At 36.8% G+C, this 144,179-nt stretch overlaps 4 protein-coding genes across 17 annotated transcripts in view; 1 reads left to right on the top strand and 3 right to left on the bottom strand.

Annotated features, from left to right (window-relative positions):
- gorasp1a (golgi reassembly stacking protein 1a) overlaps positions 1 to 6,738 on the top strand; it is a 7,528-nt gene extending 790 nt beyond the window's left edge. Inside the window, exons 2-9 of the mRNA XM_051917707.1 lie at positions 106 to 186; positions 898 to 1,101; positions 1,192 to 1,278; positions 3,625 to 3,755; positions 3,860 to 4,001; positions 4,476 to 4,563; positions 4,637 to 4,777; positions 4,864 to 6,738. Of these exons, the coding sequence (XP_051773667.1) occupies positions 106 to 186; positions 898 to 1,101; positions 1,192 to 1,278; positions 3,625 to 3,755; positions 3,860 to 4,001; positions 4,476 to 4,563; positions 4,637 to 4,777; positions 4,864 to 5,336 (1,347 nt within the window). The 3' untranslated portion in view covers positions 5,337 to 6,738. The remainder of the gene's footprint in view (positions 1 to 105; positions 187 to 897; positions 1,102 to 1,191; positions 1,279 to 3,624; positions 3,756 to 3,859; positions 4,002 to 4,475; positions 4,564 to 4,636; positions 4,778 to 4,863) is intronic.
- Positions 6,739 to 21,187: 14,449 nt separating this feature from the next.
- Positions 21,188 to 53,637, bottom strand: tgfbr1a (transforming growth factor, beta receptor 1 a). Of its 2 annotated transcripts, none has more exons than XM_051867254.1 (9): positions 53,487 to 53,637; positions 39,346 to 39,579; positions 36,615 to 36,854; positions 35,761 to 35,991; positions 35,040 to 35,207; positions 32,953 to 33,109; positions 28,355 to 28,479; positions 26,558 to 26,688; positions 21,188 to 22,297 (listed from the first exon to the last, which is right to left on the bottom strand). In XM_051867254.1, exons 1-9 carry the CDS (start codon positions 53,560 to 53,562, stop codon positions 22,172 to 22,174), a joined length of 1,488 nt encoding a protein of 495 aa, XP_051723214.1. In that variant the 5' UTR covers positions 53,563 to 53,637; the 3' UTR covers positions 21,188 to 22,171. The 2 variants fall into 2 exon arrangements, 1 of the variants encoding a protein (XP_051723214.1); XR_007925827.1 differs by lacking the exon at positions 21,188 to 22,297 and adding an exon at positions 32,676 to 32,692.
- Positions 53,638 to 55,054: 1,417 nt separating this feature from the next.
- Positions 55,055 to 106,622, bottom strand: col15a1b (collagen, type XV, alpha 1b). 10 transcript variants are annotated; one of them, XM_051874505.1, is made up of 44 exons: positions 106,229 to 106,596; positions 106,064 to 106,134; positions 85,686 to 86,233; positions 82,852 to 82,926; positions 82,541 to 82,642; positions 76,808 to 76,916; positions 75,844 to 75,881; positions 75,588 to 75,752; positions 75,360 to 75,386; positions 74,434 to 74,496; positions 74,204 to 74,290; positions 73,950 to 74,012; positions 73,703 to 73,834; positions 73,293 to 73,406; positions 71,689 to 71,742; positions 71,536 to 71,571; positions 71,008 to 71,145; positions 70,330 to 70,392; positions 70,074 to 70,109; positions 68,347 to 68,388; positions 68,166 to 68,228; positions 68,002 to 68,037; positions 67,711 to 67,794; positions 67,557 to 67,622; positions 67,273 to 67,308; positions 63,924 to 63,986; positions 63,747 to 63,836; positions 63,632 to 63,667; positions 63,475 to 63,528; positions 63,331 to 63,387; positions 63,189 to 63,248; positions 63,022 to 63,063; positions 62,429 to 62,453; positions 62,240 to 62,314; positions 61,582 to 61,607; positions 60,958 to 61,056; positions 60,704 to 60,848; positions 60,466 to 60,530; positions 60,225 to 60,353; positions 60,021 to 60,122; positions 59,164 to 59,226; positions 58,877 to 59,074; positions 58,652 to 58,767; positions 55,055 to 56,170 (listed from the first exon to the last, which is right to left on the bottom strand). In XM_051874505.1, the coding sequence occupies exons 1-44, from the start codon at positions 106,258 to 106,260 to the stop codon at positions 55,954 to 55,956; spliced, it is 3,942 nt and encodes a 1,313-aa protein (XP_051730465.1). In that variant the 5' UTR covers positions 106,261 to 106,596; the 3' UTR covers positions 55,055 to 55,953. The 10 variants fall into 10 exon arrangements, 7 of the variants coding, with proteins under 7 accessions (XP_051730465.1, XP_051730476.1, XP_051730487.1 ...); XM_051874516.1 differs by having other exon boundaries at positions 68,353 to 68,388; positions 106,229 to 106,594; XM_051874527.1 differs by lacking the exon at positions 67,273 to 67,308 and having other exon boundaries at positions 106,229 to 106,597.
- A 6,379-nt stretch (positions 106,623 to 113,001) lies between these two features.
- Positions 113,002 to 143,060, bottom strand: slc12a7a (solute carrier family 12 member 7a). Of its 4 annotated transcripts, XM_051867521.1 has the most exons (26): positions 142,680 to 143,058; positions 136,460 to 136,545; positions 136,148 to 136,279; positions 135,822 to 135,968; positions 134,334 to 134,388; positions 134,118 to 134,248; positions 133,687 to 133,916; positions 128,388 to 128,602; positions 128,049 to 128,219; positions 126,896 to 126,994; positions 126,723 to 126,780; positions 126,383 to 126,557; positions 126,065 to 126,183; positions 123,028 to 123,126; positions 122,654 to 122,773; positions 122,457 to 122,561; positions 122,203 to 122,371; positions 121,272 to 121,467; positions 120,808 to 120,977; positions 120,580 to 120,711; positions 119,722 to 119,829; positions 119,394 to 119,504; positions 117,715 to 117,887; positions 117,592 to 117,606; positions 115,114 to 115,247; positions 113,002 to 114,915 (listed from the first exon to the last, which is right to left on the bottom strand). In XM_051867521.1, the coding sequence occupies exons 1-26, from the start codon at positions 142,801 to 142,803 to the stop codon at positions 114,824 to 114,826; spliced, it is 3,366 nt and encodes a 1,121-aa protein (XP_051723481.1). In that variant the 5' UTR covers positions 142,804 to 143,058; the 3' UTR covers positions 113,002 to 114,823. The 4 variants fall into 4 exon arrangements, with proteins under 4 accessions (XP_051723481.1, XP_051723489.1, XP_051723499.1 ...); XM_051867529.1 differs by lacking the exon at positions 117,592 to 117,606 and having other exon boundaries at positions 142,680 to 143,060; XM_051867539.1 differs by lacking the exon at positions 119,394 to 119,504 and having other exon boundaries at positions 142,680 to 143,055.
- Positions 143,061 to 144,179: the final 1,119 nt, after the last annotated feature.

Here is a 144,179-nt window from a genome sequence, read left to right as displayed (position 1 = left end):
ATGCAACGACAATAAACAGGAATTTAAATGCATTTGAAATATAAAGTCTCCACAGATCTGAATGGAATTTGTGCTCTGCAGTGATTTACTCCAATTCCTTTACAGATTCAAGAGGAATCACCCGCAGAGAAAGCTGGTTTGGAGCCCTTTTTTGATTTCATCATATCCATTGGCAATAATCATCTTGTAAGTTTGTATTTGTAAAACTCTTTGTATCCCCTGATTGAGTTCAGTAATCAGTGACAGTGATGCAATCATTGTCAACATTGATTATTACATGCACAAGATTATTCTATATTTTAATGTTTTCATATAAGTAATAAATAATGATCCTCAAGGTTTTCAGTAGTCAGTGACAAATTGATGTGTAAATTGATTGTTTGGTTGTTAACGCTATGTGTATTGAAACACACTGAAACAAAATTTCACCACGGGGACAAAAGACTAAGAATGTATAAGACAGCTGTGGCATATCACGTTTTTGGGTAATGTAAACACCTTATGCAGAATATAAACTTTATCTCCAGTATTTCCCCTATAAGAAAATAAAAGTACCTGTCTAAGTTGGAATAAAGACTTAAAGGGTTAGTTCACCCAAAAATGAAATCTCTGTCAAGTACTCACCCTCATGTCGTTCCAAAACTGTAAGACCTTCGTTCATTTTTGGAGCACAGATTTTTGATGAAGACATTTTTGATGAAATCCAAGGTTTTTTTTTGTGTGTTTTTTTATCCCCCATAGAAAGCAATGTAATTACCTTCATTCAAGGTCCAGAAAAGTAGTTGGGTGAACTAACCCTTTAACCAAAATATGGTTGTTAATCAGAAATGATTTTCATGTACTGTAGATGTGGTCACTGTTACTTGGATTGTAATTGGTCATATGCTATCTGAACAGAATCAGGAGAATGATTTGCTCAAGGACCTCCTCAAGGCTAATGTGGAGAAACCAGTGAAGATGGAAGTGTATAGTACAAAGACCATGAGGATCCGGGAATTGGAGGTCGTTCCCAGCAACATGTGGGGTGGTCAAGGACTTCTGGGAGCCAGTGTCCGCTTCTGTAGCTTTCAAGGAGCCAATGAAAATGTTTGGCATGTTCTTGTAAGTGATCTTTGTGTTTAATAAGCAATCTCTGCATTTCTTTAAATACTTTGGATTTTTGTGTAATTATTTTGTGCCCTCTGGTTTTAGGATGTGGAGCCAAATTCACCAGCAGCACTGGCTGGACTAGAGGAGCATTCAGACTTCATTGTTGGAGCTGACCAGGTTCTGCAAGATGTAAGATGTGATTTATTATCATGAATGCTTGATTGTTGTTTCTATGCATTGCAAGTTATTGGGATCTATATACTATGAACAAACTGCATGAAACATTCCTGAATGTTGGGAGAAGAAGTTGCTATCAGTTTTCAAACCGATGGGATCAGGTTGTCTATACCCGTTGTGTGCCATTCCAGAGTGACACGCAAGTTTTTAACATTAGGAGAAGATCCACCACTGTGTTCTTTCTGTCAGAACCACTCATCCCTGAAGCATGTTTTATTAGATTGTGCTGGATTCAACCCTGTGAGAAACTTTTTACCCAGTTAACACTTTTGAAGAAATTTTTAACAGTTAAACCAAATAGTTTTAGAGTTTTAACCAAAAATAGATCGTAAAAACGTGATATACAGTCGTGGTCAGAATTATTGGCACCCTTGGTAAGTATGACCAAAGAAGCCTGTGAAAATAAATCTGCATTGTTAATCCTTTTGACCTTTTATTATTAAAATTCTCAAAAATCTAACATTCACACTTTCATTGAAGTAAAACAAATGATAATTGGGGGGGGGTCTCATTATTAAATAATTTTTTTTCTCTATTACACATTGGCCACATTGGTGGTCTTCTATTATATTATATCTGATGAGTTTGGAGAACACCTGACAAGAGATCAGAGACCATTCCTCTATACAGAATCTGTCCAGATCCTTCAAATTCCCAAGTCCATGTTGATACTCTCCTCTTCGGTTTTCTAAAGGATTCAGGTCATGGGACTGGAATGGCCATGGCAGAACCTTAATTTTGTCCTCAGTAAATCTTTTTTTTATTTTATTTTGATGCTTGTTTTGGATCATTGTCCTGATGAAAGATCCAACCACGGCCCATTATAAGATTTCTAGCAGAGGCTGTCAAGTTTTTATTTCTTTTATTTGTTGGTATTTGATCAAATCCATGATGCCATATATCTGAACAAGATTTCCAGGACCTCTGGCAGAAAAATAGGCTCACAACATTAATCATACACATGGGGTACTTTTTATGTCCGGTACACATAGTACGATTTTGGGCTGTCCCAGACGAAAGATGACCAATCGTGGTGATTTCTGTGGTCGTGGGTCCTAAATGGTGGTCCTACGTCATACAGTGAAAGAGGTTTAAAGACAGCCATTGTCACGGTCTTGCGACCCAAGATAACCTGTGATAATTTTCTGACAGTGTCAGAAATTTAGCATGATCATCTCACACTGTGTTTGCTGCTACGACTTCTGACTAGCCAATAAAAATGAAAAATAAAATGGCATATTGATAAACGCGACATGGCGCTAAAACTTAAAACTACTTACTTATATATATATATATATATATATATATATATATATTTGAGGCTTTCTGACCTCAAGACTCAACTATTTTCTACAGTTCTCCAGCTGTGATCCATGGAGAGTCTTAGGCCACTCAGAATATCCTCCTCAACGTACATTAAGGCAATATAGACAGTAGACATGCGTCCTTCAATGCAGATTCGTAACATTTCCTGTTGATTGGAACTTCTTGGCCTGGTTTCACAGACAGGGCTTAGATTAAGCCAGGATTAGGCATTAGTTAAATTTGGACATTTAAGTAGCTTTTATAAACGTTACTGATGTGCATCTTGGGACAAAACAATGGCACTGACATATTTTAAGATATGTCACTGCAAGTTTTTCTTTCAGTTAAAACAGCTCAAACACACATTTTACTCTGGGACTAGGTTTAAGCCTTGTCTGTGAAACCAGGCACGTAATTATTTCCCTGATTGTGGAAATGGCAATCTTCAATGCTTTCGCTATTTTCTTACAGCTACTTTCTAATTTGTGAGGCTCTACAATGTTTTGCTGCACATCAGAACTATATTCTTTAGTTTTACTCATTGTGATAGATAATTAAGGGAATTTGGCCTTTGTGTTATCCCATGTTTATGCTCCTGTCATGCCTGGGTAATTTCATGCTCCTAGTCACCCTGGTGTGCTAATTGTAAATATGAAGGGGAATGTACTTCAGATATATTGTACTCGTAAGATTTCCTAGGGGTACCAATTATTGTGGCCAACTTGTATTAGAGAAAAACATTTATTTCGAAAGGTTAGATTTTTGTGAATTTTTTTTTTTTTTTTAATGAAAGATCAAAAGGATAAACAATGCAGATTTATTTTCACAGCCTTCTGTGATCATATTTATCAATAATTCATATTTATCAAAAAACTGTAGATTTACACATTTTGTCACCATGAAAATAGCCATAGAAGCTGGCATAGTGTTAAAAAAAACAAAAGCAAACATGCAAGTTATTTACAATCAAGCAATGTTTTGATTTCCCAACAGTCGGAGGATTTCTTCTCCTTAATTGAAGCCCATGAGGGAAAACCATTGAAGTTGCTGGTCTATAATACAGAGACCAATAAATGCAGGGAGGTGGTTGTCACACCAAATGGTGCCTGGGGGGGAGAAGGAAGGTAATAACCCTGTTACTGAGGATATAATACTGTAATGAAGTCCTGACCCAGTCATTGTTACGAGGAAATAATTTACATCTTGATAACTGCCTACATCTTTGTAGTCTTGGCTGTGGCATTGGATATGGCTACCTGCACCGAATCCCAGCACAACCTGACAGCCCAAAATCTGAAAAAGTCAGTCCAAAAGCTTCTCCTGTGGCAGGGACGCCAGAGCAAGAATTTCCTACAAATGGATTCACAGAGGTAGTTTTTTCACAAGACTGTAGTATGATGTAATATTATTTAAAGGGGTAGTTCACTCGGCTCACTACATCTGTAAAATTACAATGCTATTATTTATGGCTGTCTTACGTTCTTTATTTTCAAACTCTAAACCATCATTCTTTTATTTTGACCGAAATCCATTCTGAGACGCTGCAAACACTGGCAGATAATAAGCTGCTCACGTGTAAGAACATGTATTTATTTAATTAAATCACAGCCTTTGCAGTTTGATAATCACACTAAGCCATACCACAGTTCCGGATTTATTTTGATTAATTGTGTAGCCCAGAAGGCTGTAAATGATGACAGAATTTTTTATTTTTGAGTGAACTATCCCTTTAAATTTTTCACGCACGTGCATAAATTGGTTGAACAACATTAACAAATTTGCTTCAGGTTTGAATTTTTTGGTAGATATACTTACAAAAGTGTTACTGAAATCAATATCCTCAGGTGCCCTTAATGGCGTCTGGTCAGTCAATGAGCGGCTTGGATCTTGAAACCCCACTTCCACCTCCCATTCAGAGAGTCATGGATCCTGGTAAGGCATCAAAATATGTGCTTCATCTGTCTCTTCTCTAGAATAAGAATCATGAAAGCAATGGTTCCTCCAGGTTTCTCAGATCAGTCAGAAGTGGCCATGATGAATTCAGAGGTGTCAGACATGGCAGACCGACTGGACCTATCCGTTTCTTCCATTGACATGACAAACACATCCCTAGCTGTCCAAGAGGACGTTGACATATCAGGTGTTGGTGAGGCAGCTTTGCTAATTTTAGGTGAACAGGATTCAATCGGTGAGCCCAAGTCTAGGTTGTGAAAAATGTGTCTCTTTTTGCAGAGGAGCTTCAAGACCGTGAGGTTCCTTGTCGTGACGAGAAAATTACAGAGCAATATCTTGCTGTGGATTTCAGTTCCTCTGTTGCACCACCTTCAGATGTTTCTCCTCCCCTTTCTCTCTCCCATGCTCTTCTCCCAAATCTGCCTCTTGATCATAGCATGCCAACAGACACGGCGTCTTTGATGAATTCTTCAATCCCGTCTCTCGATTCTTCTGTGCCTCCTATAGACATCTCTTCCCTGCTCATTGACCCCGCCGGCCTTCATCTCGAGTCATCTGCTCTGCCTGCAGAATATCCCATGCAACCAAACGAGTCCTCACCTTTCCCCTCAGAAACTGATGATGTCAATCAGGGTTTTTCTGATGAGCCACAGTCTCTGAAGAGCAGCTGGTCTGAGGGCAAAGCAGAGGCCGACCTGATGTCTTTTAATTCTCATAGTGCAGATGTCAAAGACGAAGCTGCTCTTCAGTAGTGTCACTACCAAGTACTACCTTGTATCTTGTTTACGCAGTTGCTTTACAATCATTGGGTGCGTGTTTTTTAGTGGCTTTGTTACTGTTAGAATCAGGTCCTGGACTTTGCCGAAATGGTTTCTTGTGTGTTTTTTTTGAATGGTTGTTTGCAAATTACTTTTCCTTTTTATTTTGCTTTTTTTTGTGCTAGTAGTCATGACGATTTTAGGCCATAGGTCGTTGTTTTAAATTGAGTAGATCTTAATTTAGAAGATAATGTTTTATGTTACTATCTTTTTATTTAGCTTGATTAATTAAATCTGCTTAGATTATGAGTTTTAAAATCCATAAAAAGTAGCAAGCAAATCTGTTATTTAATTGACCATTTGTTTTAAATATTTGTATTTATTTAGCTACTACACAAACACTCATGTTTTGCTGTGTTAAAATGAACACAGTGTAGATTATATAGTGCTAATGTCGGAATATACGCAAAATAGACTCATTTTGTCTAGAAAAAGCATTACAATATTTTGGCTACTTTGTTACAGGTAAAATTTAGAAGTACTGAAATGTAAATGTTTTTTTGTTTTTTTTTGTTTTTGTGTTGTGGGAATGTTTGTTAAGCTAAGTATGAATTTTTAATACTGGACAAGGGTTTTGTATTTGTTTAGTTTTGCAAACCAAAACCTTCCTGGCTAATTAGAATTTTTTGAAATTATTTGTATGTGATTTTTAGAATCTTTTCAACAAATATTTAATTGAAATGTTTGCTATTTGGAAAGAGTAATCTTTTATTTATACTTTGAAAACTTTAAATCAACACTAGATAAATGTTTCTACAGTAGAATGTGCTTTTCACTTTTTTGAGACTATTTCAGTTTACTTGTCATTAGTCATTTATTGATCTATGCAAATACTGTTATTATATAAATGCCAATGGAATTTCTGTGGTATTATGAGTTTAATCATCACTGCCACATTTAAGAATAGTGTCAGCCCCAGGCCAGGACTTTAATTTTTATGTTTGATGATGGGAAGATCTAAATGATAAAATACCTCTTTGATCTGAATTTCATTGTTGTAATTTCTAAGAGTTTCAGCTTTGAGCAAAGACTTTATATGTGTCTATACAGGCAAAGTGATTTCTGAAAGCATCTCTTTGCTTTGATGCTATCATGGTACGAGAATGTTGTTTTAAATTGGACTTTTTATTGAAAAATGTTCAGAATATCTGTTCTTCCTAGAGTGTGAACACAAATGTATATTTTTGTATAGTAATGCTACTGATGTTTGAGAGAAGATTAAGTAAACAGAAAATGGTCTACTGTACCTACGCAAACTGTATTCTTTGGGTTTCTGGGAAAATATCAGTGAAAAACACTGGAATCATATGCCACAATAAAAGATCCAAATTATAAATTGTTGATTTTGTTTTCTGCTGTTGCCTACTTTGGTGTAGATTATTAACAGTGATGGGTAGAATAATTACAAATTGTAGTCCTTTACTGATTCCAAATTACATGACAAAAATTGTAGTTAGTAACATAATCCATTACTTTACACATTTTAGGTAATATAATCAGACTACTTTTTGATTACATTTAGATTACTTTTGACCCAACTCGTTTACCACATTGAATTAAATAAGATAATATTGTACCATACTGATATAAAAATACAATGAAAAAATATTCCATTCTTTATTATCAATAACATGAAGTGCATTGAACATGACATTGTCAGGGTTTCCCAAACTAGGGCAATTTCACAAAACTAGAAGACGTTCTGAATGTGGGTCATTGAAAAATAAGGTTTTTAAAAGAGTAAAAAAACATAATGGAGATATAATTAATTTAAATTTATGTATTAACAATGCGATTGTGTGGTTTTTATAATTAACATTGATTTTGTCATTTTTTACAAGATGGACAAAATTTGTCACCAAAAAAGTCATACGGTTTAACCAAAATTTCAGTTTTACCGAATGACGATATTTTCAAACAATGCTAACAGGATGATATCTATCTAGCTTGCTAGCAAAAGGACAATCAAACATTTTATATTAAGTACAAGTTTTTAAAATATTACAACATTTTCCATGTTTTATAGCGGTTGTACAATGACTTGATGTTTTGGGACATGCGTATGAGCAAGTGAAAACATGAATTCTTCAAATAGTTAAAAGAGAGTTAGTTACTTTGCCTCACGACCATGTGGTCCTTTGCAGACGTCTGAATGATGTCACATCCTGTCACATGAAATTGACCGCATGACTTGATCCAAAATGGTCCCTTTATATTGGTTACCCCGAATGACATCAATGAAATTCATTTTTACGGACATTCTTTCTCATAACAAAGCAACTACTTCTACACACAATTTTAATACTATTTTGCACTATGTTGATATATGAAGTTAAAAATCATGCCATAATAAAAAAACATAAACATTTATTACATTTTGAGATATTTTAATCACAAATGAAATGGCTGTATCGACCTTTGGATGGTTAAACCGAATGACCTTTTGACACTTCAAAAACTTTAAAATATCTTTATATGTAGCAAAATATAATTGAAACCTTTTGGATTCAATAAAAGAGATCTAGTTGTACTACCTTACATACTTTGGATGTCATATCTTTGTTTTATTATTATTATTATTAAGGCCTTTGTACAAAAAACAAACAAACAAAAAAAGACCAGTCACGTCATTGACCCATGTATATAAGTGCTTTTTTAGAAAGGAAAATTAAAACATGAAAAAGTAGTAGGGAGAATCAATAAATTATGAATGATTTACTGCCATTGTGTGAATGTAATTAATAAAAAGTAACTAGTCTGATTATGAGTATTTTAACATGTCATATAATCTAATTACAAGTACTTAATTTTCGGAATCTGACTATGTAATCCAGATTACATGTAATCACTTACGACCAAGCACTGGTTATTGAAAGCTATATCGAAGTGGCTTTTAGTTTTAACACAACATTGATTGTGTGGAGTAACGTAGATCCCTAACGAAAGCGCACAATACTAGCAAGACTTGAAACAACAAACAACAACAACAAAACTACTAGCTTTTAGAAGTGTAATCAGTAAGAAGTTTAGTTTAGGTTAGGTTACTTGTGAAACTGGTGACTAAATCTGTAAAGGAGAGCTGCACAAGCGTGTCTTTGTGATGTAAAGTCATGTGATGTCATCCTTCTCATGCTCCTCACTGTATAATGGGGAACTGCGATGCCACTGCACGAGCGCTGCATGAGGGTCTAATAATGTTCCAGTCCAGGACATGTGGATCAACAACCCACCATCAAACAACGACCATCACCGCTGTCGAGCGGGTTCAGTGACCTCTGCATGTGTCTTGAATTCTCTGACGGGTCTTGAGGTAAGACAGGTACAGCAGGCTGATCTCGCGCTGTGAGGCCTGAATACAGAATGCGACAATTATGCGGCCTCCTCTTCACACTTTTATTTGCTGAGGTGAGTTACAGCATTTCATTATTTTTATTATTACATTTTCAATAGAGTTACCAAAAACACGTTAGTTTTGAACTAGACTTTATTTTTTTTAATCATTTTGTTGTCGTGCATATCTTGCTCCGTAAGTCTGACACAAATATCTTAGAATATATTCCACACATAGACACTTTGTCCATCTAGCGCAAAACATTGTTTATTGTTCTTGACTCAGACAAAAAGCTCTTTGTAGTTTATTTTCCATGAACCATGGTGTCAGATGCAGTCCACAACTGTCACAAAAATGCCCATTATGTTAAAATATGGTTTTCAAGGACACAAGAAGTTCCTGAGGTTGAAATTGTCATATTTATTTTCTATTTGCTATTTTTGCAGTGGTTAATTTTGTGTTGGTTTTAGCATATAAATAGGGTGATGTCTGGTAAAATGAGCCAGTAGTTTTCGTATTTAATCACTGGAAACTATTTTAAACAGTTGTCTTAACTGGCTGGACAGGAAAAACTTGAGTGTCACAACATGGTAATTCACAACTTTATGCAAACAAGACAAAATGATAGAAGAGAGCCAACACAAAAGATGCCTGAAATGGTCTGATTTCAAACAGTGTTTATATTGTTTCCTCTTTTCAGATTAATTTTGTTAGTTGCAGCTTGCATGTTTACCATGCTCTTCCATGAAAACTGAATCATCTTAGAGTTAATCACTTCTGCACATATGTGACGTTACTTTTAAAAAAATATACAAAATCTTCTTTTGCAGACAGTTGCTGAAAAAAAGTACTGTTGGTATTTCGAAGGAGATTATCCAGTATACTTCATGTACGTATAATAGATTATATATATGTGTGTGTGTGTGTGTGTGTGTGTGTTGAAATGGGCAGTTGTGGTTTTAAGGACAGAAACAAGAAGCTAGAAAACCAGGACCTGCACTACCCCAATCTTTACTAACCTCACCCCTTTTCCTTTAATAGTTTCAACAGAACAGCGGTTAAAGGATTCATTCAGATGCACATTGAAAAAAGAGAATCCCCCCCCCCCCCCACACACACCCCCTTTACTAGTTTCAATAAAAGTAATTTATCACAAGTGCTCCCGTATACCCAGCCTCTGACATACGCCACAGGAGGTGAGGTACAAACAGTTCAGTCTTCACACCAAACCCACTGATTAATTCTCCTGCAGCCACAGCAGACAGTACTTCATGCTCCTTAACTACATTCAGTTCAAAACAGGACATACATTCATCATCAATTTTGCTTCTGCAGCTCCCACAAGTCATTGTGCAGCACCAAATTCTAGGTTTTATCTTAAACTATGATTAAACTGTAAATAAATTAATATAAATTTGTAGATGATGGTTACCTTGTTTTACTATTTGTTTTCAGTGCAACTGAATAAATCTCTCTCTCTCGATATATATATATATATATATATATATATATATATATATATATAAATGCTACTGTTCAAAAGTTTGATTCAAACTTGAAATTTGATCAAAAATACAGTAAAAACAGTAATATTGTGAAATATTATTAGCCTAATTAAAAAAAAACTGCTTTCTATTTTGATATATATATAATTTTCAGCAGCCAGTCTTCAGTCACATGATCCTTCAGAAATCATTCTAATATGCTGATTTGCTGCTCAAGAAACATATCTCATTATTATAAATGTTGAAAACAGTTGTGCTGCTTAAAGGCACAATATGTAAGATTTATGGATTAAAATATCCAAAAAGCACTAAAAAATGTATATATTTTGTTGACTTGTACATTATCCCAAATGTTTCCAACAATGTTTTAATCCAGAGAAATCAGCTATTTTAACCAGTGTAACAGCCAGTGTCAATTTAATGCATCCTTGGCTGACCCCGAACTTGTGAACGGTAGTATGTATGAATATACTGTACAGCCAATCATACATATTTTAGCATGAACTTCAAGCCATATTGAAGGGCTACAGTAAGGACTGAGGAAGAATATGTGTCTGTCTTGTAGATGCAAGACATATGAGGACTGCTGTGGCACACAATGCTGTGTTCGAGCCCTTTCTGGTCAGAGAATATGGTATTTCTGGTGAGTCACTTGCGTCATTTTCATTTTCAATTTTTTTTTGTAACTACAGGAGTTTTTTTGGGAAATTGCATTCATAATGTTATTTGGCTCAGAGGGTTTATTGGAACATCCATCCATTTTCGAAACCGTTTCATCTTATGTAAGGTTGCAAAGAACGGGGATCTTCTCGCTTTGAGATGATAGTGCTGCCATCCCAGATTGGAGCAATTCATGTGATTTTATGGGCTATTTTTGATTGGTCCTTAGGCTGTTGCTGATCATTGGAATTCTGTGCTGCTGCAGTACTGGGTACTTCATTCGCAGACGTGTCCACCCTTACCCTCCACCTGGGGAACCTGATTTTAACGTGGCCTTCACCAGACACCCCATCATATCTCCAGGTACTCTCTCTGTATGCCCTTGTTCTACAAACACAATTCATGTGGTTTGATCTGCTGTGTATGTTGTCTCTGTTTGTTGGCAGGACTGCATCAGGCTGGCTTTCATAGTTATGGAGACTCAGAGACTGCAGTAATTTCCACCGTCTACCCAGTGCAGACCCACCCCGGTCACATGACTGCAGTGTATTCAGCCCTGCCGTCCTACTACAGCCAGCCTCCTCCTTCCTATGATCAGGTCATGCAGGACTTGCAGAAGAAATAAACAGAAGAACACAGTGTCCCGAGCAACAACCCTACAGATCCTCAGTGACTTACTCAATCTTAAAGTCTGTGAGGTGAAAGGAACAAAGAAAGAAAGAAACTGAAGAAACTCAACAACTCAGGCATCACTGGAGGAAACAAACTTACAAACTGAAGTAAGAGTACAAAAACAAAAATATAGAGACACTGAAATGCCTCTATCTTTCTATCAGCATAAAAGACACAGAGTCAGAGGTAATAGTAGATCTGTGTAACAACAGCCTAAACAAACTGCTTATGCGGTATAATTTTACTAAATTGTTAAAAAAAATCTAAAAAGATTTTATTTTCATACTTAAAAATAGAGTGCTCTAAAAGTATCAAACATTTTATTTCTTCACTCATAAAGGGCAATAAACCCTTGGCTATGAAAATGTTATTGACTGCATAGTACATCTTTTTTTTAACAAACAGATCACCCATAACCCCAATAAAGTTGGTCTTTTAAAAGTTACATCTTTGCTTATTTTACATATATTTATTACATTTATTTAATAATACATTTATACATTTGTTTTTAATTAGTTATTATTAAACCTATTTATGTGAAATATTAATGAATTATATTTATTATTTTATTTATGATATATACATAACATACATACAAACTGTTGATCTATTTTTTGTTTTATACGGGTACATTAATAAGTCCAGGGTCGGGAACCTTTTTTAACCAAAGAGCTATTTTTTTATTTTAGGTTAATGTATTTTTCCAAAAAAAAAGAAAAAAGAAATACAATATTATATATATATATATATATATACCTCACAATCAATTAATTATTGTAACTTATTTATTGTTTGTTGCATATTTGTTTGTTTTTAGTTGTCTGTGGACATAATAAAGTTACTATTATTGAAATGTTATTGAAAAAAACATTTTTTACATAGTAACTTTATTATGTCCACAGACAACTAAAAACAAACAAATATGCAACAAACAATAAATAAGTTACAATAATGAATTGATTGTGGAGGGATTTCGCTGTGAGGTTGAGTTTCGAAATGTCTCTTGTCACAGCAGAGCACCAATTTCAATAAATAATATTCTATACATAATATGTAGCCTATCAGTCCACTCACTTTTTTATATTCACTACTAAAACTTGTTTTCGCCATTACCACAAACAAGCAACTACTTATCCGCTTGAGAGTACAGGATCGAGCTCTAGGTTAACACAGAAAAGTTAGTGGTTTGCAATTCTTACCGTTGTAACACAAACCTCAAACTTACAATGAGAATGGTAAATGAAAAGTTTTTGTTTGTTGCATACTCTTCTTTGCGGTTTAGCAGGAATTTTGTGTACTTGGTAGGGCTATTGTTAGAGTACATACTTGGGACAAGATGTCTGGATTATCTAGCCAAAATTGCTTTGTTTGAAATAGTCTATTAGTATTATTTAGAAACTACATTAATATAATAAGTAAAATAGTATTAACTAATATGAATATATAAATATTTAATATATTAATATGACTTATAATCAATATCATATATGTCATACATAAATACATAAAAGATATTTTTATGCTTACGTTACATAAGTAACCATTACCACCACAAGGTGGCACTGCAAAATAATCTCCAGTTTCTTCCTCTTTACTAGTACTTACCGTTGTATATTAAGGGAAAAGGAACACATGCCAACATAAGTTTCTATCTCGTTATGTCATCATTTCTTCCTTAGAATGATGACATATGCAACATTCAATCAAATTCGCCTTGTTTGGCGATTTTCATTCTCTTCAAGGCATTGAAAACCCTTGTGTCTGTCTATACTTGTGAAGAAGACAAAGAAACCCCTGTGGTAACCTAAATACAGCCCTACAGGTGTGTGGGCTTAGTTTTAAACCTCAGGTAAATCTTACAAAAATGCATCTGAGGACATTTAAGGTGAACTAAAAGGCCAAAGGACAAACAACGCCAAAGAGCACAGTGTTCTGTATGATCATATCTGATCTGAGCTTGTGTTTAGATCTGAGATTGTTTGATTCAGGGCCACATTCATTTAGTCTCTCAAGAAATCAGCACATTAAAAGTCATTCTTGTGATGAAGCTGTAAATCCTGAAGCAGTGTTGCGATTCTCTTCTGAGGGGAGGCCAGATCAAGCGTGTCAGCAGTGGCAGATCTGTCCTTCTGAAACTTCAAGTCTAGACTTCACTATTTCATGTATTTTTTTTTCCCACAGTGAACAATATAATTCTATAATTACTTGCATGCAAAGGCCTTGAGAACGTCGTGAAATGACTGAAACAACCCCATCTCATTTGTTCCTGCAATATGGAATGGATAATTTCCATTGAATTAATTTATTAAAAAAAAAAAAAAAAAAAAAAGTAGTTCTTCACTCTGTGGCCCAATAGGGTCTGGTTGGGGAGAGGTCAAGGGCAGGGGTTGCTTTAAAGTAAAAAAAAAAAGAAAATATTCCTTTTTTTAAAAAGAATATTGCAGTATCTAGTATTTATCTGTGCAAATCACTAAAGATTACGAAGGCACTTGAATTAAAAAAAATTTAAATAACTTCTCTCCCTCTTGTAACGACATCTGTTTACTGCTGCGAGGGCGGGACAACTTGTCATTCACATGAGCAAAACCATCCAACCATCAATTTTCCGATGGATAAAATCAAGTTCCGCTCTGCATGTTTTCTATCTGGACTATCGCAAATTCCGGGTCATGTCGAATTCAAGGTATAGCATTTAGGTTGTTTTCAGGTGCATGAGAGTGGAGGGTGGAAAAATAAAGAATGAAACGTGCTTCAACAAGCCATCTATCCTGTGAGCCGCATCACTTGTGGCCAATGAAACAGACAAGACAACCTTTGTTTGACCTTCAGCTGCTCTCATTTATTTATAATGCAGACTTCATAAAAGTTTGAGCACAACTGAGCAGACAGTCCAGAATGTGGATGAGTTTAGTCTCTTCACTTTCAAGGCACACAATATGAAGAGGGCTCAGAGAACAGACGCGTGAAATCTATTATACATCTACAAAACAAAGGAAAGGTTTGAAAAGAAAATGTTTGAAAAATGTGACAAATGCATCGCCCTGGTCTTGTTTACATGCTTGTCACTGCAAATAATTTCTTTTATTCAGTGTCAAAAAATTTTTATATTGTTTGCATATGCAAGTTGGCAAAGAAAAGAAAAAAAAATGTATATAGACAACAATCAGGAAACAAGTGTAAGCAAATCCTCAGTTTGTGGAACATGAGGCAGCATCATAGACTCGCACGCAGTTAAATATTCAGTGTCCGCAGGGATTAAATGAACTCGACTAGATGTTTGCAGTGTAGCGTATATATTATTTTGATGGTCAAGTTTCTTCTCAAGTCAGATTTTCAGATATGCTGTTTCTTTTACTTGTGCGATCCTACATTCTCCCCATCCCTGCTGTGTAGAGGAAGAAGCAGATGGACTTTGACGTGTTGTGAAAGACAAACAAATAAGTTGGTAGACTTCCAGTGATAAGTGCAACACCTGAAAAGTAAACTAGACGGTAACCACAGCTACACTTTACAGAAATCAAGTCCTTCAACGTATGTAGCTATTAGATACACTACACTGTAAACTCTAACGCTCAAAATAATTAATTGGTTTGAGTAGGACAAACTTAAATTAAACACATTAGTTCAGTCAAATCAACTTTTATGAGTATTTAGCACTTTCTTTTTCTTTCAAGTTCACAGAACTTATATATTTTAAGTAAACTGAACTGTTTCATTGTTTTGAGTTTTATGAACTTATTTCTTTTAATTTAGACAAACTTAAGTTTAACTTAAACTGGGCTGGGATTTCTATTTCCCAGCATGCTTTGCCCATGGCACTGGAAAGGGAGAGTAAATGCTAAAATTAAGTGCTATATAATGTTTTTTGTGCAAGATTAATGTTAAGTGGGAGATTTTGTAGTGAGTAATGTTTTGTTATGCTAATTTAGAAGAGTTTCTGTTAATGTGGGTTTTTGGAGAGTTACTATCATGGCACGGCTTGGTTTGAGAGCAACTATGCTAAATGCTTTATATTGCTGTACTCATTCAGCAAGTGCTAAACCATGCTATTACAGGGTATCTACAGATATGAACAAGTTAAATTTTAGACTTTTTAAGACCTTTTTAATACCACCTTACATGAAATTTAAGACCAAACCTACGATGGAAATTTAATAATCATGATTATAATAAATATATATATTAATATATTCTATAATATATTAAATGTATTAATAGAATTGTTATTATTAAAAGTACCTGCGAAAAATTTGGAAACAATTATTAATGATTTTAAAATAAATCTCTTCTGCTCACCAGGGCTGCATTTATTTGATCAAAAATACAGTAAAAACAGCAACATTGTGAAATATTCTTACAAATAAAACATTTTTCTATTTTAATATATTATAAAATGTAATTTATTCCTGTGATGCAAAGCTGAATTTTCAGCATCATTACTCCAGTCTTCAGTGTCACATGATCCATCAGAAATCATTACAATTTGATTTGATGGTCAAGAAAGATATCTGATTATTATCAATGTTGAAAACAGTTGTGCTGCTTCATATTTATGTGGAAATGATGATACATTTTATTTTTCAGTTTTCTTTGAAAAATAGAAAGGTCAATGAACAGCATTTATTTGAAATTATATTACATATTCATTAAATGTATTACATTTATTAAAGCATTTATTAAATAGAAATATTTTGTAACATTTTAAGTCTTCACTCTTCACTCACTTTTCATCACTTTAATGTATGACGAGTTGAAGTATTAATTTTCTCTTTTTTAAATCTTACCACAAATGTTTGAATTGTATTGTTTCCACAAAAATGTTAAGCAGCAAAAACTGCATTTTAACATTGATAATATAAATAGTGAATGTTTCTTGAGCAGCAAATCAGCATTTCTGAAGGATCATGTGACACTGAAACTTCTCTTTGTAAACAACAGAATTATAAACGAATCTAATGACGAATGTTGCGTTCCCAAATGCAAATTTAAACGTCACAAACAAAGTAGCATTTACAGTGAATCGAAAATGAAAACACAGCATTGTTACAGCAAACCTGCACCGCGTCAGACTATTATTTATATAATTACATCACAACCGTTGCGAATTTTATATTAAATTCTCAGCTCCATTCATAAAAAAGTTACCGGGCGAGTAACACGTTTCAGCGCTGATTCTACTCGCATTTGGCGCGTTGAACCATCTGAACTCTTTTAGGGACCGTTCATATGTCGCGTCTAAAAACGCATGGAAAACGCGCCCGCACCGCTTTCTCCTTTCCAAAACTTGCGCTCCGGTGGCGTCTGCCGTTACTAAGCAACCATGAGCTGCGCTCTCCATGACGACGAGGTAGTTTGTTTCAGCAAAGGATATATGGATTTCCAGCACCGAAAATCACTTGCAGTAGCTCTGCTACAGCAGATTTATTTAAAAATGGTTCCTACATCTTGGCTGAGCTTTGTCCTGCAGATGGCGCCGCGCGGCGCGCTTTCGTGCAGCGCTACCTGGACCATTCCGTCGATGACGTAGAAAACATAAAATATAACCCACATAAAACATTTTTCAACAATTTTTGTCGCATTACCGCAAAAGATGCATTTAGACGCTCTGCGTGTGCGATTCCACCGCTTTGATGCCCATTGTACCCAGTTTAAAACATTTCCTACAAACGGCACAGTTTGCCTCGTAGACATTTCCCGGCACCGCCCTAAACCTCCACGAGAATTCATCTTTCTCGAGCCATTTATCATTAAATTTGCACTTACCCATTACGGCTACCTGCTACCTCAATTTTCTCTGATGACGCAACGCAATAACTACCGCGAGAAATAATATCCTCTGTCCAATGATCAGTCATTGACATTTTTGCGGTAATGCGACGAAAAATATTTAAGACCTATCGAATCTGAATTTAAGACATTTTAAGACTTTTTAAGGCCTTTTATTAGGAAAAATATATTTAAGTCTTTTTAAGGAGCCGCGGCTACCCTGTATTAACATGTTAGCAAGTTATCATTTTTCTTAATTAGCTTGTTACAGCTAGCTAATTTTACACTAATACAAATTTTTACATTGAGGTTACATGATAATTTCAAGTTAAATTTATGAATTAGCGTACTCAAACATTTCAAGTTAAGAACACTTAAAATGTGCGAGTACAAAATAAAAATCTGCCAGTTCTGCTTACATGACTTTGAATTTCTTAACTTTAATTTTTTTTTTGAGTTTTGCCAACTTATTCGGGTTTACAGTGTACCATTCAAGACAAGGCTAAATTTACGCAAAGGCCGAATTTTCAGCATCATTACTCCAGTCTTTAGTGTCACATGATCCTTCAGAAATCATTCTAATATGCTGATTTGGTGCTCATGAAACATCTCATTATCATCAATGTAGAAAATAGTTGTGCTGCTTAATATTTTTGTGGAAACCATGCATTTCAGGATTCTTTGATTAATAGAAAGTTCAAAAGAATTTTTTGTAACATAAATTTCTCTACTGTCACTTTTGATCAGTTTTACGCACCCTTGCTGAATAAAGTACGAATAAAAGTAAAATCTTACATTAGTGTATGTATGCTTTTCATAAGAGGTCTATTAGTGGAGAAATCTGAACAACTGAACATCTGATTCTGAACAACCAGAGAAGAAAAGCTGTGACAAAAATCAAAATTGGCATCTATGAAAGATAATTCTCCAAGATGTTTAATGATGCAACAGAGAAATAAAACTACAGACATCCATATGAGAACATCGACAATGTGTCAAAAGCCAGCTTTCATTACAAACAACACCAAATTCCTTTTCAGGTAAAATAAGTACCTATTTATTACATTGATTTCAAATGTACAAGTTTAACAGACAGACAAAAAGACATCCAGTACATATTTTCATTCAAATACAGTGATTCATCTCAATGTGACTGACAATTTTTTAATCTGACCTGTGAACACTCTACTCTGAATGACAACATGACACTGAAGAAGAAAAGATTCAAAAGCCTCTCAATTGCAGGGATTCCCAACTGTTTCAAATATTAGGGAGAGCACTAGAATACTATCATTAACAATTTCTCTCAAAGAAACAGAACATACAGACATTTTTATGCAAGCACTTTGTACAAATTAATGTCACATCTAAATGAATAAACCTTTATATACACTGAGGTAAATGATCACATTGGTCCAAAGAGGTAATATGCTTTACCATGAGTTATGGTTGAGTTTTGCACAGTAGTGTTTTTCAAAATGATGTTTCTGGCTCTTGAAAGATGCTTCAATGTGACCCAAACTAATTACATTTACACCAACCGTAGGGTAGGCACTCGTTATAAAAAGGCTTCTGGAATGATGTATAGAGGAAACTGAATCTGAATATCAACATTTGTCCGCACACAAACCAGGACCTTGGAATGAACTGAGAAGAAAAGAGGTATGACGACCTTCAAATATCAGGAAATAGTTACAAATACAGATTCATTCTACATTTGGGGGCTTGTGAAAACCAATAGTTTTTGACTTCACGAAGCACAAATCTTTATAAAATCGAGGCACTTGTATTGCATCATGCACTGGAGAACACAGTGAGATTGCATATTACAGCGAAAGTGTTCTTGGCTGCATCCCACATCATTTCCTGCCTTTCTGTGCAATTCATTCATTCATAAAGGTAATGCCAGTATGGGTTGCAGGACAGTGAGGTGCTACTGAAGCACGACCCCCTCTTAAGCTAAGATTGAAAATATGTGTTCAAAATGACACCAAAGTGAACGTGTAGACAACGTAAATAACAGCAAATGAAAAATAATAATAACTGAATCTCAGGACGATGTCTGAGCTGCTGAGGTTGTGGATATCTAGAGAAACCTAGATATTTGCTTCATTCTTTGACTGGAACGTACCGAACGCTGCTGGTGATTGTTGACGTGTGTTTATAATGAGTCCAGAGTCAGAAGAATGATGGAGAAATGAAAATTCTGTCATCATTTACTCATCCTCATGTTCTTTCAAACCTGTATGACTTTAGTTCATCTTCAAAATACAAATGAAGATATTTGTAATGAAATTAAATTCCTTTTAGTCCACTGGAAGTCCATGAATTTGGTGACTTAAAATGTTCATTAATACATTGTAAAACAAATCCACATAAATTGAGCGGTTTAATTCAAGTCTTCTGAACCGACACAGTCGCTGTTTATGATGATAGTTCAATTTATATGGATTTTTTAAATGATCTTTTTATGAACTTTTGGAAGTGTCAAAGTTTTAACTACATGGACTTTAGAAGGAGGAACAGAAATGTCTCATTTTCATTCAATTTCATTAAAAAATCATCTCTGTTTCAAAGATGCACAAAAGCCTTACGGATTTGAAATGACATGAGGGTAATTGCTGACAGTTTTTTCATTTTTGGGTGAACGTACCCTTTAATGTAACCTGGATCACATCTTCAAAGAGTGTCTTTGGTGCAGAGAATATGATTTCCAGCTGACTTGACTGTGAAAGACACTCCAAAAGATACTTTCTTTTTTATATTTGTCCAAATAAAGACAGATTTCTCTACAGACAAAGAGTTTAGAGATCACAGAAAGATTTTGATACATCCACGAGATACACTGCAGCTCAATTACTGTTGCTCAACTATATGTGTGAGGTCACATTATTTAAAACAGTCAAAATGGTACCTTGTACTGATCTGAATGAAAATGGCTCCATAAAAACAGCACTTACAGCAAAACTACAGCAAAACCGAGGAACATGTACAGACTATATGCACAGAGCAAAATACAATAGATAGGTCATAGTTTGTGTCTTTCTGAGCTACATGTGTCCATGTTCTCTTAATGTCTCAAGGAGCATGAATGAAAACAGTAAATAGTAATACAGAAAAATATAATCAGATCTTCATCACAACAGCACCATTCTCAAATCATTTTCAAATGTGCATTAAAAAAAAACATACACATCCTTTTTACATTAATGGCTTAGTTCACCCAAAAGTGAAATTTCTGTCATTAAGTATTCATGTTGTTCCAAACCTGTAAGACATTACAGGTTCATCTTCGGAACACAAATTGAGATATTTTGATGAAATCCAAGAGTTTTTTTTTATCCTCCATTGAAAGCAATGAAATTACCACATTCAATTTCCAGAAAAGTAGTAAAGACATCGTTAAAATAGTCAACGTGATTACAGTGGTTCAACCTTAATGTTATGAAGTGACGAGAATACTTTTTGTGTGCAAAAACAAAACAAAAATAACGACTTTATTCAACAAATTCATCTTTCCCCTGTTTGTTGCAGCTTCCAGGTTCTACGTCCGAACGGCGACCCAGTATTGGCCAACGCCTGTCCACGTAAGCAGCACAAGGCATGCATGTGATGCTAACGCAGAAGCCAGCCAATAATGAGCCAGCGTTCGGACATAAACACGGAAACGCAGCACTGCGCCAACTGCGTAACAGACTGACAGGGAAGAGGAAAAATTGTTAAATAAAGTAGTTATTTTTGTTGTTTTTGCGCACAAAAAGTATTCTCGTCACTTCATAACATTAAGGTTGAACCACTGTAGTCACATGGACTATTTTAACAATGTTTTTACTACTTTTCTGGACACTGAATGTGGTAATTTCGTTGCTTTCAATGGAGGATAAAAAAAACACATCATCAAAACATCTTAATATGTGTTTCGAAGATGAAGTCTTATGGGTGTGGAACGACATGAGGGTGAGTAATTAATGACAGAAATTTCATTTTTGGGTGAACTAACCCTTTAACACAGATGTGCTGTAGCTAAGTTGGCCTTTGTACAAATGGCTTTTATCACTAACCCAGTTTTCTGCCTGATTCTTTAAGGACTGGTCCCTTAGGCAACACCGCGGGCTGCTTCTAATATGCAGTATGATTGAATGTGCCGCCCTTGCTCACTCTCTGTGTCTGGAAAGTGAGTATGGTGAAATCGCATTACAAAAACACTTCTGCATAATCAGGCAAGACTTTTGAGTCGATGTTACAGCAGAATATGATCCTTTAACTGCTGAGATGTTTGCAAACAAGTGCTTGTGGGTGAATCCGATGTCCACTGTAAATAGACATAGTACTCGATACCTACAAAGATTCTTTTTTTACCAAATATGGTAAACATGACTGATTCGTAGCAGTGGCACTTTCTGGAACTAAATATACACAGTACGGACTACATATACATAGTATGTGGTTCTGTGTTCGAGCCACATATGTGCATACAAATATACACAAGCAAGTCCAATCACATATGTACAGCTATAGACAACAGGCTATATACAGAAATAAGTCCATAAAGGCTCAAGTCCAGCTTGCAAAGCACATCAATGACACCGAATGGTTGGTTAGTTGTTTGGTGACTCACCAGTTGAAGCATGGGTGACTGACTTCTGGTTAAGGTTGTTTGAGGTGGTTTTGCATGATGAGGACGTATCTTTTCATGGACAACAGGGAAAAGCACTAATTGCTTCTGGCCCCTCGATATCCCTGATTCACCTCCAAAGCGGATGTAGTTCCCTCACTTACCTCTCTAGATGGGTGGAGGAAGTGGATAGGCAGTGTAAAGATGATGAGTTGTTGCACTATATCTTGATGCCCTCTTGTTGACTCAGCTGGGATAGCGACTTCTTCACCCGCAGCGCGGTGAGGCGAGCCCCTCCATTGGCGTACCAGCATTCCCTCATGATCTTTGCCATTACACGCAGGGCCTGCAGGCAAGAGGACATTGATGCTATTGCAGATATAATTGCTATGCTATACACTTCCATTACCTTTCTTCCTCATCCTCACTCTCTCGCATACAAACATAACACTGTCACCAATCAATTAAATCTATTTGCCATTGGTGTCAGTCTGGAAATCTTTGCGCACATCCATATGAGTCAGACATTATCTTGTTGGAGTTCCTGCACATGACCGTGCAAGACACTTTGTCTCACAAAGTTAGTGGTTTGAATCAGACTCAATCATTCAGAGCCATTACAACGGACTTCCTCACTGAACTGAGAGTCATTTTTTCCAAATCAAAATGAACTGGGAATCTTTACCGTGATGTAAATTTCAGGTTTGTGAGTTTTTACATCAGTCTATTTACTGATTGGTTGTTGAATTGATGGTGTGTAATTAAAGATACATATTCACCAGTATTCTATTAAAAATAATTTTTGTTAAGGCTGCAGTCTGTAAGTTTTGCCTCTTTGTCGCCATCTCTGTTTAAAACCTGCAATTGCAGTTATTTGTGGAATTATTATCTTTACATGGGTTGTGGATCAGCACAGCTCCTCAGCACGGATGAATGCGATGTTTGCTGTCAGTCAACACAACGGTTTGGACACTGTACTTCGGAATCACAGATTCTACGTCTTGGAAGTATGACCAAAATAAGAATTTTCACCGGAAAATGCCATCTGAACAAGTAAGTAACATGTCTGCCACTTTTGTTCTGACCAACTGAGAAAAAAAGCATTACATGCTCGAATTTCCCGCGGAAACCCACCAGTACCGATTTTATTAGAAAACGTTATTACAAGCTTATGTTGTGAATCAGGCTAAGGTAAGGTGATAGTTTTGAACACTGGCTGGTTATGTACTTGCTCAAAAATTGATTTTGGATAATTTTTAACCAAAAAAAGCTATGGACTGCAGCTTTAATTTAAATAAATCTGAAATAAAACAAATATCATATATTAATATCAAACAAAAATTTAAAATGTTGCCTTGGTTGAAGTTAAAAATGAAATAAAAATAAACAAAAAGCTAAATAGAAATATAAAAAACACTAACAAAATGACAAAAGCACAAAACAAATTTACAAAAGAAAATTTCAAAAGAAAAGTTAATTCAAAATATTATTAAATGCTATAACAGTACATAAACAATTTGAAATAACACTGATATTAGTTTTGTTCTAATCAATAAATCAAATATTTTACAAAAAAAATATTGGTTACTGGTTAACGTGAGGTCCAATTGTTTGAATTGACTAAGAAAAACTTGTTGAAACCACATTTTACTTTTTTCTTCAAACAGGCCTATGTATTCTTACAAAACAGAGTGATATTTATATGGCACAAATGTGTGTAAAAGGTGGAACAAATGTATAAATAACACTATATAAAACTAATTAATCTTCATATTGAATATACCAAACCATCTCTTCAACACAGCAGTGACTTGGTAAAAGCTAAAGAAAGAAGCTATTAACTCAATGAACCAAAGCGTTTTTGACAACAAACATCTTTATCAAGGAATTCTGTAGTTTGTCAACTATAAAGGTAATTTAACTTCTAAACCTTTTCATTTCAGAACGAATGACTCCCTCGTCATTTTCATGACCTACATTCATGACTTCGGCAAACATAAGCGTTTGTTGCATTAAGAACAGTCAATCAATGTAGAAATCAAGAAATTAATGTAAGGTGTGAAAGAACTCATAGCGTTTAGCTGCTTCTGAAAACCCTCAACATTTAACAAAGATTGTGTTTGATATATTTTCATTGTAGGGCCTTTAATGCAGACAGCATGAAGCATCTGCTGTGGCCTTCTCTCATCCTTTTCATTCAACATCACCGTCTAGACAGCTCTTTCTATTAAACACACCTGTGCATTCAGGAAAAACGTTCAAAACAAACTAACTCAGGTGAACTCAGAGTTCGCTAAGCTTTTGAAACACAAACTTTCTGAAAGTAAATTGACATGAATCAGTTTTTTGAGAGATTGAGATGTGCAGGTTCTTTGAGTCACATCTGAATTAAATGTGTGTCATAAAACTGCAGTGTACCAACAAGAGTCTCAAAAACACGGTTTGAAATGGCCTTGTTTCCCACCGTCACAAATATGTAACTAATCCCGTCAGCATGTGGGGCAGGGCTTTCCTTCACTGACTTTCCATGATGTTCAAAGTGTTTCTAAGGATGCTGATTTTTAGAAAGCAGCTGTCTGACTTTGATATGGCAAAGGGAACATGTTTTGTTTACCATTAGCAACAAATTATTAGCTGTTTGATAATGGAGTCGAGCCAAAGGCTAATCGATCATATCAATTACTGTTATGTGTCCCGAGCTGTAAAACATAAAACGCATTACCTGATACATCGACAGGACCATGTATAGTTCACTCTTCCTCTTCTGAATCAGTTTCTGGTTCAAACATATATAGCTGAATTAAACCAATAATTCCACTTGCCATCGCGTAGCGTTTATTATAGTTGATCGAATAGATCATGTAGTCTAAGTTGGTGTGATTGAGTGGAGGCGGGAACTAATTTGCATATCCATGGTTCCACGTATACTAAATGAAGCAAGGGTGTAGAGTTACATTCAACCTATTTCAAGGCATTAATAAATTATTTCACAGGAAATGTTTAAATATGTCGTTTTGATTATCAAAGATGAATTTTAAAGGGGTGGTTCACTGTTTTTTTTCTAGGCTTGATTGTGTTTATGGGGCGCAGTTTAACATGTCTTAATGCTTCGTTTTTTTAAAAAAACGCTGTATTTTTCATATATTTTAGCTTTATTCTAGACCGCTGTCTCCATTGCCATTTGAACGGCCAGTTGATTTCCTGATTCTATGATACCACTCCCTCAGAAATACGCAATGGGCTCAGATGGGTTAGCTGGCCCAGTGTATTGTGATTCGCTGAAGTGCCCGGAAACGCCACACCCCTTACCATTAGTTATTGCATGTGCTTCGGTGGAAATGTAAATAATGGCGTCTATATTACCGTATCAAATTGAGACCGAATCAGACCCAGATAGCAGTAATGATGATGAGGGTCAAGCAGAACATCTGCAAGCACGGTTTTTAAAGGACGTTTCTGAATGGTAAGTATTTCCGTTTGTATTTGTGTCAAAGTGTTTAGATATGCTGTCACTTGTAAATGTTACTGCTGTTTATGTTATAGCTTTCAGTGCTGTAACTTTGCAGATACTGTTTATGCTCAAGCAGCAACATTACACACTAACTCAAGTTAAAGAAGTGAAATCACAATGAACCACCCCTTTAAGGGATAAAATTATTGACTGCAGAGAGACACAGCCAAAACTCTCAGATACACAGAAGTGACATCAAAAATCAATCAAAACCAGTGATTACTTTTTAATTTTTGTGACTAAGTACAGCATTCATCCAGCATTGTTGTTAACTGAATCTATTAAAAGGCTTTTCATTAATTTAAATAGAGCTGAAATAAATTAGAAACATTAGATGAAAAACTGTAAACAACATAAATGAGAAATGCTGCCTTGGCAACTAACTGAAATAAATACATTTAAGCTGAAGTACTAAAAATTACTAAAACTAAAACTGAAATAAAAATAAAGCTGAAGTAACAACAAAAAAAAAAAATACAAAATGACAAAAGCTCATAAAATTACTAAAACTTAATGAAAATATAAAAATAAAAGCAAAATATATAAACAAAAATATGAGGGGTTTTGGTCTGTAGATCTGATGACATTTAGTATTAGAATAAAAAAAAAAAAAAAAAAAAAAAAAAAACACAAGACACTTTTTCATAGCATGGGTTGAAGTATTTTCAGCGTGTTAGTTCAGGCCTGATCTAATAAGCTTGTTCTCCCCATCTGCTTTCCCTCAAATAACCACTTACAAAGTGTGAAAATCAGAGAACAGCCATTTAATATTGGGAAGCACAGTAAACCAATGTCTGTCTTTTACAGTGGCAAGCTGTGATAGCTGTGCAGACAGATAGTTAGATTAGAGGCTTTTTAGGACTGCAAATTGAATGCAATTGAATCTTCCCTTTCACAGCAGTAAAAAGCACATCAAGATAGAGGGTGGAAAGAGTGGCACCTACTCTTATGCTGATAACGGAGAACAAATGATTGAAAAAATGAAAGAGGAAAAGCAATCTAACGGAGATCAACAAAATGAAAAAGGGCAGTTTTGGGTGAATCTATCATCTATGAACAAAGTCACCTACAAAAAAAACCTGAAGGAAAGCTCACCTCACAGCTCTGCCACCTGTTAGGGATGTTGGCACGAAGCTTTTGGTCACACACTACCCGCTTCATATCCTCTACTGACGGATCAGATGGAACAAGGTCATAGTAAGGGAGCTGGTAGTCCTCATGGATGCCTGAATGGAGAATTTTGAGCACATATTTATTGACCTATTACCATAAGAGGTTATAGTTTCTAAGAATATTGTATGTATAATATTGTAAGTGGGCTCCAAAAGTCTGAAACCATTGATCTGGAATTAATTATAATACGTTATAATTAGAGATGCACCGATACTAAATTTCTCTGCCGATACCGATAGCCGATTATTCAGAATGATATCGGCCGATACCGATAGTTTGGTTTTTCTTAAGGGGAAAAAAAAAAATCTCTCCCAAATAATGTTGCAAACTATACAGGGAACCCTCTCATTTGGTACACTACAATATTAGAGGTTACAATTAACAGCAGAGGTATTATATTCAGCTGCTGTTTATTTTCAGATATAATAATTACACTCAAATAAAAACTGAAATGTATAAAACTTAGTATCACATAAGGTAGTTTTCATAAGCACTTGTCTTCATGGCAAATTTGCACAAAAATATAATTGACAGTAGATAAGCTCCTCTCTAGTGTTTTTTTTTATATGTAGATAGCTAAGGAACTGTGAACATTGGAAAACATTCCTGCGGTAAATGTGACATGATGTGACATATTGTTCACAAGCTGTTTTATTGAAGTCTTTCCACGGTTGAAACACAAATAAAGTGATTACATCAGACATGATACATTCTGGTAGGTTGTACAATATATTTCAACATACTTTTGATGTTCATTCATGTTTTTCAAGATATAACTTGTAAGAGGAAGAAAAGACTCGCGCTCCGAGCTGCCTCCTGAACTGAGGCATTACAGTGATCTGACACGTCACATTTAAGAGTGTCAAAACGCCATTTATTGTTTGAATTTCATGATAAAATGGACAGAATTTGAAAACTGAAACTTTAATTCTTATCAGAAGTAATAAAGCACAAATCTTTTTGCGATTATTGGATGGGAGGCGCTACAAATAATATTTGATGTAGGAAAAAAAAAAAAAAACGCAGACCTGGCAACCCTGGCTTGAACTACAGGTGATTCATAGGGTCAAAAAGAGCCTGCTTTAACGTCACTATTTTTAAACTGTTAATGAGTTAAAATTCAACACGAGTGATTTTCTTCACACACAGTATGCATGAGTTGCAGTCTGAACACGTCTTTCCGCACCCTTTTGATTGACAGGATATAATCGGCCCTGACCATCGGCAGTTTTTAAACAATCGGCCGATGGACGATAGTGATAATAATAGCTTTTATCGGCCGATACCGATTGTTAGCCGATACATTGGTGCATCTCTAGTTATAATATATTATATATTAGGCACACTTTATTTTAGTACATAGTAGTTAAGGACAATATAAAGTGTGACATATGTATATATATATACACATATACACACACAGATACACATACACACACACACAACAATACATTACATATATATATATATATTTTCCAATTTGCTGTTTTTAAGTTAATTTGCAAAAAAAAAAAAATAAAAAAAAAATTTAAATAGTGGTCTCAGACTTCAGGCACCACCATGAATCACTAAACAAGTTGTATTTTTTCATATCTAAAAATAAAGCACTCATAACAAAGCTATTAGTATCATGCAATTTGATGAACGGAAAGACAGAAAATAAACAAGTACGTCACTGAAGGACATTAATCAGCCAATATCATCATCAAAGTGTCCTACCTCCGATTGAACACCTGCGAGCAATTTCCCAGAACACAAGACCCAAGGCATAGATGTCTGCCCTTTTAAAAGACTCAAAGTGCTTCATGTTAATGGAGTCATCCAACACCTCTGGGGCCATATACCTGTAAACATTACAAATGTCATCAGACGTCCCTCAGCTTAACAAATTGTTTACACAACCTCACACATCTCTGTCCACATCTAAACATCCATTTCATCCCCCTTGATTACAGTTGCTCGTTTTGACAAGATTTGGATGTAAATTAATCTTCCCTTCCACAGCAGTAAAAGCTTTATATAACATTCCACAGGAATTAATGGGACATTTTCTGTGAACAGCATGACTTTCAGTAAAATGTGCTCATAAAGTGGTCAAACATTTTTGGTATTACTCTTACACAGGCTGGTATGAAGCGTCCCACTGCCAAGTATTTTTTATCTGCCGTTTTACTTTAGGAATTGTTAAATCACATGATTAAATGGGATTAAACACTGTGGAAACTGGGAATCAGAATCATGGAAATCACTTATCACAGTAAAATGAATAAAGAAAGCAATTACAAGAGAGAATATTAGTGTGAGCAGAAATGTTCCCACCTGTTCCTAATACATAAATTAATTAACATTAGGTTATTAACAGTAATTTACCTTTGAACAAATATAGGCAATTACTGATGTTGTACACACAATATCATAAGAATTAATGGAAATTCAAACAAATTCTCCATTATTTGCAGCAGCTTGAATTTCTTATTTATGCAATTGTTCTGCAAAAAAATATTCAACTGATGGGGAAAAATCTGCATTAGCTAATCAAAATCCATAGATCTGAATCCTTCCATGTTAAGCATTTGAGAAGAAACGTTTATAAGCTACAGCTTTAATAATATTTTCAAACTACTAAATATAAAACTGAATATAATTTGGGTAATTGAGGTTAATATTTTCTAGGTTAATATTTTCTATTTTGCGAAGGGTCAATTGATTTCAGAAATTAAGCAAATCATTTACAGGTAACTACTCTTACGGTCACTAATACTAATTACAGTGCTCAGCGTAAATGAGTACACCCCCTTTGAAAAGTAACATTTTAGACTACAAATGTCTAATTTAACAAGAATTCAACGACAGGTGAGTCTAAATATTCATTTAAGAGTGTTAAAACTCCTTTCCATTTCATGCTGTCAGCAATGGCACCACATGGAAGAGAAATGTCACAAGACTAGAGAAAGAAAATAATTTCTTTACACCAGAAAGGTGAAGGCTACAAGAAGATCAGCAAAGCTTTACTTATCAGTCAGAATACTGTAGCAAAAGTGGTACAAAAATTTAAAAAAGATGGAACTGCAACCATCTCACAGAGACGTCCAGGACGTCCACGAAAGTTAACACCTCGATAGGAACGTCTTCTGATGAGAAGGGATGAAGAAAATCGGCATGCAAGTTCACTGCAGTTATCTAAAGAAGTAGAAAGCCAAACTGGGGTGACTATTTCCTGTGACACAATACGGCGTACACTGCAGAGGAATGGCACGAAAGAAGCCTCTCCTAAAGCCCAGGCACAAAAAAGCCTGCCTAGAGTTTGCCAGGGCCCATGCTGACAAAGATGAAGACTACTGGGACTCTATACTCTGGAGTGATGAGACCAAGATAAATGTTTTTGGAACTGATGGCTTCAAAACTGTATGGCTTTAATTCTGTAAGGTGAGGAATACAAAGAAAAATGCATGGTGCCTACAGTGAAACATGGTGGTGTCAGTGTCCTTATGTGGGGCTGCATGAGCGCTGCTGGTGTCGGGGAGCTGCATTTCATTGATGACATCATGAATTCACAGATGTACTGCTCTATACTGAAAGTGAAGATGCTACCATCACTCCGTGCCCTTGGTCGTCGTGCACCAACATGACAATGATCCTAAACACACATCTAAGGACACTGTTGGATTTCTGAAGAAGAACAGGGTGAAAGTGATTCAGTGGCTCCTGATCTGAACCCAATCGAACACCTATGGGGAATTCTGAAGAGACAAGTTGAGCATCACTCTCCATCCAGCATCCAGTCTTTGAAAGAGGTCATTCTTGAAGAATGGAAAAAGATTGATGTTGCAAACTGTCGCCAAACCTGTTCATTCCATGCCTAGAAGACTTGGTGCTGTCATTAAAAATCATGGAGAGACATACAAAGTACTAGATGTAGTAGTTTTTGTTGTGGGGTGTACTCATTTTTGCATCACCCTAATTTGAGTAGAACGGAAAAATGTGTAATCTAAGTTATATTATTAACCTTACTTTCATGTTATAAGTTAAACAGATGTTATATTAAACTTAGTCTTGTCAACATTTTGGAAATTGTTTTTGTGTTTATTGAGATACTGTTTATAATGTACTTTTCAAAGGGGGTGTACTCATTTACGAGCACTGTATATTAATACATAATGAGTATTGGTGGGTTTTCACTGAAAAATGCTACAAATATCACCAAAATATTTGAGAATATATGCAGAAACAATTTTGGTCCGCAAAAATCAGAAAAAAGTCCTACGAAATCCTGGTGGGATTGATATATGTTCATTTAGGAATGAAGGGTGACCCTTTTATTTAAAGACTTGAAAAAAAAAAAAAAACTGTTGTTAAGCGACAACATTTGACTTTTTTTTAGTAACTTATGCAAAATTCAATTTAAAACCGTACTTCTGATATTATGGCAGACAGCAACAGTTGCTAAGGTAGGACTGCTCTGTCATGTGTTTAAGGCAGAGCATTAAAGGTTCAGCTGGTGCAGGTGTCTTGTGGGTTGCATAGAGGCCTAAAACATGGATTTCCTTTGGAAACCGAGAAGACAGAGCGAGACAACATCACTCAAATGAACCCTAGGGGGACAGAAGGCTGTGAGGGAGCACTTTGACATTCAAAAGTCACATTCAGTTATGATCACAGCAGGAGACGGAAGAGGGTGTTGTATACTGAAAAATTTGAGTGTCAGTGTGTGGGTGCCACAGCCTGTTACACCCAAGAGTAGTCTATTGAAGTGTGTGTGTATGCGAATTGTGTCCAGGGGGCACAGAAGCGAATGGGCGCACCGCTGAGAGTCTCTTGCTGTATATTAGATGCGACACACTCCTGTGGTGACAACAGGGGGAATGGCGTCCCCGCAGCACTGTCCTTCACAACACACATCTCACCCTCTAAGTGTCCTCTGAGTCAACTCAAGACCTCAGACCTGTTGAGGGTGCCTACTCTCTGCCTTCTGAACTAACATGTCAGCATTATGGGAAGAGCGCTAGCCAGACGGGAGACCCAGTTTGGTTTGGCTGGAGACTCAGTTTGGTTTGAAGACGAAAAATGTACCAAGCACAATGTTCTCTCACCATTCCTGATTTCTAACACACACTCTTAGGGCAGCTTGCGCCAGCGCAAACCCTCTTTTGGCGTTAAAAAACTACTGTCAGGATTTACTAAAGATATGCAGTGCAAAACTAGCACTGAAAAGGCGTGGACTGAGTTGTTTTTGCGGCTGACTTTATTGCATATGCATTTGTAGGAGTTTCCCTTGCAGACGCAAAATTTATGGGAGGAGAATATTTAAATGAATCACGCAATGCGATTTACTAATATTTGCCCTCGTCAATTTACTGGTATTTGCGCCATTATTTAACGCCTAAAAAAAGCATGTCTTAACCCATTTTGCGCCATGGCTGCAATTGTTGCTGCTAGGAGGAGACACCGCAGAGAACAGAGGGCGTGTGGTAGAAGGGAGTGTGGTTACACTCGTATTAATTTCTTTGGAATGCCAGAGGAAGATGTTATCTGAACATATCATTTACCAAGCCATGTTGGCATATATATATATATATATATATATATATATATATGAGAGAGAGAGAGAGAGATAGGCCAACATGGCTTGGCAAACGATATTATATATGTGTACGTGTTTGTCAGTTTGTTGACCCGCACCTGATGAGCATCAGCTCTGCTTATCTGCGTCCCAACGCAAATTTTCACAGCTCTTGTTAGATTGCGTTGGTCATTATGTTAATGATTTGACTGCGTCTGCTTCTTTAATTTGCGCGTCAAGAACAGATCACACACAAAACTTGCCACTCCCATCTGCTCATTTGTGGAATTGCGCTCTCACGCTAATTTGCCCCGTTTAGTAAATCTGGCCCATGGTCTTGGGGCTGTCAGAGCAGAAACGAAAGCTGATGCTCTCCATGCGTTTTTGCGTCGTCTCTGGGCGCGTTTATATGTAAATTGAGCAAGCTTATTTTGTCTATTAGATTGAAAGATCTGAAGCAAAAAAAACCTGTATATTTACCTGTCCATAGACCCTCCCTTCGAAGAAATCAGGACAGAAGTGGTTGAAAGTGGACAAAAGAGACAGATTAAAATACCAGGTTTAAACAGGAATGTGTCTTCCTCGTCTACTTGTGAATCAATCCACCAAAACGCATCTTAATACCAGATGTAAACAGGGCCTAATATTCACAGGCACACAAAGCCCTCATCTCATGCAAACACTGTGGCAGAGCGTGAGTCTGCTGACTGGATCTAGGCACGTCGCTGTGAATGGTGCCAAGTGATGAATTACTAACCTTTTAGTGCCCACTCTGTGGTTGGGTGCAATGTCAATGGTGTCTGTGGCTGAGTCGTGGCGCACGGCCAATCCAAGGTCAGCGATGCAGCAAGTACCATTCTTCTTCACTAAGATGTTTTTGGATTTCAGATCACGATGGGCAATGGCGGGCTTACCTGAAGATTGGACAAGATGCAGTACAGCATGAAACATGCTTCAAATCAGTACTCCTCTGATAAAGGAAAATGTCTACCACTCTCCAACAGAGGAACAATAAATCATATCTCTTCCATCTTAATTGAGTCTTTTTCTTAAAGCATTAGTTTACCCAAAAATGAAAATTATCCCATGATTTACTCAACCTCAAGCCATCCTAGGTGTATATGTTCTTTCAGATGAACACAATCAGAGATATATTTAAAAATATACTTGGTTGTGAATGGGGGCCACATTTTGAAGCAAAAAAAAAAAAAAAAAATGCATCCATCCATAATAAAAGTCCATACAGCTCCAGGGGGTTAATAAAGGCCTTCTAAAGTGAAGTGATGGTTTTTGTAAGAAAAATATCCATATTTAAAACTTTTTTACGCATAGATTTGTGGCAAAGAGCGGAAGAGCAACCTCTGACCAGACACATGACGCAATGACGATTGTGGAAGCGCAGAGGATAGAGCAAAACAAAACACCGGTCACGAATTAGAAGTCTAAAACAAGAAATTTTAAAGAGAAATGTCAGAGGATTTTGATATAAGAGAAGAGGAGCTTGAGTTTGTCGCCCAGCCCCATTTGTTTAAACCGCGAGAGGCGTCTAAACTTACAATACTCCTACACCCTGCGTCATACATCGCATCAGGGGGTTACTCATTTGGCACAAGTCGACATGCGCAGTATGCATACAGTCGTCCACCAGAAGCTAGTTATTTGAATGTATAAAGTTTTAAATATGGCATTGCTTCATTTCAAAAGACCTTTATTAACCCCCTGGAGCCATATGGATTACCGCCTGATTAGCCATTATTTTTTTTGCTTCAAAATGTGGCCCCCCATTTACAACCATTATAAAGCTTGGAGGAGCAAGGATATTTTTAAATATATCTCCAATTGTGTTCGTCTGAAAGAAGATTTACACCATTCACACCTGGGATGGCTTGAGGGTGAGTAAATTATGGGGTAATTTTCATTTTTGTATTCCTTTAAACTGCAAGACATTTAGGGTGTGTTCAAACTTGGCAGGTTTGGTTCGATTAAAATGAACTCTGGTGTGGACCCTCGCGTACATGTAAAAACCAAATATACTTTGGGCTTTAGTGTGGTTCATTTGAATAACTGTGAATGCTGCCATCTGAACCCTGGTGCACACCAAACAAACAGTCTGAGACCACTGAAAAGATGGGTCTCGATCTGCTTCCAAACAAACTCTGGTGCGGTTAAACTGAAATATGAACGCAACATGGACCGAAGACATCTAAGCAAACTAATAACAGGACATGATGTCACAAGAGATCCTAAAAAGGACAGAATGTTTAAGCCAGGGATGCAAACAGGTAAGGGGGAAAAAGGGTGAGAACATTGCGTGGGACAGGGGGCATGCTCCGCACGGAATTTTTTTTTAAAGATATTTGCTTTACATGCTCATTTGTAGTTACTTTAAGGGGTTTTTACATTTATTTTTTTATTACCTTATGTATCCAAAACTGGACACATTAACATATTGTTGCAACATTTTACCAAAATCAACATTGGGTCATGTTATAAAAGATACAGTGCTATGCACGCTATTTAAGATGGTATTGGCTGATTAGACGACAATACTGCACTAAACTGCAAACTGTTTGCCCTCTCTCTCTGCACCGTTCCCATATCTCAGACTTTAAATACATAAAATTTAAAATACATAATCAGTCAGTTGCTTTGTTTCTTTTACTGTCGTGTCACATGAAGTACAAAATCGTCTACATAACTATATATAAAATATTACAAATCTGTTTTGAGGAACATAATTGTGTTACATGTGGATATGCGTAAAACAGTATACTTATATGAAAATGTTTGTTTGGTTTTTCAGGAAGGATAAAAGAAAAAAGTTATTTGTGTATTGTGACTTACCCTGAGTGCCCACAATCTCCATATGCAGATGAGCCAGACCGCTGGCGGCAGAGAGAGACAGCTTGATCATGCCCTCCACTGTGACAGTGTACCTGTTCAGGTAGTCAAAGAGGGAGCCGTGCTCATGGTAATCAGAAACCAGCCACAGCTGAGTCCACGTGCCGTTATCTGAGATGCATAGAAAGAGCAGAACCAATCAATGCTTTGTACTTCTAGTTTCTGGCAGCTCAAAATACTTTATACATTTTGCTGAATGTTGGTTGAGTGGTTTATTGAGATCATTATTGTATATGCTGACACATATCTTTTGGAAAAAAAAAAAAAAAAATCTAGGACACTGTTAAATAGTGGCTGACTGATACTGTTTTTTATGGACAAATCCAAATGGCAAAATCTACACAGAATGGCAGCTGATGTCTGATTCATGTAAATGATATAATTTATAACAACATTTGAATGTGGCTCAATGGATCATATGACTTTCTGGGCCACCATGTGTCCCACGACACACTTATCGTCCAATGAGTGACCCGGGTTACTTTTAGCTGAAAGACTGATGTTACTATGTTGGGTTGTGAAGTTTCAGCAAAATCTAGTTGATAGAATATTTTAGAGCAGAGCAGAACAAGAACATTGCTATAATAACCTATAATAATAATAATAATTATTATAAGGTTCAAACAAACTTAATGGAACTGAAGCGCTTTCATTGTTGTCTGACCTTTGTTGTCTGCAGCAATAAATCCCAGGATGTTCTCATGACGAAGCATGACAGTCTGGTAGATCTCCGCCTCACGGAACCAAGAGCGCTCCTCTCTGGAGGAGAAGATCTTCACTGCCACCTCTTCTCCACGCCAGCGGCCCCTCCACACCTCTCCAAATCGCCCCTTCCCTATGCTCTCCTGGAGGATGATGGTCCTGGCGATGGTCCTTTGCACTAGCAGTGGTAAACCTATAGAAGACAAGAAAAAGCAGTCAGGGAAAAATACTAAAAAAGTCAACTTCAAGCTTACAAATCATTACAAAAAATAGATTTTGTCAGAATACACAAGAATGTCTACTGTCAATGGAGAAAGATGCTCTTTGCCCTTAAAACAGTGTAGTTACGGCATCTGCCAGCAGGGGATAATAGAGCCATGCAAACCAGACAAACCTTGAACCCTTAATGAAGACTCATGATCTCATATCAGACATTGTGTAGTCATCCAGGTGTTAAAAAAACAAATACACTGCCAAATATACAGTGTTTCTTGGCTAGACAAAACCAGTTAGTCCAGCGTCTGGACTAAAATCTTAGACTAAAGATAAAGCCTACAGCGATTTCAGCTTGGCGTGAGGCTTTAACAATTTAACTTTGAAAACAAAGTTATGGAAAAGAAATTGGCTTGAGCATACTTTGAGGTTTATGATGGGTAATAAAGGAAAAACATCCTCTAAATACATAAAAATGAAAGGGAATTTAATGATTTTGATGGAATCTTTGCATATTAAGTGATATTAAAAAAAATGGTACAGCTGGATTCTTAGAAAGTAGAAAGGCAAACAATAATGAGCTAATAATAGTATGTAAAATACCTGAGCCTGATCCAGATGTGGTCATGTCATAGATGAGGTCCTTCAGCGTGGTGCCGTCAGCGAGGAACGGGTGGTCCATAGTGGGGTCTTCCTCACTTGGCACACGATGGTGGATGATGGAGCGATTATGGCACATGTAGAAGAGCAGCACCAGCATGAAACTCAGAATGCAGATGGGGACGGCAATCACTGCGGCCAAGGCTACGGGGCTCAGAGACTGGGGTTCAATATCAGGCAACTCTGAAACAGAAAGCAGCAAAGCACATGCTTTAGGCCAGGGTTCCTCAAATCCGGTTCTGGAGGGCAACTGCCCTGCAGAGTTTAGTTCCAACCCTAATCAAACACACCTGAACAGGCCAGTCAAGGTCTTTAGAGTTAATAGAAAATTCCAAGTGAGTTTGATCATGGTTTGAGCTAAAGTCTGCAGGACAGTGGCCCTCCAGGGCTGGATTTAAGGAACCCTGCTTTAGGCTGTAAACCAGTGGTTCCCAATCAGGGGACCGGGGCCCACAAGTGGACCTCAGCAAACTTCCAGGGGGGCCCCAATGTCTTAATATTAATATAAATTTAAATAATTTTTAATACAATTCAGAAAAAAAAAAAAAAACACAAAAAATAAATATGTACAACATTAAACTGACATTATATTTTTGTTTTTATTACAACAGAAGTACCATCAGCATGCATATCAACTTACAAGGTACATTTCAACTTGGATAAAAAGGCCTTCGAATACTGTCTCAGAAAAAGGGGGGCTTTAGAGTCAAAAAAGTTATACAACAGAAGTTCTATAAAAGCCTTGGTCACGCCGAAACTATTTTCTGGCAAATGTGGATAAGCTGGAGAAAAAAAACAGCCTTGCTTTATTATTCAATAAGCACAATAGGATAGTGAGACTTTGAAAGTCATTCTTTTGACTTTTTTTAAGAGAGAGACTATCCGACAATCAATTTTCAGCAAATTTTTTCCTGTCTGTGTTGTTCATCCACTCATGCTAATGTCAGTCTCTGCTCCTCTGCATTTCAATTTGAACTAACACCAAGACATTTTGGTTAAACTATTGAAACTTTTTATTATTAACATTAAAAAGGTGAAAGTATGTGAATGTGCCACCCAAACTGTGTTTACGGCTATTCTTGTTGGTATGTGATTTTCCTCTGTGTTGTTTGTCCTTTGTTAGTTCTTTCGTGAGAATTTTTTGAGCTCCCGTGGTGAAAAGTGGCTGAATCAATTTATACTAACAGATTGTTTTGACTGGTGACTTAAAAGGATAGTTTACCCAGTAATGAAATTTCTATAATCAACGTTTGTTCCAAACCTATGTCTTTGTTCTGCTGAACACAAAGGAAGATATTTGGAAGAACGTCAGTAACCAAACAGATCTCATCCCCCATTGAATACCATAGTAGGAAAAAAAAAATACTATGGTAGTCAATGGGGGATGAGATCTGTTTGGTTACTGATGTTCTTCCAAATATCTTCCTTTCTGTTCAGCAGAACAAAGAACATAGACATTTACTCACCTGAGGGTGAGTAAATGATGACAGAATTTTCATTTTTGGGTGAACTATCCTTTTAAACACATTTGGAGAAGTGAACTATTTTCATCAAGCCTATTTCTATTGCAATGGAATTTTTTTGTGATATGTGGTCTAAGACCAGTCTGAAGCAATTCTGCTGCCATGCACTAGCATAAAAAAATAATAAAATAAATTGTCATTTACAACATGACATAGATCAGATCAGAAAAAAAAAAAAAAAAAGAAAAATTATTAAAAATTAAAACACTAAACAAAGTTTTATGCTTAATTTAAGTGAATGTATAAATTTACAGTATAGAAACTAAATAGAATAAATATTACTTTTGTAACCTGCTATAAAATAAGAGCTCATAATAAATGCTCATGAGTTTAAGTTATGTTAAAACATCATTAACATTATATAACATTAATCAAGCTTAATGTACTTTTTCCCAAAAAAATGTTGATCATTTTATTGACTGATAAATATCCAATAACCATAAATAAATGAATATATTAATGAAAAAATAAAGTAAAAAAAAAAAAATTGTGCTGACATATTGTGAATCTCTGCTATTCAGAATTAATTATTGTGATGACAATAAGGGAAATAATGGGCCGTTATGATCCCCCCACCCCCCCATGCCTATCTTTGGTACATTACTGTAGGCTACATCAAAGTCTCACATCACAATTTCTTTTAATCTAAACTTATGGTTCAAACTAATGAAATAATTAAGCAACAAAGCCGGCTTTAAAGAGCCAAGCACTTATGTCCCCAGTGTCATTGTAAAGTGGAGACCACGAGAGCCATATATTCATTACTAAACATCCCTGTCTGTAACATAATAGCCAGTGTGCACTCCCAAGGTTTTCAGACTACTTCAGGACACAATACATCTTTTATATCCAACAGCGACATGGAAATGTATTGACACAATGGGTCTTACGTCTGTGAGCTCAAGGTAAAAAAAAAATTAAGCTCATATAGAGCCAAGGTGAACACAGAATTTGGATGCCACACTAAAAAACAATGCATGCTAGAACCAAAATCAACATGGAAAGTATAATTTTGTGCCAGACAACATAACCCCAATCCAAATATGAAATCGGGTATTCTGACAAACTCTGACATATTGACGTTACAGAGTCACAAATTCTTGACAAAACAAGCCCACTCAAAAATCATCATGATCACATTATTCTCTTACCTAGGCTGACTTTTGGGTTCTTGTTGCACATGTGAGTGTCGCAGCAGTAAGGATGTCTGCCATTGTTGGAGGGGGCACACTGGAAAGGCCTGTCCCGTGGGTAAAGTTGCTCTTGCTGAATGCACTGACCCTCCTGTATTACGTTCTGTCCGGCAGACTTTGTGACAATCGCAAAACACAGGCCGGTTGTGTTGCATGTCCGATTTACACATCGCTCACAAAAACACAGCAATCCTGATTCAGAAAAGAGAGAGAAAGAGACTCCAGGTTAGGATACATTTAGATGGTCAGCTTGTTAAACAGCACAGGAGATGTCCTAGGCAGATTAACCCATGTACAAAATTCATCTGATATTTGACCATTTTGAGATAACCAATTTTGAACAAATGTAATATAGTTTCCTTTAAATAGAATTATAGCAGCTATAGAGGATCTAAGTTAAATATAGCCTTAATATTAAATTATCAAATTTAACATAGCACAATTAGAATTGCCCTGGAACAAGTAATAGATTAATAAGACCATTAATAATCCCGCTTTATATACCCAAAATGAATTATATCTCATGTTTAACCACTATAAGACACAGCGGCAAACCCCCGAAGCACTGGCCAAGATGAAGCTGTTCTCGGTGGGTACACAAGCACTGAACGGCCGCTGATGGCCTGGAGCTCGAATCTCTAAACAAATTGTAAAACAGGCGCTATGATTAATATGAGTCACATATTTCAGGTCTAAACAACTACATTCTCGCATAAAAAAAACTCTTAAAACTACAGTTCGTGGTACAACAAGTGTAGTATTCGCAAAAATTACAGTGGATTTGCTCGCCTGCCTTATATATTATATTATATATTATATGCTTTCTAGATATTGTTAATGGACATTTAAAAACACATATCGGTTGACCACTAGTAGTCAAAAAGTCAAAAGTCAATAAAATGATAAATGTATGATAAATGATAAATATAATATTTCACAATATTACTGTTTTTACTGTATTTTTGATCAAATAAATACAGCCTTTCTGAGCATAAGACACTTCTTTCAAAATTGATAACAAATAGTAGTGTATGGTTAAGATCTAAGTGAATGCACCAAGATACTGAAACATTAAATCGATAATTCATCCAAAAACAAAAATTCTGTCATTGATTCCAAACCTATGACTTTCTTCTGTGGAAAAATGTCTGTTTTTGTCCTTACAGTAAAAGTTAATTGGGTCCAATGTTGTTTGGACTTGAGGGTGAGTAAATAATGAGAGAATTTTCATTTGTGGGTGAACCATCCCTTAACTTTACAGGTTGGTAGTCACAGGTTATGCAAAGAACTAACATTACATTTACAGATTGGCTTCAAACAAATCACATGCATCCCTCCCCTTATCCACTTTCCCAACAGACTGTTGCTTTCATCAGCTTTATCTCCTGATGCAATTTTTTCATGCCTATGAAATGACTGACAAGTTCCTTAACTCAGAGCAATAAAGACCATATAGTTAAAAAGCAGCGAAAGTGTTGAATAAAAACACAACTCTTAGAATAAATGCAGTTCAAAATGGTAAAGTTTTGTACACAGGCTGTACATACCATATAAACATCTAGTGCCATCTTTGACTTCTGCTGTGTTTTTATTTAGATTATGTAAGAATGAACATTTGTCTTTGGTGTACTAGATATGATGCTTCTTTGAAGAACGTCCTGCACTTGTTTTTTTGTAATTACAATGCAAATTTTGATTGGTTAAGTGATTCTCTTTTGCTTGCTAACATGCCACAGGAAATAATCATAGATTCAGTCATCAAGATGCAGATAATAGCCTCTTTAGAAAGAAAAACAGCAGGAAGGAGAAAAAAAATACTTTAGTGGTAATTGGACCAACATTTCATGAAATGGCAAAAGAGAAAAAGCTTCACAACAGCACTTCATTTACCCCTATGAGAAATTCACTGTGAGGAGGATGCATGTGGCAAAATGATTGGCATTTAAACGAGGCAGGAAAAGATCCAAAAAACAGAACATTTAAAGGGATAGTTAGCACACAGACAACAAATTCTGTCATTATTTAACTTATTTACTTTTAAACCTATACGACTTTCTTCGGTGGAACACAAATGGAGAAACTCTGAATAATGTGCTGGTCGCTCTTTGAATTTCATTGCAATGAATGTAGCTTCAAAAAAAGACACAAAACAACCATCAAAATATCATAAAAGTGGTTCATATGTCTCATGCACTAAAACTTCCATAGCTTTGTGGAAAGGACACAAACATTTAAGTTGTTATTCACTGACAATCTTGCTTGTGTTGTTAACCATTGCGGAAGAGACTGAAAAGAAAGATTCATTCATGAATCAGACATCACTATGTCAAGAAATTTACTAGTGATACACCGAAATTAACTTTCTGGAGTGAAACCTAAACTTCAGAATGCATTAGGCCAAAAACCAAACCGGAAAAAAAAAAAGAAAAAGAAAAAAATCTGCAGTTGAGACACATTGAGGAATTAGGCTACATGAGACATGATACATTTCACCAAGTCGTTTTAAATCTTTCAATTTATTCTGATGTTCATTTATGTTTATTTAGTGCTATAACTAGAAGTAAGGAGAGATCAGTTCATCTGAGCTTGATACATGTTGCTGCTTGAACTGATGTGGCTACAGCGAGTGATCTGTCACGCCGTATTAAAAAGCCAAAATGACATTTATTCTTTGAATTTCATGATCAAATTTACAAAATGTGAAAGTTGAAACTGTTTCATAATAAAAGTAGCAAATCACAAAGCTTATTGCGATTACTGGATGGCAGGCATGCTACAATGTTTAGTGAAGTTTAGTTCACGCACCAACAGAAAACAGACTAAAGGATTAATCTTGAGATTTAAAATCGAGAAATCGATATTGTCATCCCAGCCATACACCAGCCAGTCCACACAGCTCACACTAACTTTTGTAGTTTATCCACGTGCGCTAATTAAATGTCACTGTTTCGGTCAATGATTTTGGCCCTTAAAAACCATTTCGATCTGAAACGGAAAAATGCAATTTCGGCAGCCAAAATTTCAGTGCTTCTTTAATCTTTAGTGAACTACAAATTAAATTTCAGTCTGTTCCTCACACAGATCTATCGTATGGCTTTAGAGCACTTAGAAAACAGCGCATGAGTCATTTATACTTTTTTTTGGAGCTTTTGTCTTTTTTCACTTTCATTATATTGGAAAAAGTGGCTAGGATATTCTTCAAAATATCTCCTTTTGTATTCCACAAAAGAAATGTTTTGAACTCCTTGTGGATAAGTAAATAAAATGATGACAAAATTTCTTTTTTGGATAAATTATCACTGATCTGACTTGAACTGTAAGTATTTTGTATGTTTTTATTTTATATTTTAATTTTTTTTTTTTTTTTTGTCATTTTGCTGTTTTTGTCATTTTTATTACTTAAATGGTAACACTTTACAATAAGGTTCAGTAGTTAAACATTAGTTAATGTATTAACTAACATGAACTAACCATGAGCAATACATTTGTTACTGTATTTACTAATCTTCGTTAACGTTAGTTAATGAAAATACAGTTGTTCATAGTTTGTTCATGTTAGTTCACAGTGCATTAACTAATGTTAACATGATTTTAATAATGTATTAGTAAATGTTGAAATTAACATTAACAAAGATTAATAAATGCTGTGTAAGTGCAGTTCATTATTAGTTCATGTTACCTAATGTAGTTAACTAATGTTAACTAATGAACCTTATTGTAAAGTGTTACCACTAAGTTTTTAGTTATTAATTTTATCTGAAATGAAATAAGTACATTTTTTATATATTTTTTTATTTATTTTATTTTCAAGTAACAAATGTTTTTTTTGTTTGTTTTTTGCTTTTTTTTTTTGTTGCTTTTTTTACTTTTTTTTGTTTTAGTTAACCATAACCCTGAGCCTCAGAAAAAAAATGACAAGCTACATTTTTGTAACAAAAAGGATTTTTTGTAGCTAGATTTTTGTGAATACGACCCAGAAAAAAAAAAAAAAGCGGCCTCCGTGTAGTACATCAGTCTCACACACAAGAATTTCACAAGGATGTACATTATTCAAAATAAAAATTTAAATCATACTTCATTTTGAGCAGTTTTGTTGGCCCGACAGGAGAAAAACCTTGTGTCATGTTGCCAACTTCAACATTAATTGATTATAGGTGTGAGATTTTACATCAAGCAATGTTCCAATTAAGTGATTCCCTAAGAGAAGAGATAAGGAGCAGAAAGTCGAACAAAGTGTCTCACTCTGCGCCCACTGGGGTCATTATGTATGCATTGTATGCTGCGGGCTGTCACAGTCACTCCTCTGAATGAAGCTATAAGTAAATGAGAGTTTCTAACTAACCAATGTCAAAAGGTTTAATCAAAAGCTGCCATTAATAATTGCCATAATACACTATGGAGGCCTCTGAAGTTTCTACATTAGTTAACAGATGGGAATCGGCAGGCACCTTTATAACACATTTATTATTGATTCAATTTTAATCACAACACACAGCTAAAGAAAAAAACAAATGGTGAATGTCAGTGAACAACCTAGCTAACTAAAGGATTGGTTTAGGTTTACTTAGTTAATCTGTTTTCTGATGGAAAGCCCATGACACAAAATTGTTTTTTTTTTTTTTTATGTCTATCTCCATACTTAAAATGCAACCACAGAAAGAAAAAAAAAAAGAATCAATTACTTCTGTCGCTTAGCAACTGTAGTTGCAGCACATGCTGAACCCATTGCCTTCAGTTACCTTTAAAAATCCCATTAATCACTCTGAGCCTCCACCCATACAGTCACCTCACCTCAACACTACAGCAATGCTTGTAAAACATGGTAAAATTAGTATATTAATGCAGGTATGTAATGTATTAACATGTTTTTTTTTTTTGTTTGTTTGTTTGTTTTAAATGACACATTGTAATATCTTATGTCTGCCCTATTTTCACTCCAGCATTTCAAACTGTCTTTATTCAAGGCGTTTGTTCATTTAACATTGGATGAATGATGATGTTTGTTCAAATGTACTAAAATACAAAACAAGATGAAGAGCTCATGTTGTGGCTGGGCATTTTCTCACTCACTGCGATAGGATTGAAAATTCATCAGGCTAGAAAAAAAGAAGTGAGCGTGTCCAGACAGACAGACTAAACCGCAGTCATGCCAGTGTAATGAGTAGTAACTGGCATTTCCATTTAGTGCTAAACACTAAAGCAGTTCTCTTTCAGTTGGTCACTACTGACGTACGTCTCGGTTCCCTCTTTCAGGGAACGAGGGTTACATACATAACCGAGACGGTTTCCATCCTGGATGACTGGAAAGGAAGGATCACATTCTTTTAATTGCACAGGAAATACAGAAAATGGTAGACAAAACAAAACCCAGACATGCAGATCTGAATCAGTATCTACATAACCAAGATGAAGGTACCCGACCTGACAAACATAAACACAAACACTACTGTCTGGGATTAAAAAAAATAATAATAATACTTTCATTTTCAGGACTCGAGGGATGCATTAATTGATGCAAAAGTGAAAGTAAAGACACAATGTTACAAAATATTTTGAGCTTTTTATTCATTAAAAAACTGGGAAAAAAACTGTAATAGTTTCCCTAAAAATATTAAAGGGAAAGTTCACCCAAAAATGAAAATTATCCCATGATTTTCTCACCCTCAAGCCATCCTAGCTGTATATGACAGACTAACTCAATCGAAGATATACTTAAAAATATCCTTGCTCCTCTAAGATTTAAAATGGTTTGAAGGGGGGCCAGATTTCATAAAATCCATCATAAAGGTAATCCATACGGCTCTAGGAGGTTCTGAAGCGAAGTGATGGGTTTTTGTAAGAAAGTTATCCATATTTAAAACTTTATTAACTATAATAACTAGCTTCCAGCAAGTGGCCGTACACATTGATTTGCGTTGGAAGAGTAGCCTTTGACCCGACGCATGACGTAATGATGAACACGGAAGCTCAGAGGATAAAGCAAAACAAAACACCGGTCACGAATTAGAAGTCTAAAATGAGAATTTTAAAGAGAAATGATGGAGGATTTCGATATAAGAGAAGAGGAGCTTGAGTTTGTTGCACAGCCCTATTTGTTTGAACCACAAGAGGTGTCTAAGCTTAACGATACTCCTACATCCTGCGTCATACGTCGCATCAGGGGATTACTCATTTGGAAGTCGACTTGCGCAGTATGCATACAGTTGTCCACTGGAAGCTAGATATTTGAATTTATAAAGTTTTAAATATGGATATTTTTCTTACAAAAACACATAACTTCACTTCAAAAGGCCTTTATTAACCCTCCTGGAACCGTATGGATTATTTTTTTAAATGGATGGATGAATTTTTTTGGGCTTCAAAATCTGGCCCCCGCTTCACTATCATTATAAAGCTTTAAAGAGCAAGGACATTTTAAATATATCTCCAATTGTGTTTGTCTGAAAGAAGATAGTCATATACACCAAGGATGGCTTGAGGGTGAATAAATCACGGGATAATTTTAATTTTTGGGTGAACTATCCCTTTAAGATGCACAAGTTTTTATTATTCAAACTTCCCACTCTGACATATGTTCTGGTAATATTGTGACAGATATTCTAAAAATACTTCAAAGGGCGGAAAAGACATTAAATTTTATAGTAACAGAGAACCCTCTGGGTCTGAACATATTTCCTTAGTCATACGCACATTCAGCTAGTCTGGAGGAGGGAGTCAGACGTCCTAAACTGCCAAGTTTGGAGTATATTACACAGCCAAATCAGTCTCCTGCTGTGAGTCACACTACGAAAGACACTATAGCCAGCAGCACAACTCCACCAACTTAATTCAGATTACTACAACAAACTGACACTTGATCTTCAGTCATATGACCAAAACAAACAATGAGGAGGGAAATAAACAAAACATGACTAAAAAGTCTAGAATATGTGCTACCCCAATTCTGGCCCGCCAACAGCTATCTTTTCAATCAGTGTAACCTCTCAGTCTGAGAAGGCATATTTGCTAAATGACTGGAAGAACAATCATTGGCTGTTCATTTGTTGACTGAAATACTTTCTGAGAATTCAATTTCAGTTTATTTGCTGTTGTCTGAAGCATGGTACGAGTCAATAACCTGCTCCGTAAACATTCATGTTGACCTGACGCCATTTCCACATGAGAGAATACGCTCAGGCATGCACGAATCTCTCTGTAAACCACAAAAAACCTCCACTCTCTATGGATTTCTCTTAGCAAAGGTTCATATCAGTCCATCAGTGAGTGTCCATAGAGGTTACTCATTAATCACTGGATGTGATGTTAACTGTGGTGTGCCTTGAGCTCAAGAATTTCTACCCCAGAGAGAAGGGCTTGGGAAAAAAAAAAAAAAAAAAAATCATGGTCATATTTTACAGAGTGAGCGGGACACAAGTTGAGTTCCTCGGGCTGACTCAGAAAAGTTAAATCTAAGAAAAGAATCTCAGAAAATATCAGTATATGTGCTGACCCACATTTTTTTGTGAGGCGAGAGCAAACACATCTTCAGCCCAATGAAAAAACTTCATTACATCTGTTCTAACGCTGGTGTAACTTTATTCAAATTTGTTCGCTCTGCTAGTAAAATCACAAACTGCATTGCCGTGATCAGTAGATGATTACACAAATTATCAGACATTTTTATTTAAAGACATTTAAGCAGACATTCCATTCACAGATAGACCACATTTGGTCAATACCTGGTGCCAAACAAATATTCACATATTAGTAAGGATAGGCCTTTTTGTCAATTACAATCAATAATAAAAAAAAATTAATGTCATGACCTCTTTAAAGATTTAAAGGGATAGTTCACCCAAAAAAAAATTCTGAAAATTCTGTCATCATTTACTCCCCTCAAATTGTTCCAAACCTGTATACATTTATTTGTTCTGCTGTACACAAAGGAAGATATTTGGAAAAATGTTTGTAACAAAGCAGATCTACCATAGTAGGGGAAAAAAAATACTATGGTAGACAATGGGAGGCGAGATCTGCTTGGTTACAAACATTCTTCCAAATATCTTCTTTTGTGTTCAGCAGAACAAAGAAATTTATACAGGTTTGGAACAACTTGAGGGAGAGTAAATGATGACAGAATTTTCATTTTTGGGTGAACTATCCCTTTAACGAGTTTAAAAGTAAACATTTTCACACAAATTACGACCAGTCTCTGATGTACACTTGACTTATGAGAGTTGGTCTGGTTAGACAGACTGTATAATGACAGTGCCACTGCCAGACACATTTGGTAGTCAAACGCACCATTAGTCTGTGATTGGCTGTCTGGATTCATCTGATGTCTGTGTACTGTTCTGTCCCACACAGGTGTGCTATTGGTGGAATGGGCAGAACCACACTGCAATGCACAGAAAAATGGGTAAAAAAAAGGGGGGACTGTCCCACTGAAACCTGATCGCAATGTTAACCCCTGTGACCAAGTCACATATGAAGGAAATAGTACATTGTATACGTTTTTATTTTTAAAAGTTCAAAAGCTTAAAAGTCTACAAAGTCTTGTTTTTAATACTGTATGAAATAATTTAAAACAAGTAAAAACAATCTGCTAGTGGTGTGAGAATAGATCTAATCAAGATACATTCTCTTAATATATCCAATTTTGCCTTTTTTTTAAGGATATTCAGATATTTTACAGAGAAAAAATATAAATAAAATATATAAAAAAAAAAGAAAACTATTTTTAGTATCATGTGTCTGGATGGCAATATGCACGAAAATTATATGCAGATGAGATTATGAATAATAAAGTTTGTAAGCTCCATTTATGATAATTTCTAGGATTTCGGAGTAAAAAATAAAGCTAGTGCATGTACGTATAATTTCCAGCTGGGATTTATAAAGTGTATTTGTGTGCAGGTTGTGGTGTATGCATAGTTTTATAAATATGAAAACATTTGTGAGTATGTACAACCTGCCACTTGTGCATACACATACTTTTAGAATGAAATCTATGCAAAGTTTTATACACGTGGCCCACTGGGTGATCTGATTCATTACTGTTCACACTTGGTGCTTCAGTCTCAATCCAAACTTGTGATTGGATTCCTTTAAGGGGAATTCATGACTCATTACATCAGCATGTATCTGAATGTTTAGCACAGGAAAATTAAAAAAGAAAAAAAAAGAAAAAGAAAAGTGCTCACTGATGCTCTAAAAATATAATTGATATACAACAAAAAAGCAATGTGGTCCCATGTGTTTTGGACTACCTCCGAATGTGGTTTGAGGAATGAAAACCCATCCATGTTGTGCAGTTTGAATGCAATCTTCCAGAGGAAGATGCAGCTTTCAAAACTAAGTCTCTCACAAAGACACATCTTTAGAGGAGCATGATGTGGTACAGCATGCACTTTGTTTTACTATTACACAAGACACATAAATAAGTAGACACAAACTTTAGTACATTTTCATTTGTATCATACAGATTTACAGCTCACAAAAGGGAGGCCAAAATATATACATCTGACATTTTATAAGCACATAAACATACCAATATTAAAATTTTGGCTGATACATTATTTTCATGTTGTGGTAAATAACCGATAAAGGGCCGATTTTAAAATTCTATACTATTTTGAGGAAATTGATGTTAAATAAAACACAAAATACTAAAATAAATTTAGGCAGCACAACATAATGTATGGTATTGAAAAATTGATATTCATTTTGAAATTTTCTAAATATTACATTTAATACGTGTTATTAAATTATGAGTGTTTTTAAATATTAACTTAAATTATGAGTGTTTTTAAAGTGAATGTTAGATGTTGCGGAAGGTAATCTAAACATAAAAAGAGGCAATTAAGCCCTAGGCATACTTTGTTTTTTACGCGCACACTCGTCGAATGTACAGCCTTGCAAAGTATATTTCACTTGACTCGTACGCGTACGTATGCGTTCGATATACACGCAGTTTTGAGCAATCTCTCACCACGAGTTACAACCCATGTAAATATATTTGTATTCTTTCATGCTAGAGTTGTACAAATGAGGGTACTTTCTAACCTGTTCGTACAATGTGTCGTCTATATATATATATATATATATATATAAAAAAAATCTGTCGTTGTACAGTGCCTTGCAAAAGTATTCATACCCACTGAACTTTTCCACATTTTGACACATTATAACCACAAACAAAAATGTATTTTATTGGGATTTTAGGTGATAGACCAACACAAAGTGGCACATAATTGTGAAGTGGAAGGAAAATGATAAATGGTTTTTTACAAATAAATATCTGAAAAGTGTGGCATGCATTTGTATTCAGCCCCCTTTACTCCGATACCCCTAACTAAAATCCACAGGAACCAATTGCCTTCAAAAGTCACCTAATTAGTAAATAGAGTCCACCTGTGTGTAATTTAATCTCAGTATAAATACAGCTGTTCTGTGAAGCCCTCAGAGGTTTCTTAGAGAACATTAGTGAACAAACAGAATCATGAAGACCAAAGAACACACCAGACAGGTCAGGGATAAAGTTGTAGAGAAGTTTAAAGCAGGGTTAGGTTATAAATCAATATCCCATGCCTCCTCACGGAACATTGTACAATCCATCATCCGGAAATGGAAAGAGCACAACTGCAAACCTACCAAGACATAGCTGTCCACCTAAACTGACAGGCTGGGCAAGGAGAGCATTAATTAGAGAAGCAGCCAAGAGGACCATGGTAACTCTGGACGAGCTGCAGAGATCCACAGCTCAGGTGGGAGAATCTGTCCACAGGACAACTATTAGTCATGCACCCCACAAATCTGGCCTTTAAGGAAGAGTGGCGAGAAGAAAGCCATTGTTGAAAGAAAGCCATAAGAAGTCCCGTTTGCAGTTTGCGAAAAGCCATGTGAGGGACACAGCAAACGTGGAAGAAGGTGCTCTGGTCAGATGAGACCAAAATTTAACTTTTTGGCCTAAATGCAAAACGCTACGTGTGGCGGAAACCTAACACTGCACATCACCCTGAACACACCATCCCCACCGTGAAACATGGTGGTGGCAGCATCATGTTGTGGGGATGCTTTTCTTCAGCAGGGACAGGGAATCTGGTCACAGTTGATGGAAAGATGGATGGAGCCAAATACAGAGCAATCTTAGAAGAAGACCTGTTAGAGTCTGCAAAAGACTTGAGACTGGGGCGGAGGTTCACCTTCCAGCAGGACAACGACCCTAAACATACAGCCAGAGCTACAATGGTATGGTTTAGATCCAAGCGTATTCATGTGTTTAAATGGCCCAGTTAAAGTCCAGACCTAAATCCAATTGAGAATCTGTGGCGAGACTTTTGCTGTTCACAGACGCTCTTCATCCAATCTGACTGAGCTTGAGCTATTTTGCAGAGAAGAATGGGCAAAAATTGCAAATCCCCAAAAGACTTGCTGCTGTAATTACAGCAAAAGGTGGTTCTACAAAGTATTGAATCAGGGGGGCTGAATACAAATGCACGCCACACTTTTCAGATATTTATTTGTAAAAGATTTGACACCATTTAACATATTCCTTCCACTTCACAATTATGTGCCATTTTGTGTTGGTCTATCACATAAAATCCCAATAAAATACATTTTTGTTTGTGGTTGTAACATGTCAAAATGTGGAAAAGTTCAGTGGGTATGAATACTTTTGCAAGGCACTGTAGCTTGCATGTTTTCCGGTCTGTTTTGTTTATGCAGGTTTTCTTCAACTACCTTGTGAATCGACGCCCCCAGGGCACGACTGCCACATTACGGATAAACTAATTACTGCAAAAAAATAAATAAAATAAATGCGCATGTGTGACCTGCACGTACGAAGTAAGCGCGGTTACAAAAATCCAGCACACTGTAAACTAATGCACGGATTCAATACACTGATACTGGTACACATCTTTCTCTACAGTTTACATTCACTTAACTGAGCCATAACAGACTATGTTTACTAGGATACTCGCTGAGACAAGATTTTTGACATATTTATTTGTTAATTTGTCCGTTCAAGTGCAAGAAGACGTGAAAGAGAACTCAATTCAGTATTTGTACGCAGTCTGAGACGCAGCTTTTTGGTTAACAAACTAGTAACAGAGTAACGAATTGAGATCCCTTTTGCGTATTCTTGCGCTTGAATATTTAAATTGACAATCCTTAATTTTTGTGAAGATGCCATTCGCATTTGTTTACGTTCATGTTCACACAACATTGCATTGTTAGAATTCATAAAAATATTACCGATCAACTGGTGACTGACAGTTTCATATACTCGCCAACACTGATTTTTACTTGCATTTGGCACCTGGCGAGTGTTCATTTTAGGCCCTGTGTACATCCCTGCTATTATGTGTAAAATACTGTTTGGTAGAAATATACCAATTTCTATATTCAAGCTCAAATTTTGCCATACATCAGGCCAGGTAAGAAGATCCATTTCTTCTAAAAAAAAAAAAACCTACATGAAAAGAAGCAGGTAAAAGATTCAGACAAAAGACAAACACTACCTGTAACAAAACCACAGTTCACACAACTCAGCAAACACAAACTGAAACTATTTTCCTTCTGATTTTTCAGCGTCAGACTGAATAAATCTTTGTGTCATTGGAAGCTTAGTGATGGGAGAGGAAGGGAGGGCTGGAGTAAATATAGGATGTTTCCTCTCTGTCTATCACAGTAATGTGAATCAAGGACATCCCAGTTACATGTGCGTTGCGCAGGGTAACACAATAATGAATGAACCTTTATGCTTTTTGGGAAGTTTTACATTCATAAATGTAAATACACAAAATGTGAAATGTCTTTAAGCAAGAACTTAATTAGTATTTATCTACAATCCCATTGTCTATTAATAAGAAAGCTTTCAAAACACCTAGAATACGAACCATGTTTGACATTCTTTGTCAAAATGTTTCCATCACTGTTTGTAGGTATACCCTCTAATTTTGTCCTCCTTTTCTTCCTCGGTTAGGTTAATTCCCATCTTATATCCCTTGATAGTTGAATGTAGCAATACACTGTTTTATGTTGAATTCGCATTAATTAAAAACCCTTTCATGCTTTGACTGAGTGAAAAGCATAACAGCCAGAAGTAAAACGCATTTGTTTGTGTGAAGGAACGCCTAACAGACAGAATACAAACTAGCCTCGTCATGTTATCTCGTTAACAAAAACATTTGAATGGTATGTGTTATACACAAATGCATTAAGTGTTATTTGTATCCTCGTTATATATACGAACTATGACGTTTGTAACGATGTAGCTACGACGCGTGTATTGTTGTGGGACACGAGAAAACGCCTCTGATCAAACAAACTGTTGCATCCATAAACGTTCAGTCATATTAAATTTACTTAACTAAAAATAATGGATGGAAGATATCAGCTATCTTAGATGTGGTATTCTGTGCCATCTGTTAAGAATAGCCTGTGATATTTGTAACGTAGAGACGATAGCCCGATCTGTTACAACTCACGTAAACATGTAAAACGGGTTTCCTGTCAGTGCTCATAACTTGATAACAGACACGAAGCCTTTGATGTCACTCGTGCGGATAGGAAATACCTGACTGTGATATGTCCTAAAAACCATTCGAGTAAAAGAGTCTGACATTTTACGACAGAGAGTTTTTAAATGTCGTCTTATGAAAGCAAAAATGCCCATCACCACAAAACACGTGCTGATCAGACGTAAAATAGGAGCTGACTGAAAGTAAACTGCTGTTCAAGCTCGCTCATGAAAGCAAATCTCGTCAACAGTTTCAGATGACTGAACATTTGATCTAGAGGTTGTTATAAATTAACAGGAGCTTTGAAGTATGGTAAATAAATACTGGGTCGCGATATCCAAACCTCGCGCGGTGCTCCGATTGCATGCGCGAGGCACTCCATCTCCCCCTACGAAAAACGCACTCTCTCGCAAACTGATGTGGATCTGACCGATGTCACGGCACAAAAAAACACTAAACACTCATGCCAGAGCGGCTTTCTAAAAACCTGCGCCATATTTGAACACCCCCAGGTAGTATTCTGAGAAAAGGGGATAAAACTTAAGAAATGTTGACGAGGGGAAACTACGAAGTGTTACAGTCCCAAGCACTTACCTCGCGCCTCTTGGGTCACCGAGAATACAAGTAAAGCCAGTAGCAACGAGCGGCAAAGTAATGTTCCCACGTCCATCGTTGTAGAGATGATTCTTTAGGACTGGTCAGTTTTTTCCTCACACATTCAAGTAGTCGAGTCTTTGCTTCGAGAAAGGGAGCGCTCTGATTGGTCAGCGCGGAGGAATATGCTCCGCCCACATTGATCACTCGTTACCCTGCCTCAGTTTAGCCGGGGAGTTCAGCTATGCTTCAAAACTACTGCGAATCTGCCCTGTGAATGTTGTTAGGAAACACATGCAGTTCTCATGATCAGGGATTTAAAATATTTCAGTCAGCTGGTTTATACTGGTCAAATACTAAATGTATTAATAATAAATAGTCTAAACACTGTAAATGCACCTTCTTGTGATATATGCTGCTTCTGATGCATCTTTGGGGCAGCAGTGTAAAGACATAATAAGAAAGAAAAAAGGTTTTAATTCATTATTGTGAATGAAATGAGGCTGTATATGGCCAGAACTATATGTCCCGAGAATGAAACAAGCCAGGGCAGACGCACAGCCTGAAGGCAAAGATTGATGAGCAGCTATTATCTGTAGTTAGTGCTCTATAGCAAACTCCTCTTTCCTGCTGGTAGAATTGAGCCATTTGAATCAGGCTGACAGAGCATTTCTATTTGTCCGACTGCTCAGTAAACTAGTCTCTGCTGCAGACATACAAAACAGGCAATGACATGATGCATTGTAATAGAATGAGGCCAACAATAATTGGTTATTAGGACAGAGCTAAAACATTTTAGATACTTTTTAGAGAAAACTTGGCATCAGCAAGTTTCAGCTTTGCAAAGAATAACACTAAAATATTATTTGTGCCAAGCTTAGCACAAAATTATATTAATGTCACATTGTACACCTACAGTATATAAGCTCTGAATCAAACTATGTGCTTTTTTGAGTAACATATCCTGCTTTATGTCTCCACTCTGCCACCTTGTGACCTGATATACATTACTCTTCAAAAGTTTGAGGTCAGTAATATTTTTCTTGAAAGAAATTAATACTTTTATTGAGCAAGGATGCATTAATTGATCAAAAGAGCAAGAGACATTTATAATGTTACAAAATATTTGTTAAATAAATGCTGTTCTTTTTAACTTTTTATTCACCAAAGAATCTCAAAAAAATGCATCAGTTTAAACAGAAATATTCAACATATTAGAATGATTTTTGAAGGATCATGTTACAAGACTGGAGTAATGATGCTGAAATTTCAGCTTTGCCATCACATGAATAGATTACATTTTATAATATATTTAAATAGAAATTTTTTTTTGATATTGTAATAATACTTCACATTATTACTGTTTAATGTAATTGTAATCAAATAAATGCAGTCTTGTAAGCATAAGAAACTTTCAAAAACATTACAAAAATCTTACAAACCTCAAGCATTTGAAAGGGAGTGTCTCATTTACCCTTGAAGAAGAGACAGCAGGTACATTAAATCTCTATTTCCCCCCACAATGCCCCCACTAAACGTGCCACAACTTAAAGAAAGACCAGCCATACTTATAAAACAAAACATTTATTCACTGAGCACCATTCAAATATGAAAAAAAAGAAAGGGGGAGGTGTCTCTCTATCCTTGTATCATAATTATACCCGGCTTCTAGAAGATAAACAATGTATCTTATTTTCTATTTTGTCTTTCTAAATATGTCATTATAGAAAGATTAAACACAGTGAAGAGTTATAATGTGGTTGTGGCCACTGTCAACTTTTGAAATGAATGCCTATGTAAGTATGTACTTGGCACTGGATTTTAGTTTTATGTGCTTTTACATGATAAATTAGACATTTTTCCTCTTTTAAATACGAGTTTAAATGCAAGTTCACAGAAAGTAGCTTCATGAAAAACTCTAACCCAAAAAACACAAGAAATTATTAATATAGTGCATTTAAACAACTTCCAAAACTGTTGTTTGAATATATCCAAATACTGATATCTAAATATTGATATTTAGTCTGATTAAAAGAAAGCATCTTGTGTCTATTGATGTTTGTGGTTTTAATTTCGTAGTTAATATTATACACACACAAAACTCTGTATTAGTCATTTTAAGGAGGGACTGAGACCATCTGAGAAGACACACAGTAATGCAGTGAATTCATACAATGGATCTACACTTGCTTGATGTCTGGCTGAGGTATTCTTTGGTATTCTAATAGTTGAATAAAAGTTGGTGGGGCGCTGACTGAACAATATCAGTGGGTGATTTATACATATTTACACCATGCTCAGAGAAGAACTGAAACATGATTGCAGTGCCATTTTCCCTGGCTTGTTGCTTCTCACAGGAACTCTATCCCTAAAAATAAAAAAAAGAGTAGATTGGATATTTCCCCTAGCAGTCCAGCTACTGCTGCTCCCTACATCTGCATTACTTTACTTTAAAATGGTCAGCTTTCTAGTTCCTTCCAGGGTCCTGGATGTAGCTGTTCTCAATGCAAAGCACAATGAAGTGGTTTGAGCAGCTACGTGTGTGCTGCCCGAGCAATCTGCCGGTCTGCAGAAGAGATGCCTGTCCGGTCACCGCCACGTCACCCGTCCGCCATGCCTCACAGTAGTTAGTTGTTACTCGGATGCCCACTGTACTCGAGCCGTGCCACACCAGTTTCTGAGGCCTTGAGTCATAGTAACATGTACAATTTATTAATTTATGTTTGTTCATAATATATGAAATAATATTCATTTAGACAACTTGAAATGTTAATATATATTTTAACATTTACAGAATGTCACTTTTTTTATCATCTAAAATAAATTATATTCCAAAGCAACTTACATGATGGAATTAACGTCAAGCACACAAAGCGCGCACATTTGGATTCATGCCGAATGAGAAAGGTACATGAACCCAAATTTATTTGTATAGCGCATTTCCCACATGCTGGTAGTTTTGGTTTCACTTTAAATAAATTAGTTTATAATAAATAATGTTTTTAATGAATGCCATTACAATTTATTCACTTTAGATATTCTACTAACTATAAGTAACTTTGCAAGTACATGTCAACTAACTCTTTTTAGAGTAGTAGTTAGGTTAAGGTTAGTAGAATAAGTTGACGTACTTGACATGAAAGTTATTTGTAGTTATATTTAGTAGAATGTCTGTTGGGGGACCATCAAAATAAAGTGTTAGGAGATATTAAGCAGACAGTCTACTAATACTTTAATGACTGGTAGTTGACATGTAGTTGCAAAGTTAAGTATAATTAGTAGAATGTCTAAAGTGGACTTTCAAAATAAAGTGTTACCTATGTTTGTTTTATACTTTTATTTTTTCATTCCTGTTCTGTTCTCAATGCCATTAAATTTAAAGAATTTGTTTTGCGGAGTGAGGGGAACTAAAATAATGTTTATAGTGCTTATAATGTTTGTTTTATTTACAGGTATTTTACATTATATCTGAATGTAAAAATAAAATGTGACTTGTACACCAGTGCGACTGTGTTTTTTGTCTCTCAACAATGCAATTTTGACCTGGTGTAACTTATAGTCACTCAGGTAAAACTTATTTTCCAGAAAGTACAGCGACTAAGATTAAATATAGATGCAAGCAGCAATTAAGGGGCCAAGCACAAAGAAGGCACAATAAGTCATGCCAGCATGGCTGGGAGCATCTGACCAACTTCAACAATGAGCAATTAAAGACATTTTAAGATCCTTTTTAATAAAAAGGGCTGTAAAATCATACATATAGTCAACTTTGTCAACAGTTCGATTTTGGTGAAAATCAGAATAACTGTCTATGCAAAATTAATCAAAAGCTTTTAGCAATTTCTGAAATTTCATTTTAACTTTTGACCACAAGGTGGCACTGCCCCGAAACTTTTTGAGTACCTTCAGTGTATGGTGTTAAATATACATACCGAGTTTCATAATGATACGCCAATGCATTCATAAAATACAGCATTTTATGACCAAATTCAAAATGGCCGACATCCAAAATGGCCAATTATAGGGGAATTGGGTATCGTTTGGCTTGCACCGAATTTAAAGAGACCTAAGAGTTCTAAGAGTTTTGTGATTTTTGGCCAAACCGTTCAGAAATTATAAGCAAAAGAAGCAATTTTTCATATCTCCTGACCACTAGGTGGCACTGTGCTGAAACTGTGCAGGTAGCCTCAGGTCATCATTGTCATAACACACACCAAGTTTGGTCAGAATATGCTAAAGCGTTGCGGAGATATAGCCTCACGTTTATTTTGGTGTACTCTTTGTCAAATTCGTTCGCATATTATTCAAGAACGGTTTGATGAATCAACTTGAATTCCATAACTTTTTGTCAGCATGGTCTGAAGTAGATCTGTTTCAATTTTCCTGTAAATCAAACTAACAGGTAACGAGGAGTTCTAAAAAGTAGTTTTTACGTACAATTCAAAAAGATGGAAAAATTTTCAAAAAAATGACGTCACAGGGTGCAATCGTCTTGAACCAAGGAATCAGTGGAAAAAAGAACTTTGTTTCTGCCCTTACGGTTCAAAAGTTATTAGCATCAACGTAAGAGAAACTTTGGAAAGTTAGTGGCACTGGAGCGATTAAGTTAGAGACTCCAACAAGGCTGTGGTTAATGTTCAGATTCTCCTCAATCTGTGTGCCAAATTTCATAACTTTCGTGCAAGTGGTTCTATGGGCTGCCATGGACTTCAAGAGAGGAAGAAGAAGAACAGGAACACTAACGATTACAATAGGTGTTTACACACCTTTGGTGCTTGGCCCCTAATAATAAGAACGCCAATAGATACAACAGGTGCCTACGCACCTTCAGTGCTTGCCCCTAATAAATGCATGTTCATTGTTTGTTCATGTTTAGATACCTAATACATTAAGTATTGTAACATATAGACCAGTGGTCCCAAACCTGTCCTGAAGGACCCCCAGCACTGCACATTTTATATGTCGCCCTTATCTGACACACCTACTTCAGGTCTTGCAGTCTCTACTAATGAGCTGATGAGTTGAATCAGGTGTGTTAGATGAGAGAGACATCCAAAATGTACAGTGCTGGGGGTCCTCCAGGACAGGTTTGGGAACCAATGATTATTTAGACTGTTAGAATTTAGTTTACATGTCTAAAAAATTAAAAAGAAAAAGCTGTTTACCAAGCCTGATCTGTCATGACATTTCTTCCATCAAAGGAGTAAATCGGAGTAAGTGGATCAAAAACAGCCCCATTGCCGGAGAACATAGCCATCCAGCTGCCGAAGAGCACTTCTCCCTAGAGAGGATGCGCAAGAAGCTTACTTAAGCAAACTATATGTAATGAGAACACATTGTTAAAAAAAACTCTTCATTGCAATCTATCGTGCAAATATGCTCCTACGTACTTTGAGGTTCACCACTGGCAAGTTGAAGCGGTCCCCTTTCTTGACGATGGTAGATAGGTCTTGTAGGTGAGAGGAGAGGAAAGCTCTGTAAGTTGATGTCAGGCCCCTGGTACGGGCTTGCTGGTAACACTGATAATCTGCCCCTCGGATTCCACGCATGTCCCCTGAGAATGGGGTATTGAGTGCCACCAGGTGCAACTGCGAAGTTCAGAGGTCAGAGGTCATGTCAAAGTGTACACCTTTTCACATCAATCATTAAGGTGCAACAAGGTTTAAGCAATCCTTACCGCAGGCATCGAGTGTGCAGTGTGTGGAAGAACATTGAAGCCTGGCAGTACGCTCTTTAACTCCTGCAATTAACATTATATGTTCACATCAGACACTAAGATACAGTATATAACATTATTGCTGAAATGAGCATTTGATTCCAGAATATTTTAACATTTCTCTTGGTCTGATAAATGGTAGTAGACAAGCAATGATTCTAAGGCCATATTAGGGATATCGGTACCATATCGCTTATTGTCCGATATTAGATTTTTATCATTTAAAAGTACGATATTGGATATTAATTAATTTTTCATGCTTCAATTTCCCCTATTTTTACATTTCGATTGCCTTTGCCATAATCTAACACTCACTTATATTTAAGTTAATTTACTAACTTTGTTAAATGTAATTTTTTAGCAAATCTCAAATACTGTTAACTAAAAGTGTTAAAAATAGCTTTTGTCAATTTAAATAAAGTTTAAATATTACATGAAAAATTTAAACTTGAAAAAAAAAATTACAGAAAGAAAAATCATGAAAAAAAAAAAAATCAATAAAACAATCTAAAACTGAAATAACTGAAAAATAGAAAAATAATACTATAGAACTATAGAATATAGATTCTAAAATAACACTGATCTCAAAATGAATATCCATTTTTAAATTATATGTTATAATGTTGTTATAACATTACTACTACTTGTAACAGTACAATTACTGATTGTAATTTTTATTTATTTAAAACAGCACAGAATTTTAATATCAGCTGTGTATGGTTTATCACTAACATAAAAAAAAAATCAGTTTATCAGAATCACCCACAATTTTAATGCCTGTGCATCCCTCAGACTACTGCATATGTAGTATGACGCACCTGGCTGTGAACTCTGGGTACACTGTGGTCGCTGGGTCTGCTCAGGCCTTGTGACAAATCAGATGAGGAACTCTCTTGGGGAACTGGGATGAGCTCTCCTAGCTAAAAACACAGTTACACATCAAAATAAGAATAAGCAGACAACAAAGACATTTTGATCTATTTACGTTCGTTATGAAGGGAAATGTGAAAATAAGTAGATACCTCAACTTTCTTCCAGCCCCCTCGTACCCTGATGTACAGTTCACTGTTGTCGTTAACATATCCCAGTGTCCCTTCTGCAGCTCGACTGGTCTCTCTCATCAAGGTCTGACTGTTTCTATATGTGCTCACCTTTAAAGGCAAAGTAAGCAGTCATAATCCAGACAAACACAAAAAATCAAGCTGCATTTAATCCTTTATGAGCTTGCTCCCCTACAGCTGAGTTCTGTGACATCTGACTTACAGGGTTTCCATGGCCAGGAGCACCAGGCGGCCCGGGAGGACCTGGAGGTCCAGGGAGACTCGCAGCTGAGACAGAAACAAGTAAAGCAGAAGTTTGATGCTTGAGTAAGTTGTTGATAAAAAGTTATTTGCTTTGATAAAGTCATTTAAAAGAAATCTGTTTAAGAATGTGCTCAAGCTAGTCATCTAAAACGTTTGGAAAAGTTCACTATTTTAAGTCATGATAAAGTGTTTGTCACCTGAGCCATATGCCGACGGGGTACCTGGTGGCCCAGGTGGTCCTGGTGGCCCTTGTGGTCCTGGATTTCCATACCCAGGCAGTCCTGGCAGGCCTGGGGCACCAGTGTCCCCAGGAGGGCCAACAATAGAGTCCCCTTTAGGTCCCTAAAATGCAAAAACACATATTAGGGCTTATTAAAAGAAGGACAGACTTGGTTCAAGTTTTTGTTTCATTTAGAGACCTGGTTTAATAGTGAGATTTAGTTAGACTTACCACAAGGCCTGCTCTCCCAGGGAGACCTGGAGTGCCAGGCAAACCTGGATCCCCTTTCTCTCCTTTTTGCCCTTTGTAGCCATTATAACCTTTAGCACCCTTAGAGACACATACTCAAAATCATACAAAATCATACATACATACACAAAACAACAGCAATGGCAATCACTTTATGAACAGGCAATTAATTACTATTCATTACTAGTTATATATCTAAACATTTTTTACACTATTTTTCTCCGATTTTTTTCTGCTGGCGCTTTTGGCAAAGTAAGCTGTCATAATCCAGACAAACACAAAAAAATGGAAGCGCATTTAATCTTTTATGAGCTTGTGTAACAGACGTAGGCTAGTAAGAGCTGTGTATGTAAACCTCACTCCCCTAAATTCAAGAGGTGCTGACGCTAGAGACTGCGGTCTTTAGCCTCCTTGTTAGAGCGCCCACCTCCCATGCGGACGGGCCCGGGTTTGAATCCTGCTTGGAGCGGGCAGGTGCGAACTAGAGGGGCTACACTTGCTCCCCAGTTTGAAAACCCCTGACTTATCTTAAACTCAAGGGTGTGTTAAAATTTTGTCTATTTTAAGTGTCCTTCTATGCAAATGCTAAAAAAGAGATTTACTTACCACATAATCTTGGGGAAACATAGGCACTGTGAAGAGATAAAACATAAAGATCAATACGAAAGTGTTGATAACTAGTCATTGGACTCTTTGCCAGTCAATGTGTGCTATACAGAGCATGTGAGCTGAGGGGAGCAGAGAGCTTCTTCTGAAGATTCCTCTCTATTCGCTCAGTCTGCTCAGGGCCACTCGCTCAGCCCAGAATGCCCTTAGTGATATGCTGATTCGAGAATCTGTGAAATAATCGATAGATCTAAGGTTATGGAGATCAAATATTGTTTTAATGAAGTTGCTAGCCTTATACATAAATGCAGAGTAAACATCAAATTTAGGAATGAAGTAGAAGGGTAAAAAGAAGTTTGAAATACCTTTGCAACGGTATACCATTAGTGAACTGCTGAGAGCAGGACATATGTAAATATGTGCTATGTGCTTTCCTCTCAATAACAAAATAAACCCAACAGAAATGACTGTTATCTATAGGCCTACTATCTAATGTAACTGAGACATTTATTCAAGAAATTCATTACAAACAGAGAGACGTATAGTACAGAGAAATTTCATGTCAGACTGGGATGTGAGCATACGGTGTTTTACTAGTGAGCATGAGGAGGTTAATGGTTAATATTTAATTTTCCAAAATAAGGCATTTTTATTATACCTGGAGCTCCTGGCAATCCAGGATTTCCTACATCACCCTTCTCTCCTTTGACTCCAAATGGCACTCTTCCATTGCCTGTTTCAATGCAAAAAAATAGATTTAACCTTTTAACCTCAAAAGTTCTTTATTCATTATTTAATCTGCTTTTAACTATTAAAAACGAATTGTTGAAAAGGCTGCTACATATACCTTGTTGTGAATTGTTGTTGTTGACCTATAAGACAAACATTTTTTGTATAAAATTAGACAAAGTTTTCGACAGAATAGATGATTGAGAAAATATTGTCTGATATAAAATAATAAAATGAATATGAACCCATGCCGGCTAATGTCAGCATATTCAGTAGTGAACTGTTTTGTTAGTGTGACATTTTAAAATGTACGCAGCACACCAGATCCTGAAACACCATGAATTCACTGATGAGCCCAACAAATGTTAGAGCTCATGCAACATGCTTTGGTGAGCTTAAGAGAACCTCAGATGAGATGAGATACTGGGTTAAGGGACCATGAAGAGAAGAGACATTCCTGAATTTGTAAATGACAGCATAAGGCAGGCATAATTGAGTTGACAAAATTCTAAAAAAATATATATATTGACTTTAAATAAAATGTAATTTAGATCTGTTTTGTAAATTAAGCCTGTTCTATGCTGTTTTTAAGACCATAAACCCAAGCACCTTAAAGAGCAAAGTGGGCAGGGCTAGTGTATTAGGGGAAGGAGCCGAGCCAGAATGACATGCGCCAAACCACCAATCGGAGAATTTCACTCATTAACTTACTGGTATTTTGCAGTGTGGTCTAGGAGGAACTGGGAAAACTGTCTTCAAGATTCAGAGCAGAATCATTTAATAACTTTTGTGAAAATTGCACATTTTAGGATAAACCTCACTGTGATGCTCAATTTAATTTCAATACACTGCAAATCTGCTAAGAGAATCAAACTTACTCCATTGAGGCCAATCACTCGTCCTGGTGGCCCTGGAGGTCCAGGTGGACCAGGTGGACCCTTGAATACAGGTAAGTTGTTATAAATATTTAGATTTAAAGATTTAAAACAATGGAAGCAAAGAAAATAATGTTTTACTTACAGGGGGACCACTAGCATCTCCCTTGTCCCCTTTCCTTCCAACTATTCCAGGCCGACCCTAAAAGAAATTTCAGGGAGTGAGTAGAAATAAGCATTTATGAGATGTAAAACTATAAATAAACAGATAAAAATTAATAAAACTAACTAGTCGACCAGGCATTCCATATTCTCCTTTTTGTCCTGGTGGTCCAATCGGCCCCTAAAGATCATAGAAAAACACACATATATATAAATATATATATTCTTCTATAGTAGTATTTATTTATGAATGCTTTTAGTTTGGTGTTAGAGATGAATCTCACCATAATCCCAGGTCGTCCAGTGGGACCGATGTCTCCCTACAAAGTACAATGACATCAATGTCAGACAATCGAGGAGCAAAAAAAAAGATCAAGCTCAAAAGGAAATAGTTTCAACCTTGATTCCTTTTGGTCCTCTGGATCCTCTCAGGCCTGTTATTAGCGAACCATCAGCAGCTATGGATATGCCTGACTCCCCCTTTTCTCCCTTTCAGACGATACAATAAATTGATGGGAGAGTTTGTGCTTCATTATAGTACAGCAGGTCATTTCTGATCATATTTTAAACTCATACCTTCAGTCCTGGAGGTCCTTGAATACCAGGAAACCCAATTTCACCTTTTGGTCCCCTTGGGCCCTGAGCATGACAATATTCGTTCAAGTTATTTCCACCATTATAATGTTTTATTTAAAAGTTTATAACTCCAAAAAACAGAGTAAGCTCACATAATTTTGATTACCACAAATATAATTTAGACATGTTCCTTCTTTTCTGTAAAAACAGCAAAAATCAAAGTTACAGTGAGGCACTTGCAATGGACGTGAATCGGGCCAATTTGGAAATGTTAAAATACTCACTGTTTCAACAGTATAGCCACAAGACATAAACAATATGCATTATAATAATTTTAGTGTTAAGTTATATCCAGTTTTCATCACCATGACAATGTAATACTGTAAACCCTTAAAAATGAAGATTTAAACATTCAAAATTCAAATAATTCAAAGCGCATACTCAGGACAGAAAAGAAGATTTGCTATAAAAGAAGTAATTTTATAATTTTATAAGCTTCACATTTTTGCTTTTTAATACTTCAAAAACGGTCCCTATTCACTTTCATTGTAAGTGCCTCTGTGTAACCTTGATTTATTTCTCTCTTTTTTTTTTGTACATGTATTGTACTTGTATTGAAATCTTCCTTCATTAGTGGTTTTTACCACACATTTTTGAGGAGAGAAAAATGTAACAACCACCAAATTATGAACATTTTAGGTAACTAACGTAAACTGGCAAAATCACTATGCACTATGATGATGGATCAGTATATCTCAACTTCTCAAATAAAGTTGGTTGCTTGACCTTTTTTTTTTTTTTGAGTTATTACACACCTTTCTGTATCGCAAAAAAAAACCCACCAGTTTTTTATTTTTATTCAACCACACATCTGTATTTAAAATAAAAAATGGTCAAGCAAACTTCATTGGACCACTTGAGATGGATTAACCCATGGGATCTGTTGCTCTCAGCAACTTAGGGTGTATTCACACTTGACAGGTTTGGTTCAATTAAAACAAACTCATGTGCGATTGCTCTGTTAGTGCGGAGTGTGAATGCTGCCATCCGAACCTTGGTGTGCCCCAAACAAGCGTACTCACTGAAAAGATGGGTCTTAATGCACTTCCAAATGAACTCCGGTGCAGTTTGACTGAAATATGAATGCAACACAGACCAAAGACATCTAAACAAACCAAAAACAGGATGTGATGTCACAAGATGTGACCCTAAAAAGAACAGAATGCTCAAGCATACGGGTTCTTCTCGTCATAGTCACGATGATGCCCATTATACTTCGGTACAAGCATCAGAGAGCGTTTTCTTGCAGCACTCTTCGTGAGTTCTCAGTTGAATATGTACGCACATAAAACAAGCACATTTAGCCCAGCTCACAGCATTGTTTTGGATGTTCATTAAGTTCCACCGCAAAATATACTTCATAAAAGCTAGGGTTTTTTTGTATCTTTAGGTTGGGTTTTAAAAATGACTCTAATCAAACCAGGACAAAATGTATAATTTTCTGTTTTGGTTCGGAATAAAAGAACCAAGAGAACGTCTCAGGTTACGTATGTAACCATGGTTCCCTGAGAGGGAACGAGACGCTGTGTCAAAGCGCTTTGGGAACGCCTCTGCGTGATTGCGTCGTGAAGCACATGTGAAATCAGTCCAATGGCGTGACGTCATGACCAGGAAACTATAAAGCACTCCTGAACCAAAGAGTATTAGCTTCTGATAGGTCGAAGCAAGTCGGTCACAGGCATGCTGGGAGTATAGCAATGCGACGCAGCATCTCATTCCCTCTCAGGAAACCATGGTTACATACGTAACCTGAGACGTTCCCTTTCAAGGGAACTCGCGCTGCGTCAAAGCGCTTTGGGAACGATATACCCACGCCGCCATAGTAACAAGTGCCTGTCTGTGTGAAATCGTGTCACGCACACTAAGAAGAGAGCACCCGTGACCCCGGGGTCAAGGCCAAGTCCAGGTTATAAAACCTGACAAACGTGTGCGGTGAGGACCAACCTGCCGCACCACACACTTCCGAAAGCAAAGCCTTAGATGCAGCCATACTCTGAGTTGAGTGAGCTCAGACCATAAGAGGTGAAGGTTGGCCGGCCGACTCATAAGCCAGTGATAAAGCATCAACTATCCACTTACTCAAAGTCTGCTTAGATGCAGGGTACCCTTTCCGCGGGGACCCCAAACACACAAATAATTGATTTGATTTACGCCACAGGGCAGCTTTGTGGTTGTAAGCATCTAAGGCCCTAACTGGGCAGAGCAGATTTTGTTTCTTGGTCTGGATGAGAGGCTGGATACAGTATTTTCATACAGACATACACTTTTCAAAGCAGATAATATTTCATTTAACTTTTAAATTAAATGCAGCCAGAAAACAAACATACAAGAATGCCTGAATGACAGGCTGAATGACAGGCTGAATAGCTCGTAACAGTTTGCAAGCAAAAGGGACAAGAGAGAAAGGGAAAATCCCATCTGCTCAGTTCCCTCCAAATATATGCAAGTATAATATATATATTATATAAATAAGTTATGGGCACGTAATCTACACGTTGCCTCGGCAATCGCGACATCCAAACCATATTCTTTATTGCAAACCAGAAATCTATGCGCTGCCTCGGCAAACGCGAGATCCGAGCCATAGATCTTTATTGTAGACCGTGATCCACGCGCTGCCTCGGCAAACGCGAGATCTGAGCCACTATATTGTTATTGCAGACCGTAATCCACACGCTGCCTCTGCAAATGCGAGATACGAGCCTTGCATTAGACTTTTATTCCCTCGAGAATAAAGCCAACAGAAGCGGAGCTAAAAAACTCCCGATAGTGTATGCTTTTCTTTACACATCGGGACATTTTTATGAATGAACACTGTCAGCCCCAATGAGAGCTGACGTGCATGCTCCACTCCCAACAAACAACATATAAATCGTGTGTATCCCCACTTGTAGTGTAGCGAGTGCAGGAAGGAACACACGATTCAAACTGCTGTTTGCTCGCCATTATAGTCCTGTCTAGATAAATATACAGAGACAATTTCACACAGAGCGCTTGCTGAAGACACAGAAGCTAACACTGTTTGGTTCAGGAGTGCTTTATAGTTTCCTGGTCATGATGTCACCCGCCTATGACGTTCCGTCACGCCATTGGACTGATTTCACATGTGTTTCACGACGCAATCATGCAGAGGCGTTCCCAAAGCGCTTTGGCGCAGCGCAAGTTCCCTTGAAAGGGAACCAAACTACAAGTGTGAATACTCCCTTACTTGCATCATTTTATCACCAGTATATCATCTTGAAATAGTTTCAATGTATAAAGCAGACAGAAAGATGAAGGACATTCTTACAGGAAATCCTGCTCTGCCAGGCAAACCTTCAGGGCCCTGCAACATGCACCACACACAGAGAAGCAAGCGATTATGTGATGCATGATCAAAGAACAAACCCTTTCCAGATCATGTGGACATGCCAGGCATTTAGCAGCGTTGTGCCATCAGGCGCGGGAACTTGATTGCTCCCAGACACGCTTCTTGCAAAATATAGTTTAAAAGCTGATGTTTGTACTATCCATGTTAAACATGCTGCATCTTAAAAAGCTTTTGAGGGGAAAACAGTGAGCTGCTTTACATACCATAGGGCCTGGCGGTCCTCGGATCTTAGTGAGGTTTAATTTGGCTGCTGTATCATTAAAAAAGAGCTGGAGGTGGGAAAAAAATAATTATTTTTTAGGATCTCAGACATAATATTATAGCAAAGCAGGTAATCACACTCCATACAGTACTTACATCCTGAAAGTTAACGATTGGTCCAGGAGGGCCAGGGGGGCCGGGAGGCCCTGTGATGCTCAGTCCATCATGACCTCGCTCACCCTGAGTCACAATCAATACAGCAAATTACAGCATGTACTACACACAAAATGAATTTTTTCTCAGGCTGCAAAAATCACACACTGTGCACTCAGCTTGCGCTGAATATCATCATGTATTATTCATTATTCATATCTGGTGTGAATAATGAGGGTCAAAGGTCAGACCATAATGTCACATAACTGCTCAAAATAATAAACAATATAATACCTTCTTTCCTGGACTGCCCTTGTCTCCCTTTGGCCCCTGTTTACAGTAAAGTAGCAAAAACAACAGCCAAAAACATTACACATTTTATTGTATAATAAAATTGAATACTTATTTAGTACATTATTATATGATTTCTCCAAGAATGCAAGAAACAGAAGACTAACCCTGACTCCTGGTAAACCAGCTAATCCGGGTTTTCCATCAGGTCCTGGCAATCCTGGTTCACCCTGAATAGAGAAGAGACAGGGATCAGGAACATGACATTGTGAACTCATTTGAGTTTAGAAATTATTTGGGGTGTTTATATGTAGCCATTTAGTAAGACTGTAGTGAAGTTTGACAAACCCTTACAGACAAACCGGGGGCTCCGTCAGCTCCAGGAAGTCCCTACAGGAAGGAATCAGAACATGTATATTAATACTATATAATATACAGTATCTCACAGAAGTGAGTACACCCCTCACATTTTTGTAAATATTTTATTATATCTTTTCATGTGACAACACTCAAGAAATGACACTTTGCTACAATGTAAAGTAGTGAGTGTACAGCTTGTATAACAGTGTAAATTTACTGTCTCCTCAAAATAACTCAACACACAGCCATTAATGTCTAAACTGCTGGCCACGAAAGTGAGTACACCCCTAAGTGAAAATGTCCAAATTGGGCCCAAAGTGTCAATATTTTGTGTGGCCACCATTACTATCCAGCACTGCCTTAACTGTCTTGGGCATGGAGTTCACCAGAGCTTCACAGGTTGCCACTGGAGTCCTCTTCCACTCCTCCATAACGACATCACGGAGCTGGTGGATGTTAGAGACCTTGCACTCCTCCATCTTCCGTTTGAGGATGCCCCACAGATGCTCAATAGGGTTTAGGTACCCTCAGCTTCTTTAGCAAGGCAGTGGTCGTCTTGGAGGTGTGTTTGGGGTCGCTATCATGTTGGAATATTGCCCTGTGGCCCAGTCTCCGAAGGGAGGGGATCATGCTCTGCTTCAGTATGTCACAGTACATGTTGGCATTCATGGTTCCCTCAATGAACTGTAGTTCCCCAGTGCCAGCAGCACTCATGCAGCCCCAGACCATGACACTCCCACCACCATGCTTGACTGTAGGCAAGACACACTTGTCTTTGTACTCCTCACCTGGCTGCCGCCACACACGCTTGACACCATCTGAACCAAATAAGTTTATCTTGGTCTCATCAGACCACAGGACATGGTTCCTTAGTCTGCTTGTCTTCAGCAAACTGTTTGCGGGCTTTTTTGTGCATCATCTTTAGAAGAGGCTTCCTTCTTGGACGACAGCCATGCAGACCAATTAGATGCAGTGTGAGGCGTGTGGTCTGAGCACTGACAGGCTGACCCCCACCCCTTTAACCTCTGCAGCAATGCTGGCAGCACTCATACGTCTATTTCCCAAACACAACCTCTGGATATGACGCTGAGCATGTGCACTCAACTTCTTTGGTCGACCATGGCGAGGCCTGTTCTGAGTGGAACCTGTCCTGTTAAACCACTGTATGGTCTTGGCCACCGTACTGCAGCTCAGTTTCAGGGTCTTGGCAATCTTCTTATAGCCTACGCCATCTTTATGTAGAGCAACAATTCTTTTTTTCAGATCCTCAGAGAGTTCTGTGCCATGAGGTGCCATGTTGAACTTCCAGTGACCAGTATGAGAGAGTGAGAGCGATAACACCAAATTTAACACACCTGCTCCTCATTCACACTTGAGACCTTGTAACACTAACGAGTCACATGACACCAGGGAGAGAAAATGGCTAATTGGGCCCAATTTGGACATTTTTACTTAGGGGTGTACTCACTTTTGTGGCCAGCGGTTTAGACATTAATGGCTGTGTGTTGAGTTATTTTGAGGGGACAGCAAATTTACACTGTTATACAAGCTGTACACTCACTACTTTACATTGTAGCAAAGTGTGATTTCTTCAGTGTTGTCACATGAAAAGATATAATAAAATATTTACAAAAATGTAAGGGGTGTACTCACTTCTGTGAGATACTGTATATATAAATAAAATTAATATTTAATATTTCTGAGGATAAAAAGACCTGAGGTCCTGGTGGGCCAGGAAGACCAGGAGGCCCCTTAAATTAGAGGAGAGAAGAAAAGAGGAGAAAAAAGGAGAAAGATCAGAAAAAAAAAAATCAGAATAGGACCATTCAACAAATATCTTTTGTGTGCACAAGTAAAATGAACTCTGACCAATGTAGCATGCGATGATGCATCCAAGGTTAATAAAAGACCTTGATATGTGAATAGATTTTTAGAATGACATAATAGTTGTGATGGTTTTTGTACACTCACTTGATAGCCTTTTGAAATTCCGGCTCCGAGAAACATTCCGCTTTCACCAGAACCCTCCAAATCCTGTTAGAATAAAAACCCTTAACATCCTAAAACATCCTTAGACAAATGACTACAAAAGCCAGACCAACTCAAAAGCCTCAAAATTAATAATTAAGGGTTTGAATGGACTATATGGTGTTCTGGCCCTGAAAAGTGATGTTTGAATAGTTTCTGCCTCAAAGAACTGATATTATCTCAAAAGCAATACAGCTCTCTTTTATGAGTTTGATTTACATTTTAAACTAAAATGATAAAACTAAAACTTCAAAAAATTTGATCCAATGTGACCCTTGAATCGTCCTGTGCATGTAACATGAATGTATCTTTTGAAAGCTTATTTTCTATTTGACTCTCTTCATCAAACAAGGCCTTCGACATGAAGTTGGTTTTCAGCTAAATCATGCACCCAGTACATGACTAACTGAGGCTAAGCCTGACCTGTTTTTATGTATAATTACTCAGGAAACATTTGAGGATCTGATTATCTCTACCCTTGTCACAGTAATTATGTTTCAGATGAACCATTAGAAGGATCATTTCAAAACAGTAGTCCGCTGTTGACCATAATGTCCTGCATTTAGAATTTGAAATTCGTGGTTAATCACGAATCTGCCTCTAAAAAAAGATTTTTCAGACCTTCAAAGTGTCCACCTTGAAGTTATTGCTTGAGGGCCCTGGTGGGCCAGGAGGGCCAGGTGGTCCAGGTACACCCCTGGGCCCCATAGGTCCAATAGGGCCAAGTGGACCTCTCAGGCCAGGGTCACCATTTTCACCCTTTAGGAAAAGTAAGAATGAAACAAACAAAATAATGAGAAATAAAATTGAAAATAATGGTGGTTTCAACTTGCAGCCATATTTTTGGCAAAATTTCATGAACAAAAAAGGTTGTCTATTGTCAGTTGTGTTGCAATATATGAAGCACAGCTCACACAGAAATCACTTTCAAACCAAGCAGCTTTCTATTGTTCAACACAGCGAATCTGTATGACTAACTTGAACCTGTTGTGAAATCTGCATTGGGAAATCTTTCAACCTCATGCGGAATTCCTGATGACGTGGATTCCAATTAAAATGACTGGACTTCATCCTTAAAACATTGTCTGAACAGCGGTAAATGTGACTGTACCTTTATGCATCATATATTGTACATAATAAACATTATACCTTAGGTCCAGGGGGCCCTCTTATTCCTTGTTCACCCTATGAAAGAAAGTCATGAGGTGTAGAGCTCAAACTGGAACGTTTCTGAAGGATTTTATTTTCAGTTTTATATGACATTGAGTGAGTTCTTTCATTAAGATGAGGTCATTGTCATACCTTTGCTCCTTTTGGACCCTGTTGTCCACTTAAGCCTTCCTGACCAGGAACTCCCTTTAAAGTTGAAACAGATTAAAATCGGCCAGCTTATGACAATGACTTAACATCAAGTCAGCATCTATACCAGGGGTGTCCAATCCTGCTCCTGGAAGGCCACTGTCCTGCAAAGTTTAGCTCCAACCCCAATTAAACACATCTGAACCAGCTAATCAAGATCTCACTAGGCATACTAGAAACTTCCATGCAGGTGTGTTGAGGTAAGTTGGAGCTAAACTCTGTAGGACAGTGGCCCTCCAGAACCAACCTTGGACACCCTGATCTATACAGACACACTGCATTACATTTTGTTTTTGCAGCAAGTATGAATTAAAAATAGTATACATTTTTTGTTGTGTCTTTATATCACATATTTGATTATGTTGTGTGTTTTAGGTTGCCATTGTTGTTAGTACAAGCAGACAGTTCAAAATTAAAAAGACAGATTTTCTCCAACATTCAGAAAAAGGCAGCATAGTTTCAAGCTGTCCTGAAATGCAACCTTGTATTTTGTGCGTACATACCATTTCAAACTGAATCACCATTGTTTTTCTTTTAAAACTGCAACTACATCTGACTAATGTTACTGTTTTACTGAGAAATGTTTTTAATGAGAAAGTGTTTGTTTGTATACTTCATTGTTCCTCTATTATTAATTAAATTAAGTCTTTTTTTCTTGCAATTCAGACATTTTTTCTTGCAATTGCAAGTTTATATCTCACAGTTTTGAGAAAAAACATCTAATTTGTGAGATAAGTTGCAATTACCTTTATTAATAGATTTTTTTTTTTATCTAACAATTCAGATTTTTTTTCTTGCAATTGCGTGACACTTCGTAGATAAAATGTCACAACTGTGAGATAAAAAATCGCAGTTACCCTTTTTTAATTGCGATTTTAGATCTCACAATTCTCACAATTTTCCCTCACAATTCCGAGTTTTCAAATTTTCAAGTTTTATATACTCGAAATTACAAAACAACAACAACCCCCCCGCCCAACAACTCAGAATTGCGAGGTATAAAATTGCAATTGTGAGAAATAAAGTAAGAATTCCAAGATATAAAAAGGAAATGTGTGATGGAATGCCATGATGAGTTTTTGCTTGGGTAACTAAGAAAATACGGTAACACTTAACAATAAGGTTCAATAGTTAACATTAGTTAACTACATTAGTTAACATGAACTAATAATGAACTGCACATCTACAGCATTTATTAATCTTTGTTCATGTTAATTTTAACATATACTAATACATTATTAAAATCTTGTTAACATTAGTTAATGCACTGTGAACTAACATGAACAAACTATGAACAACTGGATTTTCATTAACTAACATTAACAAAGATTAGTAAATACAGTAATAAATGTATTGCTCATGGTTAGTTCATGCTAGTTAATACATTAACTAATGTTTAACTAATGAACCTTATTGTTACCGTTAGTGTTACCGAAAATACTTTCATAAATATAACACTGTAACCTATTGCAGATCTCAGATTTCATTTAGACAAATGAGGAAAAGCAGAAATTGTTGGAGAGAAAATGCTGTCTTTTCCAACCTACTGGTTCAGTGACCTGAACGAACCAGGGCAATGTCTGTCCTTTACCAAAACCCGAGCCAAACCCTGAGCCAAACCCAGAGTCAGTGCCAGACCCACTAAACCAGTCCTCAAACAGCTGGGTAATCGAGAGAAGGAAAGAAGACAACATGAATCAGCTAAGGACTGTGGTACAACCTTCATTTAGTAACACTAGGAGGTCTCGAGAAGTGCTTGATGTGGAATGAATAATTTATCTGCTGGTCTGAGTTACTTATCATTTTTTACGTTGCTTCATTTTAGGTTGTCTGAGTGCATTAGACATCAGAGTTAACTTGAGATGACAGGGACACGTAGATGGGATATGAATTCTAACAAAATTTAAACTGAGCCTTTCTTCAGCAGCTGATTTAAGTGAAGAGAGAACATACTCACAGGAAGTCCAGGTTGCCCATCTCTGCCATCCTTGCCAGGGGCACCTGGAGGTCCAGTCAGCAAACCCCCAAAGGAGCCATTAGTACCAGGTGGGCCAGGTTTCCCAGGAGGGCCTGGAGGACCAGGTGGACCCTAGAATATGACATTATCACATATAGAGATGGATATACAATGACAATTCTTACTGTTAATTGCCATTAAATACATTATGTAAGAATGTCTCCCAACATGGTCAGATTTTACTCACTCTAAGACGTTCTGTATCAATGTCAACATCTCCAAATCCAGAGCCGAGAGCATCAAATCCATACTGTCAATAAAAATGGAGAAATATTTTAATAAACAGGATTCACAGTATGAACTGTTTTATATCAGACTACATCAGATTTACAGTAGCCAAAGATGTTGTTTTGAAAAATAGTGCAGTTACAAATGCTTTTTACCCCGATATCAGTATCTTCCCCAATACTTCAAGCCACACATTTTGTGCAATATACTCACTGGAACTTTAATTGGTTTGGATAGCCCTGGTGGGCCGGGAGGCCCTGGTGGACCAGGCAATCCAGGTTCACCCATCCCAGGATCACCCTAAAGAAGATTGAAATACAAGCTTTTATTTTTAAACTTGAAAAAACAACAACACAACAGGCAATAGCAGGAAGTGCTTGCTACATTGTGACATTGTGGATAATCACATATTTGGGAGGCAACTCAACTGCAATATCCCTCACCTTTTCTCCTTTAATTCCAGATTCTCCAGGTAATCCTGGAGGTCCTGGCGGTCCTCTTTGCCCCTGTATTAAAGAGATACATGGACTGATATATTAAGATTAGCGGAGACAGATGTAAACATGAAGCCATGACATTTTATCACAATCTATCCACCTTATTTTTCAAAGTGGAAGTAATATTTCCTGTGAATGTACAAGACTTCTGATTCATTTTTTTATTTTCTTTTTTATTAAAGTTTTAAAACACCTACACAAAAATAAACCACAACAAACAAAATACAAACAAGGAACAGAAACTGTCAGCACTGCTTATAAATATTGCAAATATCCATATGAAGAGACTTCTGATTTATTAGCCCTTATAAGTAAATAACTATAAGAATAATAAAGTGCAGTAAAGCGTTACAAAACAGTGTGTTTATGATTAGTGTAATAAACTAAAATAATATGATAATAAAAACCAGTTTGCAACATCCAGCTGCTGACACTGAAAGCACATTAAAAAAAATGGCTGGGCTTGTTCTTACGTAAAAAATAAGTAAAGGACACTGAATATTTATTGTTTCAAATAATGTGTCATGATCATCAGAGTGCCCTGGTTGTCCACTAGAGGGCACTCCACCCCAGACTACTGTCATTCCCTAATAGACTCTATCCCCCATAATCCTTTGCCCGGACTCATCATCACTGATTGTCTACAGCTGTGTCTCATTACCTTGTTGTTCACCCTATATAAGCCTGCTAAGTCTTGTTTAGTGTTACAACCGCAATTCTGAGCATTCTGTTATTTGTTCTACCAGAATGGATTGATCAATTAACAATATTACTATGTGCACAATAATGTCGACATATTAATTCAACATTGTGTAATATTGTACTGAATGGATGTCCTTAATCTCTACATATCTAAGCAAAATGTTACTCACTGGTTTTCCTTCTTCACCTTTGCTTCCCTGTAAAACAGGCAAGAGATCAAGAAATTAAAAAATTGCTAGCTCACTCAATCTATACTACTGAGACATGAAATGTTTTATAGTAGTATGTTTACAGACATCATTAATGTCACAAAGAATCAGAAGAAGTAGCAAAAGTGTAATCAGTGCATATTTAATAATGTCTCATCATTATACAGGAAATACAGGAAATAATCTTACAGGTTGCCCATCTTTCCCTGGTCCTCCTGGTGGACCTTGTGGGCCTCTCTCTCCAAGCTGACCTGAATCTCTGGGTGGGAGAGATGGTCCAGGAGGTCCAGGTGGTCCCGGGGGGCCTGCAGGTCCAGGTGCTCCACGTTCCCCTTTTTGTCCCTGGCCTGAACGCTGAGACATTTCAAGAGGAAACTGCATCACTTATTTTCAAAAGTAAGTATCATTTTACCTATTACAATCATAAATGAAGTTTATCACTTACATCTGTAATCTCCTCCATTTCATGTGTTTTGTAACTCCCTGAAATAATTAACAACCAATATTTTACATAATCAAATAGAGACCATATTAATATTTAATTACTGAAATACTTTTGGAATAACTAAGACTTTTTAATGTTTTTGAAAGAAGTCTGCTGTGTTCATGAGTGAACTGTACTGTTAACTACTACTTGGAAAATTTTGGGTTCGGACGGAACGAAAGTGAAGCAGTAACAGAAGTTGAGAACGGAAGTGAAGGAGTAAACAAGATGGATGAAGTTCACTACTCCTGTCTTGTGTGCTTTATTGTTTATTAACTCCTGACAGATACCACAAAGTCGCTTATGTTCACCAAGACTGTCTATTTTAATATATTTCAAAATGTAATTTATTCCTATGATGGCAAAAATGAACTTTCAGCAGTCATTACTCATGTCACGTGATCCTTCAGAAATAATTCTAATATGCTGATTTGCTGCTCAATTATTAATAATGGTTCTTATTATTTTCTGGTATTATTCCTGGTATTTGAAATATTTATCTTTTGTAACATTATAAATGTATTTCCAGTCATTTTTAATCACTTCAATGTGCCTTCCGTCCTTCCTTAAAGGTGTTAATTTTAATCTTTCTCACCCCAACATTTTCAATGATCTATAACAGTTTCCACAAATACAGCAAAAACAGTGTTTTCAACATTGATAATGAGAAATGTTTCTTGAGCACCAAATTAACATAGAATGATTTCTGAAGGATCATGTGACACTTAATTGCAGTTTTACTGATCAAATAAAAGCGGTCTTCATGAATATAAGAGACTTCTTTCAAAAACATTTAAACAATTTTTAATTATTCCAAACTTTTGACCAGCAGTGTACTAAAATCTAGATAATAATCAAAATGAACATTCACAAAAGAGGCAAAACAAAGCAAATTGTTTATCTTAATTAAAGAGTGTCCTCTCACCTCCAAATGGACGTTCGTCTTTAGGGGTCACATATCCTGAGAACTCCCCCTCTTCCACCTCAGGTGATACAGTGGGTGGGGCTTGCACAGGAATGGTGGGTCTATGTGTCTGCAAGCAATAATACACCAACTGATACATATGCTCTTACAACATAAATTGGCCATAATAAATGTAAACTACACATCTGAATCTATTATGATGATTGTTTCTGTGGTAAAAAAAAAATACTTCATTACAATGGTAGGCCTATTTCATAAAAGTATTTTAAAGGGTTAGTTCACCCAAAAATTAAAATTCTGTCATTATTACTCACCCTCATGTCATTCCAAACCCGTAAGACCTTTTTAAACCAAATTAAGATATTTTTGATTAAATCCATGAGCTTTTTGGCCTGCGATAGACTGCAACACAGTTACCACTGTCAAGGCCCAGAAAGGTAGTAAAGACATTGTTAAAATACTCCATGTGACTACAGTGGTTCAACCTTAATGTTGCGAAGTGATGAGAATACTTTTTGTATGCAAAAAACGTAGTTCACGTAGTAAACACAGTGCAGAGATTCCAGGTTCTACATCAGAACGCTGGCTCAGTATTGGCCGACGCTATTCACATGAGCAGCACAACGTATGCGTGTGATGCTGACGCAGGAGCCAGCCAATAATGAGTCGGCTTTCTGATGTAAAACCTTGAAGCGCTGCACTGTGTTTACTATGTGAACAACGTAGGGGATTGACATGGAAGAGAAGAAATTGCTGAATAAAGTCATTATTTTTGTTTGTTTTTTTGTGCACAAAAAGTATTCTCGTTGCATCATAACAACGAGAACCACATAACAACGAGACTGCAGTGGTTGAACCACTGCAGTCACATGGACTATTTTAATGACGTCTTTACTACCTTTCTAGGCTTTGAAAGTGGTAATAACGTTGCAGTCTATCAGAAAGCTCTCAGATTTCATCAAAAATGTGACTCTGGACCACAAAACCAGTCATAAGGTTTTGAAATTTAAATTTTCGCTATTTATACATAATCTAAAAGCTGAATAAATAAGCTGTATGACTTGTTAGGATAGGACAATATTTGGCTGAGATACAACTATTTGAAAATCTGGAATCTGAGGGTGCAAAAAAATCTAAATTTTGAGAAAATCGCCTTCAAAGTTGTCCAAATGAAGTTCTTAGCAATGCATATCCACTCACAAAAATACATTTTTGATATATTTACGGAAGGAAATTTACAAAATATCTTCATGGAACATTATCTTTACTTAATATCCTAATGATTTTTGGCATAAAAGAAAAATCGATAATTTTGACCCATACAATGTATTGTTGGTTATTGCTACAAATATACCCATGCGACTTATGACTGGGTTTGTGGTCCGGGGTCACAAATATCTTAATTTGTGTTCTGAAGATGAACAAAGGTTTTACGGGTTTGGAACAACATGAGGGTAATTAATGACAGAATTTTCATTTTTGGGTGAACTAAGATCAAGTGTGTATCAGTAGTCTTACCACATGGAATTGCGGGTTTCTAAACACTCCTACCTGGACAAACAGGTATCCCAGCCCTAAACTCACGCCATTAGTTGAGTCAGGAGCTGACATGTCGGATCTCTCAAACTAGGGGTTCCCAAGTTACCTTGTTTGTCAGCTGAACCTCTATGACCTAAATTATTTACTTGAAGTGCCCTCTGATATTTAAAGTAACCATTAAATATAATTCATTTTTTACAACATCTTAACACGTTGCTATTTAAACAAAATTAAAATAACTTATTTAATCATTTTGATCATTTAATCAGCATTTTAGTTTTAATTTTTTACATTTTGTTTTTATTAAATTTACACGGTGCCCCAAGATTTGAGAACCCCCAGCTAGGAAACACCAGCATTGCACTAGCCAACTTGAAACAACTTAACAGTAAGAGAAGTCTCTGTCAGAGGCTGTCACACTCACTGATTAAAAATGAAAGAGGAGTAACAGATTAATACTCTATTGTCATGCATTGCAATGCATTACGTAACAGCAGGTTCGCATTTGGTTTTCATGTCTCTTGTGACCGATCACCATTATTGTCACCCCTGCCATTATGTGTTTTGGAGTGCCATATTTGAATGTACAGTATTTTAATTTTAAAGCAATCATATTGCTTTAGAAGACTTGTATAGACCAAATTTATAGTGTTCTTTGATCTTGTGGGGACATTTTTTGGCCACCATGAGAAAACAGCTTATAAATCATACTAAATTATGTTTTTCTGAAAATGTAAAAATGCAGAATGTTTTCTATGAGGGTTGCGTTTAATGGAAGGGTTAGTGTTATGGGATATAATATACAATTATGTCTATGAAAAGTCTCCATAAAACATGGAAACCCAACAAAATATATTTTGAAACAACATGAGGGTGAGAATTTTTTTTTTTTTTTTTTTCTTCATTTTGGGTGAACTATCCCTTTAGCATTATAAAAAAAAATGCCACACTTTACCAAGTGTGCAATGAAAGTAAAACTGCTACACTTCTGGCTCAACGCTGATGCATAATTACTCTCTTTCTGTCATGATTTGGGAGAGAACTGAAGATTTAAACCCTTTTGATGCCTCTGAATATTGTAACACAACTAAACACCCCGGAGAGAGAATGAATATCTTTGTTTCCTGTTTGGCAAAGATAAATAAACCATAATGTCTGCAAAGAAATAATTACATTGACTACAAACACGCACATAAAAAAACAAACAAATACAACAATGATTTCTACTGTCATGCTTATCTATTCTGTTGTGAAAAATGTTATGCATTTGTGCATTTAATTTAGGAAAATTATCATTTTTTAATTCAATTCAAAACTTTCAAAACTTAATTTAAAATCTGAAAACAATTCATATGAAGCCTTTGTGATGATGTTTGGGGTCAGGAAGATTTTTAATGTTTTTGAAAGAAGAAGATGCTTACCAAGACTGCATTTATTTGATTAAAAACACTGTAATATAAATGCAATACAGTATATGAAATACAGTAATATTGTGAAATATTATTACAAATCAGAATAATTGTTTTATATTTCAATATATATTAAAATATATTCCTGTGATGGCAATTTTCAGCATCATTACTCCAGTTTTCAGTGTCACACGATCCTTCAGAAATCATTCTAATATGCTGATTTTTTGCTCAAGAAACATTGTGGAAAACTGTTGTGCTGCTTAATGTTTTCGTGAAAAGGTGTTACATTTTTACAGTATTCTTTGATGAACATAAAGTAAAAAACAACATTTATTTGAAACATTATTTTGTACAAACCCGATTCCAAATAGGTTGGGATACTGTACAAATTGTGAATAAAAAAGGAATGCAATGATGTGGAAGTTTCAAATTTCAATATTTTATTCAGAATACAACATAGATGACATATCAAAGGTTTAAACTGAGAAAATGTATCATTTTAAGGGAAAAATAAGTTGATTTTAAATTTCATGGCATCAACACATCTCAAAAAAGTTGGGACAAGGCCATGTTTACCACTGTGTGGCATCCCCTCTTCTTTTTATAACAGTCTGCAAACATCTGGGGACTGAGGAGACAAGTTGCTCAAGTTTAGGAATAGGAATGTTGTCCCATTCTTGTCTAATACAGGCTTCTAGTTGCTGAACTGTCTTAGGTCTTCTTTGTCGCATCTTCCTCTTTATGATGCGCCAAATGTTTTCTATGGGTGAAAGATCTGGACTGCAGGCTGGCCATTTCAGTACCCGGATCCTTCTTCTACGCAGCCATGATGTTGTAATTGATGCAATATGTGGTCTGGCATTGTCATGTTGGAAAATGCAAGGTTTTCCCTGAAAGAGACGACGTCTGGACGGGAGCATATGTTGTTCTAGAACTTGGATATACCTTTCAGCATTGATGGTGCCTTTCCAGATGTGTAAGCTGCCCATGCCACACGCACTCATGCAACCCTATACCATCAGAGATGCAGGCTTCTGAACTGAGCGCTGATAACAACTTGGGTTGTCCTTGTCCTCTTTTGTCCGGATGACATGGCGTCCCAGTTTTCCAAAAAGAACTTCAAATTTTGATTCGTCTGACCACAGAACAGTTTTCCACTTTGCCACAGTCCATTTTAAATGAGCCTTGGCCCAGAGAAAACGGCTGCACTTCTGGATCATGTTTAGATATGGCTTCTTTTTTGACCTATAGAGATTGTGTTCACCGACAATGTTTTCTGGAAGTATTCCTGAGCCCATGTTGTGATTTCCATTACAGTAACATTCCTGTATGTGATGCAGTGCCGTCTAAGGGCCCGAAGATCACGGGCATCCAGTATGGTTTTCTGGCCTTGACCCTTATACACAGAGATTGTTCCAGATTCTCTGAATCTTTGGATGATATTATGCATTGTAGATGATGATAACTTCAAACTCTTTGCAATTTTTCTCTGAGAAACTCCTTTCTGATATTGCTCCACTACTTTTCGCCGCAGCATTGGGGGAATTGGTGATCCTCTGCCCATCTTGACTTCTGAGAGACACTGCCACTCTGAGAGGCTCTTTTTATACCCAATCATGTTGCCAATTGACCTAATAAGTTGCAAATTGGTCCTCCAGCTGCTCCTTATATGTACATTTAACTTTTCCGGCCTCTTATTGCTACCTGTCCCAACTTTTTTGGAATGTGTAGCTCTCATGAAATCCAAAATGAGCCAATATTTGGCATGACATTTCAAAATGTCTCACTTTCAACATTTGATATATCTATATTCTAATAAAATATAAGTTTATAAAATTTGTAAATTATTGCATTCCTTTTTTATTCACAATTTGTACAGTGTCCCAACTTTTTTGGAATCGGGTTTGTAATAATATAAATGTATTTAGAGTAATTTGTAATCAATTTAAAGGATTAGTTCACTGATTAGATGCGTTTGTGTAAAAAAAGTTATGAAGTAAAATATGTAGCTTCCGTATTGAAGTTACGAAGAAAGTGTAAACTGGCGTCACGTCAGTTACACTTTTTCCGTAAGTTGAATAGAGAAAGAGTAGGACGCAGCGTAAGCTTTGTGAACTGCAAGTGTTTTACACCTTCTGCGGACGTTGAATACGGAAGCTAGATATTTTACTTCATAACTACACAAACGCATCGCTTCGATTCAGAAGGCCTTTATTAACCCCCAGAGCAGTGTGGAGCACATATTTATGATTGATAGAAGTGGATGGAAGCACTTTCTTCAGCTCATACTCATTGATCCCTATCACTGCCATTATAAAGCTCGGATGCGTCAGGATATTTATTAATATTTCTGCGATTATGTTCATCAGAAAGAAGAAAGTCATATACACCCAGGGTGGCTTGAGGGTGAGTAAAGCTTGGGCTAATTTTCATTTCAAAGTGAACTAATCCTTTAATGCACCCTTGCTGAATAAAACTTTCTTTAAAAAAAAAATCTTACTGACCCCAAACTTTTGAACAGCAGGGTAAATTAATGCCTTATAAAACTATAAAACAATTAATAAATCAATTAATTTTTTAATGGTACAATGGTCCAGGATAATGTATGGATTTGATAAATGACACTTTAAAAAAAAGAGCCACAATTATTTTTGGATAGGACACAGAATTTTTTTTCTAAAAGTGTTCTAAAAAAATATTTTTTATTTATTTATTTTATTTTATTTAATCAGGTTAATAAATAATGTGATGTAATGTTTGTAATGAGGTTCTTCTGTCAAACCTTTTCTTTATCTTCTCTCTCGTTTGCCAGACCAAAGAGTCCGTTATGTCTCCCATGCTCTTCTTCATCATCAACACCCTCACCATCACCACTTCTGTCCCCCTGCAAAACATTCAGCAGTGAGCCTGCTTTGCACGCCATGAACAACTCCACCACAAGAGGGAGTGCCAGCTCTACAAGCATCATCCCCATAGATACATTATTTCTTTCAATCTACAATAAGAAATTTGCCTTTATAAAAATGGCCAAGGACAGTGTACTTTTATTCTGAGATGAATAAGAGACAGAGAAAGTAATGAAAATGCACTCACGCTGGGGTCATCCTCCTCACATTGCTCTTCTGCTGCCCTGGGGTCCGGTTTTATCACCAGTTGTTGGATAGACCCCTGACAGAATGGGAAAGAAAGAGAGAGTAAGAGAAAGACGGAGACAAATGTGAGGGATAGTTGTTCAGCCGTTTAAAACAAAATCAAATTGCTTGTGTAAAAGATTGCTGTGTATATTTGCAGAATGCCAAGCGGTTAATCACACTGCAATCACGTTCATGCATAAGCGCTGCCTGGAGCTGTAAGAACTACTTTCAGAATGAAATCTGTTCTGTGTTATTTTCATTCTAACAGCAGCAGACAGCGTTCAGGAGAATAGCAGCACAGATTCATCCAGTGCTTGGAGACGTGCCAGCAGCGCTTAAGGGAAGGTAATCAATTTTGTACAGTTATCAGCAGGCTTTCAGATGAAGCACCTACTGCTTTACTCATTAGGATTTAATGGGTTCTTTTAGCCACACTTTCATTGAAGCACAGCTGAGAATTACAGTATGATGGCCATCAACTACTTTTATTATTAAAGGCATTATGAAATGTCCTAGTCCAAACAACCATAAAACAATGACGAGCAAAATTCAATTAGAGCCATTACAGATAACACATATTAACACAATAACTTTCATTAGTATTGCCTCTGAAGGGAACTTTTTGGTACAAAAGCTCAACAATAAAACTGACAAACCTCAAAAGTGCTTTTCTAAGAGGCCACAACAGTAATTGCAACTCTCTAGAAGTTTGAACCTGAGACCTTTGGGGTACTAGCCAGGTTTAAATGTATCATCATTTCTGTCTGTAGCTGTACAGAAGAGTATGTGAGAGTTTCATTGTTAGTCGTGGATCTTTTTTCCTGAAGGAGGACCATAGCATTATGCCATTCAGTACAAAGGATTCTACCTTCCCGAAGACTTCTCCATGCCAACAAGCCTCCCTAAACACAATAACACACCATCTCATGGAACAAAAGCTCCTCAGCTGGAATAGTTCAATCATGGGCAGAGGACAAAACATTTGAAACTTTTTGAAATCATTTTTGGTATGGTCGGTGTGGCAGAGTTTTAATGTGAATAAATTAAGGAACGATTAATTTATAGTCAACTAATGACTTTGTATAGTAATTTTTTATTATTATGTTATGTGTTATAAAAATATTTTGAAAACAAATTATTAAATTAAATTATTAAATGATTCTCCTGAACGTTCCAAACAAGCATATGCAACAATATTAAAATTCTGGGCGATAATGGCTAAAAAACTATAACCGCTTTAAAAAGTCAAAGTTTAAACATAAAGGCCTGGTTTCACAGACAGGGCTTAGATTAAGCCAGGACCTTAGTTCTGCCAAAGTCACACGATTTCAGTAAACAAGGCTTCGTTACGTCATAAGTGTTTCTAAACGTTTCGAAATTTCAATGGTTCATGTGACTTTGGAAGTTTGAAACACGCTCCGAACCACTGATTCGAAACAAAAGATTCGTAAAGCTTCGAAGCTTCATGAAGCAGTGTTTTGAAATCGTCCATCACTAGATATTGTTGAATAAAGTCGTTATTTAGTTTTTTTGGCGTACAAAAAGTATTCTCGTCGCTTCAAAACACTATAGGTTGAATCACGGTAGTCACATGAACGGTTTTAAATATGTTTTTAGTAGCTTTCTGAGCATTTGAAAGCGTTAATTATCTTGCTGTCAATGGAGGCCTCACTGAGCCGTCGGATTTTATCAAAAATATCTTAATTTGTGTTCCGAAGATGAACGAAGGTCTTATGAGTGTGGAACGACATGAGGGTGAGTAATAAATGACAGAAATTTCATTTTCGGGTGAACCATCCCTTTAAGCCTTGTCTGTGAAACCAGGGGATAGTTTTTTTTTAATGTCATAATTGTAATATTTTATCTCAAAATGTTGACTTTTTAGGTCTTATTTTTGACTTTTTATCCAATCATTTTAACAATTTAACACATAATTTAAACTCATAATTAAAACTCATTTATATCTCATAATTATGACTTAGCATCTCAAATTTTGGACTTTTTATGCCATACTGTAATTATCACTTTTTGTGTCATAATTATTGATTTACCAAAGCGTGGCTTTTTTATATGGTGGACATGGGCATCTTGAAATAACCAATAAATAATATTTAAATTCTGTACTATTTCATCTAAATATACAAAATAAAACACTAAAAACTAAAATCTGAGTTAGGCATCACAACATTATAATGTATAGTATGAGAAATGGATTTTAAATTTGAGATTTGCTGAAGATTATATTAAATTGTTTTACAATAAATTCGCTTTGAGTGTTAGATGACGGCAAAGAGAAATAAGCATGCACAATTAATCCAATATCAACTGATAACAATAAATTAAAATGTCCTATCCCATATCAGTTTATAATCACAGCAAACATTATCACTCAAATGACAGAACACTGCCTCTTTGAACAGTTACTTGTTCCTATACTTGTTCCAGTTACTTACTTGTGCCTATACTCTTATGTTGCTCTAGATGGCTGTGAATAACCTTGAGCAAATTTTTTATCATGGATCAGTGATAGATGATAAACTGTCAAGGTGAATGTGAATGTCATTGTGTCCCAGTATATTTACTAATGGCATGTGCTCAGTCAAAATAAAAAAAGTTACAACTCATATCTTGACAATAAATGTACAAAGGTCAAGGTAAATATGAATATAAAAATGACAAATTTAATGTGCTTTCAGCTCATTTTTATCTTCAGTTATGATTTGTGTGGTGTTTAAACTGTATTTTCCTAAAAAATGTTTCTGAGTTTTGTGAAAATGTAGATGGGTGACATACCACAAATCTCTCCAGGCCAGTACTGCCCGCATTTGCCACAAAGATGCCCGAGCCTGTCTTAAAGCTGAGGGGCTGCTTGCTTCTCTTCAGGGGTGCGCTGTGGTACTGCTCACAGTCCATATAGAGCCGAACTTCCTCATTCTTCACCGTCAGCGTGAAGCGGTTCCACTGTTGTGTCATGTCAGGCACTTTAAAGGAAGCCACCTCCATGGTGTCAGCAAACCCTGGCTCGCTGTAATAGAGTACAATCCTCTGGGTCTTGTCCTCTACAGGTGTCAGGGCCAAGCCCAGGTGCACAATCTTCTGGGAGGGATCTGTGATGGCAAACAGGACCCCTCCTCGAGAGCTGGAGGGCTTGAGGGTGACAATAATGGCAAAGTCCGTGAAGAAGGGCTCAGGTACAAAGGACTGGGTCAGTCGGCCTACATTAGCATTAGGCCCAAAATTGTAGGCAGGGAAACCCTCGTAGCCAGTGATGAAGGACACAGATGGAGGAAGAGGAACGCCAATTAGCTCAGTGAGCACTAGATGACCCTTGGACCCTCGCTCTAAAAGAAATCACCCAGGGAATGATTAAAATGAAAGACAATATATACAGTCATAAAATCCCTTCTTACAATTATGACAATATGTCTCTTAATAAGTGAACATAGTCTAAAATAAACCCCTGAAAAAGTCTTGAACAAGAGAAAAGTGTTGCAATGAAGACTAGAAGGCCCTAAACACACACAGATTATTTCATGTATATGTATATATAAATATATATAAATTCCATTGTTCTTTCAAATAATATTTCATGTTTATTAAAGGAACAGTTCACCAGTATTTTCATTTAACAGTTTTCAATGAACAGTCATTGAATTTTCATTGAACACTTTAAGTGTTTGTTTTAAATAAAGTGTTATATGCAACATTCAGCCTCTTCACAATGATTTTGACAACACTTTTCACTTTTTTAAGAGCTAAATCCTTTGTCTGCATTTCCATTTAGTGTTTAACATTATTATTATTTTGACAACATTACACAGACAGTTAAGCATTCTCATTAGTTTATGGCAATGTCAGAGCCAAAGACTCCTCAAACTGACATTAAGAAATAATTGCTGTTTCAATCTGACACCAGTTCTAATGATAATAATGAGGTACAATGGCAAATAAACAGCTCTACAGGACTGCAGGGCTTCTAGCAAACACTCTGTCTGACAGCAAGAGTTTCAGAACTCACAACAGCAGATTCAGAGAGAGGATCCTCTTTATATATTCAATATATCAGCACAACTGCGATTCAGCCGAAGGTAATCACAGCCGTGCTGATATAGAGCTATATCGCACAACTGCGAGTACGATATTGCCTATATACAACAGTTAGACAGCGCAAGTATGTAAATAAATAAGAAACAACCACAGAGTGTCTTAATAAACTCTCTTGTGTGTAGAACTACTTCCGCCACAGATTCAAAGCTGCCACTGATAGATAAACAGACGCTAATTTAGACGTCACTTTAGAGCTAGCAACAATGGCTTGGGCTCCTTCAAAGAAAGTAATTCGTGTATTAGAGTATTATTGAGCAGAGTATGTTTATGTTTAACCACTACAGAGACATCCAATAGTAGCCAGCGGCAAATGTCGGCGCTGATTGCCGGTGATTGCCCAGTCTTCACATCTCTGAAAATGACAGAGCAAATTTTCAATTAGGTGCTATCTTTATAAATAAACTGCAGATTCGTGTTTTAAACAACTACATTCTAGCCTGAAAAGCTCTTAAAACTACATTCCGTGACACAACAACAACAGTATTTTTTTGAACATGTGGGTTTTCTCTTCCACCATTGCCGCTTACTGATAGAAATGCTGCCTGTGTCTTTAAGAACTATTTGTTACAACTTGAAGGAAATAATATTATCACATAATACTGTACAGTAAAATGGGAAACACTTTATAACACTTACACATTTATTAATATATTTTTAAAATTAAAAAGTTGCTGTTGAACTAACAATGAACTATTGTGTTTGTATCCATTAACATTAAACATGATTAATAGGCTAATATAATGCTCACTGTACATCATGTATGAATTAAAAAGTGACTTTATTTAAAAGTATTGTCATGAAAAATTGTAGATATCGATCCAATCAAAATCCATGATAAAGTAGCTCCTATCTTGTAGCAGCGTAGCGCAAACACTTAGTTCTGTCATGAAACTCTAGATGGCGCAGGCTGATAGTAGGGGTGGGCGATATGAGCTAAAATTCATATCACAATATTTTCCACTGTCCAGACGATATCGATATTATATCGCGATATGAGAAAAAAATATGGAATCACATTTTAGTAGACCTTAGTTAAATTGCAGGCAATATATGTATCTTATCTAGGGGGTGGGAAATGGAATCTTTAGGCACCTCACCATCCGATCCAATTCCGATTCTAGGAGTCACGATCCGATTCCAAAAGGATTCTTGATACTTTTTTTCTTATTAATTAATTTGCTTATTAATTTTTTTTTAATAACATATGGAATTATAAGTAGCTTACTTTGTAAATAATTAAAAGTTAAAAAATACATTAATACTGTATGTTAAGAATTTTATATAGGGACATATATAAAGTTTCAAAACAAGCCTAATTGCCTAGTAAATAATAAAGAGGAACAACGAAACATTACAAGCAATAAACAAAGAGTGCTTTCAGAACCTTTTAAGAGCTGTTAGTGATTTTTCACTTTCTCAGCTTTATGGTTGTTTGATTATTACTGATGCCATAGCGGGAGGTCTAATAGGCTGCATCCAGACTATGGACAGATCTGTTTTGAAATATAAGAAGTTTCTGTCCTGTATGTTTAATACTTTAAGACATAACTGACTGTGTTTATATCAATTTCGCGTCATAAAAGCATTTTGAGAAGCAAGTACATTTAAGCACTGTAGTCGCACACAGCCGCATGCGCGAGCGCGCTTCACAAAGCGAACGTGAGAATTTGAAATCGAAAGCAGCCTTCTGTCATTGAATTTCATATTTTAATATATAAGCCCACAGCATTCCAAACAACGTAAACGATGCCTTCGTGGAGCATTAGTAAGGAAAACAGGCCTACCGGCGGGCAAGACCACAAACTGCAAGCGTAACATCAAGCAAAGTGCGCGTTTCTCACAGCTCTCTCATACCCTGTGCAATGAATAGCGCGAATGTAATTTGGTTCAGCTTTTCCGAACTTTCCGAGCTTCACGCTCAACTTCAGTAGGAATTGATTGAAAATGCTCGCTCTGATCCGTGCCAGTGGACAAGCAGCGTCATCGCGCATCGGTTAAAAACTAAGCTCATAATCAATCCAGAATCGTTGCATCTATGCATCGATTTTTTTTCTCCCACCCCTATTGTCTGTATGCACGCATATTTGTTGCTGTTGTGTTTTTGAGTAGGTGGTTTGTGCTCTATTAATTAGGACTGTTTCAATGCTCTCTGTGTTTGATTAATGCCTGTGTAGTGAGGCGTTGGACACGGTAGAGGACAAAAAGTTAAAAGTTCAGCCTCGACTCTGTATCGTCATTACTAGTGTTAAAAGCTGTAAAGAGTACAAAATTAAACAAAACAATACAAATGCAAAATTAGAGTTTATGAATATTTAACGGTATCCACGGTATCGCAAAATCTATATTGTGGCACAACATCATATCGGTTGTCACTTTCATACCGGTATAGCGCCAAACCCTAGCTGATAGGTCTAGGGATGGGCAGATCGATATGAAGTATCGATATATCGATACTGACGTTGAGTATTGAAAGTATCGATACTCAAATTAAAATATCGATACTAAAGTGTGTTTTTTTTTTTTTACCACCAGTTATTTTGTTTATTTAACAATAAATTTAATGCATACAATATACATTGAATTGGACAAATAACCTATGTTAGCGAATAATTTGTAGCAGAAGTATTTTCCTGCTCATCTGAACACGCAAATACTGCAAGTCAGAACCAATCAATCACAGAGTGTTCGCTCACTGCCGACACAAACAGGGTTGCGTTTAGTATCGTAAGAAAGTATCGTTTCCTAAAAGCATTGATGCTTTGGGGAAACTCAGCCCAGAACAACTCTTAACAGAAGACAGAAAAATATAATATTATTATTATTATTAGTTATTTCACAATAAACAAAATGAAATAGTATCCTACATACTTTGTGCAATTACATTTATTTACATTGAAGGTTAAATGTTCATATTGATGTTCTGTCAGAATACAAATGTTTTATTTTATGGGTGCAACAGCCTGTCACTGGCAGCTTATGAAAATGAACCATTACTACAGTGGCATATAGTAGGCTTATTTGTAGATTTGGTTTACCAAGTAAACATTTTAACTATGTGTAAACAAAAATGTAACCTAATAAACTGCAATTAAGGCATAATGAATGTTAAAATGCCTTTCAAATATAATGTTAAGTAAGTAACCCATTTTACTCTTATTAATTCAATAATTGAATGTTCAAATCTATAAATTCATATTAGAGATATCGTATCGATATCGGCGATATTGGCCTTGAAAGTATCGGTATCGTATCGAAAACAAAATAAGTGATATCGCCCATCCCTAGATAGGTCCTTAACTCAATTTGGTAGTGATCACATCATTATCTACATAGTGCTGATTGGTTGCTGTTGCTTTAACGGCCAATGTGCTGCGGCTAAACATTCAAATACTGGTAGTGTTTGCTGTTAGCAGTCTGCAGCACGCTTTCAGAAATCCTCCTCCTTCACACCTGTATAGATCTGCGGGGGTTATTTCATGTGTGTTATATGTGCAGCAGCAGTATGTCTCACATGCTCACAGCAATGTCTGTGAATGTTTAGGCAGTAGCAAGTCTAGGCACTTGCCCTGCAACAGCAGCAGCAGCGTAGCAGATCTATTCCGCAAAGGCCAAATCCATTAACATTGCCATATCCATTACCATGCCAATCTCTCCGAGAGTTCTCATGACAGAACTCTATTAAAACTGTATGACAAAACACAAAGTACTACAGTATACTACATATCACATTCACATGCAATGAAGAGATACAGAGTAAAAGCGCTTCAGTGACTATGGAGTAAAGGGATAAATGAAACCTTAATTAAGGAACAAGTCTGGACCCCAGGGTTAATTTCACAATCTTCCTCTATGCCTGTAATCAGCAGGTGGACCTGCAACCGACGCTCCATCAGAGACCCCAATTTCCAGAAAACCTCCTGCTGTTAATCCTATTATTGTAATATCATGTGATAGAGATTTAGAGTTATTCTTTGAGAAAAGAGAGCTCATCAAACACCACCAGGCTGATTTCTCTCACACGATGGGATGGCACAATTAGAAACATTTTTAGAGTTATAGTTTAAAGTTAAGTCGCACTTTAATATGTTAGCCTCATGGGTGAAACATAATCTCAGTAATGATTCAACTGCACAGCTAAATCCAAATTACATTTGGATAAGTTAAAATTAACAAGACAGTAATGATACACAATAAAACACCTTGCGTATGCAAATCTCTCCAGTTGGTTCATTACAAAATATATTATGAAATCCTCAATGAAACTAAATACATTTACATTATACATTTAAATACAATGAGGATGTTCGCGTCTTTGGGTTAACACTGAAAATGGCCTTTCACTAACATGTTTCAACACTTACCCTTCATCCAACATTCCCACACAGTAAAAATTCTCTCGTTAAATTTATGGTTGCCAGAAATTTGGTGAAAAAAAACAAACTGTGACAGGATGCCTGTATATTTTACAATTTATAACCATACATTTCATTAAGTGATATAATGTTAATATACCTGCTTGAACTGCCAAAATCTGCCTTTTTACCTTTAAATGTACCGATAACCACCACAATAGTACAAGGAGTGCAACAAAAACTCACAAGATGAATCAGTTCATTGTAAGTGGCCTGTCCACTAAACAGTGCCATTATGTTCATATGGTGCAAAGGATCATACACACATAATAAATCACCATCATAACATACAACACTAAAATAATACAATAAACATGAACTAAACAACATAAAATGTAACACAAAACACACAAATGTACATTACTGATAACAAAGATAAGAGAAAAAAATGATTTAGTATTAAATTATTTAAATGTAATCATGTTGTGTAATGCAGGGACTTCTGGGAATGTCCTTTTACTTCACCATAAATTATAATAGTTTTTACTTGCAAAAAAAAAAAAAGAAAATAAATCTGTATTTTTAAAAAATACAGTATTTTACAGTAGAATTAAATATAATGCAATGATAAACTATTTAAAGTTTTTCACCATATGTTAAGGTGATGTACAGTCAGTTAACCAATTAACAGGTTTTACTGAAGCATTTTACAGTATTTTCTGCAAAAATTACAAACATTTTTTACAGTGCACCGACACTCACCACTCTTCCATATTCTGAGAGGTTTCTTAGCTCTGGCTTTGCCGGATCCCTCTGTGGGCCGAGGAGTGGAGGTTGGGAGGACAGGGGTTGTGCTCTCCTCTGATGTTGTAGTGATGGGTGCAGGTGTGGTGACAGCAGGAGTGGGTGAGGTCCTCTCTGGGACCCATAGAAACCTGAACCACTGGATTTGAGAGGAGACACTGACCAGGCTCAGGAGCACCAGACAGGTCAGCGGCAGCACCGGGACCGACATGCTGTTTGGCAGAGTGAGGTAGATGAGCGTGCGTCAACCGCTGTTGTAATACAGCCAGAACGCGCTATGACGCTCCTCCTGCATGGCTGCTCTCTACCCCCTAGGAACCCCCTCGGTACCCCAGTGCACCACGCAGACTTTGGTATTCAGCAGGGCAGCCAAATGTCCGATCCTCTACGCCATCATAATGGGATTGTTGAGCACACAGAGGGAGAATGCACAGCCTTTGACCCCCACCTCGGCCCCCTCCTTAAACCCCCTCCACCTTTTACCACCTCTGACTCTGACAAACATTCAGCCCATGGCAATGGGGTTTGCTTACAAAAAATGGAGGATTTCACAACAGTGTGCCGCTATGGAGAGCTTTAAAGCTTGCTAAATATTTTTCTTCATCTTATAAGGACATACAATGCAAGCAAAGTCACATTGAGTGCAGGGAGCAGCACACTTCCATAAGAAGGCATGAGATGCTGGATGAATTTTCAGTGCCACTGGGATTCAGTTCTAGTAAAAGTTCAGAAAGGTAAAGAAAGTAATACAAGAGAGCAGCGGTGAAAGTATGCATTAAATTGATCAAAAGTGACAATTAAGATTTCTATTTCTAATAAATTATGTCTATTCATCAAAGAATCCTGGAAAAAATATGTTTTCTATTTGAATACATTTAAAATGTAATTTATTCCTGTGATGGCAAAGCTGAATTTTCAGCATCATTACTCCAGTCTTCAGTGTCACATGATCCTTCAGAAATCATTCTAATATGCTGATTTGCTGCTAAAGAAATATTTCTTCTTATTATCAAGGTTGAAAACAGTTGTGCTGCTTAATATTTTTTTAAACTGTGATACATTTTTTTTTCAGGATTCTTTGATGAAAAAAAAAAAAGTTAAAAAGAACAGCATTTAAAGCCGCGTTTCCACCTAAATTAGCCGGAACAATTTGTTTTTCCCAGGAAAAACTTTTTTCCCAGGAACTTTTCCCCCTCAGACTGTTGCTGTCTGAGTTTCCATCATGACGAAGGACTGTGCGCGACTTTTCAGTTCCCGCTGGATTGCGTCTTCTGCATGTAACTTAATAAAGCCTGAACCTTGTCATCGGTCCATCAGTCGTATTTTTTGTTGATTCGAATAGCAAACATGCACCGCAACAGACTTTTATAAATGGTGGTTGAAATAAAATGCTGTGTGAACTCAACCAATCAGCATGTTCAGCACCCAAGTTCCACCCCAGAAAGTTCCTGAATTTTGAAAAAGTGCTACCTCGTGAGCAGTGACTTTCTGAGGGGGAATTTTTTAATATTTAGACCCTGGTCCCTGCGCTCGAAACACACTGAGTACCACTCCAAAGTCCCTAGTTCCTGGGGAAAGGAAACACGGCTTATTTGAAATAGTTTTTACTGTCACGTTTGAACAATTTAGTGCATCCTTGCGGAATTAAAGTTTTAATGTTTTTCAAAATAATAATTATTTAAAAAAAAATCTTACTGGCCCAAAACGTTTGAACGGTATTGTATTTAAAGGTATAGTTCACCCAAAAATGAAAATTATCCCATGATTTGCTCACCCTCAAGCCATGTATATATGGTGTATCTTCTTTCAGACGAACACAATCTGAGATATATTTAAAAATACCCTTAGTCCTCCAAGGTTTATAATTGTTGTGAACGGTATTCCAAATTCTAAAGACAAAAAAAAAAAAAAAAAAAGCATCCATTCATAAAAAAATATGAATCCATACGACTCCAGGGGGTTAATATAGGCCTTCTGAAGGTTTTGTGTAAGACAAGTATCCTTATTTAAAACTTTATGAAGTAAAATAACGTGCTTCCGGCGCGACAGCCATATGCATTTGCCGTACGTCCAAAAAGCGTTAACTTCCGCAAAGTAGTACACAATGCCATGGCACGCCATGAAAGAAGATAGTCATATACACCTAGGATGGTTTGAGAGTAAGTAAATCATCATGGGATAATTTTCATTTTTGGGTGAACTAACCCTTTAATATGCTATTAAAACTTTAGCCTGGAGTTATCAGACAACTCTCAGAAGGGCATATTCTGGGCCTCTATGTCCAGGAACATGGGAAAACTAGGAGTTAGTACTCTGCAAGCAGAGGGAAAAACCAGGGCATGGAAATACTGAGCCAAATTCATCAGCCAAGTCTCCACAGCTCAGTGATCACAGCACATCAATACGGTGACAAAGAGAGTCTGTTCTGATCCATAGGGTGACAGTGTGTGCTTGAGATTGTTGCAGATTGTTAGGGTTTAATTTACAATAGGGTTGTTGGGAGAAGAAAAGCTTCATGTAGACCTGAAGGGCCAATGGGGTAAGTAACTGTTATTTTAACTGCATTTATCTGTCAAAATAAAAATATACAGTAAGACTTTAAGATGTGTACAAAAAAATCATATTCAAAATCTTTCAAAAAACTCACTTTTATATCTACAGTAAATCAATAAAGAGTGGACATCTCTGAGCTGAACAAATGAAACAGTCTGATTTTATTGACAGTTACTTGCCTTTAATGCCCTTCAGCCTTTAAATCCACTAAATATCCACTATATCCTGCTTCATTTACCAATCTGATGTGTCTATTGTGAAGGTATTTTTTAATTAATCATAACTAACATTCCTTTTTCTTGCAGGATTAACATGCTTTTGAAAACTAAATGTCCCCAAAGTCTGCCAAAACTAGTGTGTGTTATATAACAAAAGAAGAAACAAAACTAGACGGCTGTCTAAATATATAACCTCAAGACTTGAGTAGCAAGCTGAAGTATCAAGAAATCCAAATTTGCTTTTACCTAGTAACAGAGAATTACACATATGAAGAACCAATCATACCAGAGAAAACTTATGTAGGCCTAATGAATCATGTCACCGTTGCCATGCACTTATTCTATATAAAGGTCATTGACAAATAAGTTTTTTAAAATTGTTAAAAACAAGACGGAAAAAAGTTTGTCACCAAAAAATTAATTTGGTTTTACTGAATGACGATATTTTCAAACAATACTAACAGGCTGATATCTAGCTAGTTAGCTTGTTAGCTAGCTAGCAAAAGGACAATCAGACATTTTATATTTAATACAAGTTTTTAAAATATTACAACATTTTCCATGTTTTATAGCGGTTGTACCGAATGACCTGACGTTTCGGGACATCCGTATGAGCAAGTGAAAACATGAATTTTTCAATTTTTGACTTGATCCAAAATGGTCCCTTTATATTGGTTACCCCGAATGACATCAATGAAATTCATTTTTCCAGACATTCTTTCTCATAACAAAGCAACTACTTTTACACATAATTTTAATACTATTTTGCACTGTTGATATATGATGTTATAAAATCATGCCAGAATAAAAAATATATACATTTATTACATTTTACGATATTTTAATCACAAATGAAATGGCTGTATTGGCCTTTGGATGGTTAAACCGAAGGACCTTTTGACCCTTCAAAATCTTTAAAATACCTTTATATGTAGCAAAATATAATTAAAACCTTTTCAGTAAAATTCAGTGAAAGAGATCTAGTTGTACTACCTTACATACTTTGGATGTCATATCTTTGTTTTTTATTATTATTAAGGCCTTTGGACAAAAAAATGACCTGTCACGTCATTGACCCATAAATTATTGTACTCTTTTTGTCCAGGGGATTCTCTCTGAAATTGGTCTGAGATCCTCCTGGCTGAGATTAAAGCATATTCGAAGGCATTGTCTGGAGTCCGTCTGATTACTACTGAGCGGAAGGCTAGACACTACATATATTACTTCTATTCCCAAGTGATGGTCATTAGTGGAACACTAGAGACCTGATAATGTTCAAAAGGGTGGCGAGACATTGTCCGACTCGAAGCAGGTGTCAAAGAGACGTTGCAGAGTATAAATTTGTAGGTGCCAAAGAGGAGACGCCTAGGGTGTCGAAGTGGAGACTTAAGTCAGGTGCGTTCCTATTCATCCTAGTAATACATCCTGCTGTGTGTCAAATCCTGACTCTGGGTGTGTGAAAGGGTAACTCTTAATGTACTCTGAAAAAAAAAGAGGTTTTGGAGTGTAAAGGTCAATAATAAGGAAGGCAGAGGGTCAGCTTACCATTGCGTCTCATGTGAATATGAAGGAACTCAAACTGTTATCCTTTATTTGATACCCAAAGGTTAAGCAGCAGAGATGATTTTCCCATCCAACCATCCACATTATTCCCTTTCCTGTACCTCAGTAACATTCAGTAATTGGTTTATTGTTAAAAGCCATCAGCTGTGCAATACTGTGGATTTCTTGTCTATAGAAAAGTCTCAATTAGCAGCCGTGGCCTCTACTCAAGGGCATTATGCCTAATGGACCAATTAGACAGTACTGTCCTCTAAATGCCAGAGCCTGAATTAAGAGCTAGACACGAATGAAGTCCTAGACACCTTGTTTGCATCACATTTCTCTCACTGAAAAAGTCAGTATTTATACAGAGTAAATATATTCTAATAGCCAATTACTACATGATTCAACCTCTTGAAGCACTTATTGTGGTACTTAGGCACTGTGACTTTTAATTATAAAAAACATTTTTTGAGAATATAATAACAACTGACTCTAGAATCACAATATTGTGAAGGTTCTGTAAATGGAATGGAATTAAATTTTAACCCTTTCAACAGAGTGTGTCAGAATCCTGCTAATATCACAAACAGTGATCATCCAGCTCTCCCTAGTGGTGAATTACAGAAACTCACCACTAGTGTAAGATCTAACATGTCACTCAAACAAGCTCACAGAAACAACACAAAATATGTCAGGAAATCCCACAAACATGTATAAATACTGAAAATCCTATGAAGACATATAAACAAAGTGATTAGCTAACATGCTAATCACTCTTTTTAAATCAAAACATTTCGATGTAGAAACACATATTATGAGTTTGAACCCTGCACTGGCGCAAGTATCAGTGTGGTGGTCCATCGTGTCGACTGATTGGTCATAAGTGCATGTGAGGGTCTTAGTACGGAGGGATTAGCATCAGCGCTAGTGAGAGAACAGGAGCTGACAGTAGTTGGGCTTCAGTAATCAATTAGCAAAATGAAGGAGGCTTTGTGGGTGAACAAAAACAGTGCTTAGCCACATTAAATCAAAATCACACTCCAGAGCCTTTTCAGTACAATCTGCACTCGTCTGTTTTTTTAGTGTCTCCATGGGCTGTTACTCAAGGGCAGTAGCATACTTGATGTCAGACGGTATTTTGTGGCCTGTTGTCTGATTAGTTGTTTACATCTTCATCTCCAACTAAGAGCAGAAACCCCACAGTTATAACCCAGGGAAACAATCAGTGGGCACTGGCTACTGAATTAGACAGGGAGACTGTTGTTTTGCAAGGCATCTTTGTATCTGGCTAAATGATAGTAAATACTGTGTACTGCACAGTGACCCCAAAAAGTATTTGAGTCCTTTTGGACACTTAGATCAAACTTCATGTCAGAAAGAAATAAATGTCAGAAAATACTTTTGTCTTTGTAATTTCGAACCTAAAAAACTCCTCTGTGCTTTGAAAGTGTACTTTTGCACTCATTCTTTAATAAATAAAAAAATAAAATAATAAAAAAAAATAAATAAAAAAAAATTAACAAATAAAAAGCCACTTTGATGTGCTGTTTTATCATACAAAAACATTTATACATTAAGTAACACCAAAGTGTCCAAATTCTTTTTGGGGCCACTAGGCAAATTCAAGCATGAACTAAATCGGAAATAAGTAGCAAATGCATCCATTCATCTAGTACAGTTACAGTAAATTCCCTCTAATACGTAAGCACTGCCCTTTATTTTGAACTTATTTAAGTGAAAGAACTTCACTAAATGTGCCATGAGATGAACCCTTTACCACGTACACAGGTATCTGAACACCGCCAAAATGATCACCTCCACACTAAAGTGAGATCTTGCCAAATATTTTAGTAGTCAAGTTATCTTTAGCTTTCAGCAATATGTATTTGTGGGTGTTTTCTTTGGTACCATGACATAAGCCAATGTGTGACATCACAGAAAGTCAGATTTTTGAACCAATCAAATTAAGCTGCTGGGTGGGAGGGAGGAACTGTGTCCGAGCAGACAGTGGCCTAGTGTTCTTCACTCTGACTCAGGTCATTATAACCTCCTCACACACCTATACGAGTAGAAAGAAGCTCAAACTCAATGCTGCTTCTGTGAAACATGTTTTCTTTACGCCAACAGTCCCCACCCGCTTTTTTCTTGTTGTAGATATGCAAGTAAGCACAGCTTTCTGCAGCTTGTTGAGAGCAGGAAATGTTCGGTTTTATGCGTGTTTACAGTGACCAATACATTCGTCTTACATTTAACTGCTTAACTTTCCTTATTAAACTGTGAAACATTTCAAATTGAACCACTATGGAACTGATTTGCCATACATGGATGGTGTAGCGTCAGAAAGTTACACCTTCTGCTCAATTATACAAATATGAAGAGTTCAGCATGAATGTGGCAACAGCAGGACATGCTATACATTATAACTCCCTCTTATGAGTGCCAGTAAAGTCTGCAGGTTTTAAGGGAGTTTACCATGATTATTGTAAAGCAGAGTTCCTAAGGGTCAGTGATAGGCTCGTCTCCTGGGCAGAGAATGATAGGAATGTTCAGGCCCCCAAGTTCTGTCCAACCTAAATCATTCAATCACCCACCTGGAGGTCACAGTTGACTGACAATGGAGGAGGCTCCCTAAAGTAATTACAAAACTGCATGGAGAAGGAGAGCAAGGCAAAGAATAATCACAGAGAGAGAGAAAATGTGGCCCTCAAAAAGTTTTTTGGGGGTACCTCTGTGACAGGAAAGCCGGAAGGGAAAAGTAACACTTTTATATGATGCTTCATGTTGAAATGAATTCTGGGAAACAGTGATCAGATCAACCGAGAAGGATGTTGATTGTATCAGGGTGCTAATCTGAGGGTGTTAATATCAAAATACTAAGTTAACATTAGAGTTTGTTTAAATGCTTTTAAATGTGCCTGACTTTGCTTCTTTGAATATTTGTGGTTAACTGTGAGAGTAAAGACAAATCCAATCAACCAACCAACCGAATGGACATTATTAGATTATTGACTATATTAACCCAGAGAAACATACTTGTGGGTGCTGTGGTGTAGTGCTCTTAACTTAAGGCTGCTCCAGACAGACTACACAGATAATACACAGATGAGTCAAAACATTATGACCACCTGCCTAATGGGTTGTTTGCAATCACGTGGTTCTGGTGACGTGCGAAATTAATGTGGAGGGCAAGCAGTGAAATTTAGAATGGAAGAGATGGAGAAAAGTCCATACTGTGCTGGTTTAGAAAGGTATAAACAGAAAATCACAACATATTTTGGACGTGAACCTTATGTTATGAAGGGGAGCGATTTTTCTACTGAATTGAATGACTTGACTGCCATCGAGGAGGTAGATATAGAGAATGTGAAGCTGCTGTCACGCTGTGTTCAGTTCTAGTCTGGTTTGTTTATATCGCGCTGCCTTTCTGCTATAAGTTAGGGTAGTATTTTGGATTTTCTGTCGTGATTGTGAAAAATGTTGCCATTGTAGGTCATTTATGAGGAATCGAGAATTACAACAGGAGCTCACAACATCGTTCAGGGAAAAAACGGTGTAATACAATTTTCGCCTTTTCTACGTGTGGAGCCACCGTGGATCGAACTTCTTGGTCTGGCATATACATATCACAGATGTTCAATTGGATTAAGATCAGGGGAATTAGGAGGTTAGGGCAACTCTTCATCATGTTCCTCAAACCATTCCTGAACAATGTGTGCAGTGTGGCAGGGTGCATTATCCTGCTGAAAGAGGCCACTTCCACCTGATGTCCACATGTATGGTTGGACCCAGGGTTTCCCAACAGAATGTTGCCCAGTGCATCCTGGTGTCATCACTTTCCTAGTTAAGCGGTGCACATGTACATGGCCATCCAAGTGATGTAACATTGGACCAGACGATCTTCTTCCACTGGTCCAGTTCTGACGCTCACATGCCCATTGTAGGCACTTTCGTCGTGAACAGGGGTCTGATTGGTCTGCGGCTATACAGCCCCATACTCAGCAGTGTGCCATGCACTGTGTGTTGTGACACATTCCTCCCATAACCATCATTAAAATTTAGTGTGTCGTGCCACAGTAGACCTTCTGATGGTTCAGACCAGACGGGATAGACTTCGTTGCTCTCTTACATCGATGAGCCTTGGGCGCCCAACACCCTGTCGTCAGTTTGTGGTTTGTGCCTCCTCAGACCACTGTTGGTAAATTCTCACCACTGCTGACCAGGAGCAACCCACAACTTTGCTGTTTCAGAGATACTCTGACCCAGTCGCCTTGCCATAACAATTTGTCCCTTGCCAAATTCGCTCAGATCTTTATTCCGGCCCATTTCTCCTGCATTCAGCACGTTGATTACGAGAGTGGATTGTTTGCTTACCATCTAATCTACCTAGACCTTAATATGTGGCCTTGTTAGGAGATGATCAATGACATTTGCTTCACCTCTGATTGTCATATTGTATTGGCTCATCAGTGTAGATAATTGTTTTTTGTTTTTAATTATTTGTTTTGTTCGTTTATGTGGTGGTAAAGATTATAATTCATATAATAATCATTACAAACCATATTATTAATAATAAAATTAATAATAAACAAACACATACATACTCTATATAGAGAGAGAAAGAGAGAGAAAGCGAGTCTACTCCTGACTTCATATACAATTACACTATTTTACACTTACACTTACTATTTTTAGACTCATTAGAATCATTTATTTATTTATTTATTTATTTATTTATTTGGTGATAGCAATTCTATTCCCCTTTGTGATTTCACATACAAACACAATTACAAACTCAGACTAACATGCATACCTTTATTTCCAGTATTATTATAGTGTGTGCTGCGACTGACTGTCTGTAGAAATTAGGTAATTATGTACACCAGCACACTGACAAGCCCTAGACCAGCACACTGTAGACAAGGAAGAAAACACAACAGTGGACAACAGCTATCCATTCAGGCCATTCTCAAACTCAGTCTGACCCTTACCAAGACTTCCCTGGGAAAGATGAGCTTGATGGGGTGGGGGGCTGGAGGAGTGATGTGTTTTTTTCCATGCTGTGTATTTTCCGATGTGTATAATATATCACTGTATGGGCTAAATGGATGTATTGTATATCAGGAAAAACTGCAGAGCAGAACTTCCTTGCAAATCGATGATGTCACTTTTAGGGTCAATGTACTTTTTCAGCGTATTACAGTATCTGATTCATTTAAGGAAAACAGAGGAAAGATGCTACTAACTCTTCTAAGGTGATCTGGTCTGCTGCAGTATTGTGGCCAGAAAAATCAAACAGGGACTTTTTGGAGTGAAACACAGCCATTTAAACTCAACAGAGCAAAGTAGGCTACGTCATGCATCAGCCACAACCATCAACATATCGGTGACAAACAGTAGGTAAACAATAATACAAGCATTATATTTTATATTTATTGAATCACTTGGCTAAAAATGACACATTTTACAGGACTGCTTTGCTATATTTAGAGGACTTCCCAGGCAGGTGTTATCACAGCAAGAAAGAGATCAAAGATATTAGGCTATTGTACGTGTTTGATTAAAGCTGAATTCGATTAATGCTGAACATTTATTGATTTTAGAGGATTCCTTCCTCTCAATGTGAATTCAGAAATGCAGTGACAACCTCCAACAAATATGATGCCATAAATTATGCCAACAAATCCAAAGCAAAACATACAAATGACCTTCTATACACAACTTACTACATCAGGTACAGGACAAAGCCATGTATAACATGAGCAGTGCAGGAATGAATCAAACCGCAGCAGCAGCACCAGTCTACTTCACCCATGTCTGTATGAAATTTACTGAAAATTCCACTTTACTAGTGGAATAGTGGCAAAAAGACTGTCTGATCTCTCCTCAGACAGCTTCACTGCTGAAGCTGAACTTATATTGGCTCAAATTCCACAAATCAGTATTTGGCCACAAGTCATTAAATGTTGTCTAAACTAAAAGTAGTTAGACAATCCCAGACAAATGAAAAAAATATTCTATATTATTATCTACACTAAACAAATATTCTGTTACTATTATGCTACTACTTTTAACCCTTACCTTCATTGTATGGTGAATGGGAGAGATCAACCCATGTACAATATGACAAACTTAATATGACAAGTTTTTGTGACACAAAAACTAACAATACTTTTTACAGCATTTATTAATCTTTGTTAATGTTCAATTCTATATACACTACAGTTCAAAAGTTCAGGGACAGTAGGATTATTTTTCTTTTTATAAAGAAATTAATACTTTTATTCCGCAAGGATGCATTAAATTGATCAAAAGTGATAGTCAAGATATTTATAATGTTACAAAAGATTTCTTTTTATGTAAATGCTGTTCTTTTGAACTTTCTATTTATAAAAAAATTCTAAAAATGCATATCATGGTTTCCACAAAAATATTAAGTAGCACAACTATTTTCAACATTGATAATAATAAAAAAATGTTCCTTGAGCAGCAAATCAGCATATTAGAATGATTTCTGATAGATCATGTGACACTGAAGACTGGAGTAATGACGCTGAAAATTCAGCTTTGCTATCACAGGAATAAAGTACATTTTAAAATATATTCAAATAGAAGTAAAAAATATGTTAACAATATTTCTGTCTTCACAGTATTTTTGATTAAATAAATGCAGTCTTGGTGACCATAAGAGACTGTCCATAGGGGCGTTTACACAACACCCTTTTCAACTAAAAACTTTTTATGTGTTTTGGCCATTCATTTACACAAAAATGGCATTTTGGGGGCCTGAAAATGCAAACTTTTGAAAATGTTTTTTAAAGTTTAATTTTTTAAAAACAATACCGTTGTCGTCTCTGTGTAAACATGCGTATTACGTGTTCAGTCTACAGGCACATAGTTTTTCTTTACAAAGTGACATAACCAACTACAGGCCTGGGAGCATAATACATTTTAATACCTTTCGCAGTTCAGTGTGAACGGGGATCGTTTCTTGGGGAGATTCTACAATGTTGTCGTCTGTATATGAAAAACGCAAACGAAAAACTATTCCGTTTTTAGTATATCATTGTCATGTAAACGTATCCTCTGTTTTGCCTGTGTTATAAATTCTTATTAGTTGTCATGCTTTCTGATTAGTACACACCAGCTCCCTGTTCTGTTAATGATTTTTCTTCGTGTTTTAATCTTTGACACGGGAGTGTTTGAAAGCAGGTGTCTATCAGCGGATATATTAGGAATCCGCTGATAGACACCTGATTTCAAACTCTCTCGTGTGCATCTCTATAAGATGAGCGTCAAATATGTCTATTTACAACATGTTTTTGAAGCATTGATCATTGTAGCCAATCACAGACATATCTGTTGAGCCTGTGAACACAATAGCCAATCAGAGGTGTTTAAGAATCCGCTCAACAGTGCTTAAAATGCTAGGGGGAAATGCTGGTATCGTCACATTTTTAAAATTTCAGTACCGACTTGGTACCGAAGTCGCTATTTTTGGCAACCCTAGTTGAATATGTAGCTTCTGATATATCAAGTTGCTAGTTATTTGTTCATTCTGCATCACGCATTATCTGTTGTACTTAAACTACACACATCCCTGACAGAAGTAGTATGACCTAACAATGAGCAATAACATTGACAGGACTAATAAACGCTGTTCAAAAATGTTATTGTTCATTGTGAATTCGCATTACGCATATTTACATTACTTAATGTAAATAACTAATATTAACATGTAAAACCTTATTATAAAGTGCTGACAAGTGTTTAGGCATTTATTACTTAAAATGTATAATGATTTTAAAAGTGCTAGCAATTAAAAGAGATAAAAAGTCAGACTGATGAGGCTCTTCAGGTCAGTGGAGAGCATCTAAAGTTACATGGCTGTTTGGATGATTGCCTTTTGAAGAAAGTGAGCTCATTAACTAACCTGCACAGAGAGGATATGAAGGATTTACTTTATTCTGACAGTTTATCCCCCAATTTTTGGCCACTCCAGACGTCTGAGCACATAATTGTGTTGAAAAATGTAGGCCGTGGTGTGCTACTATTCCAAGCTTTGGGCAGCGATGGAAGCACACAACAATATCTCAATAAAAAAAGGTCACCTGCCTTCTCTGAACAGTTCTATAGGCACTGTCAGAAACTGGCATCTGACCAAACACTGTTTACCTACATTTACCTGTGCATGTCACCTAATTCAGAGTTCCCACAGGCGGCCACATCAAACCTGATGACAAGCAGACACACATAGACACTTTGTTCTCTATACGAAGGATGCTGTTAAATGGTTGGTGGGGCACTGGACCTATACGCAGGGACGGATTATGATGTGGTCAAAACGGACCTTTCTGAATGCTCCCCGATACTTGAGGTTAGGGTTAATCCGTCCCTTCAGATGCACTATAATCTCTGCAAGTGCTTCCTTAAGGCTGACACAAACAAAATTTCTTTCAACTTGAATATTTACAGTGCAAAAAAAAAAAAAAAAAACTCTTCTTATCATAAAAATACGGTATAATTACAATGTCTAGGCCTGGAGAACAAAACATTATAACATCTCACAGTTCCTTTCAGTGCATCTATTGGTTAAATAGTAATTAAAAATGAATAAAATATTTTTTTGGTTAAGCAAACATAAATAAATACCTGCATTATATCAAAAATAAAATAACAGAAGCATTTGCTTTATAATATAAATACAATACTTTACCTGAAATCAAATACCTGAAATAGACAGATATCTACATTTAAAATCACATGCATGTCTAGGAGTTCAATAAAGTTATTCATCTGCCAGGCATTTTAAGATCTGATCAGAATTTTGCCAAGTGACCCTAGGTGGTCATAAGATCTACAACTGATGAAGCATCTCCTTCTCTCTCTCTCTCTCACACACACACACACACACACACACACACACAGAAAACACACACACACACACACACACACAACGGCCAAAACGTCCTCACTTAACTCTCTTTGTCCTCACTCCAATGGTCTAAAACTCAAAACCGGTCCTCACAAAGATAGTTGTATAACACACACACACACACACACACACACACACACACACACTGATTAAAGCTTAAGCATGGCTGGTTTCATTTGATGCTTTCTATTCTAAATCATCAGTAAAAACTATAAGTATAATAAAGAAATCATATCAAGTATGCATGGTGACCTCAGTCATCATCTTACCTGTCTACAACTCTGCCATGTTCTTTACATCACTTAAAGGCCTACAGGTGTCAGATTTGCCAGTTTTTCTGAAAAATCTACCACAATCTGACATTGGTTTCCCATTAACACACTGTAAAACTTTGTCAAAAAACCTAAAAGTATACTTCATGTTTGTATTATTTAATATTACTAAATCAACCAAAATATATACTCTACTGTCTGTACAACAGCAATTAAAGTAATTTTAAGGGTCAAATCAGGTAGAAATAGTTTAGTTTGTACTGTAATTACTTTGTAAAGAGTTATGCAAAATTCCTTCAGTGCAACTTTGTGACTTACATGATGTCAATATAGTACCATTAATGTGCATTTAAAAGTGTTTAAAATATTTAAAAAAAAATTCACCTACCTTCCATCACATGAAGCGCAGATGAGAGATAACTCAAGGCAAGATGCGCACCAACGAGCCACGACAGGAGGCTAAACGAATGCAGTGATGTTAAACGCAAATACAGTACAACATATCCACAACTGTTTGCATGAAGAATTATCTGTATTCATCCCATCAACTTACCGCAGTTTCATTTTCTTCAGAAGTATGAGCATAAGATTAGTGCAAAAACGTGGATATCAACACTTCCAGAGTGTTGTCACCCACTCTTCTCTCTCCTCTCTCACTTCTCTCCTCCTGACTGACTCTCCAGTCTCTCACTTCAGACTGGCTGAACAAAGACTGCCTCAGTCTCCGCACTATGCAGCGCTACGGACTGCTGAAATCCGACCCCGAAAATTCTCTGAGAAGCGACGGTCTCCACTCTTTCAAATCCGTTTTAGTGCAGTGACCTCATAAACAGCTCGGCTGTTCAATCCCTTAACAAATATGTGTTTTTTTAAAATCATCCTTGGCTGTTACAACACGTGTCGGTGTTGCTCACGAATCTTTTCATGTTGCACCGCTTGAGAGTAAAATGTGAAATGCGTTTTTTTTTTCTTAGGGAAAACGGCCAGACGCAGTTTATTTACTAATTTACTCTCGACGAAATGCTCAAGTAGAAAACATCTAAAGGACTTTTTAGGGAAACAAAACAAACATTTTGTCACAATATTGTAGCGTTAAAGCTGTTAAATCTCAACGCCAAACTAGCAGGCAAAACCGGAGAGAAAGTTTTTTAGGCCTTTATGCTGATAATAAGTTGCTGTTGTGCGATTAGTCAAGTAGGTAAACTCATTTTCTTGTGGTAGTTGTAGTAGGTTCTATCTATCGCGTTCAAACGTTTGGAGTCGGTAAGATTTTTGTTTCTGGGGAAAAAAAAGTATATTTATGCACACCAAGGCTGAATTTATTTGACAGTAAAAAATATTGTGAAATATTATAATAGTTTATAAGAAATGTTTTCTATTTTAATGTATTTTAAAATGTAATTTATTCCTGCGAAGGAAAAGTTGACTTTTCAGCATCATTTCTTCCGCCTTCAGTCACGTGATCATTCTAAACTGCTGATTTGGTGCTCAAGAAACAGTTCGTATTATTATCAATGTTGAAAACAGTATTTTAGTGGAAACTCTGATATGTAGGCTACTTTTTAAGATTTTTTGATGAATAGAAAATTCAAAAGAACAAAATTTATTTGAAATAGAAATCATTTGTATCATTATAAATGCATTTACTGTCCCCTTGACCATTTTAATGCATCGTCCTTGCTGAATAAAAGTATTACTTTCTAAAACTTTTTTGTACAGTAGTGTTTGTTTACATGAACAACAGACCTTATTGCATTTGGCAAATGCTTTTACCCAAAGCAACTTGCATAGTTCATGCATTCCCTGAGAATCGAACAATGACCTTGGAGATTTATTTATTTATTTTATAAATAAAACTGCTATTCCAGAACCTTTTGGAAATTCCCTGGCTCGAAAAAGCTCATTTACTTCTGGGTTTAAGGACTGATCCTTAAACCCGGATCAGCGATTTCTTACAGTATATTGATGTAATATTTAGACAATATTGGGACACCATGATCAAATTTAGAAGCCTTAATTTTTGTATTCATCTTCTGCATTTCCAATTTTGATTTACAAAAGTTAATATTTTGAGTTCTATTGTTAATATTTTCCATTAACATGCAAGAACAAATATCTTGATTTATTAAACAAAGGCTCTTTCCACCATTTTTTAGTTAAAATGGATTTCCTCTTTATTCCCTGGTGCTTTTAAGACAAGAGTACATGCTTAGAGAATCCTTGTACCATACCGAGCAAACTCCTGAGAGACCTACTTGAAGATAACGTCCATGAAGGACCACCCGGTAAGCAAAAGCCTTTTTTGACTTTCACCAGGGGGCTTTTAAACCCCATACTGTCCCCTCAGAGACATACAGAGCTGCCTCAAGGCACTCATACCTTTCTCTGAAGCAATGCATCAAATCAGGGGTACAGAACCTGTGTCAGACGGAAGTATTTGGTCCTGAACAAAAGATCCTGCTCCACAAGAGACCTTCCTATTCTTCTCCAGCACACTCTCCCTGTTATCATCACGAGAGTCCTCATCCCGGTTCAGTTAAGCTCTCGTATTTTCAGCCCACAAAAGTCTACATGATAAAGCGTTTTGTTAAGGTGATAAATTAATGGGTGATTCTTGTCAACAACCTGCAATTAGCTAGTCTTCAAATGATAATGGTTTTGTGTGAAAGCCTTTTGAAATCCTGGAGAATGCAGATGACCTGACATGCCCCACTAATTGGAGCACTAACTCATGCTCAGGGAATGAGCGATTCCTGCAGAAATATTTTATGATTGTGAAGCTGGATGATTTGCCATTTGAGAATAAACACACTTAGCAGCTAAAGTGTTTTGCATTTAGACACGAATGATAGTGACATGTAATGATTTTTCTAAGTTGAAGTGAAACAAAGATGTCAACATGTATTTCCATACCTCAGCGCACCCTGCTCACGCAGACGTCACACGTCATCAGCGCGTTCCTTAAGGCTATTCAGAGTTGTAGACAGACAGTCACCGAGTGCCACAAACAAACAGCAGCCGCCTTTTCAGTTCCTCTTGAACCAAAACAATGAGCTTATGCTGCGTTCACGCCACGTCGTATAACCGTAATTACGAGACAGCAACCCGTGAAGTTCTACCTGGAGCTGTTCACATCCTCAGACTGGGATTTAATGCGTTTCTATGTCAACACTATCAATGCCGAAATGAATCTGCAGCAGTCAGGTGGTACAAGTCAGAGCTCTGTAAGTTGTTTACATTCCTTGTTATTGTAATGTTATGTGCTTTGAGACATGAGGTAATTTAACGCCATCTCTCGTCTCGTGACGCTTTGCAGACTCTGCTGTGTAAGTTCATGTGTTTTGAAGGAGGCGTGACTTTGGAGATATATTTTTGGTGGCTTTTGGTTTTGGTGGCTTTTGGTGGGATCTCATGCTCTCAAAGCTAGCTTGCTATTGCTAGCCTCTCCGCAATTTCCTACCCTACCTTTAATGTTTGTCAATTGCACCCAGGTTAAGCTCTGACAGAACTCAAACATAATGTGTTGTTGACAAGGTCAGATGTCAGCTGACCTCAGCACTAGGTTAAGTACACAGATGCCAAGTTTAGATGGACAAACTCAATTTAAGCTTTGCAGCAAATGACAGTAGCTTGTACAGGCTTCCCAGAAGGTAATGTGCAACAGCAAAGCATCCAGTAGACTGAACAAGTAAGTGAGAGTGAGAACAAGATTTTAGCAGGATTCATTCACAATATTAAAATCCATATTTACCCATATTTCTGTTTACCCAAGTTCAGTGTCTAAACTAAACATTATTTAGATTAGTAGCAAAATGTGAAAGTCTGGTCTCAGAGAGCAGTCAGTTCCTGGATTTGTTATAGAAAAATAGTTTCATTATAATGTATACAAACAAATACTGATGGATGTGTTTCCCAGCCTCCTGATGACTCAATATGTTTGATGAGACTAACATGAGATTGTTTAAATGTTTTTGATGTTGTTGAAATGTTCTCTGATCAACTTCCTCATCTTCAAAGGCAGTGACTCTCATATAAACATGGGAAACAGCTGCTTTCCTTATTCTCATAAGTCTCTATTGACTTGAGAATTGAAGCTTTGATGTGGTTTTCAGTTCTCATTATTATATTCATTAACTTCAGAAGTTAATTCAGAAGTTCAGAAGTTAACGCCAGGGATATTTAGTTATTTGGTGTTGACATTATACACTTTTATACTCTCAACACCCATCCCCCCCCCCAGACACACACATTGGGCATTTTTTTCCATTTTCAAAAAACATAAATTAGTATGATTTATAAGCTGTTTTCTTCATGGGGACCAAAAAATGTCCCTACAAGGACAATGATTTCTGAAGGATCTTGTGACACTGAAGACTGGAGTAATGATGCTGAAAATTCATAACAGTTATTTTAAATTATTTCACAATATTACTGTTTTTTTTTGTTTTTTTTAACAGTATATTGATCAAATAAATGCAGCCTTGGTGAGCATAAGAGACTTCTTTCAAAAACATTTAAAAACCCCAAACTTTTAAGCGGTAGTGTAAAGTCGGTTAAAAATGAATTCTAACGGATTCTAATGGAAACATTAAGTCATTGTATTTCTATGCACCAGAACTGTTCTGATGATATACATAGAATTTAAAGGAAACCTTTAGAAACACTGGGATGCCATTGTCCTGATGTCCCCATGGTGCACCAGGCTGCTTAACTAGCCACAAAAAGCAGCAGGACTACATGGTCAACTAGCTAGGCTTTGCTGGTGAACTGAATCTAGTCCATCAGCAGCACCAAACCAGCACAAACCATTCTAGACCTTTTCAGCATGGCATCTGAACATCAAGAGATGTTGTGTACCTTTACACTGTTTACTGCTATAGTAACAAAATAATATAAGTTCAGAAGAGGGAACAGACTCTGCATTCACAGGGCTGGAAGCACTGACACAGTGTGACTCGAGAGGAATTTCATTTCGTGGGATGTGATATTAGCTGCACGAGGACCGCGTAGGGCAGCCCTAGCACTGAGGTTGTCAATTACATAAAATACTGACCTCACGCTTTTCAGCATGCAACATTTATTACTGCAGTCAAGCCCAAAATGTAGTCTGTAATCACAGAGGAGACCTTGTGTCTTACTGTGGATAAATCTGAGTGGTCTTGATTTATAATCTAAAATGGAAATAAAGTCATGACATCCTGGTGAATTGATGAATGTTGTTCACTGATTGAATCAGAGCTATTGAGGAACATAACAAGAATGTTAATGTCTTGTAATTTTAGTAAAGTGTGCCAAAAAACAGTCAATATTTAGTTTTATGGGAACATTTTCCATCCTCCCCCTGACCTTTTTTTTTTTGCTGGAGTTGTTTTGCTGCTGCTCTGCTGTTTCTGTATAATTTTATATATATATATATATATATATATATATATATATATATATATTTTTTTTTTATGGATTATTGCAGTACTTTTATAAATTGTTTTATTAATGCTCATTATTTTTAAAAAATAATGATGTCAGCACCAGCAACAGCAAACCACAACGAATCAATTCCTGATGGACAAATGTGCTGGAATTTATTTTCAAGGAAGTACCATGTCTATTAATGGATATAGCTACAGTAACGTCTTCAACTAGTCAGCTTAAGATCCTTTCCATCTAAACTGGTTACTGTATATCTCTTAAGCCTAGTAGTGAATGTTTTATGAGCAGTAGGATAACTATATTCATCCGCAGAGTCACGCAGAGCCGAAGCACAACCAAAACAATGTTCTTCCGCAAAATGCATGCAGTTTTGTTTTTTAACCTCTATATGGCCAAAAGTTACATACTGTACCTTTATTTAAAAAAATAATCAGACACTAGTAAAACCTTTGATATAACAGTGAAATTTTACAAAAAAGCCTATATATATTGCTTGCAAAAAATATTTATTTTGTCAAAAAAAAAATTTAACTGTGGCTGTGTCCAAAATCGCCACCTATGTCCTTAAATAGGGCACTATTTGAGGGGACAGCAATTTGTAGTGATGTCCGAAACCATAGTGGATGCTATCGAGTGCACACATTCAATACCACAATGTGTGTACAAGCGATGTACGCTCAGCGGCTAGAGAATACCCATAATGCACTGTGAGAGTTGCGTGCCGAATGAATTCCTGCAACTGACCCGCAGCTTCGTCGTTTATCCATCGATTTTCCAAACCACTTATCCAATGTGGGTACAGTGTAATATCATGGTACAAATTCCTTTTTAAATTGTTATTAATTTGTTTAATTACGGTTTTATACATAGTTTCCATGACAGAGTTCAAGATAAATCTTTTCATTACTACTGGATCTCCAGCTTATTAAGTTAAAAAATAATTATTAAACAGCAAGCACAAACTATGCAAAAGCTGCAGCCCTTCCAGCGCACTCGGTGTCCGAATTCACTCACTCGTTTTCATTCACTCCCTCAAGTGAACTATATTAGTGGACTAATATAGGGAACAGTAAATGAGGGTATAGGGAGCGATTTCGTACACAGCCTGTGAATTCTGACATTCTTATGTCACATGCTGTTTTTCGCTTACTGTATATAGTAGTGAAGTATGTGATTTCGTATGCAGCCATGGCCTTTACAGCTCAGGTGATTGGTGCAAAAATATGGCAGATTTCAGAATTTTGATTACTCGTGTGGTCTTTGTTGTGATAGAAACCTAGAGAATAAAAAGTTCAATATGAGACAAAGGTTCTCCTATAGCATCAGCTGTGAAACACTCTTTAGCTCTATTTAGGTCTTTTATTTTTAAGACTATTCCACCTACATTTTACCCTAGCATGAAAGAGACTGTTATTATGTTCTGACTTTGTGGACTAGAAGGAAAAAGACATTCATACTGCAGTTATATGTTGACCCTGGTCAAATCTAGGATCTTCAGTGTGACATTCACTTGACACCTACACAATACCTTTGCTCATTCTCAAGAAGATCAAAGAAACGAGGGGAAAGGCACATAGTATGTGGGCTAAGATTCCCCTTTCTTTCTTTCTTTAAGAATTTGATTTAATTTTTAATAAAAAAAATCAGCACTGATATGGACTTACTAATTAATATAATTTAACATAAATTATCTTGAATATTTATATTATATGATATAGATAAAACTATGTGGCATGATCATTAAATCACTTTGAATGTTCAGTGTGAAAAGCTAGAGAGGTTTGGCACAAGGAATCATCACAAAACACTTGTATCCTTTAGTGCTGTGAACAGAAGAACCCATTATGTTGAGAGCACATCTCCGGTCTGTGGGAAAAGACAGAAAAAGTGGATGTGGAATCCTGGATGAATGTTTTTATTCTTTACAAAAAATATATTTAAATATCAATTTGCAACCAATGACACATTTACGTAATTTTATTTTATTGTGTAATCTTATCACCATATTTGAGCCTGTTGCATTTTCTTGCTGAATACAACACAAATCATGTAGAAAGTCCTATTGGTAAAAATATAACTGAAAATTCTGTCATCACTTACTCACCTTCAAGTTGTTCCAAACCTCTATGAGTTTCTTTCTTCTGTTGAACACAAAATATATTTTGAGGAATGTTGGTAACCTGTCAGTTTACAGTAGCCATTGACTTCCATAGCATTTTTTTCCTTCTATGGAAGTCAATGGCTTCCATCAACTGTTTGACTACCAACATTCTTTAAAATATCTTCTTTTGTGTTCAAAAGAAGAAAGAAACTCATACAGATTTGGAACAACTTGAGGGTGAGTAAGTGATAACAGAATTTTCATTTTTGGGACTATCCCTTTGAGGCAGGTGAGATATGAATAGCTCAGGATACAGTGTCTTTTGTGCACTTGGACGAGCGCTATGACTGTAAACTGTTGAAATTAGTCATTCCAAACCACATGACAAGAAAACTTGCCAAAGGAATTAACTGAAAATAGAGCCTCATGTGAAACACAAGAAGCATATCAAGCAAGTAGTTAGGGTTTTACAAGATAAAGGGATTAGTTATTCCCTAAAAGTATATTCTTCCATGGTCAGTATTCTTTGGCAAGTATAGACAATATTTTCTGGTTACAATAAATCTTTCATATAGTGTCCAGGACTGCACCCACAGAAAATTAAACATAAAACATATTAGGTATTTCAGTCCTGTCTGGTCAATAGCACTGAAAGCTGAGATGCCACTTTCAAAACAGAACATCACAATAGGAGTATTTAATGGTTTGTGTTCATCCCCCTCTACTGGAGAGGAGGGTGTGAATTGTACATCAGGCCTGTCTGCAGTTGATTATAAGGTCCACGTTTGTTGACAAAAAACATTTCCTGACAATATACAGCAACACATAAAATAGAAATATAACTATATGGATCATTTATTTACAATTTGTCCAACAATGAGTGTAATCATATAAAAAATTATATGAACCTTTATGATGGAAACTTGTGAGAACCTTTTTAATATAAAATATGTAGAAAATTTCATATAAATTATACATATTTGTTTTGAGAAAAATAATACCAAAAACATTTCATGAAAAGAATACCAAATTTTAAACATTTTAGGGGAAAAAAAGTAGTATTAAACTATATGAAATCTTTAGCACTGACATATTTCAGGTTTGGCTGATGATACAAATCACAATTTTACTTATACTGCAATGTGAACAACACTGATATCAAAACTTACCAAAATCTACTGAATCAAACTAACATGACATTACATAAAGCTCAGCAGAAGAATGTAATAAGATGAAAAACTACATTTAACACATATAAATTACATATACAAATACTTAAAATGATTCAAACACTGTCCCTTAGAGTTACATGAGAAATAAGACAGCTGATGCCACTCTCTTCAAGTCTTATGGGATAAATTTAAGTCTTTGGCTTGTCTCTATTTAAATGATAAGGACCACATTCAAGACCCTATTTACACCTGGGTTTTTACAAAATGCGTTTTCGTCAATCCGATCACAAGTGGACAACGCTAAATGAGAAGAATCCTCAAATGTGCTGTGCTGGCCTGCAGCTGGAGTGGGACTTCCTGTCCTGAGCCCATTTGTACAGTATCTGTGCAGCTCTGGACAGCTTCTTCTGACAGAAATGCTCTCCTCAGTGTCTGTTCCTGCTTGATGCTACGAGTATATGGTGATGACCTCCCTGCCGCCACCTCGGACCAGCAGCACCCGCTCCAATCCCTCTGTGAGGACCTCCAGAAATTCCATGTCTGAACTCAGAGTGAAGGAGAAGTATGGAGAACTGCAACTGCTCTGCTGAGTATGAAGGTGACATTTAAAGTGTAACTCTCAGTCTGAAAGGAAATGACAGACCATGTTATCATGATTCTTTTCACTGCACTTCAGTTATATAACAGCCCCTTTAAGTAGATGTGCCACTGTCTGCATTTCAGCTGATGAAAGGATACAGTTTTCATCCCCGCCCTTGTTTTTGGGTGGTCCTGGCATGTTCAGCAGCACCAGTTGGGCTCCCTGGGATTTGTTGACTACAACCTCATTCAGTTTCACTGCAGTGTGCATTCTTCTCACATTAGTCTGATCCCTGTGAAAAATTCAGTCATTCACATTTAGCATCAAAACTTAATTTTTAAGACTTTTTTAAGAAATATGAGAATATCATTCAAAAGTTTAGGGTCGGTAAGATTTTTTAAATGTTTTTAAAAGAAGTCTTATGCTCACCAAAGCTGCATTTATTTAATCAAACATGAGGTAAAACATATTAATGAGGTAAAATATTATTACAATTTAAAATAACTGTTTTCTATTTTAATATATTTAAAAATGTAATTCTTTTTTGTGATTTTTCTTCAGTGTCACACGATCCTTTAGAAATCATTCTAATATGCAGATTTGCGCAAGAAACATTTCTTTTTATCACCAATAGTTGTGCTGCTTAATATTTGTTGTGATTACATTTTTCTTTAATAGAATACTTATATATATATATTTTTTTTTTATCTCCTTGTTGAATAAAAGTATTAAATTCTTTAATAATAATAATAATAATAATAATAATAATAATAATGATGACAATAATAATCTTACTGACCCCAAACATTAGAATTTTAGTGTATGTTTGTAGTTAGTAGTGTATGTCTGAAGAAGTAACTTTAGCAGAGATTCATACTTGTTTGTTCATTATATCATGATATCAGTGATATCATATTTTGTTGTATTTCCTTAAAAATGGTTTGAAATATGATGGAGATCCAATGCTAGGAATTAATGATAACCTCATTGATAGGGATGTGATTAAGTATTAGACTAGTATTAGACTCCCTACATGACGTGCATGTAGTCAACAATTTTATCCCTTAAAACTCATCTTTGATCACAAAAACGACATATTTATACATTTTTTCCTGTGAAAAAAAAATTCTTCATGCCTTAAAATAACTTGAATGTAACTGTACACTATTGCCTCATTTAATATACGCAGATCAATGAATATGCAGATAAGCCCGGCCTCCACTCGCTCATGCCAGCTCAGAGATCCACTTGGTCAACTTACTGAGGTAAACGCTGCACAACGGTATCGCTCTTTACAACATCAGACACCTAACGGTAATATGATTTGCCCATTGCTTGACTATGTTATCAAACAGCTAATGTGTTGCTAATGTTACTCAAACCATGTTCTCGTTCACCATATCAGTCAGACAGCTGCCTTCTAACAATCAGTATCCTTAGAAATGCTTTGAACAACTCAGAACGTCAGTGGAGAAAGGCATATAATTCATCATAACATCGTAATATACAGCATACACCCGCCATATTGCTAAATCTATTAACAGAAAAATATACCGGGATAATCTGGCTTCTAATGGCAGTGAACGGGACCAACGAGTATGAAGGTGAAGAAAGTGCATCTGTCTATTATAAACGTACTTCACACGGAGTAACTGACGTCACATCAGTTACGCTTTTTTTCCCAATTTGAACAGAAGGTGTAGGACATAGCATAAGCGTTTTGAACTGCAAGAGGCATTACACTTTCTTCCTAAGTTGAATACGGAAGGCAGTCTGGCGGAAGCTGGATATTTTACTTTATAACTTGTTAAATATGGATATTTTCCTTACACAAATGCATCGCTTCGCTTCAGAGGGCCTTTATTAACCCCCCAGAGCCGTGTGGAGTACGTTTATGATGGATGGATGCACTTTCTTCAGCTTCATGCTCGTTGGTCCCGTTCACTGCCATTATAAAGCTTGGATGCATCAGGATATTTATTTAATATAACTCCGACTGTGTTCATCAGAAAGAAGAAAGTTATAAACACCTAGGATGGCTTAAGGGTAAGTAAAGCTTGGGGTAATTTTCATTTTGAAGTGAACTAATCCTTTAAAGGCCAGTCTTTGCAAAGGATTATATTGAAGCAACAATCTGCTTTGCTAGAAAACAGATAAGCCTGAATTAGCTATACAGTCCTAAATGAGTGAAATGTAAAATAAATGTAAAATTCATCTACATGTTAATATTAAACATTAGCAACAAATAAATAACCAAAAACATGCCAACAGCATAAAAAACAGCATAAAAATGTGTTATTATTATAATTAATACACTGGACTAAGCACTAAAAATAATGAATGCCATCATGCTATCTAACTGTAGGTGTCATCTATAGTAAGCACAAAGTTAGTGTTGACACATGCAGACAGAAACATCTATGTCACAATTCTTCATGCTGACACATGCCGTGACTATGACTCACACTATGACTTAAGCAGGCCACACACAGAGACACACACCAGTTCATGCTGCATGTTTAGTGTGACACACATTCAACACATCCTGTTTACATCTACTTCTGTAACACAGACCAGACAACTAATACAGACTCTTAAGCACACAAACTGCTTGCATAATAGTCAAAAGAACTTACAGATTCTCCCACTCTCTGGAAGGACAAAACAAAATATCTTAGCATGAAAAAAACGAAACCATTTAATTATGAAACATGATAAAAACGTTCAGATAAACTGCAAAAATGGCCTTATGAACTCACGGTTTCATATTGAAGATGTCCCGCACAGTCATGTTGGCCTCTCGATGTTGGCGGTTTCTCTCACTAATCAGCTTCTCTTTGGTCCAGGTCATATGGACCCGGTCTGAAGTAGGCGTGGGCTTGTCGTTCAGAATGGCATGTGACTTAGTGTTCCTGTCATGAATCAGCTGAGGCTGAAAGAGCAAGACACACACTGCTTACAACAATAAACTAGATTAACATTCAGTGAAAATGCTTCTGGAAAGCAGGTCAACAGGACCTAGATAGATAAACTTTGTTAAAAGACTGTGCTGAAAAGATCAGCTTGGGCCAACGTGAATCTTCATGGTGGTCCAGGCTGGTTTATGCTGGTTTGGTGTAGATGTAGATCAAGGTGGTTGACAAAGCAAGTTTTGCTCGATAAGCTACCACCAGCACATTAGTATTTAAAACCAGTTATGCTGATCTTTTCAGCAGGGGAATGAGTGTTGCAGGAATGTTGCAATACCCACAAACACGAGTTATGAATTAGTAATCAGACTGAGAGTCAAAACCAAACACTCTACAGTACATAATATACAAATGAATAAATGTATACACTGCTTATCAAAAGTTTGGGGTCAGTATGATTTATCTGAAAGAAATGAATACTTTTATTTGACAAGGATGCATCTAATTGATCAGAAATTACATTAAAGACATTTACAGTTCTTTCAAATAAATGCTATACTTCTGAACTTACTATTCATCAAAGAATTTTGAAAAAAAAGTTCAGTGTAATAATAAGAAATTTTTCTTAAGCAGCAAAACGTCATATTAGAATGATTTCTAAAGGATCATGTGACACTGAAGACTGGAGTAATGATGCTGAAAATTCAGCTTTGCCATCTCAGGAATAAATTACATTTTGAAATATATTAAAACAGAAAATAGTTATTTTAAATTGTATTAATATTTCAAAAGATTACTGTTTTACTGTATTTTTGATCAAATAAATGCAGCCATGGCAAGCATAAGAGACTTCTTTCAAAAACATTTTAAAAAATCTAACCAACCCTAAAATTTTGTACTGTACTGTAGTTCGATTACATAAACAATCGTATAACAAATAAACAAAGCAGTATAATTAGTGGAGCCGCACATGTTTTTACTCAAAATTCAGAAGTTGAGAAACTCTTTTCACTCATGCTCTATAATGACATGCAGACATGCTGTAAACAAATAAAATGTTGACATTTTCAGGGCCACAGTCATTTTCATTGCTATGTTATGCTTTTTTTATGTTATGCTTCATACATTTTCAAATGTATGAGGTGAAAACCATAGCAGAATTATAGTTGCATAACTCAGCCCTTGATGAAAGCTGTGGCTCTGTCATGTCTCACAATGTGAATGGATTACCACCTTTCAGGCTGGTGCCAGAGCCATTGCCTAATCTGGACAGAGCTGCGCTTTTACACACAAAAAACTCTGATGTCCAAATCCTGGTCTTGAACAAGAGAACCTGTGATATCAGTGGGCAGAACTTGCACAGTTCCCAAATCGGTGGAAACACAAGCCAGCTCAGGCACCAGCCCCAGTGGAAAAGAGGTGGTTTGGATGGAGCAGTTCAGGAGAGTTATACAGGATGGTTATCTAGTGGTAGCAGCCTTGACAGACAGAGAATATGTGAACGGTAAGATATAAACCCCCTGAGCTACCTCCTCATCCAGAATTACAGTTGGCACTTGTAACTTGTTGTTGTGAGATGGTTTCTGCCCGCAGGGCTTCCTCCTGATGGAATTCCGGGATTCATCTGAAATGCTTTGAATCTGGCAGTCGCCACAGAGCAAACAATCCAAAATGGTTAAGCAGGAGGAAGATGCCTTATGTAAAACAGAGCCCTAACTTACTCTAATGCAAGTAATGCCTTAAAACTGCTAAAACTTATGATTCTGTGTGAAGTGTATTGACTGCAACCATACGGATTTATACCCAGCATAGTCCCATAATAACCTGACAATAATGACAAAAAAACAGAAATATTACCTCTCTCTCCCGCTCTGTCTTAGAAAGCTGCATCTGCTTCAGCATCTGAGAGCGTTGCTCCATCACAAGGGTCTTCTCATAGGTGAAGGCTGAGATATCACCTGCATGCTACAGAGATAATGACATAGTGGCCAGTTAAGTTATAACTAAAAGTGAAATTCCAGTATCCTGCAAACTTTCCACCATTCATTAATATAATATAATATAATATAATATAATAATTAAAACTTTATTAAAACATGATAATGGGTCAAAATTGTATCTCACAATCAGTGCTGGGGAAAGTTACTTTTAAAAGTAATGCATTTCAATATTGCGTTACTCCCTAAAAAAGTAACTTATTGTGTTACTTCGTTACTTTTTTTGGAAAGTAATGTTACACATTCCTTTTGCATTACTTTTTCTCACCTGGGCTGGAATTGCTTGTTTATAATGCTTGTTGTAATAACAACAAAAAAGGTTCTATTTTTGGCAAATGTAAAGGCCCTTTCACACCAAAAGTGAAACAAATAAGCTTCAGGTTGAAAGAAATGCAAATTCACGCTTGTGCAGTAGAGGCAGTGTTGCTTAGTCCACAGTTTTCCTGTGGAATTGGGCTACTTTAACACTGTTGCCGCAAGTTGTTTTTCATGTCCGTGGGTTGAAACAACATGATATTTAACCCCTGGAATGCAAATTTTACCAGGGGAACCCCCCCAAAAACATGTATTTTACCCTCCGGAATGCTATTTTTACAGGGGACTCAGACGTTTTGTTGTCAATTTAAAAGTAATGTGTTACTTTACTAGTTACTTGAAAAAAGTAACCTGATTACGTAACTCAAGTTATGTGTAATGCATTACCCCCAAAACTGCTCACCATTTCCACAACTTCCACCTTCGCATCAAGACGCAGGTGGTACAAGAACATCTGCAGGTCTTTCTTCATCTGGATGCTGTTGTCATCCATCTGAGCCACTGTGAAGATCCTCATCTTACACTTTCTCCAAACCTACATGATTTCAGGGCAGGGTAAAGAACTGTGTAAAAATCTTTGGTAGAAAAAAAGAGAAACTTTGCTGTATCAAGACATTCTGTTGCCTTCTACCTTGTGCTGGCGGAGCAGAAAAGGAAGAAGCATGAGTAGACCACCATCATGGACAATCCACCAGACATCAATGGTACCCTCAGCTAACCGGTCCTGGTTTGTGGGAAAAGTATCAATGTTTTTCGCCACTAACAGAGCCTGGTGGGCTTCTGTTGTCTCTCTGACGGTTTCTTTGGAGAAAAACATTTTAATTTTTACTATTTTGTCAATCTGATTGATGTTTCATGCAATGTTTTCACATCATTGTGAACAACATAATATTTCACAAACTGATCTAAAATGATGTGGGATTACTCATCTTTTTTCAGTTCTTTGAGACCTAAAGCCTTCAACAGTTCACTCATAATAAAGCTCAGCTACCGTCTCAACCCTTATAATCCTCATTAATAATCCCTGACCTCATTGCCTTAAGATGATTATCTGACTTTCTGCCAGCTTAGTATCAGAAAATGACAAGTGCGCACCAATGAAGTTCTTCCAGGAGAGGGAGCTCTCGGACTGTTTCCAGTTGGCGGGCCAGGCCACAAGCACCGCGTTGTGTTTCATGCCACCCAGGCCTGCGGACTGGATCAGGTGAGAGAAACCATCCCGCTGGTTAGAGGATACCACCACATGACAGAAACCCTTCGTTTTCTCCTTTGCCATAGCTGCTTTGATATTCTGTGAAATACAAAAACAAAAACATGGAATTATGTTAGTAAAACTCAATGTTGAATAAATTTGAATACAATATGTGAATACAATAAAATGTATTGACTACCAAGAGTGAATATGCTGTCAGAAAGGCTTATGTATAAGCATATGTCTTGTTTAATCACTACTAATCCCCAAAACTTTGTTTAACAAAAAGACAACATTGACTACAGGGTAGATTAAAAATGACTGGAAGGTCAGGATTCTAAAGGGGAATTTGCTTTTGTGACTGTCATGCAATGTCACCATAAGCCATAAATGTATTAACAAGGACTTTCACTCTTGAGCAATCTGCAGTTAAATGTCTTGCGCAAGGACACAATTGTCATGGCTTGCTTCATGCAGGGTTTGAGAGAGCGACATTTCTGGTAACCAGCCCTGAGTATCATTGGTGAAATAAGTATAATTGGTGAAAAATTTGCAAATGATGATGATTATCATTATTTTATTTATTATTTTTTAAACAAAAAACCTCAACATTTCAACCTCACATTTATTTCTTTTTTTTCTTATGGTTGTAAGCCACCCTAAAGGGCAAGGTGACAAAAACTATGCAGAAAATTGGAAAATTTGAAGAATTCTTTTTCATTTGTTTCTTATGTGCTGACAATAGTTGTACAGAAATTACACACTTCACTGGATAACAATCATCTTATGTATTTGATAATCATCTCTGATTTGGCTTTAACCTTATGCCTTCACCTGTTCAGAGAGCTTAGCATCTGCCCCACGAGCCATGTAGGTGCCCTCCAGCACCGAGCAGACGATGGTCAGGCCTTTCCCAGCCTTCAGCTGTGAGGTAAAGGAGAGCAGACGTGGATGCTTTACCCCCAAGTCAGAGTCCAACTTTAGGAGCACCAGCAGCTGTGGTCTGGAAGATGAGTTAAATGATTTTTGCCTTAGATTTAGTCAAGAATGATGATGTTTATATAGCACTGAAGATGTTGAATGCTTACCTCCAGTTCTTGGTGTGAGGTGGCGCCTCCTCTAGTTTTATTAGGGCATAACGAGCTGCGTTAAGCGATAATCCTCGAATCCCATCTCCCCATTCCTTCTCTGCCCTGAGGGGTGTTAGGGAAATAAAATAGGAAGGAATAAAGTTAATATAAACATTTAACCTAAAACACAGTGAATCTGATGGACACTTGCTTACCCTCTGTATTCAATGTACTTGTAGATGCATCCAGCAATCAGTATGACAACCAAAGCATAGTACCAAGATGAGACAAACATGAGCGAGAGACTCAGGCTCATCCCAAGGAAAGAGAGTGACCTGCAGACATTTAAACAAATCCAATGGTGCATTTAATGGTAGTTAATACAAGCAAACATTAACTCTGACTGCTCAATTTTACCTTAATTCACATGTAGACGGAACTAATAACCATTACACTACACCTATTTAGTTAATAAAAAACCCAAGTCCATGTAACAGCATGACATTGTTAGCATGTAGGAAAAAAACAGAATGTGCACTTTTAACAAAGCTGTTGATTGTTCCTTTGGAAATCATGAAGTGTGACTTACCAGTGGTAGAACTTGAATCTTGGCCTCCAATTTGGGGTGCGTAGAAGTGTTTGGACAGCACAGGCCAGGTTTACAAAGAGGTAACACATTAAGAAAAACCTGTAATGTAGTAATTGAAACCAAGGTTATTATAGTTAAGTAAAACTAAAACCTTAAAAACTTGAATTAAAATAAATGTTAGCTGAAATAAAATAGAATATTTATTTCAGCTAGTTGCCAAGGAAACATTTCTTATTTTCATTTAGTTTAACTTGATGTACTAAAAGAAACTGAAATAAAAAGTCATGAAAACTACATAGACATTAAAAAAGTTGTTAAATGTTTAACAAATATTAAAATTTAAACAACAACAACAAAAAAGAATTAAAACTATTAATTAAAACTATAACAGTATCTCAATGATACTAAAACACGAAATTCACAAACTGAGTAGCAAAACTGAATGTAATGGTCACATTTAGAGTGCAGGCACAGAATTTCATTGACAAACATTTTTATAATTATTCATTCAAAATATAAACATTTATAAAATATATTAAATAATACATTTTAAAATAAAAATCACTTAAAAGTAATAATTTTAAAACAAATCTCTATTTACATAAAAACAAAATTGATATTTGTGTAACGGTGTGTTGTTAAAGGTGCAATATGTAAGAATTTTGCAGTAAAATATCCAAAAACCACTAGGCCAGTGTTATATATTTTGTTCAGTTGAGTACTTACAATGTCCCAAATGTTTCCATCCATTTGTAAATCGTGAGACAATTGCAATTTTAACCAAGGCTCTGGGACGTGTGAGGAGTCGCCTGTCAATTGCGTCATATCCGCGTCACCCTCGGTTTCCGGTTTTATTTTGTAGAAACCATGGAAACCCCAAAAACGCTTTAATATACGACATGTTTTAATAGGCAAGGGAACAACTGTTTTGATATATTTATAGAAACTAATTGTTGTTATATAGCTCAACGGGTTTAGTCTTATTGTTTAAATCTAATTTTCTTGATTTTTTGTGAGTACCATGCTTTACCTTGCCTCAGAGAAAAACACTATTTTGTCAAGTAGCTAGCATAGCATAATCAGATGCAGCTTTATTTTTAGTAACAGTAATACAGAATTTTCTCCATCATACAATACATGCCATTTATCAACACAAGACATCCAGCCTTTAATATGATATTCTAAAATCTTACTGCAGTGTGTAACAAGTGTCTCGCAGCAGCCACCGAGCGAACGCACAGAGTAATGTTATAACATCATTTTCAACACACTCAAATGTATCTAATATGATAAACAGAGCTGTGTTACCTCATACTCATGACCGGAAAAGCAGAAGTGGCACCGGCGACTGTGGCATAATAAAAGTTCCGTTGCTCGTGAGGCGTGTGTTGCGCAATCGCTCCAGCGGCCTCGTTCAGCTCCCACAACACTCAGTCCTGCACTGCTTCATACTACAGTAACGTTAATAAATGCATCCATGAACATGATTTCTTCCTGAGTCCTATCCCGATTGTTTCCACCGGCTGTGAGGTGAAGACCACATGTCCCAAGATTCCACGCTCAAACTTGGCATCATCAAGCTATGCATTTGTTTTGAATAGGCCTCTAGTGACCTCTAGCGGACAGAAAATTTTACATATTGCACCTTTAATGTTAATAACACATTTTTATGTGTGGTAGTTGAATGCACGGCCTTGCAAAGTATACTTAACTTGACTCGACGCATGCGCATTGTGACAAATGACCTCTTTTACCTCAATACCTCTACGAGTTACAACCAATATAAACATCTTTGTATTCTTTCATGCTAGAGTTGTACAAATGAGGGTACTTTCTAATCACTTCTCTCAATCTCTCATCTGCATAGGCCTCCATTGTTACTGTAGCTTGCACGCATTCAGGTCTGTCAAAGCCATTGAAAGGCAAGCCTGCAACCTTTAGCCAAAAAAGCGTAACGGCTAATGCTAACTGCTGGTACGGGCAGTAGGCATTGGCAGAACGCAGGGAGGAGTTTTGAACGGCGACACGATAGGCTGAGAGGTGCTGCACGTGATTAAGTTAGCCATAACGCTTTCTCCAATGGTAAGAGATACAGACCCTCTTATCTCCCTATAATAATACGATCTCTGGTTCTGTTCTGTTTATAGTTTTTCTTCAACTATCTTGTGAATTGACGCCCCAGGGCATGGTTGCCACCTTGTGGATAAAGTAATTACTGCAAAAAATTTAAATGCTTATATGCGACCTGCACATACAAAGTAAGCGCGGTTACAAAAATTCAGCGGTGCGCGTTCAGTATGCGTGTACTATTCTGGTGACGAAATTTGCATCACGTGCACTGTAAGCTGACCCTTGCGTACGCGTAAATAGTGAAGTGTACTTTGGCCTTAAGGATTTTTTTCTACTGTACTGTAATTTGTCAACTGTTTACGTTCACATAAGACATAACTGACTATGTTACAAGGATACTCACCAATGCAGGCATGTTGACAATTTTGTGTGAATATGTCCATTCAAGCGCAAGAAGATGTGAAAGAGAACATAATTCAGTATTTGCGTGCTGTCTGGGAGGCGGCTTTCTGGGTGTGAGCTTCGGATGTGTGTTGTGCACCCAAAACTTCTCACACAGCGAGTACCAAATTGAGCTCTCTTTTGCGTCTTATTGCACTTAAATATATTAAATTGGCAACACTTAAAAACACATGCAAATGATAAACTTTCGTGACAATGCAGCACTGGCCCGATTGAGCAAGTGACAGATCCGTCAACTGTCCTGAACTTCGTTTACACTGGCCCCGGGCCATCGGGTAGTCCTTATTGTTGAGCCCTTCACATAACTATAGCCTTATTTTTTTTTTACATTTCGAATTTTTGAAAGTTTTAATTTTTCAATCCCCCCCAAAAAAAACAGCACAAAAAATGCAAATAATAATAATTAAAAAACAAACAAACAAACAAACAAAAAAACCCCCAGCAAATTCCGCCTGGCTCTAGTTGTCCCAAAGTAAAAAGGTGAAAGCAAGGGGAACACACTCACATTGACAGGATGGGAGCAACAGCATCCAGGGAAGCGATGAGGATCCCAATCTCACAGATGGCTGCAGTTAGGAGTAAAGCCCAGGTTGGCTCACCATTAGCTTTACTATGACCAAACACCTGCCAGTGAGACGTAGGTCATGTTAGTTACATCACAGGATTATAGTCAAGACTATTCTCTCAAGTGTGTTGTACACTTTCACTTCTTTCTTTGTATACAGTTTCTGTAAACAACAGCATTTTATACAAACATCTGTGCCTCAAGTCATGTAAAGGTGTGTTTAACTAATAAAAAAATCATAAAAGGGCATGTTTTTACCTGTAAGAATGGCATGATGCCATCTCGTGCTATAGCCTGAAGGATCCTGGGAGCACCAGTGAGGCTCTGTAGCCCCGCTCCACAACAGGAGAAAAACGAGCCAATCACAATCACCCATGACGATGGCCAAGCTAGTGTTGCAACAACTAGAGTTTTCTTAACTGAGTCTCCATACCTATTATGAAAGCAAGCATGCAAAAACATGTAAAAACAGGAAGAATGTACTTATTATGTGCAAAAACTGTGCCTGCAGGTCTTATCTGAATGGAATTATCAAGCATTTTTGCAACGCACTGTTATTACATACTGTTTATTATTATTATTACCAAACAGCACTTACTTGTCTCGTAACACCACACCTTCAATACATGCTCCAAATAACACTACACAGGAAATGTCTGTTTAGCATAATTAAGGGGTTAATTAGTAAATGATAAAATTGTTTATAAAATAGACAGCTTAAAGTTATTTTCCTAGAGGCTTTATTCCCTTTTTTTTGTAGCAAAAAGATACAGATGAAAGAGGTGGTTACAATAGCCAGAATGGTACCAGTGGGAATGGACCTCTGAGGGTCTCTAAGATCTCCAGACCTGTTCGATCCAGCCATGATTCCTGTGAAAATCAGAGAAAAACATCTGATATGTTTCATAATACTTTTAAAACAGCTTTTACACTATCACAAATGGTGAAGCAATTAGTTTAACTACATTTTTCAGTAGTGTTGCTAGTTTTTAAACCATGTAGTATTTTAAGTAGCGAAGCTATGACTTATTTTAGGTAGTGTTGACAGATTCTGTAACGTTACATTTTTTCCTCGACAATATTTCAGCTGTCAGGACAGGTTGAAATTCCTGGTAATTCCTGCCAGCGATGCCCAACTAATGAATCACCTCCTTTCAAATTATCGGCCAAGTGGTCTTGAATTAGTTTTCGATTCAGTCTGAATCATTCTTATAGATCACTCATATACTGAATAATTTGGAATGGTTTCTAACTTTTTTGAACAAAAAGACCGCTCGATGAATTGGATATTTACCCACAATCCATTGAAACCAAATCTACAGAAGCATCCTATCGTGTTTGTAAACGATGAAGATCTGTATTAAGTTCAACTCCTGCATGTACAATTTGAGGACGACTCTTTGCTGCAGGTAAATGCAATTTGCAGCCAAAAGAGTATCAAAACATTAACAATCCCCGAAAGCACAAGTACAAAGCTGTTTTGAGCCATGAACATAACACATTTAAGATATTTTTATGCATATAAAAACATGTATTAGATCAAAAATAACCCCAAAATGAAAATCCATCATTCAAACATGCATTACTTTCTTTTTTCCATGTGTAACAAAAGAATTTTGAGTCATGTAGGCTTCTGGTCACTTCCATGCTCCATGTGACCATATAACTTGTTGAATTCATGAATCAAGTCAACTGAACTGATTTATAGAAAAGATCTGTGTGCACCACTATTATGGAGCTTTTTGTCATTTTGGAAATGGAAATTCCCAGTCCACATTCATCTACATTATATTGAAAATGGCCAATGCTACAAAAATCCACCTTTCTACAGAAGAGAGAAAGTCATACGGGTTTGGAATGACATGGTGAAGGTGAGTAAATAAAAGACATTTACGTTTTCTATTTCTTTTTTAGAAAACTATACCTGTCACCGAGGGGAAGTAGATTCCAACCAGAAGGGTGAAGAAGGTGGCAATGTCATTGAAGACATAAGGCATTGAAATATCCTTGTCCGTGTTATCTGAAACCCGTTCTGAACTCTGTCCCTTCTTCTCCACTACCGCCCTGTATTGTCCATAGTGTCCCCACATGTTATCTAGAAAGGAGAAACATTAATACTTAGCAAATAACACTTGATTAGTTACTTAAACTGAAGTCTTATGTTTGTGAAAATGCATTTTAAGATTTTAAGACCAGTTTAAGACTTTGTTTGAGTTAAATAAGATGTGTATAGTTTGCTGTGTAATTTTATTTGACAATTCACCTGATATGACCCCGCTGAGCAAGCCAGGAACAGCCTCAATCTCTGTCAAATTGTTATGGGTGAAGTACTCATCACATGTTGCATTTCCATTGAAGTCACCTTCGCAAAAAAGTTTCCACAGTTGGGTGGGGTGGGTTACATTGTCGATGACCTCCGTCTTTAGACACTTGTCAAACTTAGAATTTTGCAAGGTGCGGTTGCCTAGCAGACAGATTCTGTTGATGCACAAGAGACCATAAATATAGGTTAATTGTGTTCAAATTAAACACGCTCCATAACATCTGATATAGGCTATCTTAAAATTATAAACATCTTTATCATATTTCAATCAAATGCTATAAAGCACAGGCATCTAAAACAAACAAACAAGCAGAGAAAACCTCAGCAGTGTCAGCACTTTTGTTGTGACATCACGCCAGGTAGCCCCGCCCAGGCGCCCATACTGACCGTATGACAACATCAAACATGGACGTGTCGTGGATAAAATTATTGTTGAAGTTTAGAATCGGATATGATTTGACAAATTTCTCAAGTTCCACAAGGAAACCCCTAAAGGCCTGCCGTCCAGTCAAACGGACGCCACGAGAATACGAGGTAAATGTTTTTAGTCTTTTTTTACGCTCTTCAGCAGCTGTGAGATTCCCGCACGAGAGAGCGCGAGCAAACGACGAGTACTGTTCTGATTGGCTGTTTTGTGATTAATTGCGTTGCATTGGTTACTATGGAAGCCCGTTTCCGCCACAATTGAGTAAAAAAATATAATTCTGTAAGTCATAATAATGAGAAACTTTCTCATAATTATGACTTAGTATCTCATTATATTGAGAAAGTCTCTCCGAATAATAACTTAGTATCTCATAATAATGAGAAACTTTCTCGTAATTATGACTTAATTTCTCATAATAATGAGAAACTTTCTCGTAATTATGACTTAGTTGCTCATAATAATGAGAAACTTCTACGCATGCGCAAAGCAGCGGAGCAGCGACACGATAGCGACATCCGCTGGTCAAATGCGATAACTCCGCAACCATGGCACGTTCTGCAAAAGTGTAATCTATAATATCATTAAATAAATAACATTATTGATAAATTATCAGTAGCCTATGAGACGGGATATAGTCGTTTATTCATGCTTTAGGACCCGGTTTATATTAGAAAAGCTTTCCAGCGCCTTGTCTAGGCAAACCTGCACATCAAATAGTCTAGGCTCATCCGCGAAATACGTGTTAACGTTAACACATAAACCCACACATTTTATGAAGACGTTGCACTTAAACTTAACGAATACATGTCATATTCCTTCGTTAATCTGATAGTTTTGTAAGCCGTTGCGTTCATGCAACAGTTTCCACCGTTACCACGGAAACCACTTTGCGTTCCAACTTCTCGTGCGCATGGAAAAGTAATGAAGATATACTTATAATTTATAATAACTGATGTTATTTAATGATACTATATATAGACTGCACTTTGTAGATTACTTTAACGAAAACAACTGTTTTGCATAACGTGCCATGTTTGCTGTTCTCGCATTTACGAGACTTTGACCAGCGGATGTTGCTAGCGTGCCACGCCCTTCTGCTCCGCTGCTCTGCGCATGCGTAGAAGTTTCTCATTATGAGAAAGTTTCTCGTTATTATGAGAAACTAAGTCATAATTATGAGAAAGTTTCTCATTATTACGAGAAAGTTTCTCGTTGTTATGAGAAACTAAGTCATTACGAGAAAGTTTCTCATTATTATGAGAAACTAAGTCATTATTATAAGAAAGTTTCTCATTATTATGAGATACTAAGTCAAAATTAACGAGAAAGTTTCTCATTATTACGAGAAAGTTTCTCGTTATTATGAGAAACTAAGTCATTATTACGAGAAAGTTTCTCATTATTATGAGATACTAAGTCATAATTATGAGAAAGTTTCTCGTTATTATGACATAGTAAGTCATTATTATGAGAAAGTTTCTCAATATTATGACTTAAAGAATCATATTTTTTTTACTTTACTGTGGCGGAAACGGGCTTCCATAGGTTACGTCTCATTGGTTACTTAGGACCAGGACACAACATAACGATTTTGCGTTCCACTGTGCAACCGTTTTTTTTTTTTTACTATGTAAAATATGTGCTAGACAGATGTACGTCTTTGACTGTTGCGCCCGGTTGCACCGCGTCTCAGTGCTTCCATAAATGTGTCCTACAAGTGAAGTCATAAATATTGAAGCATATTAATGACCAAACAAAGCGTATTTCAAGCGGTAAACTCTGAATTCTAGATGAAGCACGAGTTGCCAAGTTGGTCCTCTTTGGAAGTTGGGATGAGCGTTGGAATGAGCGTGTCGATTTGAAACCTGACGGAAACACTAATCTATAAGATTCATAATATCATAAAGAGAGAGCTGATTGAGCGGAAAGCAAGTACAGTGGGTACGGAAAGTATTCAGACCCCCTAAAATTTTTCACTCTTTGTTATATTGCAGCCATTTGCTAAAATCATTTAAGTTCATTTTTTTCCCCTCATTAATGTACACACAGCACCCCATATTGACAGAAAAACACAGAATTGTTGACATTTTTGCAGATTTATTAAAAAAAAAAACTGAAATATCACATGGTCCTAAGTATTCAGACCCTTTGCTCAGTATTTAGTAGAAGCACCCTTTTGATCTAATACAGTCATGAGTCTTTTTGGGAAAGATGCAACAAGTTTTTCACACCTGGATTTGGGGATCCTCTGCCATTCCTCCTTGCAGATCCTCTCCAGTTCTGTCAGGTTGGATGGTAAACGTTGGTGGACAGCCATTTTTAGGTCTCTCCAGAGATGCTCAATTGGGTTTAAGTCAGGGCTCTGGCTGGGCCATTCAAGAACAGTCACAGAGTTGTTGTGAAGCCACTCCTTCATTATTTTAGCTGTGTGCTTAGGGTCATTGTCTTGTTGGAAGGTAAACCTTCGGCCCAGTCTGAGGTTCTGAGCACTCTGGAGAAGGTTTTCATCCAGGATATCCCTGTACTTGGCCGCATTCATCTTTCCCTCGATTGCAACCAGTCGTCCTGTCCCTGCAGCTGAAAAACACCCCCACAGCATGATGCTGCCACCACCATGCTTCACTGTTGGGACTGTATTGGACAGGTGATGAGCAGTGCCTGGTTTTCTCTACACATACCGCTTAGAATTAAGGCCAAAAAGTTGTTGTATCTTGGTCTCATCAGACCAGAGAATCTTATTTCTCACCATCTTTAGCAAACTCCATGCGGGCTTTCATGTGTCTTGCACTGAGGAGAGGCTTCCATCGGGCCACTCTGCCATAAAGCCCCGACTGGTGGAGGGCTGCAGTGACGGTTGACTTTCTACAACTTTCTCCCATCTCCCGACTGCATCTCTGGAGCTCAGCCACAGTGATCTTTGGGTTCTTCTTTACCTCTCTCACCAAGGCTCTTCTCCCCCGATAGCTCAGTTTGGCCGGACGGCCAGCTCTAGGAAGGGTTCTGGTCGTCCCAAACGTCTTCCATTTAAGGATTATGGAGGCCACTGTGCTCTTAGGAATCTTAAGTGCAGCAGAAATTTTTTTGTAACCTTGGCCAGATCTGTGCCTTGCCACAATTCTGTCTCTGAGCTCTTCAGGCAGTTCCTTTGACCTCATGATTCTCATTTGCTCTGACATGCACTGTGAGCTGTAAGGTCTTATATAGACAGGTGTGTGGCTTTCCTAATCAAGTCCAATCAGTATAATCAAACACAGCTGGACTCAAATGAAGGTGTAGATCCATCTCAAGGATGATCAGAAGAAATGGACAGCACCTGAGTTAAATATATGAGTGTCACAGCAAAGGGTCTGAGTACTTAGGACCATGTGATATTTCAGTTTTTCTTTTTTAATAAATCTGCAAAAATGTCAACAATTCTGTGTTTTTCTGTCAATATGGGGTGCTGTGTGTACATTAATAAGGGAAAAAAAATGAACTTAAATGATTTTAGCAAATGGCTGCAATATAACAAAGAGTGAAAAATTTTAGGGGGTCTGAATACTTTCCGTACCCACTGTATATAGCAAATGGTGTTAATTACTCAGCTTTCACCATTTGCTTCACATTTATTTGTGATACCATAAATGATAGAAATGGATATTTTTCATTATTTTGAAATCAGATGTAGTAGTTATTATTTGGGTTTATTGTTCACGATATAATTATTTTGTTTCTATTTCTATATAGCTAATGTTTTGTTTCTATTTCTATGTGATGTTTCCGACTTGAATGTGAGACATCTTAAAGGGATAGTTTGCCCAAAAATGAAAATTTGATGTTTATCTGCTTACCCCCAGGGCATCCAAGATGTAGGTGACTTTGTTTCTTCAGTAGAACACAAATGATGATTTTTAACTCCCAACCGTTGCGGTCTGTCAGTCGTATAATGCACGCCAATGGGAACTCCATCTATGAGAGTAAAAAAAACATGCACAGACAAATCCAAATTAAACCCTGCGGCTCGTGACGACACATTGATGTCCTAAGACACGAAACGATCGGTTTGGGACGGCATCCGGTGTGTGAGGTCTGAATGCACTCTGATGCAAGAAGTGATCGCTTGCACTCATTGACATATACACGCAAGAGATCACTTCCGTCATCAGAGCGCGTTTTTAGACCTCACCAACCGGATGCTCAAGGTGTATTAGAGGTAAAAGAAAAAAGATATAAATACTGTTTGGTTTCTCGCACAAACCAATCGTTTTGTGTCTTAGGACATCAATGTGTCATCACGAGCCACAGGGTATAATTTGGATTTGTCTGTGCATGTTTTTATGACTAGATTATAGATGGAGTTCCCATTGACATGCATTATACGACTGACAGACCGCAACGGTTGGAGTTAAAAAAAATCATCATTTGTGTTCTACTGAAGAAACAAAGTCACCTACATCTTGGATGCCCTGGGGGTAAGCAGATAAACATCAAATTTTCATTTTTGGGTGAACTATCCCTTTAATTTGTACTTGAAGGCAGCATAGGCCTGGTGGTTTCACAGACAGGGCTTTAGATTAAACCAGGATTAGGCCTTTGTTCAATTTGGACATTTAAGTAGTTTTTATAAACGTACCCTAAAAAACATTACTGGTGTGCATCTTGAGACAAAACTGACATATTTTAAGATGTGTCAATGCAAGTTGCTTTCAGTTAAAACAGCTCAAGCATCCATTTTAGTCTGGGACTAGGCTTAAGCCTTGTCCTTGAACCTGGGGAGATAATGTTTTCCATGCTTGTGGAAAATGTCCACATAAAAATCACAGCATTACTCACTGAAAATTAGAAGGCTTGAATGCGCTTTGGATGACGCCTGCGTAAATGGCCATAATTGACAGCACCACACAGGACAGGAAGATCAAGGCCAGCTTGTTGACATATTTCACTCCAACAAACACTACCAGGGTCATGATAGCTAAACAGCATGTGCCATAAATACGCATGTTATTTTGCATCCCAGTTGGCTCTTCTGCATTAAACACAGTTGCAGTGGGCATGATGTATGTCTGTAGCAGGGTATAAAAGGAAAGAGAGAGAGAAAGGTTTACTAAGGGTGCGTAAATTAATCTGATTTTTGAGCTCATGGGACTAGGGCAATGAAAGTGTAAGTTGATAGAATCTGCTGACTCGAGTTAGCTGAACAAGTGCAGAACGAGTATGTATTGGCTTACAAGAAAATATTAGTGTTGGTCCAAGTTTTGACTCACCAAAAATATTTCCATGGTTCCTAGTATGTACATAGAACCTGCAAATGTGGTGCCCAGGTAGAAACACAAACCCACTGCTCCTCCAAACTCTGGGCCTAATGCTCTGGAGATCATGTAGTATGAGCCACCAGCTGAATGGAAAGAGAAGTTGACTTAAAAACAAATATGGAGAAAATAAAAATAATGTAAGTGTGACATAACAGATTGAAATCATACCAGGCACTACACCATTAGTCGCAATGGCACTCATTGAAATTGCAGTCAGCATGGTCTATGGATGAAGAAAAAGAATGATGTAAAACAAAACCTATATATGCTTGCAGGGTAATTATAATTTTAAATTTAGGCCTAGTTATTTCTATTTTACTCACAATTTAATTTAAATTTTGTTAGGATTCATTCTATTATTGTCAGTTTATTTCAGAGCTTTCTAGTTTCAGATTTAGTTTTTATTTAAATTTTAGTATTTTAGGGCTAATGTTAAGTTTTAATGTAAGTTAATTTTTCAGCATGGTCTAATGTTATTGCTATCTTATGTAACTTTTAACTTGGCAGTTAAAAAAAAACAAAATTTCATCTTGTAGAAGAACATTGGGACGCATTCATTAAGTATGTGTACGCACAAATTTGTGTGTGAAATGTTTTCATGAAAAAATCATTAACCAAATCTTTTTGTACTAAAATTTATTCTAAATTTATGAAAAAATGTAATACCAACTGAAACCACACGTAGGGCCTACGCAAAAAGTGGAGAACGTTTGGGCGTGTTTTATGCAAATGACTAACTTCATGCATGCGGCCGCACATTTAGAATACTCACTAACTAGAATATTCACTAATATTAGAACGAGACTAAGAACAAATTTATGTGTGTAAGCGTGTGTTGTGAATTAGGCGGATATTTTCTGTGAGAAGTTGTGTGTATTTGTGTGCACAAATACGAAATAATGAGACCCATTGTTTTACTTAAATATAAATATAAATATAATTATAAATCATTATAGGTTTATCAAATTATATTTGTGCAAAGACATTTTTTTACACTCTCATTAATAACATTTTGTTCATTTTTATAAAAAGTTACATAGTGTAGCTTTAATGCAGACGAGTTGCGATTTATTTGCGAAATAAGTTTTATAGCATACCAGGCATATACAGAAAATAAATGAAATTAATTTGTGATAGTTTTTATTTTATAAAATTAGTTTCAGTTTATCATTGTCATGTTAGTTTTCATTTTTAAAAACCCAACATCAGGCTTTGAGCTGGGCAGTAAATGTGTTAGCTTGATTATTTGCCAAGATGGGCATTTTGAAACATAAGTGTGTGTACTTAGGCCACAGAACTCAAATTGCACGTTGTCTGAGAGGCAGCTTTCTGTGCGCATGCTTCGGGTGTGAGCAGCGAATTTAGTTCTCTTGCGCTTTTAATAACTTATCAAGCACATTCCGCTATTTTTCTCATTCATTTCTTTATATATCTAACGTGCCAATAACTTTAAGCAGTCCTGCGCTGCGTGGATACATTTACGTACAGCCATCAATTGACATTTGTCTCCAGGATGTATAGCCCTACTTCTCTGCGCCTCCCCTGACGTGCCCTCGCGGGAGGTCCGTCCCACACTTTGAAAACTCCTTTTCTAAGTAAACCAGATTAATGAGTCCAAAAAAAAGATCTTTTAAATTGTTAATTGGAAAAACTCACGCAAGAACAGCACATAAAGACAACAGCGAGGGCCTCCATGATTCCGGCGGTACCCACTATCCACGTGAGCCGCAGGAACAGAATCACACCCAGAATGTTCTGCATGCAGGGCAGGAACACTCCTATGAATGTGCCCATCTGAGGGCCCTTCAAACAGATTGACACACAAAGCAAAAGCATTTAAGATAGATTGACACACAAAATAAAACATTTAAGCTATGTAGGACAAACCGAGGTTCCAGGAAATGTTTGTTGAAGCTGTGAATTCACTGTGTGTTTATAAGTCTCCTATAGTCATCTCAGTGTGAGTCTGGTTGGAGACTCACCTTTACGGCGACTCTCTGTATCCCATCCTCACTCTCAGCCTCCTCATGCTCGATGACCCCCTGGGTTATGTTGGTGTAGTTGGCCAGTTTGTTGAGGAGGGATGACACCATCGGAGTGCTGTCCATCTCGTCCTGTGAGAAAAGATATGGAGGAGATAAGTAGTTTAATACATACAGCACTGTGTTGTAACTTAGTGACAAAATATAAAAGAATCTCATAAGTTGAAGTATTTCATTTGAAAATAAAGTGCTCCTACGGTGATAGCTGATGCACAAGAATGAGAGGTGTATGGGTTTCAAGCAATTTGTTACCTCATAAAGAGCCATATTCTTGCCGTAGATGCTGTCATCATGATCTGTACTGATTAAAGAGCTGGTTTCTCTGGGGGTCTCCTCACCTGGCAAATGACAGAAAACATATTTTAGTTTAGAGAGAGGTTGATTTTCAGAGTAAAGGCTGTAACATGCTACAACACTAGCGTAATCGCAGAAGAGATTTTAAAACATTATAGGCAGAATGCACTTGCTGACTTGGTTACCATGAAAAACTGGGCATCATACTCTAACTGATCACAATACCAGACTTTCAAGTCATTCCAAACTGACATAAACACATACCTCACTTCAAGGAGATGCATGACAGATGAAAACAATAAGTGTACTAAAATGTTTGAAAAAAACAAAAAAACAATAAAACTAAAAGCGTTAACTGTATTTGACAAGACATGTTTATTCTTGTCTTGGAAAAACATTACAAAACTTTTCCACATAACCTTTCTGTTATCAAAACCTTTCATTTATACGGTAAATACACTGGAAAGACATATATTTCAAATAAAATAGGTAAAATACAAACAGATCATCCAGATTATTTTTGTCCATCCATATCCAGAAGACACTCAACCTGCGTACTCCTCAACCTTCTTCTCCTAATGTGTTTAACAACTGTATAATCACGTAGAACTCTTTCAATGTTTTAATCTGTTTATATCTTTTTAAACTCCCACAACAGCAAATTTGTGAGCTGTACATATCTACCACACATGTGAATACCTCTCCCTGAAACATATTGTGGCAGTAAAAAGAAAAGTAAAACGATTTTCCACTAAATAAAATTCCAAATGCTCATCAAAACACTAATGCCAAGTTTATTTAAAATTGTAATCTTACTCTTGCCATTGTAATGATAATTTCATGATCCATATCAATGAGATTTAAACTCACCTAATGTCTCTGCATTCAAATCTGATTCACACTCCATGCTGAGAGGGCGTGAATGTGTCTGATGGACTAGTGAGAACCTTTTTACCTTGTCTCTTGTTTGATTAAAAGACGAGACACTATGCCCTGCAAAATCCTGTACAGTCTCCTCTGATGCAATGCTATCTTTTGAACCGCACTACTGCAGCTAATCTCATTTCGATGCACTGTTGACAAACTCCTTAGTTTTGTCAAGAGGGACGTTGGTCTATCTGAGTGGGATCAGTCTGTGTCTGTATTCCCGCAGTTGTCCAAGTCTTGTACTTCTCGTATCTATTGTCTCGCACTCTCTATCTTCTTTGCTATTTTTTTGGCTCCAGTACATGCTGTGTGTAGGTGATATAAGCCTCTCCCTGCCCTCCAGTTTGTTTTGTCCTTTCTGAGGTTCAATAACAACATCAGACTGATTTGGGTCCTGTGTTTCTTTAACCCTCATTACAGGATCATTGACTGGCAGCACTGAGCGCAAGTCTTAAATAACTTCTGATCAACTTGAGTAGGGGAGGGGGTTTTCAGTTAAAAAAACAGTTAGTCAGCTGAATGAAAAAGAAACCTTAAAATCTAGTTTATTGGCATGCTAGTGCAATTACAGAAATATTTGTGGAATGAGAGGAAAGAGTCTTAAGTCTCAAGTGTCTCAACATTTAAAGAACTGATTAATGAACATTTAAATAATTATATATATTAAAACAAGCTGTATAAAATATTGATATTAAGTAGTTTATAAGAAATCAGATTTTAAAAAAAGAAAACTTGGGAAATATCTATTTCCCAGACCTGTGCTGCCATTGATCTAATTTCACGTGTATTTCCACAGTGAGAACAGGACAATAATAGCGTAGGTTCATAAAAGGCTTTCAAGGCTTCAGAAACATCCTTTTCCTGAGAATTCCTTCCGTTTGGCTTGTAAGTTGTGTTTACAATCTTGTGCGCAGCTAATTTTGTATATAAATGATGAAATCCCAAAAGGGACTATTTTGTGATGTTTTGGAAAAACTCATAGTTTTTTATCAAGATCTGAATTACCCGAATAACAGATTCAGCCAAGCCAGTTTTAAAAACAATACAGGGTATACACTACAGTTCAAAAGTTTGGGGTCGGATAAAATTATTAAATGTTTTTGAAAGAAGTCTCTTATGCCCAACAAGACTCCACGTATTTTGATCAATAAAGTGAAAACTGTCATGTTGTGAAATAATGTTACAATTTAAAATAGCTGTTAAGTAAATGTGTTTTTTTCCCCCCTGTGATGGCAAAGCTGAATTGTCAGGAGATTTCACAGCAAAAAGATGACCTGGTGAACATTTTTACTATTGTGTTAAAAGGCCTTTTACTCACTAAAAAGTGTAAACTATGAATTAGAGGGCAGCAGGCATGTAGAAGATTGTGTACAGCAGGTTTTTCAGCAACATTCTGTCATTGCAGATGATTTATAGGCCTTAGAAATTCATGTACTGCACTCTTAGGCCCTGTTTACACTAGTGTGTTTTCGCTTTAAAACAGCGTCTGTTTTAAAACGGGGTCTGCAGCGTTTTCAAAAGTCTACGTTTTTGAGGATCAAAAACGCAGACGTAGTGTAAACTACAGGCGTAACCATAGCAAAACTTATGCTTTTTAAACGAAAACGCAATAGTGTAAATGGGGCCTTAGAAGAAAAATTTCTAGAACCTTAAAGGGTTAGTTCACCCAAGCCTGTAGGACTTTTGTTCATCTTCGGAACACAAATGAAGATATTTAATGAAATCTGAGAGATTTCTGTCCCTCCATTGACAGACTATGCAACTACCACTTTGATTCTTCGAAAATGAAAAACTTTTAAGAAAGAGATCATAAAACTAATCCATATGAATTGAGCGGTTTAGTCTAAATTTTTAGTCCAAAACAGACTGAATTTAGGCTTTTATTCACATATAAACAATGATCAACGAACATAAACAGAAGCTCAAGTGTACTTGCTTGATGCATGAGAACAAACCTCATTGGTTCTTGCGGAAGCTCAAAGGTGTCGAGTAACACACAAGAATGAACCTCAATGGTTCTTGCACGTCAAGCAAACATGCTTAAGCTTCTATTTACCATAGCTGATGTGTGCGTTGATTAATGTATATATTTGATTAAAAGCCTAAATTAAATTAGTCTCGCGTAGCCAGAACTTCAGACTGACGGGAGAACTTCTGGACACTATCACAGCTTTCATTGGCCAAGGACCGCCCAAGATGACGTTTGACTGACATGTAACACAACCAATCACAGTTCATTTTGTTCCATGTCATGTTTAGGGGTGTGAAATGTAAAGTCAATGTCCCGGCGAGCATCTAATAAATTATTAATTTAAGAATATTGTGCAAGTTTACTGCAACAGGAGCCGCAAATTTTACATACTTTTGAAAATCCAGTGTTTAGTTTTTCCTGGTAAGCGCTCATTGTCACAGTTCTTCTTCCACGAGGGGGTTTGGCGTCCCAGCATTTGTTTCCAGGCGTACCGTTAAAGAACGTGACACACGTGTCTCCCGGACATCCTGTAGAATTCAACCAACCAAATGACGACTTCGAAAATCCTGAAGTGTTTCCAGTTAAGTGTGCTAGTGTCATGCTGAGGCTAAGACTAAAATTAAATAAGCGTATAAAGCTATTGTGTCTTATTCAGAAAATTCTGACTAAACCGCACAATTCATATGGATTCGTTTTAACTATCTCTTTATGAACTTTTTAAAGCGTCAAAGTTGAGTAGCTGTCAGTGGAGGAAATCTCTCTGATTTTATTAAAAAAAAAAATCTAAATTTGTGTTCCGAAGATGAACGAAAGTCTTATGGGTTTAGAACGATATGAAGGTGAGTAAATAATGACAACATTATTATTATTTTTTTTTTTTTGGGTGAACTAACCCTTTAAAGCAGTGGTTCTCAAACTGAGGGTACGCGAACAAAATGCTGCGTTTTGCCATTCATTTAATTCTACCTCACATTAAAATAACATTAAAACCGAGCACGTATATCTAACAGGCAAAATGTCATAAATACATGACATCCAATCTTTTGCGGTCAAAACTGACTGCATCCATACAAGCAGCGTGCAAATACAGTATGTTGCGTGCAGATGCTGTCTTAGCAAATCGCACTACATTATTGCCATTCTCGACAATGTACCTTTGTAGAAGTGGGGATTTAGCACTTACTAGCATGAAGAGCAAATAGCCTATAAACACAAGCTGTGCATAAAGATCGATATGACCCAAACTCTCTTCGATACAAAAACTCTGTGAGCTATGTTTTTGATAAATTATACGAGCAAAATTTTTTTTCCCCAAATAGGCCTATCCACACGATTGCAAATGTGACATTGATTTTATATAACAGTTCAACAAAAAAGGGTAATATTAAGTGATAAACATTTTTAAAGGGAGTATTGTCAGTGTTGTTTGCTCAATTTTGCAATGAAATAATAGTTCCAACGAAAGCCATAGAAGAACTGCAACACGCACGCAGCCACTTGCTTCGTTACTGAATGAATGAATAAATAACTCGATGACTCACTCACTAAGACAGTGACTTACCGCCACCTACTGGTGGTTTTAGTTTAATATTTAAAAGTATCACTTTGTTTTTACCATCGTTGCATATTTCTCTAATGAACCTTTTTTATTTAAAACATTACTTATTTTAAAAAGGTATGTATAAAGGTAAAAATAATACACTGGAAAATCAATTTAAGGGGGCAACTTTTGTCCCTTAATGAAAAAGGTGTGACTGCAGTCTAAGTGGAAGAGAGGGGGAACGCAGACAGATATTAAAGGCTTAAGCTAGTCCTAGACTAAAATGCTTGTTTGAGCTGATTTAACTAAAAGCAACTTGTACTGACTTACCTTAAAATATGTCAGTGCAATTGTTTTGTCTCAAGATGCACACCAGTAATGTTATTTTCTAGTGTACGTTTATAAAAGCTACTTAAATATCCTAATTGAACTAAGGCCTAATCCTGGCTTAGGCTAAGCCCTGTCTGTGAAACCGGGCCTACATCACCTATAAGAAATTAAACATTAAAGTGTTATGCAATCATTGAAAATATTTGCTCTGTATACAGAGCCTTTTTGGCATAAAAGGTTCTTTAACAATGAGTCTAGAACCCACTGAACCTTTTTTCTAAGAAATAATAAAGTAAAATAAATATATGATAAAAAAATATGATGCAATAGACTTTAGAGGGTTAATGAGGGTTAAATTATCAACTGATTATGCAATCTATACAAAACTCCTTCACAGCCACGGGAAGATATTTTCACAAGCAGTTTCATTACAAAAAGGGAACAGCACAATTAAACTTATTTTTGTCATGGAATGTTTTAAATAGGCCAATTTTAAAGGAAGAGGACAAATTCCTCAAGCTCTGCTACACGCCCCTGTACACGCATTAACACACGTAAAAGAAAACATCTGGATTATGCAATTCTTATGTGAATGTGAATGGATAACTATAAGCTTTAAAATGATGACACCTATTCTAATTGTGTGCCCAAAACCGACAAGAAAGAAGCATCACCCAATGGGTGGTTGGCACCAGACCACAACAACTACTTTTTATATAAATAATGATACAACACCACAACAACAACTCTTATTTAGCGCTTATTTAAATTCTGTCATCATTTGCACCCTCATCAAACCTGTATCACTTTTTTCTGTTTTTCTTTCTTTTTTTCTTCCGTGCAATCAAAGTCAGTGGTCACCAAAACTTTTAGGTTACCAATATTCTTTAAAATATCTTTTTTTTGTGCGCCACAGAAAACAAGTCATACAGGTTTGGATCATCATGAGGGTGAATAAATGACAACAGTACTTTCATTTTTGGGTGAACTATCTCTTTCACTTTGAATGGAACCCACAAAATAAAGAAGTTCAGAAGAACCAGAATAGAATAATATTACAAATGAGCCTCTACAGGCTTTAAGGTCACTTTTGTTATGTACAAAAAAGTGGTGCAACAGTGTGTAGTAATTTATCTAATGATAAGCACTTAAAGGACGTCAGAGTAACAAGAGAAACAGGAAAATAGAAAAAAGGCATCAGGAAACTGCCACTTGTTTACACTCCATGGGGAGATGATTTCACAAACACATGGCAGTAAACATGGCACACATTTTATTTGAGGATACACTTACAGAGACACTTATGTTTGAAAAAAAAAAACCCCAAGCCTTTAACAGTAAGCATTTAAAAATCTGCTCATCTGTTTGCACATGTCTAGGCAGGATTTTTTTCCCCAGAAAACTCTCACCTGAGTAGGGTCCTGCTACCATGTCTGGCTCCTCCTTGTCTTCTTCTTTCAGTATGTGTTCATCATAGTCTGGCTCTGATAATGGGGTGTCCTCCACCGGCACCACTGTGAAGTTGGTGGGCATTTTCCCTTACACCATGTGCTCTGTTTTGTTTGGTTTCTTGAGTCTTTTTTCTCTCTGTCTCACCCCAAGTCTCCTGGGCTCGGCAGAGTTCGAAGTTCTTTGACTTCTTCACAACTGTTGTTCAGACGCGGCAGCCCATGTGATCTCTTTCCACCAAATAAGGAGCATTACACGACTCCTCCCTCTGGGCGACGGGCCGTTCTGTCCTGCCACAGAGCTGGTGCTTCCTGTTTTGTGTTAACTGGCCTTCTCATTGTACCTGTGAAGGCTGGGAGGGAGGTGATTGTTTGCCGTGTCAGAGTCATTTGAGACTGCACAAAGTGATGGGAACAAAAGGCTTAACACAGTGTGGCATTCCTCAACCCCTGCCCAGTTCCCTGCCCCACCCCCTCCTGACGTGCCTAGCTTCAAAGGAAACGTGCAACAATCACTCCATTCAGGAACCTTTAGGACTGGAGAGGAATTAATGCTGAAAATAACTTTTCCTGAAAAGACTTCCACTGAAACTTCCACTGCATGAACATTAGGTGTACACTATTTCTGTCAATCAGTCAGATTCTCCCAAAAGTATGTGTGAATTTATTTAAAATATGCCTAGACAATGCCTTGCTCTGTTTTCTGTTTCTAGGGTGTGTCCACACTCATATCCTGACATGACTGATGGATACACGCTGACAACACGTCCATCAGTCATGTGAGAGTGGCTGATAAGGGTCTCAACGGAGGTACTTTGCTGAATTCACAGGAAAAACCTGCATAGCAACTATTCAGCTGTGGTGAAGCCTACTGATATGACTACAAACTAAGTTTGCAATTAAGACTAAGACTGTTCTATTCTGTGGGGTCCAGCACATGATCACAACTAAGGATAAATTCTCATAAATTGGAAAATATGGAGCATTTTGAAAGTATTATGTTGTTAGCAACAGACTATATAACTTTTTCAGTGAAAAAAGTTTTTTTTCATACTTGCATAGGCTGCCCTCTGTTGGTTGAAAGACTACAGTACCCTGCCTGTGTTTTTTTTTCTGTCCCATGTGACTGACTCTGTGCCTTTCAACAGACCAGCAGGTGGCAGCCTATACAGTTTTTTTGGGGCTCTCGTAGGAGTTTCCAACTCCAGCACAAAACTAGAGAACCTACTTTAATGAAGGTGAAATAAAACTGTATGGTAATGTAATAGACATATAAACTACTATAATATGTGCTTTATTTAATACACACAAATAACTGTGAAGTTCAATGGATAGTTCACCCAAAAATGAAAATTCTGTCATCATTTACTCTCTCTCAAGTTATTCCAAACCTCTATAAATTTCTTTGTTCTGCTGTACACAAAGGAAGATATTTGGAAGACTGTCAGTAACCAAACAGAT

The sequence above is a fragment of the Ctenopharyngodon idella genome, chromosome 2 (assembly GCF_019924925.1).
Source record: "Ctenopharyngodon idella isolate HZGC_01 chromosome 2, HZGC01, whole genome shotgun sequence".
Taxonomy (NCBI): domain Eukaryota; kingdom Metazoa; phylum Chordata; class Actinopteri; order Cypriniformes; family Xenocyprididae; genus Ctenopharyngodon; species Ctenopharyngodon idella.
Note: the sequence above shows the minus strand (reverse complement) of the source record. Positions and strands in the feature narration are given on the sequence as shown.

Excerpts from the sequence above, each read along its gene's own strand:
- col15a1b (XM_051874505.1), bottom strand. The coding sequence starts at position 106,260 with ATGCTCATACTTCTGAAGAAAATGAAACTGCG. Across the intron at positions 68,038-68,165 it reads CTGGTTTACCAGGAGTCAGG|GGGCCAAAGGGAGACAAGGG; the intron begins GTTAGTCTTCTG and ends TACTGTAAACAG. Across the intron at positions 63,668-63,746 it reads GAGGACCAAAAGGAATCAAG|GGAGACATCGGTCCCACTGG; the intron begins GTTGAAACTATT and ends TGTACTTTGTAG.
- tgfbr1a (XM_051867254.1), bottom strand. The coding sequence starts at position 53,562 with ATGGACGTGGGAACATTACTTTGCCGCTCGTTGCTACTGGCTTTACTT. Across the intron at positions 35,208-35,760 it reads TATTGCTGCAGACAACAAAG|ATAACGGCACGTGGACTCAG; the intron begins GTCAGACAACAA and ends TATGCATCTCAG. Across the intron at positions 26,689-28,354 it reads TCGCAGGTGTTCAATCGGAG|GCATCCATGAGGACTACCAG; the intron begins GTAGGACACTTT and ends TTCTCCATTCAG.
- slc12a7a (XM_051867521.1), bottom strand. The coding sequence starts at position 142,803 with ATGCCCACCAACTTCACAGTGGTGCCGGTGGAGGACACCCCATTATCA. Across the intron at positions 134,389-135,821 it reads TCTTTATGTGCTGTTCTTGC|ACCATGCTGACTGCAATTTC; the intron begins GTGAGTTTTTCC and ends CTTCATCCATAG. Across the intron at positions 126,184-126,382 it reads GCATCATGCCATTCTTACAG|GTGTTTGGTCATAGTAAAGC; the intron begins GTAAAAACATGC and ends TCTCACTGGCAG.